Source organism: Manis javanica, chromosome 13 (assembly GCF_040802235.1).
Source record: "Manis javanica isolate MJ-LG chromosome 13, MJ_LKY, whole genome shotgun sequence".
Lineage (NCBI taxonomy): Eukaryota > Metazoa > Chordata > Mammalia > Pholidota > Manidae > Manis > Manis javanica.
This window is the reverse complement of record NC_133168.1, coordinates 90,934,146-91,061,356: the sequence shown is the minus strand read 5'-3', so window position 1 is coordinate 91,061,356 and position 127,211 is coordinate 90,934,146. Positions and strand designations below refer to the sequence as shown.

Sequence of the window (127,211 nt, the reverse complement as noted above, 5' to 3'; positions counted from 1 at the left end):
ACCCCGTCCACTGAGGCGCCCAGGACCGGATGCACAGGACCCCACAGTGATGGGGCACAGAGGGGCTTTGTTCACACGCACCCTCACTCACCTCCTCCGTGCAGCACAAGGCAGCTCATGCCTGCCCATCCTGGGGCATCTGCCTCCCATTCTGCCACCCCCTGGATCCTACTCCCCACTCAGGTGCAGTTTCCCCTGAAACAACTCCACCCAGGGCCTTTGTTGGTGTCTGTGTCTCCCACACAATCAGGTCCATGGCAGGGGCCTCTGAAGCGCAGAAGCTGCGGAGGCCTGCCAGGCCAATGGCCCGAGGACCTAAGGCCCTGGCAGCACCTCCCTGAGCACCCCTCCCCTGCCCTGCCCCTCCCAGCCCGGCCAGGCCCTGCCCACCTTCCCTCCACTCCTCCTCATTGGTCTGCAAGGATCCCTAAGGACCGGCCCTACTGTCCCCGTGTGGTCAGTGAGGGCTTGGGGGTGAGGAGAGTCTCTCAGGGCACATGGTGAGTCCGTGGGGAAGCTGGGACGTGGGCCCAGATCACAGGAGTCCACGTCAGGGGAGGCAAGTCTGGGGCAGCCCGTGACACAGGGCAGGCCCACCCCCGACCCCAATGGCCTTCTCTGCTCACGGAACACATCAGGGTCAGCTGCTCCGCCACCAGGGGGACAGGGAACTGCAGGAAGGTCCACTCCTCCGTCCTCGGCACATCCTGGGTGATCACGACACAGGCGCTGGTGGGCTCCGGGTTTGCCTCTGGTTCTGCCAGGCCCAGTGCCGTCCTGCAGGTGCCCTGTGCCCCAGGCCCAAAGACTCATGGGGCTCCAGCTCGGGGCCTGGCACCAGGGCTGAGGCCACGGCTGGGACATCCTCCGGCTCTGCAGGGGCTGAGGCAGGTGACACCTCCCGTCGCTCCAGCACAGGGGTCTCAGGGAGCTCCTGGACGGGCTCTAGGCACGAAGCCGGCCCTCCCCGTGTCTCTGGGGCCAGCTGCCTCTGCCGTGGGTCTGGAGCAGGACACAGAGAAAGGGTCACCCCGGGCCTGATTCCCCGTGCCTTACAATGACAGAAAAGCCCTCACTGCCTTGAAGGGAACCCCAGTCCGGGAAGCCCACCCTAGACAGTCCCCTGGTCACAGCCCCTCACCTTCCAGCTCTGCCACCGTGGGACCGAGGTGCTCCTCCTGGACCAAGTGGTGGAGGACTTGGCCCTCCAGGGTGGATGAAGCCTGGCTGGCATTGATGGTACAGGGCACATGTTCGGGCTCCCAGGCCGGGCGCCTATCCCGTCCCATCCTGGGGCTGGGGTAAGGCCTGGGGGTGGCAGAGTGAGAAGCCTGGTCTTAGCCGCCACACTGCCCTCCGGGTCCACCCTTGTGTGGGCCTGGCCGCTGTGCACTCCCCTGCCTGTCCAGGCACCTGCCCCTCCCACTCCTGACCCTGCGTGTCTCTCCTGGGACCCCATCCTCTCCCATCCTCCCGAATAGGAAGTCCCCAGTCGTCAGCCCGCCCATGGGAATCCGAAGATGAGTGACCTGCTGGGTTCTGCTGTGCGCCCCCTGCCCCAAGCCCCAAACTCCTCCTCCCCCTATTCTGTGAGACAGGCAGTGCCCCCTCTGGACCCAGTGAACGCTCACATTTGCAGTTCCTCTTGCCAGTCGAAATGCCACCGATTACATAAGGAGGAAATGAGGGCATCGCCTGTGATGCTCCCCGGCCGTGACCTGCGGATGACGCCTGAAGTGACTACCCCACCCGGCCCGGGACGGGGTCCCAGTATTGTGTCTGCTTCCTTCACTCAGTTATGCTAAGTGTCCCTAAAGGGTCTGCACAAAGTGGGTGCTGCATACCTATTGTGGCTGAAGGAAGTCCTGCCCGAACCTTCCCAGGTACCCCTGTACTGTCCTCAGAGGTCCCCCCATGTGGCCACAGTGAGGACAAGGACTGAGCCCAGCCACAGGGAATCGTGAGCCTCCTTTCCAAAGGCTGCTTCCCATGTGCTTTTCCAAATGAGCCAGGCTCCAGGCCACTGATGGGTGAGGCCAAAGGCTTTTCATCGGGTACAGAGAAGTGAGCCCCAAAGTGGCCCAGCTTGACTGGCAGTCCTTTACAGTGCCGGGCGCCAGGGGAGCCCTCTAAGCTCCTTCCGTGTTCCCCATGGGCACCCTAACAGGCTGATCGCCAGCCACCCTGCCCTTCAGAGGAGCACGCTGAGGGTCAGACACGTGTGGGAACACTCAAGACACACTGCGGGCTGTGGGCAGAGGCCCGACTGTGCCGAGGAGGGGGTGGGTGCTCACCGAGGGAGCAGCTGGCCTGTGGTCGGCTGGTCAGCGTCCTCGGGAGGGAGTGTGGCCTGGGGAGCGCTCCGGCTGGTGTTTGGAGCTGGTTCCACGCGTCCCGTGCGCTTTCTCCCCTTCCTCCTCATTCCTGTCCAGGGAACCCTGCGCCTGGGGACCTCAGTCCCATGGACAGATGGCTCAGGTTCACACTGAGGGGGGCAGCAGGGAGATAGTCAGTGGGAAACCCAGGAACCACCAGGACAAGGGAGGTTTGCAGCTCACCTGAGAGCCCCAGCCCCGTGGGATGCAAGCAAGGAGAGGCACGGGGTGCCCCCAGGAATGAGGTTCTGGGCTCTCTGGAGTGGGTCTGTTGGCCAATCTCGTGGGGCAGCCCTGGGAGGGCCCTGGCAGGTTACCAGGCTTGGAATGGGGTCCTGGGGTGTAGACAGCCTGCCCCGGGTCCAGGGAGATGGAGTAGGTGAATCCATCAACCAGCTTCTCCTCGCTCCCCAGGGTGGAGCTCTGCAAAGCCGGCACCTGGTAGCTGGGGAGGAGGCACAGGGGACAATGTGGGCCACAAACTGTGCCCCTGGGATCAAGCACAGAGGGCCATCTGCCTAGACATCCAGTCCCTCAGGGAAGGAGAGGACACCCCCTGGGCTCAGGACTAACATGTGTGTGGAAGTACCTGGTCCCAACACTCACCTCCATGTCCTGAATGATGAGACCAGAGCTGTGACACTGACTGCCCCCCTCCTCCCCAGCCTGCAGTCCCACCCATGTCCCACGCCCACCACAGACACATTAGGGGCCGGGGGGAAGGTCAGCCGGGGATGGCTCCCACAGTGGCCTGGCCCTGGAGTGGCCCGCTCTGGGCTGCCCTGTGTTACCTCGGGGGTCCTCGGGTGACACGGTAGTTGTACTTCCTGATCACTGCGTCCAATCAGCATAGTACCATCAATGTGATGGGCCAGTGTGATGTCTTCTGGAAGGAAAAGGAGATGAAGGTTCCTTCTGACTAAGTGACAGCCTAAGTCTGGAGGTCTGATATGCCTCTGAGATAGTTTTCTCTCCTTGCCGGCTGAAAGCTAACTGCCCTGCTGGTCTTTACTCACAGGAGGAGAACAGAGAGCATTTTCCTGACCAATACTTACACACTGGGTGCTTGGGGATTAAGTGATGAAGCCCCATGTGCAGCAGTAACGGCAACCTGAGCCACTCTGATTACGTTGACAATCATGCACTGGCATCTCCAAGATTCATCTGTTTTCCGAGTAGGCCAAGTGAGTGACTTCAACAAGGGTATGTGGAAATCACCACCCCCTACATCTTGCAAATCCTTGGTGGTGACACCGGTTTCTGTACTCTCTCCTGGAAGGCGTTACTGCTTTCAATGTGTACTTTAGAGGGAATCCTAGAGGCTTGTGCTGGAGCTACCGCACAGCGTGAATTCCTTGCCGGCACAGTCCCCTGTGGCTAGCGAGGAGGAAGGCAGGAGCTCTGCGTTCCTCCAGGACAGCTCTGCCTTGGGCCCTGACACCCAGGGAGCAGCACTGCGGGCACTTGGTCGGGGGGCTGCTCCTGGTACCGAAACCCAGTCCTTGTCCCTGAGGTCAAATCACAAAACACAGTGACAAGGTTTTGAGGAAAGGAAAGAATAGTTTATTGACTTGCTAGCAAACGAGGGAGTGGCAGGCTCCTGCCTTAGAGAACCACCGTCCTCCTGACACACAGCGGTCAGGGCTTTTCGAGGGGAAATCGTGGGAGAGGGGCTGGGGTGCAGACCCATGAAGCAGCAGCTTGCAAGGGTCCAAGCAGACATTCCTGTGCCGATTCACAAGCTTTGTGTTTTTCTTTTCTGCTCCTCCTCAGTCCCCTGGGACAGGATGCTTTTCGAGTCCCTTTTTTAGTGAACTTTACTGACCTTAATTCCCTCTCATCCCGCTCCTATCTATTTTTCTGCCTAACACTTCCAAGACTGACCAGCCTCTCGGTAAACATCCCATAGACACGCAAACAGGCACTTCAGGTCTACAATGGGTGACACCCAGGCAAGGATCCTGGCTGTAATTTCCATTTTCTCCACACCATTCTGGTCCTTTTAACAAAAAGAGAGAAGGTCCTGGGTCAGCCCTTCGTAAACATAGCTACTTGACTGGTGGTGGGAGGAAGAATTTCTTCCGTCCCTCAAGGTTCCCTTACCTGGTCTAAGAAACAAATTGACATGAGACAGATTAACAGGAGAAAAAGTAACAAAATTTAATTAAGTTCATACAGGGAAGCCATAGACACGTGTTCCACAGACAGGGTGTGGGTAAAATCGCAGTATTTGCAGAATCTCTTGGCCTGGCTTTAGTGCATGTCCATATCAACAGGGGTTTCCAAGGGGTGGAGAGAAGTAGTCCATCTCCATCAGTGGGTAATCACGTGGGCGAGCGAGGGCGTATCTGGACCAGAGAGCTTGGTGGGAGTATTGGCTCTCTTCTACTGCAACAGGAGAGAGAGAGAGAGAGAGAGACGCAGGGCGACTCCTTGTAGGCAATAAACGGCCTTTGAACATCATTTCTCCCTTTGCCTGATTTCGCTTGCAAAGGTGTTTTGCCCTGGGATCTCCCCTCCCTGGAGTTACGCAGGGAGAATGAGGTCTGTGTGTCATCCTGAACCAAGGAGAAGGGGTGAGGGTCTGCGACCTCAAAGGGAAAGGGAAGTAATTCACAGGAATATAAAACAGGAAACGTCTGATAAACAAAATACTTGATGGGACACAGAAACAATGAGGGGGCACAATGGGGAATTTTAACAGACTAAAATGATACCAGGGTCCTTGTTCCCCGGAGGCAAAGAATGAACTTGCCAAACACTCAAGGTAGGAAAGAAAGCCAGGGAGGCTTTTATTTAGAGAGAAACAGAGGAAAGAGCTCCCGGGGCATGCAGGATGGGGGACAGGAGAGTCTGCGGCCACCCGCCCCTCCCGCCCGCTCACCGCGGGTGCCCCCCCTCGCCCAGCTCCTTCCCCGCCCCACCGTGATCACCTGCAACTGCTGGGCCTCCTCCCCCAGCCCCGCAGGCGTCCGGGGGCTGGGGGTGGCGGTGGGCACACCTGCCTTCAGCCTGGCATCCCCGCCCAGAGGCAAGGCCAACCCGCAGGCGGGTCGGCGGGTCCCCCACCCCGCAGGCAGGCCTTGGGCTCCCTCCGCAGCCCGGGACCCCCTAAGCCCTGCGCCCCAATCGCCCCCACCCGCCGGCCAGCGCCGGCCTTAGACCCCCGTCCCTGGGCCCGGTCTGTGCTCCCAGAGGGAGGGCTTTTCCCCTCCTTGCCACAGTAGGGAGGTAGGGCAGGCCTGGCCCCACAGGAGGGGACCACCGTCTCTGGGCCCCTGGGTGCGCCCACCATCCGAGGTTGGTGTCCATGGCCCGAGCCCCAACCCCCACCCCGGGCACGGAGCAGGCCGACTGCCCCAGGCCACGTGCTGCGCTGGGCACCCTGCTACCGTGCGTCCCTCGCTGCTCCCCAGCAACAGCAGGTGTGCTCTGCAAGTGCCGGGGCGCCCATGCCGTTGACACGCAGAGCCAGAAGGACCGGACCACGCTCACACCCATCTCCAGGGCGCCTGGAGATTTGGCAAAATAGTGTGTTTGAACCACTGCCAGTTAAGTCCACTGTCTCTTTACTCTAACTCCCCTCATACTGAGTGGCTTTGAAGTGGCCATGGACATTTTAGGTCAAACCAAGCAAAGTGAAGTTGGGGAGACATTTGCTTTGGGTTTAATGCCATCAGAGCTAGGGCTAAGATGAGGTAAGGGAGCTGCCACAGGCACAGAATTAAAAGGGCACCCACCTTGCCCTCACCTGACCCTGAGAACAAACGCCCCTTAACATTTTCAGTCTCAGGCACCTGGCTTGCTTTTTCCAGCCCTGGCCCTGCTGGGGTACACTTATGTGGTCGACAATTCCTGTATGTAGTCATGTTCTTTCTAGCCATCAGGTGTAGGAAGGGCTACCAGTGGCACGCTTGCTACCCTCTGTGGGGTCACACTGGTGTCTACCTGGACTGTTCTACAGCCCTGGACGCTAGAAGGGCTCCAGGAACGAAGGAGTGCCAGTCTGTGGTGACTGAGGTGGGTGAGCCAGTCCGTAGTGACTCTCATGTAATTGTGACTAGTTTCCACTAGCCTGGAATATAAGATATATAAAATATAAAAATAAATATAAAACAGATGTATAGATTCATTTACTACATGTTACTGAATGGCAACCATATGTGCCCACTATATGAAGCACTGTTAACTCCACAGTGAACAAAACAAACACAGTCCTTTTTCTCATGAAGTTTACAGATAAACAGGCAAACAATATTAAATTACAATTGCATTAAGTGTTAGGAAAGAAAAATAAATAGTGAGGGCAGTTCCTGGCTTTCTTATTCACAGCTGCTTCCCCAGTACCTCAAATCATGGCTGGCACATAGTGGAAATTTAATATGCATAGAATGGTATGATGAATTACATATTCATCATGAGAAATTATAATACAGGGACAACTTAAAGTGTACGAAGTAGGGAACGGTAAGACATACAGAGAGGGAAAGAGAAGTGCTAACTATCCATGTGAAGTGGGTGGGGTGCAGAAAAGCATTCCAGGAAGAAAGTACAGCAGGCTTTTCTTTAAAAGTTTACCCTTTTGAAAGTTACAAGTCATAGATCATAATGAAACTATTTCCATTATAACTAGCCACAGATCAAATAATGCAACAAATAAAGCAGTAATTACAAGAAATGCATAGTATCAGTAAGACCACACTAATAATGGGAGACTTTAATACCACTCAGAGCAAGACGGATCTGATGATCCAAACATAAAAAAAAGTATAAAATAGCTAAACAACATAATCAACAAGGCATAGCTTACAGCTATATGTTCGGCTTTTCCAAAATACAACTTCTTCTCAAGGTATAATGATCATTCACAAAGTGAATTATGTATCAAGCACAAAGAAAATATCAGTAAGTTCCATAAAGAATAAATGTTACATGCTAAGCCAGATAAGTCAGACAAAGAAAGACAAGTACCATATAATATCACTTATATGAAGCATCTGAAAACAAAAATATAAAACCTATAAAAAACAGTGTGAAATAGTAGTTACCAGAGGGTTGGTTGTTGGGGAGGAGGAGAATAAGACTTACGTTGTTTAAGGGCACAAATTGAAATAAGAAGTAAGTAAGCCAGAGAGATCTAATGCACAGTGTAATGAACATAGACAATAATATCGTGCTATAATTTTTAATGTGACAAATATTGCTACCCCAGCAGTCATATTACAGTGTACCAATGTGTCAAAGCAACATGCTGTGCACCTTAAGTTTATACAATGTTAGGAGTCAAATGTATTCAGTTAAAACAAACAGGAGCTGAATCAGTGGTAGAATGCAAGGATTGTTTTTAATGTTATTCTATAAAGCATCAGTTGTAAGAAAAGCTGCAACAGTTCAAGAAAAATGGAGGGAAAATGGATAACCCCATGTTTCCAATCAGAAGGGCTTAATTACAGAGACTGAGAGTGAGGAGCGGCTTACCGAGTCTAAGCGGTAAATGAGCAACAAACTTATCCTTGCAGGTAGACCACCGAAGGCACCAACCAAACTCAGTGCAACGTCCAAGGTGTGATGAAAACTCCTAGACATTCAGACGTGTGAGGACGTAATAAGGAGCCCCAGAAAGAGCATTCCTAAGGAGGATAGAACATCGAGTTGAAGCCCAAGCAGCCTCGTGATTAACTGAAAGGGTCGCTGTGGCATTCCTTAGTGTAAATACTATTATATTTTAAGTACGTTTAACTATTGAACTAAAAACAAGAAATTGTACAAACATTCCCTGCTCACAATATAGTGAAACTAGGAATTATTAATGAGAACAAACAAACAAAAAAAAAAAGCTTTTGCATAGAAATAAAACATCCAAAACTTGAAGTTAAATTACAACTGGCAAACTGGGAGAAAACATTTGTGATATCTAACTCAGCTAAAATGTTACTCTTCCTCATATATAGGAGAGAACAGTGAAAAACTGGAGGCAGGTAAAATGCCCACTTCGGACTCCAAGGTTCTGCAGACACTGTAGCTATAGGCTTGCAAAAGAGATGAGCTCATGATGTGTTTACCATAAAACTATGCAGCTTCTTCTTACATGAACCAAATCAGCTCACACCTCTCTCTGGGTAAGTGTCTCTTTATCCCACTGATTCAGAATAAGTGGGTAGGAGAGAATCCTAGGCAGGTCATGGAAGGAAGCAAATTTGGCCTGTGAGTGAATTTTTTTTGAAGCCTCAAATTCAGATAAGCCAACAGCCTCAAGCTCAGAGAAGTGTTTTATTTATAACACAATGGGGAAATTTTCATCTTTATCTTTCCTCTGAAGACTCACAAAAATTAATATATTTTGGTATGAGATAATAAATTTTGGTTCCCATTTATTTCTCTGCGTAAACATGACTTGTCTGTCAACTTGCCCCATCAGTTCTCAAGATACATATTAGTATATGAATATTCTATTTTAGACTAAAGCTTTACAAATGCATTTTCAAACTTAGCATTCATGGGGGATGGGTGGGTAATGCTTTTAAATTCTAAATTTTAATTTATATATTCAATTTTGTTTCATTAATTTAGACAGTAAATAAATACACAAACAATTTAAAGTTCTTCAGGGGGAAATGAGGTTGTTATTCAAAGAATCCTCTTACATAGAGAGTTTAACCTCATACTCTACAAAATACCCAATAGTATTTTCTCATTAAGATCTTCCTTGTCTCAGTTTCAATCATACATTTCCAGTTGATGGTGTTAGCACTTAAGCATATGCTTTAATATTTGAGAAATTTCACATCAGAGGCAGTGAGAATGAGGCTGCAGTTACATTAAAAGTAAACAAAACAAAGTGGTGACAGTAGCGATCTCTCCTTCCTGACTCCAGGGATGTAATAATATAATTACTGGGAATCAGATAAAGAGAATTTGTGGCAATTAATTTTTCTCCATATACTATTTTATTCAAAATACTCTTTTCCCTTTCCTTGGAAATAGATACACCAGAACCCATTTAGAGAAGAAAACTTAGGACACAATGACCTTGGCTTGGCCTTGATCTCTTTGCTTGGGTTTCGACATTTTTCTTCCAAACTGTATCATATGCACTTAACATGAACAGATGAATGTGAACTAATCAGGATTCCTTGTTACTAAGCCACAGAGAAATGATAACAAAGTAAAATGTGCTTAGGGAGAAAGTCAGACTGGCTGTTATTTCATTATTGAGTTGATGAATGGGAGTAAAATCTTAACGCAGGATGGTTTACACTTCACAGCAGTGTCTGTATTCATGCATTCATTCATTAATTTATATTTATTTATTTATATGTATTTATTTTTAGTAGTGTCTGTATTTATAATGTCTCTTACTCCAAAGTCAGCATTGGGCTCTCAGCCAAGACCTCCCTCCTGCTTCCGCACGTTCCTCCTCAAGCACAGGGCCAAGCCCACGCACCTGACCGTCGGTCACTTGGCCCTGATCCACACAGTGGTGCTCCTAACCATGGGGCTCATGGCTACAGATATTTTTGGGTCTCAGGAATCTTGGCATATCATCAAATATAAAGCAGTCATCTTCTTGAGCAGGTTGATGCGGGGCCTCTCCATTTGCACCACATGCCTGCTGAGTGTCCTCCAGGCCGTTACCCTCAGCCCCAGGAGCTCCTGTTTGGCAAAGCTCAAACATAAATCCTCAAGTCACGACGTGTATTTCTTTCTCTTCTTATGTCTCTTCAATATGTTTATTAGTGGACGTTACATATTCTCCACCATTTCTACCCCCAATGTGACCTCTGCCGATGTTCTGTTTGTCACTGAATCCTGCTCTCTGTGGCCGTGAACTACCTCCTAAAGCGCACATGTTTTGTCCTTGTGACCTTCCGGGATGTTGCCCTTGTAGAGCTCATGGGCATCCCGAGCAGCTGCGTGGTGACGCTCCTGTACAGGCACTAGAGGCAGTCCTGGCATCTTCACAGCACCAAGCTTTCTCCGAAAGCCTCCCCGGAGAGCAGGGCCACGCAGGCCATTCTGTTCATGTGTTTCTTTGTGGTCGTGTACTTTGTGGGCTGTGCTATCTCCTCCTCGTCAGGAACGTTGTGGAGCAATGAACCAGTTCATCTGTGTGTCCAGTTGCTTGTGGGTGACTTCTATGCCACAAGCAGTCCTTTGGTGCTGTTCAGTACTGAAAAAAGAATAATCAGTGTCTTAAAATCCATGTGGGGGAAGGACAGAAAATGTTTAATTTAATCCTTCATTGGTAGATAACTTCAAGATGAGCCAATATTTTGACTTCAAAATGACTAATCATGGTATACAGAATATGCTCCCAGCATCCCATGAAAATATGAAATGACCTTTCTGCTAAACCTATTAACTTTGATCCCTGTGGCATAACTGACCCTCCCTTCTTGGACACCACCTGGACCAAGTTAATAGAGGCCTGCTGTAGTCAGATTGGTTAGGATCCAGCTGGTCAAATCTGGAACATTCTGAGCATCAAAGTCAGTAATGCTAGATTGGAACCCAGTGGATAAAATAGGAAGCCGTGAGTCCATGATGATATAATAATGAAGGGGATATTTAAAGTCTTCATTATGGTAGAAAGCCAAATAAACATAGGAGCAGCAGTGGAAACGGAAGATCACAAATGTCCAGCCAGTGTGCTGATGGTTGATCCAGTGGGAATAGTCAACCTTTACCGAGTATGGTGAGTGAGTCAGAAAGAAGCAAGGTGTAGACAGGATCCTGGAATCACGCCACGTAAAATCCCGTTCAAAGGGAAATACTTTTTGCTGTGTGGAGATACACAGCAGGTATTTCCTGCAGTTATCAAGGCGATCTCTAGTGATGGTGCAGGTGGTTTCCCGTTCCCCGTGATGCGGTACGCTGAGGAGAGCGCAGCATCTGGGCGGGGTGTTCCTGCTGGGAATCCAGTGCCAGAGCGTGCTTAGGGGGAGGTGCTGACCAGACTTGACTGTGGTCATTTGAGCTCCTTAAATCTGTCAAGGTCATGAAAATGAGGGGAAAATCTCAGGACTGGATATTTCTTATATAATTGTTGAAATCTGAAGTGGGCTTATACTGAATTATCCACAGTCATAATTTCATGATCAGGGGTTTTGTAGGAGTCATTTGGTAAAGCCTCCTCTAACAGGCACAAGTACACCGGAGTATTTTAAGGGAAGGGAGAAATGGCTAAAGTGATAACCACTGAAGAATCTTCGTGATGGCGTGTTGGTACCCGAGCTCCTCAGCTGGTTCCCGGGTGCATTCTGAGCTCAGCTGTGCATGCAACGACTGCAGAAAGGGTCAGGCCACTCCAGATTGATAGGTGGATGGTTTAATAAGCAAGGGAACTTACACAGGATCCCTTTCTTAAGGGCCTGAGTTGAGATCTCCGCACCTGCCTGCCATATCCTACATGCTTATATAGAGGCTGTAAGGTTCAGTGATGTATACCCTCCAGATGGTCTCAATACGATATCACTGTCTCAAGGAGGGGTCCTTGGGGCAGCTGCTGGGAGCACAGTAGACCAGAATGCACATTCCATGGACAGCAGAGAGGGGGAGGAGCTTCGGATTGCCAGAGTCCAGCTATCTGATAAATCAGAGGTCACATCCTCTCAATGACCTCCACTAATGAGGGATATCAGTACTACTTTGTACGGCTTTGCAAGCTTCCTAAAAGTTTCAATATTGGCAACCCTCTTCTAAATGACCATGACAATAGTATGCCATTAAAGGAGATCTGATCTCAAACTTTGTTGTAGAGGAGAAGCCTTACTAAATGCCAGTAAATGGACATTTTTGTAAAGCATGTCTTGCTAAGATATTATATGGGAAAATAAAGAGTAAAACACATGGGATCAGTCCAGAACACGTGAGATTCTATTACCCACTACAGATCCCTGACCTATAATGGTTCAACTTAGTTTTTTGACTTTGTGATGGTGATAAAGCAATAGGCATGCAGTAGAAACCATACTACTTCAAGTTTTGAATTTTGATCTTTTCCTGAGCTAGTGGTAATGTGGTATGATACTGTCTCATGATGAAGGGCACTGGCAGCCAGCCACAGGTCCTGGGTCAGTCGTGCAATCACAAAAGCAAACAATTGATACACTCACAACTGTTCTGTTTCTCACTTTTGGTACAGTATTCAATAAATTGCATGAGATATTCAACATTTATTTAAACATAGGCTTTTTGATAGGTGATATTGCCCAATGTAAGATAATGTAAGTATTCTGATCACATTTAAGGTAAACAAAGGTAAACTATGATGTTCAGTCAGTGATGTGAATTAAATGAATGTCTGATTAACAATGGGTATACCGGGACATAACCATATTGTAAGTCAAGGAAGAAGAAAAATGCGGTGGGATGCAGAAGAATGAAATTGGACTCATCACGTGCCACTCGCGATAACTAACTCAAAATGATTATAGGCTTAGACGTAAGAATGGAAACCATAAAATCCATATACAAAAACATGAGGAGAGTTCCTTGATGTCATCTTGGCAATGCTTTTTTTGGATATGAAACCAAATGCACAGGCAAAAAACACAAAAATTAATAAGTGGGACTACATCAAACGAAAAAGTTCCTTCACAACAAAAAGAAAAATTTAACAAAATAGAGAGGCAACATAAGAAATAGGAGAAAATATTCACAAATCACATGTCTGATAAAGAGTTAATATCCAAAATACATAAAGAACTCATACAACTCAATAGGAATCCCCCAAAAATCCAATTTTAAGATGGGCAGAGGGGCAGAGGAGTGGGAAGATAGTGGTGTAGGAAGAACCTAAACCTACCTCCTTCCCCCTAAATGCTGAATCTACTCCTAAATACAGGTCATTTGCTCTGTTCCTGAGGGTGAACTGACACCCGAGTGAACATCTTATATATAATGAAGGACAGAGAGACCGTATAGGAAATGTCAGGAGAGATGGAGCCGTTGTAATAGTGGGAATCCCAACCCCAGTGCTGCGCCCTGTAGTCGGGAGGGTCGTCATTGAAGGATCCAGGCACAGAATTCACCTGCCCTGGGAAGAGGAGAAAAGTTGTAGTTTAAAGTACATCTAGATTTTAAGTGAAAGAAGCTGATATTCAGAACTAAAGCACCCATCATTCAGTGTAGGGAAATGCTGGAACTCTCTCTGGGTTCAAAGGTCCTGGTGAGCACCACTGTTTGACTCGGCACACACAGCCGGGAGTAGGGTGTGGGTGCACAATCCAATTCCAGAATTGGACTAGGTGGCCTCTCAGTCTGTGCCCTCACCCAAACAGCTCTGCTGGAGAACTATCAGTTCAATATGTTTGCACCAGTGGGAGTTCTTGTTGAAGTTCACCCTGCTTGCGCTGGGAAGCAACCCCTGCCTCTGCCAAGATACCCAGAACATACCACCCTGCACCTATCACCATCTACCAGTGTGCTCCCCACAAACCTAATCCTGGAGATCCCCAGAATGTGAAACCATTCATCACTGACCTGAGATACCCCCCCCCCAGGTGTGGACCCACATGGTACTGACACAGGAGATCCCCAGAGTATGCCTCCAGCCCACCACCCACAAACTCCTGCTGCAACGCAGACCACTGGTGTCCACTCAGGAGACCCTCTGGCCAGGCCCCTCAGACTGTCTCACAGTCCTAGGAGTACTGGCACCAGAACACACCCATCTCATGCTTACTCATCCTCCTGTCAGTCAGCTAAAAACAACATGCCATGAAGTTTGCCCTGACCTTCTTCTACAAGGCCAATCCTTCAAGACTGGGTTAGGTACATGCCATGAAGTTTTCCCCGACCTTCTTCTACAAGGGCAATCCTTCAAGACTGGGTTAGGTAACCCTTTTGACTAAATTCCTGGGCACAAGCAAAGAGAGTCAAGCAAAAGAGAAGACAGAAGAATGTGCTCCAAAAGTCAGAACAAGACAAAACTTCAGGAAGATACCTAAAGGAAATGGAGTTAAGCAAGCTACTGGATAAAGAGTTCAATACAATGGTTATAAAGATGCTCACTGGACTCGAAAGGTAAAAGAATCCAAATTGGTTAAGAAGAAATAAAACTGTCACAATTTGCACATGATATGATACTATATATAGAGTACCCTAGAGGTGCTACCAAAAGACTATTAGTACTAACAAATGGATTTGGTAAAGTTGTAGGATACAAAGTCCACATACAGAAATCTGCTGAATTCCTGTATATTAATAATGGAGTAACAGAAAGAGAAATCAAGAAAACAATTCTATTTACAATTGCGTCAGATAGAATAAAAAACCTAGAAATAAACTTGGTTAGGAGGTGAAAGAAATATACTCTGAAAACTATAAAACATTGGTGAAAGAAACTGAAGGCAGAATTAAATGGAAATCTATCCCATACTCATGGTTAGGAAGAATTTTGTCAAAAAGAATATTGTCAAAATGGCCATCCTGCCCAAAGCAATTCATGGATTCAGTGCAATCCCCATCAAAATACCAATGGCATTTTTCAATGAACTAGAGTGAATGATCCTGAAATTTGTGTAGAACCACAAAAGAACCCGAATAGCCAAAGCAATCTTGAGAAAGAAGAATAAAGCTGGGGGCATTAAGCTCCTTGATTTCAGGCTGTACTACAGAGCTATCAGTATAAAAACAGTATGGGACTGGCACAAGAATAGACACATAGACCAGTGGAACAGAATAAAAATCCCAGAAGTAAACTCCCACATATATAGTCAATTAAGGAGTCAAGAATATACAATGGGAAAAGACAGTCTCTTCAATAAATGGTCTTGGGGAAATGGCAAGTGAATGAAACTGGATTACTTTCTAACATCATGCTCAAAAGTAAACTCAAAATGGATGGAAGACCTAAATATAAGACATGAAACCATAAAACTTTTAGAAGAAAACACAGGCAAAATCTCTTTAACATAAGCATGAATAATTTTTTTCTGGATATGTTCCCCCAGGCAAGGAAAACAAAAGCAAAAATAAACAAGAAAGACTATGTCAAAGTAAAAAGCTTCTGCACAACAAAGGAAACCATCAACAAAACAAAAAGGCAGCCTATTGTATGGAAGAATATATTTGCAAATGACATATCTAATAAAGGGCTAATATCCAAAATACGTAAACAACTCATATGACTCAACACCAAAAACACCAAGTAACTCAATTAAAAAATTGGTAGAGGACTCGAACAGACATTTTTCCGAAGAAGACATACAGATGTCCAGCAGGCACATGAAAAGATGCTCCACATCTCTATAATAATCAGGGAAATGCTAATCAAAACCCCAATGAGATATCACCTTATACCAGTCAGAATGGCTAATATCAAAATAACAAACATGGCTAGAATGTGGAGAAAGGGAACGCTTGTACCCTGTTTTTTTTTTTTTGAGAGGGTATCTCTCATATTTATTGATCAAATGGTTGTTAACAACAATAAAATTCTGTATAGGGGACTCAATGTACAATCATTAATCAACCCCAAGCTTAATTCTCAACAGTCTCCAATCTTCTGAAGCATAACAAACAAGTTCTTACATAGTGAATAAGTTCTTACATGGTGAACAGTGCAAGGGCAGTCATATCACAGAAACTTTCGGTTTTGATCATGTATCATGAGCTATGAACAATCAAGTCATATGATTATCCATTTGATTTTTATATGTGATTTATATGTGAATCCCACATTTCTCCCATATATATATATTTTTTTTTACTAAAATGCTGAAGTGGTAAGTAGATGCAAGATAAAGGTAGAAAACATAGTTTAGTGCTGTAAGAGGGCAAATGTAGATGATCAGGTCTGTGCCTATTGACTAAGTATTAATCCAAGCTAGACAAGGGCAACAAAACATCCACAGATGCAGAAGATTTCTCTCAAAACAAGGGGGGTGAGGTTCTAAGCCTCACCTCTGTTGATCCCCAATTTCTCACCTGATGGCCCCCCTGTGACTGTGCCTGTCTTAGGTTGTTCCTCCCTTGAAGAATCTTACCCGTCTCTGGCTAACCAGCCATCTTCTGGGGCCATACAGGAAGATGTAAAGTTGATAAATGAGAGAGAACAATATTCTTTGAAAAGGTTAGCTTTTCACTTCTTTGCAGATTTATGCCCTATGGCTTCTATGCCCAGCATTTGTCTTGAGGTATCTTTACCACTTGGAAGAATTTTGATACTTGGTAATTTTTTATATGAGGCATGAATTCTACTAAAGGGTTGTAATTAGAAAGGAAGAAGAAAAGCTATAGAAGTAGCAGATGGAAGAAAGCATGGGAAGATTGATTATTTCTTTGACATAACTTCTTGTAGAGTAACATAAGCATGTATAGGTTTTAACAAGCTTGTACCCTGTTTTTGGAAATGTATATTGGCGCAGCTAGTATGGAAAGGAGATGGAAATTTCTAAAATAACTAAAAATAGAAATACCATATGACTCTGCAATTCTGCTCCTGGGAATTTATCCAAAAAACACAAAATCACTAATCTGAAAAGACATATATACCCCTACATTTAATGCAACATTATTTACAATATTGAAGATATAGAAGAAACTTAAGTGTCCATTTATAGACCAATGGGTAAAGAACATGTGCATACATACAGAAGAGAATATTACTTGGATAATAAAAGGTGTGAAAATTTGTCATTTGTGAGAACACTAATGAGCCTACAGGATATTATGCTAAGTGAATTAAGTTGGACAGGGAAAGATGAATATTTTATGATTTCACTTCTATGTGGAATCTGAAAAAGAGAACAAAGAAGCAAAACAGAGGTGAATTCACAAACACAGAGAACTGACTGTTGTTTACCATAAGTGACGGATGGGGGTTAAGTGAAATGGGTCAAGCAGGTAAAGAGGTAGAAATGTCAAATTATAAAATAAATCAGCCACAGAGATGTAAGAATAACATAGGGAATCTAGTCACTTATATTATAATTTCTTTGTATGTTGACAAATGGAAATACAACTTATATGGTGAGCATTTAGTAGTGCACATAACTGTCAAGTCACTATGTAGTATATCTGAAACCAATATAATATTGTCTATCAATTAAATTTCAAAAAAAATTTGTAGAAGTGAATAGACACTTTTCCAAAGGGGTATGAGAAATGTGGGTAAAATTGTAATATTTCCAGAATATCTCACCTGGCATAATGTTCCTCATGTAATTGTAGATTAATGATACCAAAAAAAAAAAAAGGTTACACACTTAGAAAATGTGGGTGACCTCAGAGAGAGGAGCGGCCTGAAAGGCTGGGGGTTCCCCCTTTTAAGGATTGTTTAGGAATGTGAGTAAGAGCTGGGGGTGCAGACTTTATAACTTCCTGGGCATTAAAATACAATCTTTAAGATGGAATCCTTCCTGCCTTTCAGTATGTTGTGTAAGGCTGGGCTTCCATGCTAAATTAGTTGCCTAGGTTACAAACTACTTAATTAGGGCCAGAAGGAGAAAAAAACCAGCACATAGGTAAAGGTAAAAAAATAAGCTGGGTGCCCAGCACAAGCCACTAGAGGTCGCTGTTCTCCCAGGAGGGGAAGGCCACAAGCCAACAAGAAGGGAAGTCCTTCCAGCCATCACTTGTGCCGGCTCCACAAACTATCTCTATCGCCATGAAAAGGCAAAATTTGAGGCAGACAAAGATCACAGAGTCAACACCTGAGAAGGAGACAGACATAACCAGCCCTCCTGAAAAAGACTTCAAATTAAAAATCATAAACATGCTGACAGAGATGCAGAGAAATATACAAGAGCTAAGGGATGAAATCCAGAGGGAGATTACAGACGTCCAGAGGGAGATTACAGATGCCTGGAAGGAGATTACAGAAGTGAAACAAACTCTGGAAGGATTTATAAGCAGAATGGATAAGATGCAAAAGGTCATTGATGGAATAGAAACCAGAGAACAGGAAACATTAGAAGCTGACACAGAGAGAGATAAAAGGATCTCCAGGAATGAAACAATATTAAGAGAACTGTGTGACCAATCCAAAAGGAACAATATCCGTGTTATAGAGGTACCAGAGGAAGAGAGAGAAAAAGGGATAGAAAGTGTCTTTGAAGAAATAATTGCTGAAACTTCCCCAAACTGGGGGAGGAAATAATCGATCAGACCACAGAAGTACACAGAACTCCCAATAGAAAGGACCCAAGGAGGACAACACCAAGACACATAATAATTAAAATGGCAAAGATCAAGGATAAGGAAAGAGTTTTAAAGGCAGCTAGAGAGAAAAAGGTCACCTATAAAGGAAAACCCATCAGGCTAACATCAGACTTCTCAACAGAAACCTTACAGGCCAGAAGAGAATGGCATGATATATTTAATGTAATGAAACAGAAGGGCCTTGAACCAAGGATACTGTATCCAGCACGATTATCATTTAAATATGAAGGAGGGATTAAACAATTCCCAGACAAGCAAAAGTTGAGGGAATTTGCCTCCCACAAACCACCTCTACAGGGTATTTTAGAGGGACTGTTCTAGACGGGAGCACTCCTAAGACTAAACAGATGTCACCAGAGAAAATAAAATCACAGCAAAGAAAGCAGACCAACCAAATACTAACTAAAGGCAAAAAATAAAATCAACTACCCACTGAAAGCAGTTAAAGGAAACATGAAAGAGCACAGAATAAAACAACCAACATATAAAGAATGGAGGAGGAGGAATAAGAAGGGAAGGGAGAAAAGAATCTCCAGACAGTGTATATAACAGCTCAATAAGCGAGCTAAGTTAGGCACTAAGATACTAAAGAGGCTAACCTTGAACCTTTGGTAACCACGAACCTAAAGCCTGCAATGGCAATAAGTACATATCTCTCAATAGTCACCCTAAATGTAAATGGACTTAATGTACCAATCAAAAGACACAGAGTAATAGAATGGGAAAAAAGCAAGACCCATCTATATGCTGCTTACAAGAAACTCACCTTAAACCCAAAGACAAGCACAGACTAAAAGTCAAGGGATGGAAAAACATATTTCAAGCAAACAACAGTGAGAAGAAAGCAGGGGTTGCAGTACTAATATCAGACAAAATAGACTTCAAAACAAAGAAAGTAACAAGAGATAAAGAAGGACACTACATAATGATAAAGGGCTCAGTCCAACAAGAGGATATAACCATTCTAAATATATATGCACCCAATACAGGAGCACCAGCATATGTGAAACAAATACTAACACAACTAAAGGGGGAAACAGAATGCAATGCATTCATTTTAGGAGACTTCAACACACCACTCACCCCAAAGGATAGATCCACTGGGAAGAAAATAAGTAAGGACACACAGGCACTGAACAACACACTAGAACAGATGGACCTAATAGACATCTATAGAACTCTACATCCAAAAACAACAGGATATACATTCTTCTCAAGTGCACATGGAACATTCTCCAGAATAGACCACATACTAGCTCACAAAAAGAGCCTCAGTAAATTCCAAAAGATTGAAATTCTACCAACCAATTTTTCAGACCACAAAGGTATAAAAGTAGAAATAAATTCTACAAAGAAAACAAAAAGGCTCACAAACACATGGAGGCTTAACAACATGCTACTAAATAATCAATGGATCAATGAACAAATCAAAATAGAGATCAAGGAATATATAGAAACAAATGACAACAACAACACAAAGCCCCAACTTCTGTGGGACGCAGCGAAAGCAGTCTTAAGAGGAAAGTATATAGCAATCCAGGCACACTTGAAGAAGGAAGAACAATCCCAAATGAATAGTCTAACATCACAATTATCGAAACTGGAAAAAGAAGAACAAATGAGGCCTAAAGTCAACAGAAGGAGGGACATAATAAAGATCAGAGAAGAAATAAACAAAATTCAGAAGAATAAAACAATAGCAAAAATCAATGAAACCAAGAGCTGGTTCTTTGAGAAAATAAACAAAATAGATAAGCCTCTAGCCCAACTTATCAAGAGAAAAAGAATCAACACAAATCAACATAATCAGAAATGAGAATGGAAAAATCACGACAGACTCCACAGAAATACAAAGAATTATTAAGGACTACTATGAAAACCTATATGACAACAAGCTGGAAAACCTAGAAGAAATGGACAACTTCCTAGAAAAATACAACCTCCCAAGACTGACCAAGGAAGAAACACACAAGTTAAACAAACCAATTACGAGCAAAGAAATTGAAACGGTAATCAAAAAACTACCCAAGAACAAAACCCCGGGGCCGGACGGATTTACCTCAGAATTTTATCAGACACACAGAGAAGACATAATACCCATTCTCCTTAAAGTGTTCCAAAAAATAGAAGAAGAGGGAATACTCCCAAACTCATTCTATGAAGCCAACATCACCCTAATACCAAAACCAGGCAAAGACCCCACCAAAAAAGAAAATTACAGACCAATATCCCTGATGAATGTAGATGCAAAAATACTCAATAAAATATTAGCAAACAGAATTCAACAGTATATCAAAAGGATCATACACCATGACCAAGTGGGATTCATCCCAGGGATGCAAGGATGGTACAACATTTGAAAATCCATCAACATCATCCACCACATCAACAAAAAGAAGGACAAAAACCACATGATCATCTCCGTAGATGCTGAAAAAGCATTTGACAAAATTCAACATCCATTCATGATAAAAACTCTCGGCAAAATGGGAATAGAGGGCAAGTACCTCAACATAATAAAGGCCATATATGATAAACCCACAGCCAGCATTATACTGAACAGCAAGAAGCTGAAAGCATTTCCTCTGAGATCGGGAACAAGACAGGGATGCCCACTCACCCCACTGCTATTTAACATAGTACTGGAGGTCCTAGCCACAGCAATCAGACAACACAAAGAAATACAAGGAATCCAGATCGGTAAAGAAAAAGTTAAACTGCCACTATTTGCAGTTGATATGATACTGTACATAAAAAACCCTAAAGACTCCACTCCAAAACTACTAGAACTGATATCGGAATACAGCAAAGTTGCAGGATACAAAATGAACACACAGAAATCTGTAGCTTTCCTATACACTTACAATGAACCAATAGAAAGAGAAATCAGGAAAACAAATCCATTCACCATTGCATCAAAAAGAATAAAATACCTAGGAATAAACCTAACCAAAGAAGTAAAAGACTTATACTCTGAAAACTACAAGTCACTCTTAAGAGAAATTAAAGGGGACACTAATAAATGGAAACTCATCCCATTCTCATGGCTAGGAAGAATTAATATTGTCAAAATGGCCATCCTGCCCAAAGCAATATACAGATTTGATGCAATCCCTCTCAAATTACCAGCAATATTCTTCAATGAATTGGAACAAATAATTCAAAAATTCATATGGAAACACCAAAGACCCCAAATAGCCAAAGCAATCCTGAGAAAGAAGAATAAAGTAGGGGGGATATCACTCCCCACCTTCAAGCTCTACTACAAAGCCATAGTAATCAAGACAATCTGGTACTGGCACAAGAACAGAGCCACAGACCAGTGGAACAGATTAGAGACTCCAGAAATTAACCCAAACATATATGGTCAATTAATATTTGATAAAGGAGCCATGGACATACAATGGCAAAATGACAGTCTCTTCAACAGATGGTGCTGGCAAAACTGGACAGCTACATGTAGGAGAATGAAACTGGACCATTGTCTCACCCCATATACAAAAGTTAACTCAAAATGGATCAAAGACCTGAATGTAAGTCATGAAACCATTAAACTCTTGGAAAAAAACATAGGCAAAAACCTCTTATACATAAACATGAGTGACCTCTTCTTGAACATATCTCCCCGGGCAAGGAAAACAACAGCAGAAATGAACAAGTGGGACTACATTAAGCTGAAAAGCTTCTGTACAGCAAAAGACACCATCAATACAACAAAAAGGAACCCTACAGTATGGAGAATATATTTGTAAATGACAGATCCGATAAAGGCTTGACATCCAGAATATATAAAGAGCTCACACGCCTCAACAAACAAAAAACAAATAACCCAGTTAAAAAATGGGCAGAGGAACTGAACAGACAGTTCTCCAAAAAAGAAATACAGATGGCCAACAGACACATGAAAAGATGCTCCACATCACTGATTTTCAGAGAAATGCAAATTAAAACTATAGTGAGGTATCACCTCACACCAGTAAGGATGGCTGCCATCCAAAAGACAAACAACAACAAATGTTGGCGAGGCTGTGGAGAAAGGGGAACCCTCCTACACTGCTGGTGGGAATGTAAATTAGTTCAACCATTGTGGAAAGCAGTATGGAGGTTCATCAAAATGCTCAAAACAGACCTACCATTTGACCCAGGAATTCCACTCCTAGGAATTTACCCTAAGAACGTAGCAATCAAGTTTGAGAAAGACAGATGCACCCCTATGTTTATCGCAACACTATTTACAATAGCCAAGAATTGGAAGCAACCTAAATGTCCATTGGTAGATGAACGGATAAAGAAGATGTGGTACATATACACAATGGAATACTACTCAGCCATAAGAAGTGGAAAAATCCAACCATTTGCAGCAACATGGATGGAGCTGGAGAGTATTATGCTCAGTGAAATAAGCCAAGCGGAGAAAGAGAAATACCAAATGATTTCACTCATGTGAGGAGTATAAGAACAAAGGAAAAACTGAAGGAACAACACAGCAGTGGAGTTACAGAACCCAAAAATGGACTCACAGGTACCAAAGGGAAAGGAACTGGGGAGGATGGGTGGGCAGGGAGGGATAAGGGGGGGAAGAAGAAGGGGGGCATTAAGATTAGCATGCGGGGGGGGAGGGAGAAAGGGGAGGGTGGGCTGAACAACACAGAGAGGACAAGTAGTGACTCTACAACATTTTGCTAAGCTGATGGACTGTAACCGTAATGTGGTTGTTAGGGGGGACCTGATATAGGGGAGAGCATAGTAAACATAGTATTCTTCATGTAAGTGCAGATTAAAGATTAAAAAAGAAAAAGCAGTTCCTGTGTGCTGACCTCCAATGAGTTCTACACAGTGGTATAGAGGGCATGTCAAAGTGTGGGCAAAGGGTCTGTTTGTTTCTATGCAGAAGATCAAGGCCTAGCTTGGATACCCAGAAAATGAACTAAGATACGATATGAGGAAGAGCTTCTGGCATCAGCACTCTCTGGAGGACTCGTGCTGGGGGATGATCATCAAAAAGCCTCCACAGGGATCCGGACAATGCCCTGGACTTGCCATTGGAATGAGGAGGGAGATGTCTAGGCTGGCATGTGCATACAGTGAGACAACGAATTTGACCGGATCTGTACTGTTGGAACTCAACCAGGAGTTGGGAGGGGTGCAAGTTGTAGCACCCCAAAATCTCATGACTATAGACTATCTACAGTTAAAAGAACATATGGGATGTGAACAGATCCCAGAAATGGGTTGCTTTAATTTGTCTGATTTCTCTCAGACTGTTCAAGTACAGTTGGACAATATCCATCATATCATACACAAATTTTCACAAAATCCTAGGGTGCCTAAATGGCTTTCTTGGCTTCACTGGAGATGGATAGTAATTATAGATTTGCTTTGTTTGTGTCACCGTATTCCTATTATGTTAATATGTGAGCGCAAGTTAGTTAGTAGTTTAAAACCTATACATGCTTAAGGTACTCTACAAGAAGATATGTCAAAGAAATAATCAATCCTCCCATGTTTCCTTCCATATGCTACCTCTATAGCTTTTCTTCTTCCTTCCTAATTACAATCCTTAAATAGAATTCGTGCCTCATATTGAATTTACCGAGTATCATAATTCCTCCAGGTGGTAAAGATACCTCGAGACAAGTGCTGGGCATAGAAGCCACAGGGCATAAATCTGCAAAGAAGTAAAAAGCTAACCTTTTCAAACAGTATGGCTTCTCTCTCACTTACCAACTTTACATTTCCCTGTATGGCCCCGGAAGATGACTGGTTAGCCAGAGACGGGTAAGATTCCTGAAGGGAGGAACAACTTAAGACAGGCACAGTCGCAGGGGGGCCATCAGGTGAGAAATTGGGGATCAACAGAGGTGAGGCTCAGAACCTCACGCCCCCTGTTTTGAGAGAAATCTTCTGCATCCGTGGATGTTTTGCTGCCCTTGTCTAGCTTGGATTAATACTTAGTCCATAGGCACACACCTGATCATCTACATTTGCCCTCTTACAGCACTAAACTATGTTTTCTACCTTTATCTTACATCTACCTACCACTTCAGCATTTTATTAAAAATAAAAATAATAATAATAATAGTAAAGGGAGAAATGTGGGATCCACATATAAATCAAGTAGAAAAATCAAACAAATATTCATACTTGACCTGATTGTTTATAGTTCATAATGCGTGATCAGAACCGAAAGTTTCTGTGATGACTGCCCTTGTACTGTTCACCATGTAAGAATTTATTCACTATGTAAGAATTCGTTCACCATGTAAGAACTTGATCATTATGCTTCACAAGATTGGAGACTGACGAGAATTAGGCTTGAGATGGATTAATGATTGTGCATTGAGCATTGACCCCCCTATACAGAATTTTATTGTTGTTAACAACCATTTGACCAATAAATTTGAGAGATGCCCTCTCAAAAAAAAAAAAATCAAATGAATATTCATATTTGACCTGATTGTTTATAGTTCATAATCAGTGATCAAAACGAAAGTTTCTGTGATGACTGCCCTTGTACTGTTCACCATATAAGAACTTATTCACTATGTAAGAATTTGTTCACCATGTAAGAACTTGATCATTATGCTTCACAAGATTGGAGACTGACGAGAATTAGGCTGGGGGTGGATTAATGTTTGTGCATTGAGCATTGACTCCCCTATACAGAGTTTTATTGTTGTTAACAACCATTTGATCAATAAATATGAGAGATGCCCTCTCAAAAAAAAAAAAGTAAGTTTCTTAGCATCCTCTTTAACAAACAGACAATAACTCAGTGGACAGGTTGTAGAGGAGGAAATACACGGATGGGGGGGGGAGGTGGGGGTCTGAGCTGACAGCCAAGATGATGAGCAGGTTCCCAAACACAGTGGCCAGGTACAAAGACAGGAACAGCCCCAAGAGAGCAGACTGACTCTCTGGCTTCTCAGCAAGTCCCCGGATGAGAAATCCTGGGAACTCGTGTGGTTTCCTGATTCCATGTAAATGAGTGTCTGACAAGAGAGAAGTACAAGCAAGACTCAGTCAAATGACCAACAGGAATCTCAGAAACATGGCCACTGTAGCTTGGACCCAAGGTATTGAGGAGATAATGCATGTGCTAATGGTTTCTCTCTTGTCTGTCAACCTGGGGTCTCCAAATCTTCACCTGGGTTGCCACCCCTCAGCTGGAAAATCGACACATGAAAACTAATTTTGCACTTAAAGCAGACCTCATTTGCTTGGTTGCCCTGACGCCTGGTCAGCCAGCCTTAGTCTTCTCAGATGTCTTTGAATTAATTTGTGCTTACTTTTAAATACTTTCATAAGACAAGCAATAATAATTTTTGTTATTATTTTAACAATACAAATTTTAAAAGCCTGGGTCTATATATAATTTCTATAAGGTATGATAATGTCATGATGCTTTCTACTCACTTGATTGATTAAAATGAATAATGGGTCAATCATCAAAAAAGAACCTTCAAATGACAGTACCTCCTCGAAAAGATGAGGTGCCAAATCCCTAATTTTGAAATCTCACAAAACCTATTTGAAATACATAAAAATTATTTGAAGGCAAGTGAAGATAAATACCCCAATGAATTTCCTGAAGCCATTTTAATCAGGATTGCAGGCACCGATAGCCCTCTACAATAGCAGTGCTGTTACAGAAAACACAGATTAATCTCTTTAATTAGTGTATTAGGACAAAGCTCAAAGAAAATAGCAAGGCAATATATCCAGAAAATTTATCAAGGAAACCAAATACCAAGGCAAGGCAGCATTCAACCCTAGAAAGCAATCAACATTTCATGTTGGTAGTTCCTGACATTCTGCTGAACTTATTAGCTCTAATTGTTTTTCAGTGGCTTCTTTTGGATTTTGTGTATATAAGATCAGGTCATCTGCAAATAAACATTGTTTTACTTCTTCCTTTCCAACTAGATGCCTTTGTTTTTCTTGCCTAAGTGCTCTGGCTACAACCTCTAATACAATGGAATAGAAATGGTGAGGATGGAGTTCTCAGAGGGAAAGCTTTCAGTTTGTCTCCATTAAATATGATGCTAGTTGTGGGTTTTTAGTAGATTCTCTTTTTATCTGGTGGAAGTTCTCTTGTATTCCTTCCTAGTCTGTTGCCAAAGTACTGTTTAACAACTTTGTAAAGTAGAATCAGTTTCCATTTTCAAAAATTTCCCTTCTCCCCTCACCTTTCTCCCAATTTTCATTTACTCAGAAAATTTTTATTGGGCCTATATTTAATAATAGAGTAGTCTTAAGAAATTACTCAAGCATTTAATTGTCAAGTAGGGGATTCTCTCTCCCCACCCTTTGCAGGTGCTAGAATTTCTCTCTCCTTTCCCCTTTCTCAGTATGAGTTACTAATAATTTATACTTACTGTAAAGCTAAGTCAAGGTATCATTGGCTGAGGGGGATTGCATTTCAAACTTTTCCCTAATTGATGTGTGAAAGACAGCTTTTGGTTAAGGAACTCCAGGCTTCAGTAATAGTCACTGAGGCTGCCACCTACTCTGGTTGAGGAAAACAAACTGATAGTTGATATGAATCATCTTGAGCAAAATGGTAACAGAAAAGCTCCTTCAGAGTGGTATAGAGTAACGTCAATATTAAGTTCGGTTTCCTGTTGGTTCATGTCAGCTAGTTCTGGGGATCAACCTCTTGAGCCCTGAGTTTGGGTGACATTCAGCCTGTTAATAAATAAACAGCGGTATGAGTGAGGTAGGCAGGCCAGCTCCGCTGCCTTAGAGAGGTGCTTTACTTACTTACATCAGAAAGGATTTAATGCCACTTAAATTAAGTGATGAGGAAATTGGGACTCTCGGAAAGCGAGAGTCAGAAAGAGGGATGCAACAGATCTGTTTGGGGCATGTGGGCTCCCTGCCTGGGCTCACGGGAGACCCTAGCCACTCCTGGAAGGAGATGCTACTGCATGCTAGCCAGGGAATGTGGAAGTGGGGGTATCCCCTCCTCAAATGTCTCTGCTGAGGTGAGGCTGACCTGCATCTCCTGGTACAGTGACAGCGGCTGCTCTCTCAGGTCCCACACACCCAAGTCAAGCACGTGCCCGCTCCCAAGCCCCGAGGAGAAAGCCGTGAAGCAGAAGATGTACTGCCCCCTGCCCCTCCCCAGGCATCTGTCCTTCTCTTAGGGTACAGACAGGGATAGAAGACTCAAAATCACTGTCAGCTAGAGCCAAGGAGTGTGCGCAGATTTTAGGGGGGGAAGCTGTAGAGTCACACTCTCCAAATGTGTTTGGGAGGTGAAGTGAATGAGATGTGGAGTAAGACAGCTCAGTTCAAATCCTGGCCCTCCCATTTCAGCCTGATGCCTGGCACAGAGTCAGTGCTCAGGGAACGACACCGGTTCTCGGAGTTGAGATAGCCTCTTTGAACAAGTAGAAAGCAGCCTCACCACTTTAAATCCTAATTCAAAGAGAGAAAAACCATTTTTTTAAGTGGTAAGGACAGATCCTTAACTTACACAATCAATAGCATATAATGAATGTAGTAGGCAATATTTCTTGCAGTGCTAAAATATCTACCAATTCATATTTTCTATATATTCTTTCTCAGGTAACTATGGTTTCGCATAGTGAGACTGTTTGGCGTGGGAGGGTGTCTGTGGTCTGTATTACATAGGTGACTACTATTTCATATGCTGTTATTTATCAACCATGCCAGATTATTTCCACTAAAAAGATTAACTCATGTTACCAATTGGTTTGGAGAAATCTGAATTCCAGATGGCACACCGAAATTCTTCCTCTTAGCCATGTTTTTATGATTTCTTTGATGTCAAAGGATTCTGAAATTAATCTGTAGAGCATTAATGCCCCTGGTTTGTCGATGTGTTCTTTTCTAATACATTTTACATCATTGTAGGAGAACTTATGTATTTTCTGTTTTTAATGAGACCCCTGTCTTGCTTCATGAAAATCTACAGATGTTCATTTCTACCTTGCCAGTTCCGATCTGCTTTGCATCTTATTTAAAGTTTCAACATTTGTTAAATAACCCATTGCAGTGGAAAGTCAAGTACTGCCTCCCTGTCTTATAAAAATAATCTTGTGTTTTTCTAGGGAAAAAAAACTGGATGCCATTAAATAGGACTAGAGCTTTGTTATTAAGTCAAAATCACCATTATTCCCTTTGGTTAGTTTTGCTTCTTATCTAGGACGGTTCTGGCACAGGCTGCAGAGACAGCGTAAGAGTGGGAAGCAGTGGAACATGCTTCCCCTTCGGAACTTCCTCGGGCCCCAATCAGTTGTTTCCTTTCAGTCTTTCAAGCAGATGGTCCCCTTTTTCCAGCTAAGATGGCAGAAGAACATGGATTTTTCATGAGAGCATAAGAGGAGACCCTGCTATTTACCCCTAAACAGAAATTACATCAATTTAGCTTCATCCTTAGGATATTAGCTCAAATACTGACTTTATGTACTGTTTTTGCAAGTCCCTGGGAGAATTTCTAGAATTCTATTCTCCTAGGAAGGGTGTGTTCTCACCCTGTAATTCACATTTTGTTTGCTTATCTCTTTGATGAGACTATGAAACAAAAAAGAGCATTTTTCAGCTTTGTAGACAATATCACCACAGTTATTTTTAACTTCAGTTTCTGCACATAATAATCTGCCTCTTTTGTAAAGAAGGAAGAAAAAGAAATCAGTCTTTCATATTAGAAAATAAGGTTGTGTTTTAGGGAGTTTATCTTTGTGTACATTTCTTTGAGACTTTCAAGGAGACAAACCCCCAAATGCTCATAGTACCAGATCTCCCACACCATGTGTTTATGCCACAGCATATTACTGACTGAGCATTAACTTAACGATTCCTCCATTTTTAATTCTCCTCTTTCTCCTTCACCCCCTCCCCGCTTCCGCTTCATCTCATTAGAAAGGATGTTGACCGCCCTGTCCCCAAAGAATTAGCAGTGGTGATTTCTTCTATCAGAAATGTGTGACGTGGCTTACCTCAAATAGATCTGTTGAAAGATGCAGGCAAGGCTGTGTCACTGAATGACAGCTACAACGTCAGGCCACAATTGTGCTACAATTCCAGGCACTCGTTTGTTAGAGGATTTAGTCTTGGGATAAATGTAACTTGAAAAAAAAGAGAAAGTGGAAAAGCTATTGAAAAAATTCTTTTGTTGATGTAAGAGAAGATATTTTCAGTATTTCAGCAAAAACGTAGAAATACTTTTAGTAACAGGGAAACACAAACAAACACAACTTATCTTTGGATTTCAACTGAAAATTTGCTTTGGATATAAAATTTGGGAGCAGGTGTAATTTTTCATCTTCGGTTCTAAGGACGACTAAAACCAGAGACTCAAAATACCCAAAGAAATCTATTCTTAGGACACAGATGAGCAAAACCCCATGCTAGAAAAGTCGCTCCAGTTTTTACAGAATTGATTTTTCCATGTGATATTAGAGACTGGTGATTATTCAAGCAATGACTTCTTCATGCCACTTAAAATCTATGTATAATGAATATTTCTGATGGTTATTAAAGTTGAAAAAATGGTAGTACCATTTAAGCAAGGTGGTAAACAAAGTTTAATAAAATATGCCATGATTATCAATTAGGAAATATGATGATAAAACATACTTGCAGTTTTTGCTATAATGACTTTTTATTGTTTGATTCAGAAAGCATTTTAATCATCTTCAGGACCAGGAATTATCATTATGAATAGGCAGGCTATTCATATTTGGAAATACTCTTTAATACAGGAGTGGCGTGAGGCCCCATAGCAACTTGGTCAGGATCCGGGCTCCAACTCTTATTATTTGTGTGATTTTGGACGTATTATTAGCTGTATCAGTCACCTATTGCCACTGTAGTGCTATGTAACAATGACCCTAAATTCAGTAACATCTAAAAACATACATCCCTGGGTTTGCTTGGCATTGGCTCATCTAGTCTGGGTTCAGCTGGGCTTGTTTTCCAGCTGTGAGTTAGGTCCAGGGATGCTCCACATGTCCCTTATCTTCCTTAGACCAGCAACACCTACCCGAGGCATGTTTTTCTCATAGTGATGGCAGAAGCACAAAAGCACAAGCCCAACCACACAATCAGATTTTAAGCTTCTATTCATGTCTTAGCCTTTTATCCAAATTAAGTCCCATGCCCCTAGTCCAACAAATATGGGATGGGGAGAGTCAACTTGGCTTTTGGAAGGTGGGTATGTGTGTGTGACTTTAACTGAGTAGCCATCTAATCTAACATAATATTTAAATTTTCCAAACCTCCATTTTCCTCATCAGTAAAACTAGGACAGTAGTAATTGCCTGACTGTTGTGAGAATTAAATGAGACGTTCTAAGGGGAAGTACATAGGCCAGAGGTGATGAGCAGTAGGATTTCCTGAGAGGGTAGTGGTTATCGTCATCAAGGGGAATAATGTAGACTCACGGAACAACATGGCAGGAAGGGATTTCAAATGTACAGAAGTGTTTTGAAAATACAGAGAACTTGTACATGCAGTTTACCCAGGTTCACCCATTGTTGACATTTTGCTGCCTTTCCTTCTCCTGACCCGCTTGAGTCAGTTGCAGAGAGCATGCTGTTTTACGCTCAAAGCTTCAGTGTGTATTTCCTGAGATCAAGAACAGCCTGTTTCATAGCCACAGTATAAACATCAAAATTTAAGAAAAGTTAACACTGGTTCAATAATATTCCTTATGACATGGCCCATATTCAGAGCTCTCCATTGTCTCAGTAAATGTACGGCAATCCCCTCCCCTTCTCCCCACCTCCCTTCCCCCCAATCCAAAATGACATCTTGTATTTAGTCTTCATGGTTTTTTTACTCACATAAATCTGAAACAGTTCTCCAACCATGTTCATGTCATTGCTTTAAAAGGATGATAGGTCAATCATTTTGTGGACTGTCCCTTAGTTTGATTTGTCTGATATTTTCTCATGATTGCAGCGGTTACATTTTGGGCAAAATCCCTCCAGGGTGAGGTTGTGTTACTCCCACCGCATCAGGTGAGGAGACATGTGATGTCCACTCATCGCATCATTGGTATGTTAACTTGGAGCCCTTGATTAAGGTGTTACCTGTCAGGTTTCTTCACTAGAAATCACCATTTTCTCTACTGTAATTGTAAAACAGAAAAAAAAGTGATTTTCTAACTCTATGTCAAACAATGACTACTTCATGCCACTAATAATCACATTCCTTCTGTTTCCATTTATTTATTTAATTAGTACGGACTTGTGAATTTTATTCAGTTCCATGGATTGTATGACATAATACATAATTCTTATTGTATTTTGCAAATAATCACATTCCTTCTGTCCCCATTTATTTATTTAATCAGTGCGGACTTTTGAATTTTATTCAGTTCCACAGATTGTATGACATAATACATAATTCTTACTGTATTTTGATGCTAAATTATCCCATGTGTGGCCAGTTAGGAGCCCCTTCAGCTGGGGCTCACCCTTTGATTGCATCCTTACTGTTGGGCATCACAAGTCATTCCAAGCTCCAGTTACTTTCTTGCTCCAGTCCTGGAATTGCCCATTTCTTCAAAAAATCCTCGTTTAGTATATTCTTTTACCTTGAGGCTGTATCATATTAATTCAGATGAAAATGTAGCCTGTAAGCTCAGTAACTCGGGTTTCATAACATTATCATAAGTACTCTGGGGAACTCTACACTCAAACATGTTTTATTGACTTTTACAGAAGAACTCCAAGTTGATACTATAAAACATCATGACTTGGCAAACTGACAAATGCACAGAACTTGTATTATTCACTAATTAATCACATCAAGTACATTTAAACATTATTCATTATACCATAAAAGATGTGACTTGCAGATTCTACACTAAACAAAATAGAAACATAGTATCATATAATAGACATTTACTCCCAGAAAGGTTTTTCTTTTTTTTTTCAGGAAGAAAACTGTAAATAGGTAGTGAGACACAGAGATCATCAATTCTTGTGTTTGCCATCATCTGTGTACATTTAAGAGATTCCAAATTTTTGGCCAATGGTCTTTTTTTTTTAATCAATAAAATACAGTGAAGTATTTGGTTATTGCCTTGACTGTTATAGGAGAAAGATTCACCTGTCTGAATGTATCATGTAAATTTCAGTGAACTTATTAGCCAAAACAATTCATGCAACAGCATTTCTTAGGAACCCAATAGGCTGGCCTATTCTTTAAACCTTCCTACTAACCAAATAAGCTTGTCATCATGCAATCAGTTCAGTTAAGGCACTCATGAATTGATTTTTTTCTGCCTCTTCTTTGTGTGCTCCCTTTCAGTCTACCATTTGGTTTCCATTCCCGCGACTGTCCAGCACAGCCCCGCTCTTCCCCTCACGTCCCTGAGGAAGCCGGCTTCTCTGACAAGGGGCTGGCTTTCCTCCGGCTTTTGCAAGGAGCAGCACACTTCCGGCAGCCGTTCCCACCGTTTCCTCATGACTCCAGAGCTCCTCAGACAGCAGAAGTGTTTGGATGGAGCCAGAAGCAGAGGAAGAGAATTCCAGCCCCGGCCCAGCTGAGGAGTGACCCGCCAGCACCATTCCGCCAGCCTCCGGTGAGGGTGGGGTAGGGACTTGAACTTGCGTCCTCAGTCGGGGGCAAGAGGAAGAGGTCGAGAGAGGATGGACACGTGCCCACACCCCTTGCCATGCCCATCAGAGTCCCTCCAATACTGTCTCTTAGGTGCCTGAGACGCCTCACTTCTGCGGAATCCCAGGCACACGTTTTATTTTTTTTATTTGTTTTTATTTTGGTCTCATTAATCTACAATTACATGAAGGACATTATGTTTACTAGGCTCCCCCCTTCACCAAGTCCAGGCACACTTTTATTTATGGTACTTCATCTGCGACTGTCTTAGTATGACTTATCTAATTCATGTTATTATTTGTCTCACCACTTTGCTTTCCAAATGTTCATGTAGCGTCTTGAGATTGGGGCATGCCTCTGGCTGGTCTCTACACAGCCCCTGCAGTCAGTGCATGATGAAAGTGTTCAATAAGTATTGGTTGACCTGAAATTTAATTGTCTCCTTTAGCCCCAAGATCCAATTTTCCAATGAATTCATCTGCAGGGCTCCCCCTGCCCTCCCCCTACCAAATTTCTTTTTAAATAGGCAACACTTAGACCAACATTTTGACAACACTTAGGTCCAACATAGATCCTCATCACTCACGATGAAATTACACTGCCTTAAACATATGCTCAGGCAATGGAGTTTGTTTTCACAAGACGCTCATCACACACGCAAGAGGGAGTGACGGTGACAGAGTTCCCTGCTGTTCAAGCCCAAGCCGCCATCCGTTAGTCATCACGTCTTCTTTGGAGAGTGGGAAGGTTCCCCAGAGGTTCACAAATATCACCTTTCTGAATTAAAGGTCTCATTTATCGTTCTAGAGTAAGAGCATATTTATTTATATCTGTTTGAATAACTGAATGAAGTCTTTAATCCCCAAAGTATGAGTGCTTAATACCTGCTTAATCATTTAGATGCATGGTTAAATAGCAATCAGGGCTTTTCTTACAAAGAAATAATAGTTGACCGCACACCAGAAATACGAACTCTAGTCTCTCTTCCTGATCCCTGAATTTGGGTCAGCTCCTCTCACAGGCTCTAGAGACTGCCCGTCTGCTCGACCTCCCAGCTCTGCCACCTGCTGACTGTGCCATTTGGACAAGTTTCTTAACCTCTCTCTGCCTCTGCCCTTGTCTTTAAAATGGGCATTGTAAAGTTCATCAACTGCCATGAGACATCGTTGTGAGGCTTTAATGAGTAAACACATATTAAAACTCACCATTGAGCTTGGCACGTGGCCAGTACCACCACCTGTGAGCTATTTGGTGAGACTACAAGGTGTTCTGTGGGCCTACATGCCATTTGTGTGCAAACACACACGCCACCACTTTCCCAGGGCACTCTGCTTTTTGGAACCCATTTCGGTTCTCCTCTTACTAAAATCAGCTGAAAGCTCTGCTGATTGTTGAGGTTGGGCAGGGCGAAATTAGCCATCTGGGGCTTGGCATACTTCGGGGCTGGGGATGTAGGTTCATGGGGTGGAGTTCCCTCCCCCTTGGGTCCCTGAGTCCCTGGGCTGCATGGGGATCCAGCTGCGGCCTCTCTGGTGGGCAAGCCAGCTTCTGAGAGGACCCAGATGTGAGGGGTGCCTGGCCCAGGGGTATCTGTGTCAGGGGGCCCAGGAGGAAAGCCATTGGGAGGACATGAGAGGGAGGGAAAACCAAGGGGCCAAATGACAGGCTTTTAGAAGAAGGGGACCAATGCTGCCGATGATGTTAGCAGGAGCCATAACTTGTAAAAGACTTATTCCCTGGGCTTAAGTGTACATTAGGCAGATGCCAGGGTTCCTCTGCGAGGATAGTGAGTCTCACGGATGCTGTAAAAGCTCCTTTGATGGGCTTCTCCACCCACTAACATTCTGTGGTCTCTCTTCAGAGAGTCACATGACATCTTGCCCTCTGCTTTCCAAATGTGGGCTCACCCGACCATCTACCAGCAGGTCCTGGGCACCCAGGTGCCGACTTCAACGTAAAGACCTTGAAACGGATTATGGCACATAGTACGGTCAGGGGCTGCCTTCTGGCCACTGGCCAAGCCATTCTGGTTTCTCCTGTGTACTTCCTGGGGTGCTTTGCAATCTATGGTCAGCCTAAGGCAACTCCTGGGATATTGGGGCCCCATATATCTGAAGACACCCGAAAGCAGGCTTTGAAGCATACGCAGTTCTGCAGTGAATGAGTGAGGGGCACAGGTTATGTTTGGCCATCTATTGTAGTTTCATTTTGACGTTTATATTTTTGTGTTCTCTTTGACCTGTTATGCTTCAGTGTTTTTGTTTTAGTTACTCGGCTTTCTTGATTTAGACTCAACATCTCCAATATTACAGACATAATTAAAATAAAATATTGTCTTTCTTCTGTAGGAAAAAGGATACATGCATTTTGGCTGAGTAAATGGCTAACACATTTATCTTGAAGCTGCCTGTGTTTTAGAACACCAATTTCCTTCACCTCCTGTGATATAGGAAGAAAATGAACCCTTTGAATTCTATGGTGGATTTGTGGAAAGGTTTCTAATTCCACAAGGCTGAATTGTCAAAGTAGTGTGGCCTATGACTGATCTGTCACCAATACAAACCCCTGGAGACAATTGCTTTTCCTAATTCTGTCTGATTTTCTGAGAGCAGATGCCATTATTCAAAGTACATATGAAATCACATACCTGGGCATTTAAATTTGGGATTGAATCTCCAATGGATCTGAGCTTGAAAAAAGCCTTCAGGGAATTAACAATTTTCCAGCAGCAGATTTAATAACCCTGAAAAGGGGTTTGTGAACCCTATCTGCTGTCCATCACAGAGCTCAATTGTTTAAAAGTAGCATACAAGGAAAATAGATTGTATCATGGAGATTTCTATTCCACCTACAGGGTTTTTGAAAATTTTAATAGACAAAAACACTAATGATGTGTTATGAAATGATTTGTTAAGATTTCTGTTAAGTTTTCCTTCTGGTTTACGCCATGTGGCACTACAAATAAGCAGTTGCAAAAAAAAACATCTGAGACAGGACATTTTGCTTTTGAAAGGCAAAATCTAATTTGTGTTAAATCTAGAAAGGAAAGCCCCTTTCTACCATCCTTACAGTCTTTCCTATGTATTACTCATTCATTCATTCTTCATTTGGGGTTTATTGTAGCTTCCCATGTTAGGTGCAGAATTCATGGCCCATGATGGCTTTTGTGAGAGTTTGGAAGGACAGACTGAGCATCTTTCTCTGGTATTTCCTTTTCTTCTCATTCTAGAGTCATGTGGCCTTGTGCTCATGTGTCTGTGGGATCAGCATCCTAGTACAGGAAATAGTAGCGTGCTGGGGGCAGGCAGGAGGGAGGTACAACTGAGCCATGACCCTTTGCCACCTATCTGTGATCCCACACAGGACAAGGTGGTCACTTTAACCCAATAACCCAATCTTCAGCTATTAAGGGGGTATACTAGGTAGAATTCCTGGATTTTCTAGAAAGATTTCTTTAATTACTTGCTTTAAATTGTCACTGGAAAATTTAGCTATGTACCTTTCATGTACCTTCTTGTTTATAATCACCCATCCATTCACTAAGTATTTATTATCTACCATGTGCTAGGCATGTTCTGGGAGCTGGAGATACAGTAGTGGGAAAAAGAAATCATAGACCCAGCCTCATGATATAGAGATACTGATGCAAAGACATTAAATAAAGAACAACACAAATATGTGATAACAGACCTGGAATGGGTCAGCTCTCTGAGGAGAAAATCTCAATGTGCATTGAGTGACTGTGGCAGGGGAACCTATTTTAGAGCGGTGGGACTCAGGGAAGCCATCTCTAGTAGATCTATGTGGAGACTTGAACAATACATGGGTGTTGGGCAGGCAAAGAGTTGAGCATCTGAAGGTTCCAGGTAGAGCAGCATGTGGAAAGACCCTCTGTCAGGGCACATGAAGGCTGATGTGGTGGGGGAACAGGGCAGGAAATAGGTACTGTCCGTGGCTGCACACCCCCAGGGCATTCACCTTTCCAGAGCATGCTGTGGCTTCCTACCGCAGGCTTTGGCGACTGTCCATCTGAGGGCTTCTGTGGCAGAGTCATGCTGCGCAATGCAAGCATTCAGGAACTGCTGGAGAGGAGACAAGAAAGGGGAGGCCCCTGCAAGCAACCATTAGGCAGTGGTGACTCAGTGTGGAGGAGAAATACCCAGCTTCCTCACCGCCCAGGTGGAAACACTCCGAGGCTTGCACGACTGCATCTCCTCACAGTTCCCAGCAGGCCGGAGGCCCAGTTGTCTGCAGGGGTAATGCGCTCACAGACTCACCATGCATTGGTTTCCATTCTTCCTCTTATCACTGTCCCCATCCCTTCCCAGTACTTCTTGGGGGTCACTTCACAAATAAACCACTTGCCCTTGAATTCTTGTCTCCTAGTGTGCCCCAGGGGGAGCCCCATGCAAGCCAGCAAGGGAATAGGAGGCTTAAGAAGGCAGAAATCGAGGCAGAGGGCTGGTGTCCTCACAGTATGGTCCATGGAACTCCGGTGTTGCCTCTGTGATCTTCCAAGGGGTATGAGAACTGTGGGTAAAATTGTAACATTTCCAGAATATCTCGCCTGGCATACTGTTCCTCATGTAATTGTAGATTAATGATACCCCCCAAAAAATAAAGGTTACACACTTAGAAAATGTGGGCGACCTCAGAGAGAGGAGCGGCCTGAAAGGCTGGGGGTTCCCCCTTTTAAGGATTGTTTAGGAATGTGAGTAAGAGCTGGAGATGCAGACTTTTTAACTTCCGGGGCATTAAAATACAATCTTTAAGATGGAATCCTTCCTGCCTTTCACTATGTTGTGTAAGGCTGGGCCTGCATGCTGAATTAGTTGCCTAGGTTACAAACTACTTAATTAGGGCCAGAAGGAGAAAAAAACCAGCACATACAGGTAAAGGTCAAAAAATAAGCTGGGCCTGTATGATGAGCACAATGAAGACATGGGCTGTGCTGAGGGACCCTCCTTTATCTGGGGAATATTCAGACATTCCAGGCCAAGTTGCTCCTGGCTTTTTGAGTTTTAATTGATTAATTTGGGGTCTTTTTAGTGGACTTTCCTGACCTTTTTCTCTTTCCACTCATCAATTTTTCTGCCTAACACTACTTAACCTATTAACACGATTTGTTCTGTCTTGCCTAGAAGCCATAAAACTGCAAATAGTAATAGAAATGGAAACCAAGATAGAAGCACCCACCTTCTGATGCCCTCTCACTGACCACTGATGGAGACCTAACTGCACCCCTTACTGCGCCCCCTCTCAGCGTGAAGCAGCCAGAGCAGTTGTTGCTCCCCTTCCCCTAGCAGCAGTTAGGGTCTCCATCTGTAGATGGGGGAATGAAACAGGGACTTGGATGTAGTCAGAGCAGGGTGAGGGCCTCTGGAAAAAGCAAAGCAAGATAATTACAGACAGAACAATGTAACAATGTGCAAAGAAGTCCCTATGGAAACTCTGTTAAGCATTATGCAAAGTCAAGGTCACACTAATTCTCTAGGGTAAAGGTACCAGACTAGGAATATAGACATTCTTCAGTGAAATCAGTTAAAGCTCAAAAGGCCAGGAGCAACTCGGCCTGGAATGTTTGAGTGTTTGGAAGTACGGGAAAGGAAATCCAGGGGCAAAATACCTCTAAAAACCGAAATCAGCAAAGGGGGAGATAAAGTTTAAAAACTCATTTATTGCTTACAAAACTGCAGTCTGGCTCATCTCTCTCTCTCCTGCTTCAGCAGCAGCAAAACTGGCCCCCCACCCTCACCGCTCAGGTACAGATAAGCCCTCCTGCCAGGTAATTACCCATTGACATGGAGATTCTCTCTCCACCCCTGAGGAATGATTCAAATGCACTAAAGCTATACTTCTTTCCACCTCTGAATGCCTATTGATATGCAGATGTACAAAAGTCAGGCGAGACATTCAGGAAATGTTATAATTTTACCCACAGTGTTCCACAAATAAAAAAGGGTATCTCATCATAACCTGTGGCTTCACTGTATCTCAACTACACAGCCGTAGCAAACAAACAACCCAGCCCACCTTGGGGGCAGGGCGGTTGGTACAAGTCTGCACCCCAAGCCCTTAGCCACATTCCTGAAAATCCTCAACTGACTGTAAAACCCCCAGACAACGCACCACCACAGACTCTCTTGTCCCCTCCCGGCGTGAGCCAGGAGCTCTGTCCTATCACTGTATCTCTAAATAAAAGCCTCTCCCTGGCTCTCCTACTTTGCGTGTTTGCTAAGTGTAAGATAAATTTCAGTCAAAATAAGCAGGCGAAGAGAGGCAACAAAGGGCAAGGTAGTTTATTTGAGCGCAACTCCCGGGTGACGTTCCGCGGTCTGGGTACTACAGGCCGGGGAAGTCACACCCGGTTGGGGAGGTGGGGGGCTTATAAGGGATTAGGAGGGGGAGGAGTGGGCAAGCTATCCTAGGGGGCGTGGAGAGGTATGATTGGCTAAAGGTGACTATTATAATAGACAACTAGAAACTTTTTTTCCTTCCAAGAGGGAGGAGGCTGACATCCAGGTCTTAGTTGGCACATCAGAAGGATGGAATTCAGGAAGACTGTCCCCTTTCCATATAAGGCATGGACCTTGGGGTCTGGTCTATTCTCCCCCTATGGCATTTCTCTGTTCTGTTTCCATATCCTGTTTCTCCTTCCTCCAGCCTAACAGAAGGAACCTTCCCTAGAACCTTCAGAGGGAATGAGGCTCTAGTGGTACCTTGGTGTGGGTAAAATTGTAATATTTCCAGAGTATCTCACCTGGCTTTAGTGCATCCTCAGGGGTGGAGAGAAGGATGGCTTGAGGGCATCTGCATATCAATAAGATGTTCCTCAGGGGTGGAGGAAAAGTTCATCTCCATATCAGTGGGGAATTACCTGGGCAACCAAGGGCTTATCTGAACCTGAGAGGTTAAGGGGAGGAGCTGGTTTTCCTTTGGCTAGAGCAGGAAGGAGAGACAGCCATGGACTGCAGTTTGTAAGCAATAAACAGATTTTAAACTTTATTTCTCCCTTTGATGGATTTCAGTTTTTGGAGGGATTTTGCTCTGGGATTTCCCCTCCCTGGATTTGCATTTGGTTTTGGACCTTTAGTTCTCCAGAACTGTGAGGAAATAACTTTCTGTTGTAAGTCACCCAGGGTATGTGTTACAGCAGCCATGGGAAACTCATGCATGCCATACGGGAGATCCTTGGAATATTTGGAGGGTTACAGAAAACGGTTGCCATTGTGTGGCGTGCGCGCACACACACACACACACACACACACACACTCTATCGGTGATTTGTTGATTTGCTTTATTGTCCTGAAGCAGCAGCTAGTCCAACAACTGTTTTACATTCCCCTAGACCTTCCTTCAGTGTCTCTGCCTCCTGGGTCAGGTGTGTATGTTTATGTCCATGACTGAAGTCTTTGCAAGATACCTTCATCACCGAGGTGAGAGGTGATACAAGTAGGCACAGGCTTCATTCTATCCCTGTGAGCTTCCACCTTCTGCTTGTGGCTTCCTGCCTACCCTGGAGTACCCCACTTTCCACCCATCTTCTCTTTCCAGGACGCACCCAGAAAGCAGGTCACCTATTTTACAACCAATCACTCTTGTAGACAGAGACAGATGAATTTGTCTTGTTTTGGCTGCCATGAGGTACTTGAAAGAACAAAAAGATTATCTAATCCAACCCACAATTCCCCTGACCCCCAGCAAAAAAAAGATTTCTCCATTTCCCTTGCCCCAGGGGGTAAAAACCTTTATTCTTAAAACCCAAACTTAAAAGGAAAGTAGAGCTGGAAGAGTTTTCAAGGGTTGGAAGGAGATGGAGTCATGCATCTTTCAACAGTATATGTCATGCCCTGTATGACGGGCTGGATGGTGTCTCCTCAAAACCCCCAAGACCTCAGAATATATTTGGAGATAGAGTAATTAAATTAAAATGAGGTCGTTCAAGTGGTCCCAATGCCAATCTGACAGGTGTCCCTTTAAGGAGAGGAGAATAGGACACAGACACACACAGAGTGAAGGCCGTGTGAGGACACAGGGAGCAGACCGCCATCTATCTGCCCAGGAGAGAGACCTCAGAAGAAACCAACCCTGCTAATAACCTGGATCTCAGATTCTAGCCTCCACAACTATGAGAAAGTAAGTTTCTGTTGTGGAAGCCACCCAGTCTGTGCACCTTTGTCATAGCAGCCCCAGCTGACTAATATGTCCTGCTGCACAGGGAGCCCTCTGCAGACACAGACCACCGATCAAGGAGTGGGGTGGGGCTGGAGGCAGCAATTCTGCTTTGAGACTGGGATCCCCATGGTCGAATGTGGAGGAGGATGTTTTATAAATGGAGGAACCTCTTCCTTGGTGGGGATTGTTTCTGATCTCTGATCATAAATGTCTCCATGACAACTACAAATAGATTAAAGAATTTGGGATCCCTTCTCCCAAGTTGCTTCTCTCGATTGCCTATGTCCAAGGGTTCTCTTAGGATCCTAAAGAATGGAAGAGGGGCACCCTAAAACATACCTGTGCTTGGATTTCCTTTCCCCCTCTGGGAGAGGTATGTGCTTATGTGAAGCTTAATTTGATTTAGAAAAAATGAATGTTGCTACCTAGACAAAAGCGTCAAATGCATGAGAGCTAGAATCATGTTACTCTGTTTATTTGTGTTCTCCCCAAGCCTCTATTAAAGTTCCATTTAATGTCACATCTCGTTCATTATGCTACATGGAAATAACACTAACAGGCCAAAGTCTATCTTTGGGAAGTAAGGAGGCTTCGAGGTCCGAGGCCAGCACAGGGGTGTCCGGGCCATTTGGTTTCGAGAGTTAAGAGTCGGGACTCCAGGACCCAGCTACTCATCCTGACGGGAAGCTGCTTCCTCTTGCTCCTGACCATGGAGTGTCTGAAGTAAAGGGTTCATTCACAGGGGTGCTCGGAGCTTGCACATCACAAAGAAAGAACTGGTCCTTGATTGGCCTGGCACATAACCTCTGAGCCTGATAAAAGTGTCTTTGCAAACCTGGAGCCTTGAGCCCTGCCGGACAATTTATGTTGACAGCACAGCTTATGGTGGATGCCCGTCTTTGTTCACCTGGGACCCTGGGCAATGTTGTATTAGTTTGACCTCTGTGGGGGATGGAAGTATGAGTAGTGAAGGTCAACAGGAGCTCCATGCCTACCCGATAGGCCCCTAGTATCAACCCTGGACACCAAGGCTTTAGTGAGCTTCCCTTGCTGGCAGTACTTAAGATTGTTGCTGGGAGAAGCGAGCGCTGTCCATGTGATTCCACTAAGAGGGGACAATTGGAAGCTCACATCTGGTGTCCTCTGGATCTGCCTTATGTACCTTTCTTTTCTGCCTTTGCTGCTTTTAGTCTGTGTCCTTTACCGCAATAAACCACACACATGAGCATCACAGATTTCCAAGTTCGGTGAGTCCTCTGACAAATCATCAAACCTGAAGGCGGTCTTGGGAACCCCAGCACAGAGGCCATGGCTATTGTTTTATTATGAGAAATAGTGGTTTTCTTTTACCTCATTCAATTCCAGCACTCCTTGAGAAAACAAAGAACATGAGCTGACCCTCACCTGTTGAATCTGACGCTTCCCTTACCCCATTCCCAGGGAAAAATTTCCTCCTGTCTTGCTCACTGCCTTCCCAAGAGTTCACAGCATATGCCCAGGAATGGAGACCTCGAACGTCTTTTTCTTCCTGCTTTCTCCCAGTTTCCCCCAAACCAGCTGGGCAGAACATGTCTGTTCAGCACACGGTCATCAGACAGCGGGACTTCTCCAGGATTCCCTGCCCCTTCCCACTTCTCTGGGCAGCAGAACTGGGCAGCCTTCACATGGCACTCTCGTTGCCTCCCCGGCCCCTGGACGCTCCCTTCTCTTGTGCCATGAGCGACTTGTAGGGCTTCCCCAGGCTGGGGAGGGTGAGCTCGGCTTCCTGCAGCTCCAGCTCCCGCTGGGATAAGTGCTCGATGACGGCTGCCCCAATGGAGTCCCCCAGCACATTGGTCATGGTGCGAAGCCGGTCACTGGGCAGGGGAGGGGAGAGAGAAGCCCCCCGTTAGCTGAGGTTCGAAGAGATCCCAGAGGAGAGGGCGCCACGGGGAGGAGGCTCCTTGTGCCTGGGAGCTGGGGCTGACGTTCCAGTCAAACCCACCTGACCTCTCCCTCTCTCCATTCCCACTCTTCCCTCCTAACACACACAGGGTGGACCAGCTCTGATATGCTCACATTTGATCCTAGCAATGTCATTCTGTTTTTCTGGTAAAGGATATAAATATCTGATACAGGAAAAGAGCGGTTGTGAGCTGAACCGCATATCTGGTGATGACGTCGACCACCATGAGAAAGTCAGGCCAGGCTGGAGACCATCCAAATGGGTCTCAAGTCCAGAGGACAGGTTCCAGATGGGAATGAGAGTCCAGATTTTGTCATGTAAACCTGCCGTGTTTGAAGGTTGAGAGATTTTCTTTAAAATTTGCAATCCATCTCGGTCCCAGGGACCACCTTCCTGGGGCTTCTCCATGACACAGGCCCATGAGGCTTTTCGGGCTCATGGGTAAGGCCCCTATCATGTCTCCCCATCCAGCTCTGCTCCCCAAGGTTAACTCCCTGGGATTTGGGACCCACAGGCCCTAGCCTGCAGCATTCTCCAAGGCCCCCTTTTCACTGTGAAATTCTGGAGCTCTCTGTTCCTTGCTGGAAGGAGGGCTCGTGGGTTGGAGGTCCTGCAGGGAGATCAGAGGGCCCCGGAAAGAGAGCAGGGTGTGAAGAGCACTCACAGGAACCAGTCGACGGCTATGATCAGCGTGATGTCTTCAGTGGGCAGGCCGACCGACGTGAGCACAATGACCATAGTAACCAGGCCCGCCTGGGGGATGCCGGCGGCCCCCACACTGGCGGCCGTCGCCGTGATGCTGCACGTACGGAGAGGACACAGGGAGGCAAGGATAGGGAAGGGAGAGGTGAGGCAGAGAGTAAGACAGCACACAACAGAGGCAAAGGGGTCAGTCCCCCCGGGGCACCTTAAATTCCCAAAAATAAATAGCAAATGCACCGAGTGCCAATGCAGTTAGGCCCGCTGGTCCTTCGGTGGGATCCTGTTGGAAGTCCATCCAGTGATGGCCTTTTGTACGTTTAGACAAAGTGCATTATAGATACAAGAGTAGGTGTTGACCCAGCTCCCTCGGTGGGGCTGGAAGAGGGTGGAAGGATCCACCCGAGCAGCACCTTTGAAGCGGGAGGCTGAGTTTCCTGTGTGCACGTATGCTACACGTGGGTAGGTCAGTTCGGCCAGCTCTAGCTGCTGGAAATGGAACTCTGGAATGCGTGCCAAGTTTAGAGCCAAAAGAAGAGACCATCCATGGTGCTGAGTAAACTGGGGGGAAAATTATATATACATATATATGTAGTTTTGGAAAACTAAAATGAGAAATGTCGGTCCACCATCATGTTCAGGGTCAGACTGGATCAAAAGCAGGCTAGATTTTAGCTCCTGCATCAACTCAGACCACATGCCGTGCTGTGCTAAGAACTGTAAAACCACTGAGCGTACCAGAAAAGGCATCAGTGCCCTGAGGTTGGCGTCCCTCTTTCTGGGGGCCTCTGCAGCCCTTCCCCAAATTCTGTAATCATGATCACTTGGGATATTTAGCCCAGATGACGGCCCTGTCAGGACAATAACTGAGTAGATGCTTAGGTTGATAGACAGAGAATGGACTTTGAGATCCGGTGGGCTCCACTCGTTACATACTCAGAGCCTACGTCTCCTCATCTGTAGACTGGGAAACACATACCTGCCTTTTGGGGTTGCTATGAACAGTAAAAGAACACAGTTCTTCAAAAATGGGGCCTCAAGGAGGTCCTTATTACTATCATCCTAAGTGAGAGGCCCTATCTCCTCCAAATGCTGGCTCTGGATACATAGTGATCTGGGGGTGTCCTTGGGAGGCAGGCAGCACGTTCTCAATGGGATGAGTTAATTTCACCACCATCCACATCATCACCATCATTTGTCTTTATCCCCCTGAGACGACATCATCTTTTTCCCTCATTAGACTGGATTTTCCCTGAGGTCAAGAAACAAGTCTTATTTTTTCCTGCATCCCTGGGTCTCTACACAGAGCCTGCAATATAGAAAGCGCTCAACACGTTTTTGGAATGCTTGCTAAGCTGGAACTCTTGGCAGAGGGGCTGTCCTGAGCTTGCCCCTCCCCACCCTTCTGGCCCCACGTCCTACTCCCCAACGAGCCCCCTAAGCCCCAGCCTGCTGAGCCCTTCTTAGTCCCGTTAAGGCAGTGGTCCTCCAACTTGGATGGGCATCTGAATTTCTTAGAGGTTTGGTTGAAACACAGATAACCGAGCATTACTCTAAAGTTTCTGACTCAGTGGGCTTGTGGGGTGGGGACCTGAGCAATTACATCTTCTAGCAAGTTCCCACTTGAGAAGAATGGCTTTCAGGTGCCATAACCCCTTTTACCCACCTCCTTCCCTTTCACCTGGCCAGCTCCTAGGTCTCCTTCCACATTCAGTCCAGGTATTACCTGCCCGTGAAGGCTTTACTCACTGGCTCTCCTCCCAGGCTGGACCAGGCGTTCCCACCCACGGCACTTTGCTTTCCCAACACAGCACTTAGCAGACTGTGGGAGAATGTTTAGTTCACGCACGGTCTCTCCTAATAGCCCGCAGACTCCTGAGCAGGGTGCACGCCTGTCTCATCTTAAGGTCCTCTGAGTACCAAGCACAGTGCCTGGCAGGTAGGTGCCAAATTAAGGTTTGAATGAGGAAGGTTTGAATAAAGGCAGACCCACACCCACAAAGTTACTGCACAAGTTTGCTTGTCCAAGGAAAGAGAGACGTAAATCAAAAAACAGGACCCTAGGCTTCTATCGGCAGAGGAGACATACTGTCTTCCTCCAAGAGGAAAAAAAATCCGTGCCTAAGAGGAGAGCCTTGGAGAGTTGAGTGCAGCACCTTGCAGCAGCGTTGGCTGAGAAACCGTGCACAGCCCTAAGCCATGGGGAAAATCCCCAACATCATCTTCCCAGGACGCTGCATCTGCTGCGCCAACTGATTTCCTAAGGGACCCAGTGCAGAACCACGAATGTCCTCAGCTCCAAGGATCAAGTCACTACTGCCACAGTAAGTATTTGTGGACTGATTGAGCAAGAGGCCATCCCCCAGTACTTCTGAGATCTGTTTCAGGGGCCATAGGGGGTAAAGAAGCCCTGCGCACGAGCTCCGGGTGCTTTATGCTCACACGAAGGCAGCATGGGGCTCCTGGGTGCAGGGCAGTGAAAGGTAGGGTCTGTGGACCCTTCACCTGGCAAGAGACTCTCAAACACATGGGTTCATGTGGGCAATGGCCAGCTTCAGCAAATGCATCCTGCTCCCCACCACCCTTCACTTCACCCTCCCTCCTTCCGTCCTGTGGTCTGCAGCTACCAACCTGGGCTCGGGAGCTACGCCTCCCGTCTCCGTGCCTTCCCACTATGTGATCTTAGACAAGTAAAGAAACCTGCCTCAATTTCCATTTCCTCCTTTCTAAAACAATAATGATAATATTACCCGATCATGTCATGTGGACTGAGTGAATTTGCACAAGATCGTTTTACAGTCTTGAGTAACTTTGGTCTTTCAACTCACAGTTATCAGACATCTGCTACGTGTTAGACACCTAGTAGAAATTCCCTAGAAGAGAATCCCTGCCCAAACGGGGCCAACATTCTAGTGGGAAGTCAGGCAATAAGCAAGGTAAGTAAAACATATAAGACAGACGGTGCTATGGGGAAATTGTTCCATCCAGATGTGCTATTTTAAATAGAATATTTAGGGAATATTTCCCTGAAAGGTGACACTGGAGGAAAGACCCGAGAGATGGTGTTTGCTGTTATTTCTATGACTACATTGTAACCTCTGGGTGATGAGGTCTAGGAACCCATATTTATGATAAGAATCGCAGGTTATTAGGATGCACCAGCCATGCTTTGGTAAATGCTGGCCACAGAGATCTATCACCACACCAGGAGAGAGAAGACTGAACCAGGACATTTCGCCAGCGCCTGCCGGCCTAGGGTTGCATGCAAAGTCGCGCCTTTTGCCTCATGGGGCATGGCTGACTGGGCTTTTCCCCCATCCTCCCCATTCCAGGCCTCCCTTGACCTCAAGCAGAGGCTGCCTCCACCCCTAGCCAAGCTAGTGGCAGATCCCACCCAAGACCAGCTCACCTGATGGTTGTGATCTGGCCCAAGTTGAGCTCATAGTTGTTGACTTGGGCAATGAATATGGCAGCCAGGGCCTCATAGAGGGCGGTACCATCCATGTTGACAGTGGCACCCACGGGCAGCACAAACCTGGTGATGCGGCGGTCCACACCCAGGCCCTCCTCCAGGCAGCGAAAGGTGATGGGCAGTGTGGCAGAGCTGAGGGAGAGAGCCCTGGAGGCTGAGAACAGGTTGGCAGGGTGGGGCTGGAGCAGCAGCGGGTCAAAGGAGCAAAGGAGGGCTCCCCTGAGAACACTGGGAGGCCAGGCAGGGGCTGGGGCAAGGGGTGGATGGCAGGTGTATGACATTTCAGAGGCTGGGAAGAAGGCAATGCAAGAAGCACACAGCCATGGGAGACCTCCAGGCTGAAGGTCTCTTGATCCACTTAAAGCCAATAGCTTAAGGCTAATTATTAAATGCCTGTTCATGCCTCTAGTTCACTCTATCTGAAGGGTCTGCTGCCCTCCCACCCCTTAGGGCTAAGAGCGGGGTGTTATAGAGGACCTTAGTCCCCACTGCCCCACTCGGAGAGTGATATTAGCTACACTAACCCTCTTGGCCTCAAACCCACCAACTCCCAGGGGAGAAAGAGTGACATAATAGGTCGGGGAGTTTAGTCCAATGAGTGCATATCTCAGCCAGGACCAGCCTGTCCGCAGAACACGTGCTCCCTCTGGTCAGCTCAGTGCTATGCAGCAAGATGCCTGGGCCCACAGAGAGGGCCTTTGGGTGTCTGGCCCTGTGGCGACCAGGTGAGTTCAATTCGGGGGCACAGCGGCACCAGCACTACTTGGCCACGGATCAAAGGCATGTTCTGCAGTCGGCATTCCGAGGGATGACAATGGTATTTGTCTTCCTCCTGGGCGGCTCCTGCTACTCATCTCAAATTGTGTGGAATTTGGATAATGGGGAGATCTTTATTGACCCCCTAAACCACAAGAAAAGGCAGCTCCTAGAGACTATCTCAAGAAAAAATGAAACCCTCCGGGCTGGAAGATGACAGAAAACGGTGGACATGTTGGAATCTTTGTCCTAACCTCAAAATTGGCAGCTGGTTCTTCTCCATATAAAACAGAGAACCGAGAGAAGGGGTAAAAAGGGTCAGGAGAGGCAACCCAGAACAAAGGCAGCCCGAGGTGTTGAGTCACCTGGAGACGGTCAGGAGCCTCTGACTTTATTGCCCCACTTAGACCAAGTTCTGCAGCGGGAGGCAGGCAGGTCTCCAAGGAGGGCGCGGGAAAGACAAACAGTGAACCTAGAAAGGGTGCCAGTGGTGTGGACAAGGCCTTACCTGGAAGGCCTTACCTGGTGTAGCTAATATCACTCTCCGAGTGGGGCAGTGGGGACTAGGGTCCTCCAGTGGTGTGGACAAGGCCTTACCTGGAAGACGTGCCCATCGCAGTGATGAGGGCCTGCAGCAGGCCCCCGATGAAGGGGAAGGGATTCCGGTGGGTGATGAGGAAGTAGATGAGAGGCAGGACGCCCCCGGCGTGGAGGAACAAGCCCACAATGACGGTCAGAGTGTACATGCCCAGCTGGCCCCCCAGGACAGCCATGTCTTCCATCTCGAGGATTTTCCCGGCAATCAGGAACAGGATGCCCACAGGCGCGTACCTGCGCCAAGCCAGACACCTTTCAGGGCTCCTACATGACCTCCCCTCCCCTGCAAGCCCAGAGCCATCAGCCCAAGGCCCTGCTCTGGAGTCCGGCAGTGCTCACCACGTACTCCACCCGGACCTTCCCCACCCATCAACAACCAGGGCTGGGCCGCACACAAACGTGCCCCCCTCCTCTTCCAGCTCGTCTACAGCTCACTCCCAGACAGCAAAGAAGTTCCTGCAACTCCAGGACAGACGACCTTCACCTTCCTACGTCTCCCCTTCACCTACTTCCCCATTCAAGGCCCTCCAAATAATCACCTTCAAGACCCCTTCCCTAGACATTGCCCAGACACTCCCTACCTCTGGCTTTCTGACCTCCGGTGTTTACCGCCCCCAACTCTTTCGCTGAGGACGTTTTTACTTTAGGAACGTTTATGCCCATTCTCTTTCCTGTAAATGTATATTCTCACTCATTCACGAGCCCTGAGCATGTTCACCTGGATTTCCATTGAACACCTCACCCTGTCTTATCAAATCATGTATTTATTCAGCCACTGAACAGCTAACTACTAAGCACCCACTAGGTTCCAGATGCATGATCCCTGCCCTCACGGCCCTTACCTTCTAAGGGGGAAATGGGCGGTACCCATAGAAATGTGTAGTTAAAAACGTCACGTGGTGATAACTGCCCAACAGGGTCACTGAGTAGGGCTGCTTAAGCATGAGTGCTCAGGGAAGGCTTTTCTGAAGAGGCGACATTCAAGCTGCGGCCCGATGATAAGGAATCATGTATATCTGAGGGGGAAGCATTGCAGGCGTAGGGCACAGGCCCTGAGAGGAACACAAGCCGGGAGTGTTGAAGGCGCAGAGAGGAACCAGCCGACAGCTTAGCCTGGCTGGTCTCGGCCAGTGGCGCCATCATGCGGCTGTCACCGAGCGTCAACTGCCTCTTCCCCTCTTCAGAAGCTGAAGTCTACCCGTGATCACACTTGGTCATTCTCATTATGGATGGATGGGAAGGATGGGAACCTCTTGGGAAGTTGGTGCAATAGCTTGAGTCAGAAATGGTGAGGCCCGAGCTGAGGCTGTGGTAATGAGGGTGCAGAGGACTTCTCCAGCCACATCTGTATTCCCCAGGCTGGGCCCAGCTTAGGCCAGGGGAGTCATGGCTGAGTGTCTCTACATCTAGTCCTGTGCTTCCCATTCCCAAAACCCTCATCTTTATCCTTCCTGCGCATCCTCGACAAAATTCCTCAGCTCCTGATCCATCATCGCACATGACTCCTTTCCTTTATCAACCTGGCACATCTGGACATCCTACCCAACCCCGCGAATGACACTGCTGTAAATGCATGGTTCCCAAGTCAGGGGAGCCTTCAACACTCCCTGTCAGTCTTGCTTATTATCGATAAGCTCCCCTTCCCATTCCTCTCAGCTGCTTTTCCAAGCTCTAAGCTTGACCTCCTACACAACTTCCTAATTATTTGGGATTATGGACAAAGCCTTCCCCAGTATGATAGCGGACAGTCTTGTTAATGCCTCCCACCACTGCCCCTAACATACCCTATGCTCCCACCCTCTTGAACTCCCCACCATTCTCCAAGCGGCTCAGGTTCTTGCAACCTGCACGTGCTCTTCCCTCTGCTTGAAGTGCCTCTCCCCTCTTCCTGTCCTGCCGGATTCCTACTCACCTGTCAAGGTCCGGCTAAGAAGTGACCTTCTCCACCACTCCCTCCTCACCCTCCCAGGCAGAGTTCATTGCACACCCTTCCACTGGCAGCTCATCTCTCCACATTCCCAATGTTTTCTTAATACCCCTTTCCTACAGAAATTTCCACCTTGTATTACATTTATCTAGTACGTGTCTGTCTTTTCCAAGACTTTGTGAGCTCCTTGGGGATGAGGACTGAATCCATTGTATCTGTGTATCCAGAGTTCAAGACAAAGTAAACCTAGGGAAATGTCTGCTGAATGAGTGAAGGAATCAATGAAGAATGAAGAAATTTAAAGAATGAATGAATGCACATGTCAAGTAAGGAATACTTAGAAAGTGGATAAGTGAGTAAGAAAATGAGCAAATGGCACATGAATGAGTGGGTGGATGAATGAATGAATGAATAAAGGGACTCTTTGGGCAAGTGAGTGAGAGAATAACAAATGCAGAAATGAATAAGTGGATCAAAGAATGCGTTCCAATGAATAAGGGACTTAGTAAGTAAACAAATAATGAATCAGTCAACAGTTCAACTAATGCTTGGATGAGTTCATGAATGTATTTATGAGCGAGTGAATACATGAATATGTGAATTAGCCAGTGCATAGAAAGTGAATAAATTAATGAGGAAATGAGTGGGCCAATGCATGAAGAATGAGTATAAATGAATTCACAAGTGAGTAAATAGATGACCAAGGGCACAAATGAGTGAATAAGGTAATAAGGTAAATTGCAGAAAGGCGTGAATGAATGAGTGGAATGAGCCAATATATATATGAATGGTTTGGCCAAATGGTCCCAATGACTCTTCAACAGCTGCCCCACCGCCTGACTCCCCAGCTCCATCCAAGTGTGCCATCACCACCCAGCCTGTCACAGCCCAGCACTCACCAGATAATGATGCCCACCAGCCTCATAATAGCTTCATTGAGGCTGTCAAAGAAGTCCCGCAGGACGCGGCCCTTGTGTTTCATGCCACCGATGACCAGCCCAAAGGCCACAGAGAAGACCACAAGGCCCAGTGCATTGATGCCATTGGCTGATCCAGGTACTGGCACAGTCTCCTCAAAGCTCAGTACCTCCTGCAGGGTGCCAAAGGCCCACGTGACATTTTCCAGGAGGCTGGTTCCGTTCTCCATTGAGGATGGAGAAGGCATGGAGGTGCCCAGCTCGGATCCGTTCTCTGTCCTCACAACGGTCCTGGTTACCAACCTCGTGCTGTACTGTGTCTTGAACTGAAATATGGAGAGATTGGGGCCACACTCGATTCAGTGGGTGCATCAGACCCTTCTGGAGAAATTTCTTTCAGACATCAATTACTGGTCCCCACAACCTGGCGAGTCTTATTCAGTAGATCTGAATGAGTGAATGAATGATATGACCAATGCATAGAAGAATGAATGAATGAATAAGATGAGGGAGGGAACCAACCACCAATACAGGGGAGAATGAGGACAGGGTCTGCATTTTTCACAAGCTGCTGGACAATGCTCAGATTTTGGGATCTTTGTCCTCAACCACTATGGTCAGAAGACGTAGTTCCTCCTCCAGTACCATCCCCAGGCTGCTCTTGGTCTAAGTCCTTCTCTGTAAGCCTCCATCGGTCATCCCACCAATGGGAAGTACATTCTTTCTCCCAACTCTCCCAAAAGCCCCTTCCCCTTGCTCTGTCAGGCCCTTCTTCCCATCCTCGCCCCTGGCCCATTCATTCAGTAGCAAGCTCCCCCAACCCTCCAAGCCTCCTTGATCAAACTGTGCACCGCCCCCTGACCTGTTTGAAGCAGGCCTCCACAAGGTTGGGTGGAAACATATTTCTGCAGAAAAATATCAGATGAAGGGAAGTGATTAGACCTTGGAAAGGAGTCCAGTGTGATAATAATAATAATAGTAATGGCTACCAATATTTGAGTGGGTACTTCAGGCCAGGCACTGAGCAAAGCACCTTACCCACATGATCCAAACACTACAGTAACTCTAGAGTTAAGTGCTACTGATGACCCCATTTTACCCACGAAGAAACCAGAGCACAGAGAATTTAGCTAAGTTACCCGAAACCACACAGCTGCTAAAGGGTGCAGACGGCCCTCAACTCCAGGTCTGTCTGAGCCCTTTAGTAGGACCCTGTATCACTTCAAGGACTTTCATGCGCACTATGCGAATAACGCCTCAGCGAAAAAACAGGCAACTCTCAAACTCCTTCAAATACAGGTTCCTCCCAAATCAGTGACTAGGGTAGAACTATGGCTAGCCTTGATTCTGGCTAGCAAAATCATTCAAGAGAATCATTCACCCTCCAGTAGAGCCTGGAAATACCCCGGACAAACGCCCAAACTGTTTTAAGCCCATCTCAGGATGCTGTAGTTATAGCCTCATCAGCTGCAGGGTCAACAGGCGATACCCTAGGAGTCAGCTGCTCTTCCAGGATTGGTACAAGGCTCCAAAACAGAGCATGAGTATCAATAATCTAGGTTCGGTCAGGGTGGTGTCTTGTCCGGGCTCGGTCAGCCTGACCCGTTTGTCTCTCCTTGAGTGTGGTTGTTGAACGTAGGGCCAGAATTCCCAGCAAAATCAGAAAGGGCGTCACCTGACCAGGTCCATGAAGGCATCGGCTGTGGGGATGGTCTCGATACGGCCCTCGCGGTGCAGCCCCTCCTTGGAGCCCTTCCCGGGATGGATGATGGTCACCATGAGGATGCCGATGAAGACCGCGATGACGGTGGTCACCATGTAGTAGACAGCTGCCCGCATCCCCATCCGCCCTGTCGCCTTATTATCCAGGGACGCCATGCCTGGAGGACAGGTGGTGCAGCCCCGAGCAGCCCCACCCACACATACCATCCCACCTCCCATCCGTCAGCTCTACCCTCCCCACACTTCCACAACCTTTCCAGCAAGCATGCCCTCCTGCACCCCACCCGAGCACCCACACCACCATCCTTTGACCCCTATCATCATTTTTCAACACCCAATCTATTTTTCACATACATCTTCCACCCCATCCTTTATACGAAGCCCACTCTACTAATCTTCCTTGTACTCCAAGCCAACTTTCAGGCCCTACCCCATCTTTCCCCCTATTTTGCACCCAAATTTCACTTTAATTCCACTCTTCATCCTACTACCCACCCACATCGCTATACACTATCTGCAGTAGATATTTCTGGTGCCCCATCCAAATGCACTTTACCAGGCTAATACACCTATCCTTCAGCTCCTGAGGGTGTTGGCTGCTAATAGCTTATGCTGACCCCTTCTGAGAATTGCCCTCAGCAAAACACGAGCTGCCTTGCCTAGAAATACCTAAATCAGACTTTGGAAAGGAGTCTAGTATGACAATAGTAATAATAACAGCAACAATAACGGCTGTCAACATATGAATGCTTACTCGTGGCCAGGTCCGAGCTAAGTACCTTCACAATATGATCTAAACACTACAGTAACTCTAGAAGTGAGTGCTATTCACGTGCCCATTGTACACACAAAGAAACCAGAAATCTCCAAGGATTTGTGCAAAGGTCCAAAGCAGAAAATTAGTACAAATACTCATTGGTATTTGCACAACCAGAGACTGACACAGGGATTCAAAAGGCCAGCTCCTTGGACTCACGTGGGAGCAGAGTTGGAGGGAATGAGCTTGTCTTCCGCACCCACATCTCTGCTTAACTTCTTTCCTCACTCCACCCCTTCTTCGTGAGTTTCTCTCGAGAGCAATCCCTTGATAAATAGCTTTTTCAAACAACCCCCTATTGGGCTCTGCTTCAAGGAAACCCAACCCAAGAAACCATTCTTTCAAGTCTTTATATTCATCCCTGTCCCTGGATGGTTGGACGTTGGCAATTGACCATCCTGGGGCCAAATCAGGCCCACTGCCTGTTTCTGTAAATGAAGTTTTATTGGAACACAACCATATTTGTTTACATATTAATCTGAAGCTGCTTTTGCACCGCAACAGCAGACTTAAATAGTTGTGATAGAGATCATATGGTCCCTGAAACTGGAAAACGGTTACTGTCTGGCCTTCACAGAAAAAGCCTGCTGACACCTGCATAATCCACCCATACTTCCACCCCACCCACCATCACACCACCTCCATCTCAAACACCTTCAGCTACATCCCACATCTGACCATCTATGCTACATCCTGGCTGCCCTCCCTGGCCGCCCCACCAAAGACTTCCTCTCACCTCTAGATGATACTAAACCCCTGGAAGGCTGCCGTTTACCTCCAAGAAAAAGTGCGGCAAAGTTACTGAGACAGGTAGTGCAGATGATATGGGGTCTGGGACCTGGGTCTGATCAAGTTCGAGGTTTTGGCCAAGGACTCGGGGCTAGGTGCATGCTCCATGTTTGAGGTCCTGAGTTGGGAAGGGGGTCCCATGCTTGGGAAAGCTTCGGCTCCAGGTTTGAGCTTGGGCTCTAGGATGGTCTTGGAGGCCAGCACTGGCCTGGGCTCTCACCTGTGACCAGGCTGGAGACAATAAGTGGCAGTACCAGCATCTGCAGCATCCTCATGAGAAGCTCTCCAGGGAAAGAGAAGTACTTGATCTGGCGGTAGCTGAGCTGGTATGGGCGCAACGCAAAAGCCAGGCTGACCCCTAAGACCAAAAAGAGGGGCCAGTGGAGTGGTTTGGGTCACTCCACCCCAAGCAGGAGCCATCCGTGCCAAGAAGGTGCATGTGGATGACAGTGAGGGAAAGAAACATTCTATGTGTTTTTGTGAACATTGTAGATATGCATGAATTTATGGTTATTGGTGTTGATATGTGTAAATATGTGCAGATGTCTGTACACCTTTGTGTATATGTATGCACGTGACAGTGCTCATTTGTGCACATGTACTGTGCCTGTATGTCTGATCCCCCATGAGATGTATGTTTTCCCTATATGTGTACATAGGTGTTATCTGTGTGTAGATGTTACTATTTTTGATGTTTTCAAACATGGGAGTATATATATGAGTATTTGAGCCAATGTGTATGCAGAGGAGGGCATGTGCACTTGTAAATGTGTAAGTTCTAGTATATGTGTGCAAGTATATGCATGTGTTTACACCTGTAGGTTTTGTGCGTGCATAAGAACGTGTTCATGTTTACATGTGTGTTCATATGCAGGACGTGTGTTTGCACAGCGTATAATACGCGTACCCATGGATATACATGCGCCACTGTCTGCACACGCAGCCGAGTTTGTGAGTGGGCACCCATTTGTGTGAGTGCATCCTTATGAGGGAGAAACGGGTAGATGGTGGGACGTGTGCGCGCGTACAGAAAAAAGATGGGAGTGCCTGGAATTTTCCTGAAGGCCCCGCCCTCCAGAGGGCGGAGCCAGATCCTCCCAGCCCGCTCACCGATGATCACTGCGCTGACAGTCAGCAGGATGAAGGCGTTCCGACGCAGGAAGCGCAGCACATGCTCGCGCGTCATGGTCTGCAGGCGCAGGCGCGTGCGCAGCGCTCTCTGCTGCAGACTCTCCTGCAGCCGCTGCAGCCAGCCTACCCGGCCCAGCCCCTGGCCGCTCTCCCGCAGAAACAGGCTGTTTCCGTGGCTGCTCATCTTCTATCTGCGGGGGACAGAGAGGCCCTGGCCCGGTGAGGGGAGACACAGAGGGCAAATACGGACAGAAGGGGAAGCACGGAGAGTAGAGGAAGCTGGTGAGGAACTCAGAGAAAATCCAGCCAGTGAGGGAGGGGTGATATTCATCAGTTGGGATGTGCCCGCGCTGGGACACCTGAGAACACTGCCTGGGGTTCCCAGGTCACATTCTGGAAGAAAAGGGTCAAAGTCTCCAGAATCCCTCTGGGCAGCGGCTGGGAAGAAGCTGGAAAGGGCCCCACAGTGCAATGGACGCTTTTGCCATTCCCCGACTCCAGGACCTTCCTTATTTCTTGAGATCATCACAGATAATTGGGAGCTGCCCCAGCTCCCAAAACAAACGAACAAGCCTTTGCTGAGTGTCAACTGCCTACAGAGCTCTAGATAAGGCACCCTGGGGCTAGCCCCCAAATAAACACAGGTTTGGTGTCTGGCCTGGGAGTGCCGACAATCAACAGGTGCCTGGCAGTGGGTGCCCAATAAATGCAGCTGCTCTGTGTGAGTGCACAGGTGAGCAACAGGAAAGGAAGGTGTCCCTTGGCAAGGAAATGGTGACAATCCTTGACCTGGGTGGCTCTTTCGGGTCCATCTTTGAAGGGAAATGTGATGTTCAGAGTCACTCTAGGGAGCCAGGCACTATTTCCCAAACTTCAGACTTTCACCCCTTTACCTTCGGCCATATCCATGTAACCTTATTTCAGATCAAATGGAAATTTCAGATCATTACCTGAAATGCAAATTATATTTTAATACACATTAAAGAAAATGCAAAGAAAATTTAAAACCTGCCTATGCTTTTACCAGCTAAACATTTGTGTGTGTGTGTGTGTCTGTGTTTACATGTATACAGCAGCTTGGAAATACGACTTTCATGGGCCTGAGGGACTTTTGCCTTTTGTAGTCTCCTTCCTCCATTAAAAAATATATTTAAATTATATTTTACAACTGCATTGGTATAAAAATGAACATACTATTTTGGATCTAGATAGAGGTGATTGTTGCATAATCATCACTAAATGTCACTAAATGCCACCTTAAAATGGTTTTCTGTGAAGTGAATTTCACCTGATACTATATATTAAATCATTTTTTTTTACTTAAAAATGTAATTATTTCTTCTGATTTTAAAATAAGTGGGAACATTACTGTGGGTGTCTAAAAGAATGGTGGGCCCTGGAAAGTGGGTCTCCTATGCCTGAAGGATAAGCAGCCTTCCTGATCTCACAGCAAAAAAGTGGCAGTGTGCCTACTGCAGGCATACTGGGAATTCTGAAATCCCTATAGATTCACTCCCAGGCAAAAGGCTGACTCCTAAAGGTGGTATTGCCTAAGCTTCTTGCCATTGGCTCCACTTTTGGTCTGGCCAAGGGAATGAGGTAGAACGGAAGGTAGAAGGAGATGAAGATGGAGTTTTTATTCTCCCAGCTCTCCCTACCAGGCCCTGTTTGGCAGTGGCTGTGTTCCTCTAACCTAAGGCCACAGTTCCCAGCAGACAATCCTCTCAATCTGTTGGCCATTTGGGAATCTTCTTTGGCAAAATGTCTGTGTAGCTCCTCTGTCCATTTTTTTTAAGGGGATTGCTTGTTTTTTGTGTGTATTATTGAGTTGTATGAGTTCTTTTTATATGTTGGACACTAACCCCTTATCTGACATGTGGTTTACACAATTTTTCTCCCATTCTGCTGGTTGCCTTTTCATTCTGTTAATCATTTCCTTTGCTGTGCAGAAGCTTGTTAGTTTGATGTGGTCCCACTTGTTGATTTTTGCTTTTGTTGTTTGTGCTTTTGGTGTCACATCCAAAAAATGATTGCCAAGACCAATGTCAAGGTGCTTCCTCCCTCCGTTTTCTTCTAAGAGTTTTATCATAGCAGGTCTTGGAAGTAGTGTGAGGTGGGGGTCTAATTTCATTTTTCTGCATGTGTTTACCTGGTTTTCCTAACACCATTTGTTAAGGAGACTATCCTTTCCCCATTGGGTGTTCTTGACTCCCTTGATGTAATAGAGGTACTACCACTACAACAGCAATCACATTACAATATATATCAAAACAATATGGTGTACACCTTTAATGTACAGTGTTACACATCAAATATAGTTCAGTTTTTTAAAAAGACAATCCTCTGTTACAGCCACGGTCCTCCCTGGGTCCCTCTCCCGCTCCCTCCCTGAGGCTCCCCACTCTGAGGGTCCCTAAGTGCTACACCCACCTGACTGCTTTCCCTTAACTCTGCTCATATCTTTGTAAACAGTGCTTAACTTAAACTCTTTCCAGTCCCCCCTTTTCAGTGTGCTGTTTCCTGACAGATATGCCAGATCCTTCTGACTCTTAGAAAAACACTCTCCTAGCAAAGGAAGACAGTAAAAGACTGTGTTGAACTCTGTGTGCGTTTGGTTTGCCTGAGTTGCTGCACCTGTAAGTGGAACTTGCCCAGCACCTCTCTGAGGGATCCTAGCTTCAGAGACCTGTCCCTGCCCCCCCAGCCCATCCCAGTGCTGGAATCTATCCGGATCGTGGCGGGGAGTGTGTCAGAGGCCTCATCTGCACTAGTAGGTAGGTAGGTCCCTGGACTTTGTTCTGTTTTGCTTCTGCTGGCTGAGTAGCTACATTTCTGGGGTCACAGTCTTCCTCGCCCTCCTTGATTGCCCCATACCCAAGGGATGGGACATCTGCCTCAGCTTTCCAGGCCCTGCTTCCTCCGGGTCTAACCCCCATTCCCAATGCCAAACCCCAGTTGGGGTCCTGCTCCAAGTGAGATCCACCACTTTGAAACCACTATGTGGCTTCTCACCTTGCTGTGAAAATCCCATAAAGGACCCCAGACTACCCAGGAAATTCATAATTCCTTGCTCTTCTCCAGGCTGTGCCTCCCCAGTCACCAAACAGGAGTGCAAAGTTGGCTGTGGGTCCCAAGGGAGCTCAGCAGAGATCCGAACTAGTCACAAAAAAGTCCAGAGCTAGTTTGTCTCTTTCCTTCCTCTTCCTTACAAGAAGTACAAACAATAGTTCAGGGCCAAATCTGGCCCACTGCTTGTGTTTGTAAATAAAGTTTTATTAGCAAACAGACACACTCATTCCTTACATATTGTCTATGGCTACTATTGTGCTACAAGGGCTGAGTTGAGTTGTTAGGACAGAGAGAATGTGGGCCACCATACAGTCTCTCTCGCCCTTAACTGAACAGATCTGCTGACCCCAGCCTAGAGGCAGAGCATACCTGAACTTTTTATTTGCAACCCCTCTCCATCTGGCAGGAACTGGCTTAAATGGCCCAATTCATATGATGCTTAGAACAGCATTTTATGAGCAGAAAATAGACGGTTTGTAGAGAGCAGAAACCCAACAGATATGCTTAAGGATAGGAAAAAAGTGCCAGACCTGGGGTTCTCTCTCTACCAGTCTCTCCTGGTGCTAGGTACTTTGCTGGCCCCGCTTCTTAGGCTTCCTGCTTGGAAAATGGCATTTTTAGTGTCCCCAGTCTCTGCAGGGGGTTCAAGGATAGGTCTCCCAGCCTCCAGATCCAGGTGTGAAGAGATGTGCCAGCCACCCCTCCCTCGGAGCCAAAGGGAAAAAGGACCAGCCTTTTACATCACAAAGCTGCAGGGAGCATCGACGGGCAAACCTAGAATGCTTCCCGTTCGTTTTATCTCCAGTCACTGCGAGGCATGAGCGAGGGTAGGGAAAGGAAATCAAACACGTCACACATCACACACACCGCAACACAGAACCTCACAGGTGTCTTACGTGCTCTGGACACACACACAACTGCACACAGACAACACAGTCAACACGTGACTGTTCGGACATACAACCCCACACACACCTTCGGGGGCCCTACACAACTCTCCTTCCTAAATAAACTTCACACCGCCAGCGACAATTCCTACACAAACCCACACAACGTGGGAACACAAGGCACAAACTCCACACATTCAGATTCCCTCCCACGTTTAAGCATTTAGCCCCACACACCTCTTTGCCAAGGCAAGCCCACTCATACATTCAGACTCACGCAGGCACACACCACCGCCACCCACCCCACAAAGCTTCACACCCAGGCCTCTGCGGCGGCGGCCGGAGTCTCGGTCCCGGGCAGGTCCATCCGGAGTTGGAGAATAAACACCCTGATAGGGAAGGGAACCCAGCCCTGGAAAGGCATCAGGCATCAGGCACCGGGAGGGAAGCCTGCCACGAGTCCAGGCCGCGGAGTCAGGACAGGGATGGGGGGAAACAGATGCGCAGGGATACCCCGGGACAGCTAAGGCGGTAGGCAAGTCACCACGGCGCCGGGAGACGGGCAGAGGCCACCACGCTCAGAGGCAGGGAGGAGCTGAGACACGGCGCGGCCCGAGAAATGGGAGTGTGGGCGCAGGGGGCGCCCCTCACGCCCGACCCCAGGGCAGGCCAGCCCAGCCGGCCTCGGATCCCTCCTGCTGCAGCCCCAGCAGCCCCGAGCGGCCCCCACTCACCCGCGCCCGGAGCGGCGGGGCGGCCTGCCCGCGCCTCTGCCTGCACGCTGCGCCCGGATCAGGGGCACGAGGCCGGCGACGAGCCGGCCGGAGCAGCGGGGACCCGCCGGGGACGGCGCTACGCTGGCGCGCGGACCGGACAGCGGAGGAACCTGTGCGGACCCGGGACCGCTGTGCAGAGGGTGGGATGCGGGCCGGCCCCGCGCTCACGTGGGTGTGGGGGGCGAGCGGCGGGGGAGGGTGCGGGATCCCCTCCGGGATGCCCCCAGCCTCGCCCGCGCCTCCCCGGCTCTGCACCGCGCCTGGGAAGAGCACCGCGTGCTCGGCGAGGGAGGGGGACCCTGGGGCGGGGCGGAGGGGTGGCCTCTCCCGCGTCCAGCCTCCGCCCCCGGTTCGGAGCCGCGCCCCCGAGCCCCAGGCCGCCCTCCGCAGCCTCCCGAGCCCTCCCGAGGCCTGATTATCCCTGGAGAGCTCGGGGAGCAGGACCTGGCTCCACCGGGAAAGTCGAGGGAGGGAGCGTCTGGGTGTCAGCGGCCACCGCGTGGGCCCCGCTGCCCTGCTGTTCCCTTGGGAAGCACATTCCGGCCTTGGCCACTTGGCCCCTGTGTGAGCTTGGGCCAGCCCTGCCCCTTCTCTGAGCAGCCTGGGCTCCTCATTTTAGACAGCGGGGCTCACGCATCTCTGCCCACACCCGACAGAAAATTAAAGCTCTTGAGCGTAGAAATGCTTCGAGCAGAGTGACGCGCAGTGCAAATGGGAACTGCATAATGGCTGTGGAATTGTAATTCCTGTTATTCTTTGCTGTCTTTCAGAACCCCGGGCGACGTGGTTCCTTGCGTTTCTTCTCAGATAGCACCGATTTCGTCGTTTCCAACATCTCCCCCCTCTCCTGAAAGCTAATTACCATTTCACAGGTTCCAACATTTTCCTCTTCCCCTTTTATACTTTTGTTAGCATAAACGACCCCCTTATTCATGCTGTATTACCAAGTTGTAGTAACTACAGTTTTCTTTTAATGCTTTTTTCCTTTAACCCTTATGCAATAGTCTAAGAACTATTCTAAGTGAGCTGTCATTTTTAAAGAGCTGAGCCCGGAGCACAGCGCCTAACGAAAGACCAGTTTACGTGTTCACTATTGTTGCAGTTACCCAGCAATTGTTGATGGCAACTTCCTAGCCTCGGCAGGCTTTTTTACTTATATTTAACCTAAATAAATACCCCTGTAAAGTAAATATCACTGACCCCATGTGCAGATGATGGGACAAGTGCTCAGAGGGGTTCAGTAACTCGCCCAAGGTCACACAGCCAGGCAGCAGCCACCTCCATTCTAATTCTTTGTACACAGAGCCAGGATTCTCCTCTCTGACAGACGCTCCTGACAGACAGTCGTTCTCAAATGTAGCTGTCCCTTGGAATCACCAGGGGACCTTTAAACTCTGGTACCCAGATGGCACTGCAACCAATCCCATCAGCATCCCTGGGGCATTTTAATGCTCCCCAAGTGATTTCAATGTGTGGCTAAGGTTGAACCCCTGCCCCAGCGGTCGGGTGTTCCTGGGCTGCACCTGCCACTCCTCCCTCAGAGGATGGTTCTGCCTCCTTCCCCGAGCCTAGAGCGGCCCGAAGCTCCTGGCCCTTTGCAGGCATTCACTCCACAGATATTATTGTGGGTGCACCAGGCTATGCCAGAGACTGGAGACTCAGCAGGAAAAAAAAGACAGAACACCTCTTGCTCTTTTGAAAAAATAATAAGTTAAAAAATAGTTCTCGAACTATTTGGCCTCAGAACCTCTTTACACTTTTAAAAATTTGACAGGATTTCTCCCCAAAGCCACAACCCCAGTCTAATCACGATAAAAAAAAAAAATCAGACAAATTCCAAAAGGGAGGCATCCTACAATATATAGGACCAGTATTCATCAAAACTGGCCAGTCATCAAAAAAAAAAAGGCAAATCTGAGGAGCTGGCTCAGCACAGAGGAGACCAATGTAACATGGGGTCCTGCAGGGCCTTCTGGAAGAAAAAGGGTAATAGGAGAAACTGAGGAAATCTGAATGTAGTGTGGATTTTGATAGTATAATAATTATGTGAGTATTAATATATTTCTTACAATAATATAATTGTATTAGAATATATAGTAATATATTACATATAATATATATGGTGATATATAATATGATTATATGGTACATAGTAGTAATACAATAATTATATGACAAAAATGTATCGATATTAGCTCATCAATTGAAACCAATGTATCACATTAATGGAAGATCTTAATAATAGGGGAAATTATTGGAAGGAGGGATATGGAAACACTGTGTACTAGCTTTTCAATTTTTCTGGCAATATAAAACTGCCCTAAGACTTTGTATCTGTTGATTAAGAAGATCATGGAGGATTCTGAAAAGTTTTCATCCATCTAAGTTATACCTATTGATCTTCAGTCTTAAAGACTGGTATTAGAAATTTAACTGTAGAAAATAACTGTAATTCACTGGGTTCCTGTGGGGGCTTCTTAATCTAAGAATTTAATCTAAGGTTAACTGTGAAAAATAAGTATTAGAAATCAAAACAAAATTTTTAAATATTTATCCATTTTAACATAACAATAAGCCACATTAACATAAACAGCATTTTTATTTATATTCATCTTATCCTTTGTAAATAGCATATTTTTATGAAAAACAACTAGATTTTCCAAAGTAAAAAAAAATTAGGAGATTGGTGATGTTTAACACTTTTGCAAATTGCTTTAATGTCTGTCTTAACAAAAAGAAAGTTGGATTCTCCTAACAGTTATTCCTCATTATGTGCAGATTCCATATTTACAAAATCCGCTACTCACTAAAATTTATTTGTAACCCCCAAATCAATACTCATGGGGCTTTTACAGTCCTTAGTGGACATGCGCAGCATGGAGAAAAATTTGAACTGCCAACATGTGAGTTCCCAGCTGAGGTCAAGCAAGGCAATGTTTGCTTCGCATCTCGTTCCTTGAAATTTCTTGAAACTTCTTGTTTCAGCTGTCCTGCTGTAAAATAATGCATGTAAAATAATGTCCTTTTCACAATCTATTTAGTGCCCTGTTTTTCACATTTTCATGCTTTTTGTTGGTTTTGCTGTTTAAACCGGCCCCAGGCATAGCGCTGAAGTGCTGTCTTAGTTCTTAGCGTCTTTTAGCACTAAGAAAGCTGTGATGTAAAAAAAAAAAAGAAAAGAAAAGAAAAGAAAGCTGTAATGTGCCTCAGGGAGGAAAGTTGTGTGTTAGGTAAGCATCGTTCAGGCATGAGTTACAGTGCTATTGGCTGTGAATTCAATGTTAATGAATCAATGATATATATTAAATAAGATGTCTTTAAGCAGAAACACACATAAAACCAGAGTTAGGTATTGATTGGTTGGTCATTGGTTAACAAAAAGTTGTGAACAAAGGCTCACAGGAGCTTAAACCAGTATATGTCCTCAGGAGCCATGGCTTAGCATTTGTTAATTCAGTGTTTGCAGCAACTTTAAGGGCCAGACATCATGAAGAATGAGAATTGAGTGTATCAAATTTTCTGGATAGAATTTGTCATGATGTGTTCAATTTTGGTTGAAGTATATGATGAGAAGTCAACCTCACACGGACATGTACTTGGAAAAAGGAAGAGTATTTTAATCAGCTTTTCAGGTAATTGTGGCTGTTCTTTGAGGCTATCCCAAAACTCAACATGTTCAAGTTTTTTAAAAGATATTTGCAGTGTGGGATCGGAAATTATCAGTGAACTTTTTGTTCTCTATTAATGTGAAAATCCACTGGGTACATGAGTCTTTTACCATGACTTTGAAACATTATGCACTAATCATTAGAAAAATATTAGTTCACTGAATTACACAGATCTTCCAAATACTAACATACTTCATTATTCAACATCCAAGAGTCACATTTGTTAGTATGACCACCGAGTTCATTCAGAACGTCTCTAAATGATGGGAAGCTGTCAAGGTCATAGGGGTGAATGCAGGTTTTTAAAATTCTAGCTTTCACCTTAAAGTTCAAATATTTCTATGCCAACAGATAGTATCTGCAATAATTAGGGTGAGGATTTAACCATGTGTGTAGCTGTTGAATCATGGTGTTGTATATTTGAAACCAATATAATGTATATCAACTATACTTCAATAAAAAATACACTTTAAAAAAAGTTCAATTATTATCATCTTGACAGCAAATACTATCAGTTGTTTTCCTTGAAGAGACAGGCCCATTTCTTTCATTTTTGTGAAAATGTCTACCAGATATCCATGTCAGCACAACCAAGGTTTGTGTATCTAAAAATGGATATAAAAAGTGGCTAGTTTAGCTTGCAACTCAAGCAATGACACAGTGGTTTTTTTCCTGGAAATAGCTACCATAGTGCTTCAGCATGCAGCAAAAATGTTTTTCGCTTATGTTCCAACATACAGAATATTAAAAAGACATGATTTTGGAAGCCACTTTGGAAGATTGTGTAGCCAATCTGAAAAGGCTACATACCATATGATTCCAGCGATATGATATTCTGGAAAGGCAAAACTATGGAGTCAGTAATTAGATGAGTGGTTGCTAGAGGTTATAGCGGGGAGGGATGACAAGGTGGAGCACAGAGGACTTTTAGGGCAATGAGATTGCGGTGTATGACACTAATGATGGATACATGCCCTTATGCATTTGTCCAAACGCAAAGAGAATACAACACCAAGAGTGAACTCGAACTTGAAGTGTGGACTTCAGATGATAATGATGTGTCAAACAGATTCATTGATTGTAACAAATGCACCCCTCTGGTGGGGGATGGTGGTTTGGGGGAAGGCTATACATATGGGGGGCGGGGCAAGGGCATAAGGAAAATCTCTGTACCTTCCAGTCAGTTTCACTGCAAACCTCAAATTGCTCTATAAAAATTAAGTCTCAGAGTTCTCTTGTCCCCTCCTGGCGCGAGCCAGGAGCTCTGACCTCTTACTGTATCTCTCACTAAAGCCTCTCCCTGGCTCCTCTACCTTGGGTGTTTGCTAAGTTCATTCTTCAACTCTGCAAACAAGATCCCCGGCATCATCTTTGGGGGCTCGTCCGGGATAACTTCAGAGGTGAGTATAGGCATCCAAGCCTGCCTTTTCTTTCACTGTCCTTATAGAAGGAAGCCGTCTATGGCACACAACATCGGGTGCTCGTCAGCCACTTAAATGGGACTAGCCCGGCTGCTGATCTCAAAGCCTTGAGTGACAGGTTCCCCTGCGTCTCCCTCAGTGGATCCCCCATCTCCCTTGGGAGCCGGGAAAGTCACCTGAGTGGAGGCCAGGATTCCCCTTCAGAGGCATCTCCCTGGATGCGAGGGACTGAGGAAGGCCGTGGACACCTGCGAGAGTCTAGGCTGAGGCTGCGCTTCAGCGGCTTCTCAAAGGCCCGCTTGTCTGGAATCAGACCCCGACAGTCCGACTGGGTATCCACGAGGAGTGTCTCTCTTTCTGTCTGCCTGACTTCCAGCCTGCTTCTCCGGGCCGCCCCAGCCTCTGGGTGAGGCAAGGGTGCTCTTTACTTCCTTTACTCACTCGATGTGTGCCTCTGACTTCGTCACTGCCACGGACCCCGATGCTCAGCACCACAAGGTAGGAGATCCATGCTTCACTCTTATTCCTGACTAAATGTTGTACTTTCTTATCTCATAAAACGTGTCTGGGCTCCCGTTAGCCACTTAGAAGACACTTAGCGTCAGCTGCCAGTCTGAAGTCTGCTTCAGTTTCCTGGTGTCTGCCACTCCTTGATCCCCCGCCTCCAGACAGACAGGAATGTCGGGGAGTGGCTGCGTGGAGCTCCTGCTTTCCTCTCGTAAGCTGTGGGCTGGGACGGCAGACCGGACTAGTAGACAGTGGTCCTTGGATCTCGGCTCCGGCCGATGGATCCGATGGCTCTGAGTGAACCTCCAGCTAGGCTGCTGCCCAAGGGAGAGTCACAGATGACCCCTGACCTCTTGTCTCACCAGTCAGATTTCTTACAGTGGGTGACTAGCACGGTGATTCCCAGGCAGTGGCAGAAACTGGTGCCCCCCAATAAATGTCCGTGCCAGCCTCTGAATTTTATCTCTGGCTTTGGAAAAAGTTCCCTTGCTCCTCATTCAAAGCCATCCTGTTAGGGCTGCGCCCCTTTCTCCTGTATAATGTAAATGAAGTCTGTGCAGTAGTCAGGCTGAAACCCGAGTCCAACACGTAAATGGTTCTGTGCTATTGACCTCCCTTCCTTACAGGCAGCCATCCTGGGGCTGTGGCATTTCCCTACCTGTAGCCCCAGGGAAGCGAAACAGGCTTGTGACTCTGCCCGAGGCTCTGGCAGCGAGAGGTCACCCAGTCCCCGCACCTATCAGACAGGCAGGGGGCTCTCAAGGAATGATCCCAAGTGTACTATGCCAAAGCTTGTGCAGAGAAAACTCAGGTTTGAATCAGGACTCCCAGAAGACATAAAGTAGGAGCACACTGGTGAGGTTCCCACTAGATCCTGGGCTCTGGGGCGACTCTTGCTTAGTGGGAAGGCAAGAGGGAAATCAAGGCAAGGTGCAGGCCACAGTGGTAAGCAGTGGTGAAACCCAGTAGGCCCTGCAGAGGAGGTGATTGACCACTGTCACCCAGGCTCCAAGGTGAGGGGACACCCTCACAGAGAAAGGCCGACCTGGTGTCACACACCTGTCTTTCTCTCTTCCAGATGGGAGCTTCCTCTTCAAGGTTAAAGCCAGATACACCTCTGGCTTGCATTCTAAAGAACTGGGAGCAATTTGATCCCCAGACCCACTGAAAAAGAAGTGCTTTATATTCTGAACAAGCCTGGCCTCAATAAAAACTCTCTGATTGGAGAGGCTTGGCCCCTGAGAGAAGTATACAATATAATAAGATTATGCAGTTAAATTTACTTTAATGCAAGGAAAGAAAATAGTGAAAAGTCCCGTGGACTACTACAATATGGAACTAGTTTTCTAAATGTTTTTGATGAAAACCTCTTCTACTTATTGGGTTCACCATTATCTTCAAAAATTGGAAGGTTTTTAACTAGACTCCCTGTAATGGAAGAAACTTATCTTCTGCAGTACAGCCTGGCTTTAAATGACTGGTGCTAGAATTATACTTGCATTTCATTTCCAGCCCCCTGGACACACACAGTCCCTATCAGTACAGAGCCTTCATCGGCCCTGTTAGTCTAGGGCCATCTGAACCTTAACCCAGTTATGTAAACTGCTCACCCTTAGAGTGTATTCTTGAAAACTGAGATACTTTTAATCAAATAAACTAAAAAGAAAGAAGGCAATTGGATATTAGTAACTCAAATATTTGTATCAGTTTATCTGTTTGTGTAAATGTTCTTCTTTGAAAAGTATTGCTAACTGTAGTCATTACTTCCCAATCTGTATGTTTGTGTGTCTAAGTGTGTAAATGAAAGATTTTTCTACCTCTGGATGGTATTAATAAAAATTGATTTAAAGACAAGCACTTGTAAAAATTGGGCATTCTAAAACTTCCAGAAAATTCTGATAAAAGATATTAAGCATTAATGTTAATTTAAGTTGAACTGAAACGGACATGTCCTTATGGTTATCAGCTGCCTAAGTTTACCTAAAGCCATTGAAGTTGATGTTATCTGTTAAATCTTTCAAGAAAAAGTGCTTTAAAAGAGAGGCTTGACTTTGTCTAATGTTTGGTGTAAGTTTTATGAGTAATCTCGCATGGTTGTTGGGAACGAGTAAACTAAGTGTAGCAAGTGAACATCTTAATAATAGTAGTGTGTTACAGTGTGTATACTTACAGGCGGCCTGAGAATCTTTGTGGTAACCTAAAACCTTAAAGTTTTGCTAAGTTAGGTAGACATGTCTTATGTTTAGTGAGAGGCTGTGCTGTAAAGCACATAGTTCCAGAAATTATAAAATATGTTCATAAATTTATCAATCTAAAGAATGCTAGTGTAACAGTTTACAATAGCCTGCTTCTCAGTGTTCACTAAAAATTAAGGTACCTAATGGTTTCAAGTTATAATTAAAACTACTTAAAGTAACAGAAGGTGTAAGGAATGGAAATTCATTTTATAGAGGGTAAAAGAAGGTAACTGTTCTAAAGTACAGCTGTTTATTTGAAGAGAAAAAACTCTGAATGTAAGAAGAAAGTTGTAGAAAGTTTACAAGAGAATTATTGATATAGTCATACTATGTGAAATTAAAGCGAAAGAGTCTTCATATCAAGTACACAGCAAAACTAGAATTTGTTTAGGACAAAGGTGCATCAGTCTGCTGTTAATATTAAAAGGTTGCAAAAGGTTTTCTAACTGTTTTATCAAAGCAGTTTCTCATACTTCAAGGCCCAGTGAGCTGTCTAAGTACTGTGTAGCCTTCTGTATCTGCCTTTAAGCTTTTAATACTAGTCATTGGGACATAGACTAAATCCAGATTTCTAGTTTCCCCAAAATATCTGTCTATGATTCTCCAGATGTTTTAGTTTTCTCTTATCTTTTCAATTAAAGTTTTACTATTTCTAGTTCTTATATTCAACCATGCATTCTTAATCCCATCAAATTTGTTCTTCCAGAATGGAAAATCCAACTCCAGATGTTGGTACTTAACCTATTAACACGATTTGTTCTGTTTTGCCTAGAAGCCATAAAACTGCAAATAGTAATAGAAATGGAAAACAAGACAGAAGTGCCCATCTTTCAAGGCCCTCTCACTGACCACTGATGGAGACCTAACTGCACCCCTTACTGCGCCCCCTCTCAGCATGAAGCAGCCAGAGCAGTTGTTGCCCCCATTCCCTAGCAGCAGCTAGGGTGTCTATCTGTGGAGGGGGGAATAAGACAGGGACGGTGAGTGTAGTCAGAGTAGGGTGAGGGCCTCCGGAAAAAGCAAAGCTAGATAATTACACACAGAACAACGTAACAATGTGCAAAGAAGTCCTTATCGAAACTGTGTTCAGCATTAAGCAAAGTCAAGGTCATACTAATTCTCTAGGGTAAAGATACCAGACTAGGAATATAGACATCTTCAGTGAGATAAGTTAAAGCTCAAAAGGCCAGGAGCAACTCGGCCTGGAATGTTTGAGTGTTCTGCGAGGGTATCTCAGCATAACCCGTGACTCCACTGTAAACAGCCCTGGCAAACAGACAACAACCCAGCCCACCCCTGGGGGCAGGGCAGGTGGTACAGGTCCACACCCAAAGCCCTCAGTTCCCAAACATCCTCAACTGCCTAGAAATTCCCTAGACACCGCACCACCCTGGGCTCTCTTGTCCCTTCCTGGCGTGAGCCAGGAGCTCTGTCTTCTCACTGTATCTCTCAATAAAAGCTTCTCCCTGGCTCTCCTACAAAAAAATAAAATAAAATAAAACAAAGTCTCTAAAAAACAACCCACTCCAGTGAAAACCAGAAATAAAGACATGCACTCAAGAGTTGAGATTCAATCAAGTGAATATCTCTTACTTCATCAAGGACAGGATAACATGAAACTGGCTTTTCTTTTAACCATGCATGTGTGGGCCTGGTAAACATAACAACTCCTGGCATAGTTTGGTGTTGCTGCCAAGTTGGTTCATGCTAAGATGCTGGCAGTTGTTATTCACCATTGCTTTTGTATCATTCATGCATAGACTAATACAGGGAAAAAGGCAAATAATGTTTTCGTATGAGTGTAAAAATAGTTTTGACCTTGAGGACCTTTTAGAAAGGGTCTTAAGGACACCAAACCCCAGGCATCTGCAGCCCGCACTTTGCACACCGCTGTTACGTGAGGGTAAGTCCTATGAAAAAAATCATCAGGACAAAAAGATATGCAAGAGGGAATAAAATTTTTTACTGGGCAGTCAGGAACGATCTGAGTGTGAAGGTGATATTTGAGCAAAGACCCAGTGTGATGAGGGAGTGGGCCAGGAGGTCATCTGGAAGAAAAGAAATCCAGGCAGAGGGAACAGCAAATGAAAAGGCTCTGAGCAGGCCATGCCTGGGTGTTGTTTTTTTTTATTGAAGGATAGTCTATATACAATATTATATTGGTATCAAGAATACAACATAGTGAGTGATTTGACAGTTATCTACATTATTAAATGCTCACCCCATAGTTACTGTCAACGTAGAAAGATTGTTCTTTCTACGAAGATTGTTCTTTCAACGTAGAAAGAAAGTTACAAAACTATGATTGAGATTTCGTGCCTCTTTATCCCCTTCACCTATTTCATCTACCCACCTCAACCCCTCCTCTGTGATAAGCACCAGTCACTTCTCAGGGGCTAGGGGTCTATTGCTGTTTGCTTGTTTATTTGGCTTTGTTTTGTTAGATTCCACATATAAGTGAAATCCTATGGTATTTGCCTTTCTCTGCCTGGCTTATTTCACTGAGCCTAATACCCTTTAAGTCCATCTGTGTTGTCACAAATGACAAGATTTCTTTCTTTTTTATGGCTGAATAATATTCAATTGCATGTATGTACCACCTCTTTATCCATTTATCTTTGATGGACGCTTCGGTTGCTTCCATGTCTTGGCTGTTGCAAATACTATGGCAATAAACACAGGAGCACCTGGGGCTTTTGAAGCACAGCAAGGCAGGCAGTGGCATAGCACCCACTCTGTTCCCACGGGCAATTCAAACTGAACCTGACCCAACTAGGAAGCCTTTGGGAAGCAACTCAGGGAGCCTGGTCCAGCCCCAGAGCCTGACCTTTTTGGATCTGTGGGGCCTGAGCTATTCTGCATGTGGCCGGAACCCCCTCTATGCCAGGCACCACCAGGTGCTGAGCAGATACAATATCAAGGCACAGACCCTGCAGTTGGGCTCCCTGGTATGCATTCCATTTCTTCCATGTGCTAGCTCTGTAAACTCGGGGCAGGTTGCTTAACTCCTCCAAGCTTCAGTTTCCCCAGCTATAAAATGGGAATGCTTGGAGCCTTTGCATTTGCCAGGACTACCACCTCAGAGTTGTAGTGAGGAGTAAGTGAACCAGAAGATGAGTGAGTCCTGGGGGTCTCATGCACAGCATAGTGATGCTAGACAACACTACTGCATGGCTGCTAAGAGACTAGATCTTAAACATTCTCAGCATAAAAAAGAAATGATAATTGGGCAATGTGATTGAAGTGTCAGCTAATGCTTTGGTAGTGATCATATTGCAATATTTAAAAATCAATGTGTTGTACACCTTATACTTAGTGTTATATGTCAATTGTATCTTTTTAAAATGAAGCATACATGAAGGGCACAATGAAAGTTAGCTGCTATGATTCTCCAGGGCTTGGATGAGGTTGAGGCAAAGGATAAACTGACCTTAGGTGTAAAATGTATGGGATGCATGTTACAATGTGGCTGAACCCTGAAACCATCACGCTGAGTGAGAGAAGCCAGACACAAAGGCCACGTGTTGCATGATCCCATGTATATGAAACGTCCAGAACAGGCACGTCCATAGAGTCAGAAAGCAGGTCAGTGGTTGCCAGGGGTGGGGAAGGGGATTGGGGAGTGACTGCTAATGCACACAGGGCATTCTTTAGGGCTTATGGAATGTTCTGGAACTAGACAGGTGATGATTGCACAATATTGTGAATGCCCTAAACGTCCCTGAAGTGTACTCTTTAAAATGGTGAACTTTATATTGTATAGCTTTCACCTCAATAAAAAAAGGAAAGGAGCACCAAAAACTCAGTATTTAAGATAAACAATATTTCCATGTAACATTTAAAAAAATCAAAGTGAATATAAAAATATATGATGAACAAACTATCAGCAACCCAAAGAAAGGATGGCCAAGGTCAATGCTTTTACTGATTCTCTTTTGATATTTTGCTGGCTGTAGATGTTTTAAATAATTTTATAATTATTTTTTAGTTATTATTTTCATGAATAATATTGAAATATTATTTATCTTTGATAAGAGAATATCTTTATTGCCTTTGACTGGGAGAAGATATCTCCAAAGAATAACTCATAAGGAAAAAAATGGACATATTTCACTGTTTCTAAATTACAGATAAACGCAGAGACACTGTATTTCATTGCCCTTTTCCTTTATTTTTAAATCCATTTTATTGAGGTATAATTGACATGTAAAAAAGCTCAGTTGTGTTTCGTACACTACTCAGTGAGTTTGGAGATAAGTGTCCACCTGTGAAACCAACAGGCCATAAATATATCCATCACCTCTCAACGTGAATAGTCCAGTGATATCCCACTATTATTAATCTTAATTACAGAGCACTTTGGCAATCGCTTACATGTCACACCCCAACCCCAGGCCCTGCAAGTCTCTCTCGCTCATACTGCCAGGAAGGGAAAGGCTACTACCTCCCTTTTATAGATGTACAAAGGGCTCAAAGAGGTTGAGTCTAGGCCCACATAGCTACTAAGTGGTGGCGCCAGGGTTTGAGCCCATCAGAGATCCACTCTGACTGGCGGCTCCCTCTCTGGCTCTAGCATTAGGAGAGCAGGCCAGCCCAGAAGGAGCATCCCCGGCTGTCCCATATGACTGTGGGATGGGGCCTGAGCAGGGACTGAGCCAAGGGGAGCCTGAGGTGGAAGAATTGAGGCTAATTCCTCTGTGGGAAGCGCTCCCTATTAATTAATTAGGGCAGAACTGGCCTGAAGCATCCCCGCAGCCCCCAGAGTCATTAAGGGAGAGGGGGGTCTCATCATCAGCTGGCAGCTTCCCTATCATCCCCAGGGCCCCAGAGGGAGTACAGGAGCTGTGGGGGGGAGGGGGGGCAGGCCAGGTCCTCCTTCTCGGAAACCACGATCTATCCCGCATTACCAGAGTGGCCTGATATGCAAATGAAGTGTCTGAAACCTCCCAATAGGATTTCAGGGGAGAAAAGAAAAGGAAAGTCTGAGCAGGTGATGCAGAGAAAGATGAGGGGCTGAGTTTCGCCCCCTCCCCGAAATTCAGTCTGCTTATATTTACATAAGATGTTCAGAACAGATAAATCCAGAGACAGAAAGCAGATACATGGTTGCCAGCAGCTGGAGGGAGGGGGTGATGGGGTGACCTCTGATGGTTGCCAGGTCTCTTTTTGGGTGTGAAAATTTCTGGAACCAGGTAGTAGTGATCATTGCACAACATCATGAATGTACTAAATGCCACTGAACTGTAACTTTAAAGGATTTATGATGGCTAAGGTAGCAACCATTTTGCAATATGATATATATATATATATATATGTATCAAATCAACAGGTTGTACATTTTAAACATACACAATGTTACAATGGTCCCTTCTGAAATGATGGCAGATAATAACCAACACTATATATATATTAGGTTTTTCTCCTATACCTACATGCCTATAGGTTTAATTGATAAATTTATAAATCATGCGCAGTAAGAGATTAATAACAATTAAATAGAACAATTCTAACAAGATACTATAATAAAAATTATGTGAATGTGGCCTCTCCTGTTGCCTAAATATCTTACTGTCCTGCACTCACCCTTCCTCCGGCGATGATGTGAGATGCTGAGATGCCTGTGTGATGGGACGGAGTGAGGCGGCGGGCACAGGCCCTGGGACCCAGCACGAGGCTGCTGCCCACCTTCTGGAGGATCGGCTTCTGGCAACCAGCAACTGAGACCACAGAGAGTAAAACCATGCGTCTTGGGCGGGGGGGTGGGGGAGGTTTTATTGCACATTTTGGTTATATCTCAATCCAAATGAATTGGAAACATTAAGAAATGTCATTATCCATCTAATCTTCAAAAAAATAGCGAACCAACAGGCAATGAGCCCCAGTAGACTGCAATAGCAGAAGTGTCCTCAGCGGGAGATCCAGGGGCTGGGAACGCTAGAAGGAGGCCCTGGGAAGCATCACTGGCTGGGAAGAGGGAAGGAACGGGGCGGGGAAACATTGTAAAGGCCTTTTCCATGATCAAGATGCTGCATGTTCATTGCAAAAAATCTTGAAAATGCAGAAAGTGTATAAGGAAGCAAAAAAGTCTCCCAAATCCTATTCACAATCACCATGAAAATGTTGGTGGATTATTTTCCAGGTGGGGATATTATTCCTAGTTCAAAATTAGAATCATGCCTACAGGCTACACCATGGATGACCCTGGACGACATTATGCTCAGAGAAATAAGCCAGTCATAAAAAGACAAATATTTGACTCCACATGTATGCGGTCCTTAGGGGCGGCAAATTCACCCAGACATCAATACAAGGGTGGGTGTCAGGGGCTGGGGGGGTGGGAGGGGGTGTTAGTGCTTCATGGGGACAGAGCACTAGCTGTGTAAAATGAAAAAGTCCTGGAGATGGATGGTGGGGATGGTTGCCCAACAATAGGAGTGTGTTCAATGCCACTAAACTGTACACCTAAAAACAGTCAAGGTGGTAAATTTTATGCTATGCCTATTTTACAATAAAAAAAAATTAGAATCCTGTCATTTTGGAAGTTTGTTATCCTGCTTATGACGTGCCTATAACTGAAATGAAAATAGAACTGAAATGATTTGTCACAGCACCTCACGCAGTTTCTTCCATCTGGCATGATCTTAGTGGCTTATTTTAGTTTTCACTTTCCGCCTCCCCCACTGGAGGGCGTCTCCTGGTTCTCAGTCCGGCGCCAATGCAGAGCAGGAGCGCAGTAAATATCTGTTAATAACTTGATCCATCAAACAACCTTTTAGGAAAGAGATTTTCTGGTGGCCCTCCAGTTCCACTGTCCATCCATCAACAGCCTGCTCTGCACCGCAGGAGGCAGATCTTCGTGGACTCTATCAGCAGCCTCCCAACCTTGGGAATCTGGCAGCTTTGGTTGGAAGGAGGCTCCAGCAGAATAGGGGAGGATTCAGATGGCAAGCCTGGAAATTAGAAGATGAACTCAGCTAAGCAGCAGAAGTTATGGCTGCTTTTCTCTGGTTCTGCTCTTCGAGCATTGAAGAGGTGCTGCCAGTGTGCACAGGTGGTAGAGAAGGCCACATAAAGACAGGCCAAGAGTAGGCAGGGCACCCCAGACAAAAAGAACAGAGGCATTACGTTAGTTTCCTAGGATGCCTTAACAAAGTCCACAAAATGGGTGGCCTAAGATAATGGGAATGTATTTTCTGGCACTCCTGGAACCCAGAAGTCTGAAATCAAGGTGTGGGCAGGGCTGGGCTCCCTCTGCGGACACTAGTGGAGGATCCTAAAGGAGCTTCTGCTGGTTGCCTCCAATCCCGGGCTGTCCTCAGCTTGTAGATGCATCCCTCCAGTCTCTGCCTCTTTCATCACATGGCCGCCTTCTCTGGGTGTGTCTGTATCTCCAAACAGCCTTCATGTAATGACGCCAGTCACTGGATGAATTGCCCACCCTGTCCCAGGGTAACCTCATTTAACTAATTTCATCTGCAAAGACTGTTTCCCAAACAAGGTCACCTTCACAGGTGCCAGGGATCAGGACTTCAACTTGTCTTCTGGGGAGCCACCAACCCACCCACAGCAGTAGCTGAGGTCCTTTGTCAATCCTGCCTCGCACCTAATGTGGGTTCCCCCATAAATAAGAAGGATGCTTGGAGGTTGAGCAGCCAGACAAGGAATGGCCATGGGAGAAACAGCAGAAAGTCCTTTTGCTTGCTGCACACACAGATTATGTCCAAGCATGGCAGGGCCACCATCACTCAGTCATTCAACAAATAAGTATTAAGGGCTTGCTCTGTGCCAGGAATGGGGCTAGGCATCATAGATTCGGTGAGTTGATATTTAAGAGAGGGAGGCCTGAGAATCACAAATGGAAAGTACCATGAGGAGAACGAAGAATATAACTCATGGGGGGGGGTATGAAACTTCAGATAAATGGCCAAGTGAGGGCTCTTCAGGAGACATTTGAGCAGAGACCTGAAGGATGACAGAGAGTGAGCCATGTGAAAATTCAGGAGAAGAACATTCCAGAGAGGGAAGGAGATTCAAGCTTCAGGTGATAGACAATCTCAAATGCCACCTGGAGGTCAAGTTGAATGGAATTTGTCAATTGCAAGAGGACACCAATGACCTTTGCCTGAGCCATTTCTAGGGACTGATAGGCACCAGGGTCACAGGGAACAGCCCTTATCCCTCCCCGACCGGCACAGTGGCCACCTTTACAGGTGACTGGGAAGAACCTCTTTTCCCAGCCTGGGGCTTCCCATGGTCTCCTGACGCCTCCCCCAGGAAACTGACCTCATTTCTCAAAGACAAAACTGATTCTAGGTCATATCCCCCTGGAATGAGAGACCAACTGATGTGATTATCTCCAAGAGAAAGGGGGGCACCTGCTAAAAGTAGAACCTGGTGCCCCAGAAGGGAAGACATTGGGGAACCTAAAAAGGGGCCTCTGATAATTACCTGCCAAGACTTCACAGTGAAGGGCGTCTCCATGCACTACCAAACAAAAAAAAGGAAAGAAAAGCTAGAAGTTTCAGAAGGCTCTCCGTCCTCATACATCCTGCAGTTTCACTCTATTGAATCCAAAGACAGATTCTGTTCCCCACTTTGTAGTACCCATTATATGGAACAGGTGGTCTCTGCAAAGATGGCTGCAAAAAGAAATTTCTGTAAAGCATTCTTCATTATAAAAATCACAGAGCTAGTTTCACAAACACTATTCCCCGTTGGGCTAAGTTAGAAACATGTGGACTTCAGTACGTTGGGAAGAGGGAGATGTGTATAACTATAACTATATATAGGGGTAGAGAAATGGCTACAGTGACAATGAAAACATTTTCAGAATAGATATCTCTGGATGGTAAAGTGACAGATGATTCTTATTCTCATTATATTATTCTGTGCTTTTCAAAATGTGTATCCATTACTTTAATGACATAAAAACAGGCTTATTGGTTAGTTTAAGAAAGGTACTTGGATTTGAAGAGTTGTGAAAATTTTTTCCCAGCCCTCTGCATATGTATAAAAATATACCCGCAGCAATTTTTGAGCTGCATCGTTTCTGTTCAGCCACATGGAGCTGAATCTCTGGGAGACTGAGAGCTACCCCCAGCTGCTAGGGTTCCCTGTAGGCACTTGCTGTCTTACTGTGTTCAGGCTGCTGTCACAAAATACTATAGATCAGGTGACTTATAAACAACAGACATTTATTTATGACATTTCTGGAGGCTGGAGAGTCCAAGATCAAGGTGCGGAAGGATTCCGTGTCTGGTGAGAATTCCCTGGTTCACGGATTGGTGTCTTCTCACTGTCCTCCCATGGTGGCAGGGGCCAGGGAGCTCCGTGGGGTCCCATTTTATAAGGTCACCAATCCTATTGATAAGGGCTTCCAAATACCATCACACTGGGCATTAGGAATGAACAAATGAATTTGGAGAGGGTACAGACATTTAGTCTATAGTTCCTGCCCGCACAGGATGCGACCAGCAGAGCAGAAGATGGTCTCCCTGTGCTAGAGAAAGGTGTCTAGACTAGACAAAGGTGTCAGGGCCAGGAACTCAAGGGGAGTTCTAGAAGCTGACATAGTCAAACTTGGGTTGGAAGATAAAAATGAATAGTTGGTGGATGAGCACGATGTGCCAATTTCACTGCTTGGAGAATAGAGATATATACTAGGAGTGTGTCGGCATGAATAGATTGAACCACTGAGAAATCCAGAATGAGACATTGCTACACCCCGACCCGCAGCCCTAATGACCTTCACCAGAGGCTCCTGCTGGAGCCAAAATCCTTCATATGCAGATCTGACACACGAGAAGGCCTCCTTGGGTGCCCCTGCGGTAGTTTGAGCACCACAGAGGTGCTCCACATACCAGGCAGCCAGCCAGCCCAGTGCAATGCTCTGGCTGGGAAAACAAGCAGCAAAGGAACCAAGCAAAAGTGGGTGGTTGGGCACAGGGTGTTGCTCCAAGAGGGCTGCCTCCCTGGTTCCCCGCGAAACCCTCTCTCCACCTCCTGGCATTAGAATTGCTTATTCATCAAGTCTTCATGCATTCAATAAGAATGCAAAGTAAACACCTACATAAGGATTACTCTGTGTCAGCCACCACGCTAAGCACGTTCTGCATATCAACTTATTTAATCCATGCCACGATCCCATTACCCTAGAAGACAGAGGAAGAAACAGAGGCACAGAGAAGTCAAGCAACTTGCTCAAGATTGCACAGACAGCAGGTGTCAGAATCATATGTTGAACTCAAGTTTGTCTGGCTCCAGCATCTGACTCTCTCCTGACTCTGGTGAAGATTTGTTGAGTCAGATACCACTGAGTCTAGCCACTGGTGACTGTGCTAACCCCACATTCCTGTGTACCCCTGAAACAAGCCTCCACCACCCGGAGTTCCTGCCCCCATCTGTTCCTGGTGACCCTGGTGGCTCTCCAGCATGGCTGGCCTGGGAGCCTTCAGTTGTCATCTTATTTTTCCCTGTTACTGAGTGATACTTTGGTCTTGCAAAGCCAGGGCCATTCATCCCCTCTTCATCCTTGCACCTCCCAATCCCTGACAAGAAAATGCTTATTCATTCCCTCACTCATGTATTTGTTTAATAAATGTTCATTGATTACTAACTATGAGCCACAGTCCATGCTGAGTGCTGGGATACAGCAGCATAGAAGAGAGCCTCCTGAGGCTCATAGTCTGATGGGAAAGATGGACAAAGGAGACAAGTAAAAAGCAAATATAATGTCCATCAATGGATCGATGGATAAACAAAGTCATGGTATATGAACACAACAAGATGTGGCCATAAAAGGGAATGAAGTACTGATGAATGCTCTGATGTGCATGAATCTAGAAAATATTACGCTAAGTGAAAGAGGCCAGACACAAAGGTCACACTGTGTATTATTAGTTTACATGAAGCACACAGAACAGGTACATCCATACAGACAGAAGGTCAACTAGTGGTTGTCAAGACCTAGGGGAAGAAGGGAGTGGAGTGAGACCATGGGGCTTGGAGTTTTACTTTGCGATGATAAAAATGTTTTAGAATGAGACAGAGTTGGTGGGTGTACAACACTGTGAATGCACTAAATGCCTTCAAATTGTGCACTTTAAAATGGTTAGTTTTTATTTATGAGAATTTCATCTCAAAAAAAAAAACCAAATAAGGGGTCACTGCATGTGACTGATGCCACCCATTTCTTCATTGCATATGTGCTGAGGACCTACCATGTGCCATGAGCTGAGCTAGGCACTTGAGAGCAAGGGTCCTGCTCTCAAAGCTCTTAGATTCTTCCCGGGCAGGTTGCAGGGGTTGGGGGAGATTGAAAATTTTAAAGCAAACAAACAAATGAACAAGAGACTTTCAGAGAGTGGAAAGTGCTGTAAGACACTATATGAAGAAACTGTAAGACTAAGAGAATATTCTGAATAATCTAAGAAGAGCTAAGAGGTAAGACCTCCCTGAAGGACACTAAGAACCCAGCCAGGTAAAACTCTTGAGGGAAATGGATCCACCCGAAAGCATAAAAGCCGGTGCAAAGGCCCTGGGGTAGGAACTAGCATGATGTGTTAAAGAAACACAAAGATGGGAACACAGTGAATAGGCCTGCAGAGGGGAGGTAGAAGGTGAGTTAGTTCAGGGAAGAAAGAAAAGCCACATCAGACACAGCTTTGCAAGTAAGGAGTTTGGTTTGATTCTAAGTACAAGATTCCCCGAAGGGGCTTAAGTAAGAAAGGGATGTGCTTAGGTGAAAACAGCTGGCTTCAGTGTGAAGAATAAATTTAAGGAGAAAAGGGCAAGTGAGAGAATAAGAATGCTGGTGGCAGCAGTGGAGGAGAAAAAATGATACTATTGGGGGTAGGGAAGGGAAAACTTACAGATGGGTTGGATGTGGATGTGAAAATTTTAAGGAAGCTTCTTATGTTTTTAACACAGCAATGGAGAGGGGGGGCCAACTATCAAGTCAAAGGGGCACTAGAAGAAAAACATTGGGGGTATTAATCTGAAGTTTCCTTTGGGATCTATTGAGTTTGAGGTGTCTACAAATTGCCCAAGTAAAAATTCCATCACTATAAGAAAACAAGCAAGGTGACAGGATGGAGGATTATGAGGAAGGGATGAAGGGCAGTTGTCTCTTTTTTCTTCCCCAGGTTCTGATCTGCTTCCTGTTGGAGGAATTCCGCATGCAAAGTCCTTCCTCCCCCCCATAGAAACAAGAAGTTCACACATGACTCACTTTCCCAATTTCCCTTGCAGCTAGGGCCTGGCCATGTGACACAGGCTAACCCAATTACCTCCAGCCAGATTGGACGCTGGGAACTAAAGAGGCAGGGATGCAGGTCCCATAGACAACTGACAGGGTTGGTGGCCCTGGTAGCGGTGCCACTTCTGGAGACAGAAGATGGAGTTGAGAGCTCTGCAATAGTAGCCAGGGTGTCCTCAAGAGCCACTACAGTTCTTATTGTTTCTTGGCTCTGACCTTTTCCATTCCTGGGGCTGGCACTAAAAATCCTGAGTGATGAGAGAGAGTAGGGCTTGGATATAGTGCTAAGGAAAGATCCAGTTAAGATGGTGATATTTTAAGCTTGGGTTCTGAAGATGGAAAAGGTGCCAGCCGTGCAAAGGGCATTGGGAGGGAGGATGCCATGCAGAATGAACAACAAATCCAAAGCTTTGAAGTGGGAAAGAGCTTAGCATATCCTAAGAAGTGGGAGAAAGCCCTTGTGGCTGGAAAGGTAGAAGCAAGAGGGAGAGAGGAGTTTAAATGAAGTTGCTTTCTCAAGGGGCCAGGATTCCAAGCCCCCTCTGTGGCGCTCCAAAGCTAAGACTCCATCCAGCGCCTCCCGCTAGCCTTTCCCCTCCCCCGCCTCTGGAATCCGTCTGCGCTGCTGTCACAGTTGTCATGGTGACAGGCATTCTGTGCCGCTCGCTCTTCAGGCCAGGAAGGAGTTGCGGGTGGTTGGCTGGGGTGGAGAACCCTGGGCCAGGCCGGGACACGGAGCAGGGACGATGCCCGTGCTGACTCCCCCGGCTGGGCGCAGCCAGGACACACGCGTGAGGGCTGCTGCACGGCGCGGGGCGGCCAAGGCCACGACGCTGAAGGCGCAGCAGCTGGCCGAGCGCTGCGAGCAGGAGGCAGTGACCATGCGGCAACCTAAGGGCAGCGTAAGGGACCCGCACGTGGCGCACCAGCCCTGCCGCGACGCCTACATCCCGCCCTGTCGCTTCCCCGTGGAGATGCTCGAAGGCGGGCAGCACGGTGGAGAAGCCACCGTGGAACAGCAAAACGAAGCGGCGTGCCCGGCACGCCCGCCTGAAGCCACCCAAGCACCGCGACGCGCTGGCCCAGCAGCCGGCCGGGGTGATGCTCGCGCACGCGCGTGAGGCGCGCCTCACTGCCGCGTGTCTGGATTGATGGACAGCTGCGGCTGCTGCAGCGCCAGCGTCAGGCTACCGACCGCAGGCTCAAGCTACCGACCGCAGGCTCGGCGAAGTGAGCAAAGGCCTGCTGATCAACCAGCAGAGCGTCAAGCTGCGGGACTACCCGCCCAGGGCGGAGGAGGTGAGACCACGCCTCTCCCTGCGCCCACTCGCAAAGACTGAGTCATCAGTCCCTGGAAGCTCAGCCGGGGAAAACCCTCCCTGCAGAGAGAATGCCTCCTGCCCAGACCCCAGCTCCAGGAAGGGCACGAGATGAGAACGCCCGCAAGATGAGGGGCCCCTATTCCGAGCCCCGGGGGTGGGGCTCTCCCAGGGGGATGAGGTCCTCAGCCGCCATGCCTTTAGAAGGGAAATCGAGCCCAATTCCCGAGCCAGGGAGAGAAGGTGGGATTCCCGAGTAAGATGAAATTCTTCCCAAAGGGCGCAAAATCCACACCCTGCAGCCTGGGAATAAAATCACCCACCCAGCCCCCAGGCTCAGAGGGTGAGACACTCTCCTGGGCATGAGACCCTCAATGCTCCAGTCCCAGTGACTACACACTTAAAGCTCCCAGTTGATGTGCTGGTCCCAACCCATGAAACTCTCCCCCCAATTTTTTTAAACCTCAACTCCCACCTCACCAGATTCAGGAAGTGAGAACTCCTCCCCAGGCCTCATCTGAGGAGAAAGGAAGAGGTTCTTGCCTACAGGTTGGGACCCTCAGATGCCCAGCCCCTGTACATGACAGTTAAACCCCCAACCACGGGGAAAGGGTGAGACCCCTAGCCCCAGACCTGGTGAAATCCTCAGACCTCCACACACCGAAAAGGACAGACATCCCACCCTCCCTGGAGAGGGGAGACCCCACCCACAGGATGGGTTTCCTACTCCCAGCCCCCAAGTCCAGATAGTAAGACCCCAAAAGGCAAATCCTGACCGCCCCTATGTTGAGATGCCTCTACATCAAGCCAGGAAGGGGGGTAATACCATCCCCAAGGAAGGGGCACCCTCCAGCCCCAGAGAGTGAGAACAACCTTCCCCTAAGGAAGTTAAGTCACCTTCATCCCAGCTCACTGGACTCCTTCCTGCAACAGAAAGATGCTCCCAGCCCATTCTCTAGAGGGTAAGACACCCCTACTGAGAGCCCCCTGAAAGGATAAAGCCTTCTCAGGGAGTGGGATCCCCAAAAGGTGAGAGTGCCCCCAACTGTATTCTCCAAACCCAGAGTTTATGAAATTGGAAACCCCTCCATGACCCTGGAAGAAGTATTCTCCCTCCAGCCCTCTCCCAAGGGTGTGAGAGCTTCTCTCCTTGTCTTGCAGATCCCTCACAGAGTCGACAGCAAGCTTACCCAGGAGAAGCATGAGTTAAAGAGCATAAAGAGGAAGATGGAGAAAGATATGGAAAAATCTGCGGCCTTGCTCAAGGTTGGAAATACCTGGGGCCCAGTTAAGGGGGTGACAGGGGAATCCATGGCTGCCTGGTAGGCAAACTGCTCTGCCCTTGGGAACTGTAGCCACAGAAAACCCCGCCACCCACATGCTCACCTCCACCCAGACCTGACACTCCATATTTCCATTTGTGAAATAGGAAAACTGGTGCTCTGAGAAATGGAGTTGGCCCTCAAAATAACAATGAATACACCCTCTGTGTTGTTCCCTTTGCAGTCATTAACTCCTTTAAAACACTCCTGTAAAAGAGAGATGATGGTCCTTTCATTAGAGATGGGGAAATTGAGGCTCAGAGAGACACAACCTCACCCAAGGCACTGTGCTAGGCAGTGGTGGGGCTGTGGTTTCAGCTCAGGTATCTTCTATTCCCATCTTTATTGAGGTATAATTGACATTTTTAAATTGCATATATTTAAGGTGTACAGCCTGATGATTTGCTATATGTATACAATGTGAAATAATCACCATAATCAAGGTAATTAACATATCCATCACATCCCGTGGTTACCTTTCTGTGTGTGGTGAGGACACTTACGATCCACCCTCTTAGCCAATTTCAATGATAAAATACAGTGTTATTAAATAGAGTCACACTGTGGTACATGAGGTCTCCAGAACTTCATCTTATCTAGCATAACTGAAACTTTGTACCCCTTGATGAACATCTCCCCACTTCTCCCTCCCCAAAGCACCTGGCAGCCATCATTCTACTTTCTGCTTCGATGAATTTGACTATTTTAGATTCCATATGAGTGAGATCTTCCTGCATCTGGCTTATTTCATTTTGCATGACATCCTCCAGGTTCATCCGTGTTGTCACAAATGGCAAGAACTCCTTCTTTTTCAAGGCCGAGTAATATTCCACTATGTGTTGTCTCATATTTTATATTACATATTATTATATATCAATATATCTGTATAAAATATTAATATATTTTTATTACTATATATTATTAGTACATTAATGTATTAGTAATAATTTATAATGTTAATACATTATGTATATTATAGTAGACCTATGAACAATGCAGAGGCTGAGGCACTGACCCCTGCACAGTCAAAAATCCATGTATGACCCTTGACTCCCCCAAAAATGAACTATTAATAGCCTACTGTTGACAGGAAGCCTTGCCAATAACATAAACAGTCAATTAACACATATTTTGTATGTTATGGGTATTATATACCTATTCTTAAAATGAAGTTAAGCTAGAGAAAAGATAATGCTTTTTCAAACTCCAAATCTCCAAAACACTTTCCAATATATTTATTGAAAAAAATCCACATGTAAGTAGATGTACTTCAAATCCATGTTGATCAAGGGTCAACTGAATATGTATACCATGTTTAAAAAAAAAGCAAAACACCTCTCTCGATCCCATGCACCCAGCCCAGGCAATCCCCATGTCTGTGATCCGTTCACTAGCTGATCTAGTCCGCACATGCTGACTCTGTGACTTTTTCAGGCAGGACCTGGTTCAGTTTTCCCCACTGCATCCCTCCTCCCCAGCACACTGCCTGGTATGCAGGAAGGGCTTGCTGAATATTTGAATTAGTGAATGGGAGACTTTTTAAATCCATTTTTTTTACCCATATGGATGAATCACAAAGATAGGATATTCAGCAAAAGCAGCTAGCCATAAAGCATACACCCTGTATGATTCTGTATATATGGGGTTCTAGATTTCAAAAGTTTTTTCTTAAAGCATAAGATAATAAATATTTTAGGCTTTGTGTGTGGAACAGTCTCTGTCAAAACTATTCAGTTAGGGCTCATATAGCACAAAAACAACCAGAGACAATTGGTCCATGAATGAGTGGGGCCGGGTTCCAATAAAGCTTTAGTTACAGAGAGGCAACCTGTCCATAGGCTGTAGTTTACAGACCCCTTAAAGAACAGGCAAAACCCATCTAAAAAGCAGCTTAGTAGGGAGGGGAAAGGGGCACCAGAGAAATTCCTGGGGTGATCCTTATTTTGATGAGATGTGTGTTTATATGGGTATATACATATGTGAAAAGACTAATGTTTTTTGTTTTTTTTAAATTAAGGTATCATTGATATACAATCTTACAAAGGTTTCACACCAACAACATTGTGGTTTCAGCATTCACCCATATTATCAAGTTCCCCCTACACCCCATTGCAGTCACTGTCCATCAGCATAGTAAGATGCTGCAGAGTCATTACTTGAAAAGACTTCTGTTACAATATAACTTTCAAATAACTCAAGTATTAAAGGAATTCATTATGCTTCCTTTTATCATGGTAGAAGCAGGGTGTAGATGGAGATAGGGGTCCAGACGAGATAGATCCTAGGGGTGTAGGAGGCTCTGATGACAGCAGGGAGCTCCTGATACTAATTAGAGCAGAGGACGGGAAACCCCAAAGCTAGGGGAAGGGGTGGGATAAGCCCTGAATGCAGTTGTGCTGCCAAGAGATGATACAGGAAGACTGAGAGGGAGATGTAGGTAGAACCAGGCTACCCCTCCACTTTGCAGATGGGGAAATTGACGGGGGGCGGGGGGAAGCTTTCTTGGGCGTGCCAGAGCAAAGCCAGGCACAGAACCTAAGAAATTGACACCCAGGACCGGGACGGGACGCAGCCACCATCCCCTACTGCTCCCCCTCTCCCGACCCAGGGGGTCATTAAAGGCTTCCAGACAGAGGATAGGGGGCGGGGCATCTGAGCCTGGGCTTGGAAATCGCCCCTTTCTGGTTGCAACGAGAGCTGGAGAGGTTGTTTGAAGACAGAAATGCTTTGCAGTCCCCAGCAGAGAAATCACTTCACCCATCTACCCTAACCTCTCAGCTCACACTCCCCCTTCTCCTCTGCGTCTTTCTCCTTCCACCCGCCTCCTCCAGGCCCTGGCCTCCTGCCGGGACGCTCTGGGCTTCTGCTTTAAGGAGAGGCTCCAAGCTGCGGACCTAATGAACCAGCCGCTAGACAAGGTTCTGAAGCAGGCCGGCCGGCACTCCTGGGTGAACCTCCAGCGCGTCCCCACCCTGAGCGCTTAGGGACAGAAAACGCCGCCTCCAGACCCTGTGCGCACCTCCACCCCAGGTAGGCCCCCACAGAAAGGGCCTCCGTGCCCTCCTCTCCCGTACTTCGCTGATGCTTTCCCTGGAGGACTGACCCCCTGGAGCAGGGGCGAGGCCTGAGAGCCAGCCTGCAGGGGAGCCACGAGCTCGATCGGCTCTTCGGCTTCAGCCCCTTCCCATACTCGCACCCTCGTTTCCAGAGACCACTGCCTGTAACTCCACTAGCAGCCTCGCCTCTGCCCGGGACTTCCTCCCAGTCCCTCAATAAAGCCCCTTGCCCAGGGCCCACCACCGCCTTAGAATTGAGAGTGGGGAGCTCAGAAAGCCAGGGATGGGAATGGGAGGCCTTGGCGCTCCACGCCCCACGCGTCCACCCGCAGGGTGCGCCACGGCGCTGTACGAAGCCAAGCGACTTCTGATGGAGTCCAAGAACACTTTGCTAGAAATGGCCAAGAACGAGAACACCCGCAAACAGCAGCAGCACAGAAGCGATCGCGTGTGCGCCTCGCTGGCACAGAAGATGCGCGAGACCTCGGAGCTGCAGGTGCGCGGAGTGGGCCCTGCTGCCAGGTGGCTGGGGACGAGGGCGGAGACTGGAGAGGGGCGCGCGGGAGGAAGGGGTCCGGAGGCCCGCGGGTGCCCCCTGGGCTTTCTACCTCCCCACCCCCACCCCCGGGAAAGAATGAACATGACCGCAGGACTGTTGAGGGAAACCATCCGCCAGTGCACGAAATACAGCCAGGAGATGCACATCACCCGCGGCCTCATGAAGGTGTGGCCTGGGGGAAGGGCCTGAGGGGGTGGGGGTCTCGGAGAAGTCCCTTCAACCTCTGACCGCCTCCCCCAACATCCCGTCGCGATCCGGCCCCTTCTCTCAGCCCACGTTTGAAGAGGTGCTTCCGAGCGCATCTTGAGCAGATGCTCTCCCACATCCCAGGTCCTCCCGCCCCTCGCTCCCCAGGTGCATCCTTTCCCTCAAGCTTGCCCTGTCGCAGGTTCATTTTCAAGCGCATCTGACCCAGGTGCGTCGCTCCCAGCCCCTGCGTGAGGCCTGCCTCCCAGCTCTGCTCTCTCCTGGGCTGGACGCTCCCTCACGCACCTAAGCCCAGGTGTGTAGCTCCCCCTTCCGAGGCCCGTCCTCTCTCCAGGGGTGCGCCTTTCGCAAGCCCACCTGACCTAGGTGTGTGGCTCCTTTCGGAGGCCCGCCCTCTCTCCAGGGGTGTTCCTTTAACACCTGGTCCAGGTGTGTCGCCACCCCCCGCCAAGCCCCCACCACAGGCGTTGGGCCAGCGCTCCAAACCACCTGACCCCCAGCACGGCCCCGCCCCCTCCCCAGAGCGCCGACGAGCTTGAGAGTCACATCTCTCACGTGGAACGGAGCTGCCCGCCATGCACAAGAATCTCACCTGCAGCCTCAACTGCAAGAAGATCGGGCAGGACGTGGACAGCAACGTGTTGCGCCTGCGTCTCCGCCGGCGCCACCTGCGCGTGTGCTACGAGCCCGCGTGGCGCCTAGTCAGCGACTGGGACCCGCGCCCGCCGCCCCCTGCCTAGTCCAGCGCCGCCGCGCGGTGACAGTCTCACCCCTGCCCTGCCGGCTGGCCCCGCGCGGAGCCAGACTCGGCCCATGGCTCCGCCCTCCCCTCCCCCTCCTCCCTCTGAGCTCCCTCCAGCAGACTTATCATTTAAAGAAATTATAATAATTAGCATTTATTAGGCGCCTACTGTTTGTATCTCAAGCACTAACCTTACAACGCATTATGGGCGGTGCAGCTTGGAAATTCACAGGATGGATTTGGGCGCCAGGTTTCTGAGGTTCAAATCCAGGCTTCCATAAAAAAAGAATGAAATCTTGCCATCTGGGACAACGCGGATGAACCTAAAGGTTATCATGCTCAGTGAAATAAGCTGCGCAGAGAAAGACAAATACCTTATGCTTTCCCTTATATACAGAATCTAAAAAACAAATAGGCAAAACAGAAACGGACTCCTAAACACACACCATGGCCTGATTATCGCAGGGGAGGCAGTTGAGGGGTGGGCGATATTGGTGAAGGGGAAAACGAAGTGCAAACTTCCAATCATAAATTACTCACAGGTATGGAAGTGCAGCATGATCTCCATAGGTCCCCATAAAAACCAAGTAGAGATGGGATAAAGTATGCCCATTTGACAGGGAAATATACAAGAAGTACACACAAAAAAGGGAGCTTCCTGCCCAGGAGCACAGAAATGAGAAGGAGCAGAGCTGGTGGGATTCAGATCAGCCGTATCTGACCCAGAACCACTGGGGATCACAGCTCCCTTATCTCAAAAGGGACTTCGCAGCCTGGGGGGTCACCAGGGGCTCCCTGGGGCTCAGACTTTCCTGGGAATGTTCTTTTCCTCCCTGTACCAATCAGGATACCAACTGGACACAGAGCACATGAAATTGAAAAAAAGTTTTACAAAGAGATGACAGTTGATCCTCATGATTCAGAGATTTTTGTATTTGTGAAATTGCCTAACTCACTGAAATGTGTTCATAATCCCCACCCCCACCCCTGAGATTAATATTGTGGTGCTCCTACTGTCATTTGCAGATAGGCACAGAGCTGTGAAAGAATTTAGGGGCCTACCATTCCCAGCTGAGGCTGAACAGAGACATCCTGCCTTCTTGTTTCAGCTCTCCTATTTAAACAAGTGTCCTTTTCAGGGTCTACCTAGTGCCACATTATTCATATTTTTGTGCCTTTGGTTAGTTTTTGCTGTTTAAAATGGCCCCTCAGCATAGTGCTGAAGTGCTGACACTCCTAAGCTCTGGAAGACTACAATATGCCTTACCCAGAGAATGTGTGTTTTACACAAGCTTGGGCATGCATTGCAATGCTGTTGGCCGAGTTCAACATTAATGACTCACATTAATATATATTTTATTGGACAATATATATTTAAATAGAAACACACATAAAACAAAGTTATGTATTCATCCATTAACAAAAATATGACCGGAGGCTCCCAAGAACTCATTTCTGTATTTCCTCTGGGAGCAATGGTTCAGTATTTGGGAGACTTCATAGAACATAACTGCCATGAATAATGAGAATCACCTGTATTTGCAAAGATGTAGGCAGGACGTAGGGAAACTGCATGGGATAGCACAGAATCAAGGTACTGCTAGGAATTGTGGGGAGTTGCCTTTGCCATGTGTAAGTCTGAAGGGATGAGGTAGATCTGTAGGGACAGGTGCCCCTATCTGAGGTACTGCTTGCAGAACTGCCACCCAGATGCTGGGGGAATAAATGGCCCTACCCCTCTCTCTCCATTGGCCAGTGTCCCTCTTGGTCAAACCAAAGAGAAAGGGATCCCATTGGCTTAACCCATGCATCTTCTGGGAGCACAGAGCTGCCACCACCTTCTGGCTTTTGAGCCTCTCGCAGGTCCTTCCTGGGGCTGGGGATTGTCCCTTTGCTGGCGTCTTTGCTCACGCATCACGTCCAAACACCTTGTGAAGGGTTGCAGATGCTCCCCTTGAGTCAATGCCTTAACTTTTGGGGTGCAGCCTGCCGATTTATCCCTGCTGACACTGCCCCAGATGTCACCTCAGCACACCCAATGTTCCCAACAGAGATTGCACATCCCCTCAATTGTCTCCAAGCTGAGATTTCAGCTGCTGCCCCGGGTTGCTTTGTGAGCACCCAGTGAGCCTCTCAGTGATCCCATGGGTGTCATCATCCCCGTGGAGAGATGAAGAAATAGGCTCTGAGCACCAGCAAGACTTGAAATGCAACCCAGCAAACAAGGGATTAAGTCTGGACTTTAAAAAATGTGGAGGTGCCCCTACGTAAGGTACTCCACTGCCCCAAAGAATGGTGCAGGGCCCAGTGCATGAGAAAATATACGGGGCCCATCAATAATGCATATTCCTGGACCACACTCTAAATCTACAGAGTCTGAACCTCAGAGGGCATGGCTTTGAGATACGCATTCTAATAAGCTTCCCAGGGAAGTCTGATGCACACCATTATTTGAAATGTATTCCCTCCCTGCTCCCAATTTCCCGGGACCAATGTCTGCACTGATCACGGCTCACACTAATAGAGGGGCCCACACAATAATTTGCAATCACAATATAAGTTGGTCATGGGGACAGTAATACAGCATGGAGAATATCGTCAATGATTCTGTAACATGGTACTACGTTAAGAGATAGTAACCGCACTAGAGGGGGTGAGGATTTAACAATATGGGTAACTGTTGAACCTCCTGTGTTGTTTATTTAAAACCATCATAAGATTGTGTATCAACGATACTTCAGTTAAAAAAAGAATCAAGAGGAAAGAAAAGAAAATTAATAATCAAGATCATTTTCTTTATAACTTATCATAAACCAAAATTAAGAGTGAATGGAGAAGCTATTTTGGATTGGTGGACAGTGACGACCTTTCTGAGAAAGGAAATTGAAGATGAGAATGAGACCTGTGTGTAAAAGAGACAGACGCGTGAGGGCGCTGAAGAAGACCGGTCAGGGCAGAGGCGTAACTACACACAGGCCCTATGGCGAAGAAGCACTGCGCATGTCTGGGAGACATTAAAGCACAGTTTGAGCAAGAAAGTGTTAAAAAAAAACAAAGAAAGAAGTTAGCAAATTAGGTAGCAGGTAGATACATCTTGTAGTGCTGCAGACCATAGTAAAGAGTGTGAATTCTACTTTAAAAATGACACGAAACAATCAGGTTTTAAACAGCAGTATGAGAGATCTGATTACCTGCCTAAAAGATGCAGGCTGCTAGCTGCCGAAACGGGGGAGGCAATTAGGAGTCACCTGCAGAAGTGTCAGAAAGATGTATATGACAATAAACCGTCGCGGAGGTGGTGAAAGGTGAGACATTGATGATATCTTCTGAAAGGAGAGCTCAGGAGTTAGCCTTCGAAGGTAATGTCCGCGTTACTTTCAAATGTGCACTTCCCATTCATTTGTTCAATAACCTGAGCACCTTATACATGTGAAGGCTCTTCTAATTACTACAAATGTAGTGACAAAACCCCTGCCATCAAAGAGCTTACATGTTAGTGGGGAAGAGACAAGCAATAAACGATATATATTTCAAGGGTGATAAGAGTTATAAATCCAGGAAAGGCGAAGTAAGAATAGAATTAGTGTGGGGGGGAGGGGTGGGGGAGGCTGCTACTTTAGATACTGAGTCTGAAAAAGGTTTCTCAGATGATGTGACATTTGAACAGAAACTTGGAGTGAGACATCTGGCCATACAAATATCTGCAGAAGAGTATTCTAGGCTGAGGGAATGGTTACTGCAAAGTCCCGGAAGCAGCTGTGTGTCAGATGTTCAGAAAACGGCGAGGAGGCCAGGTTAAAAAAAAAAATTTCTTTTAACATCAGAAGAAACCTATAAATATGTAACATACAGCATTTATACTATGTACAATATTTTTATCATATGTCATATGAAATAATTATATACGACTGCAAAGATTTAAACTAAAATTACATAATCCAACCTAGATTAATTCATCTCTACGCCAATGCAGTTTTTTTCCACTTCTTTTTATTGTGGCAAAATACACTGAATGTTAAATTTAAAATCTTAACCATCTTTAAGGCATTAAGTACATTCACAAAGTCGTGTGACCATCCCCACCGTCCATTCCTAAAACTCATTTTCCCTAGTGCAACTGAAATTCTGTCCTGGGGCAACAATAATGCCCTGTTCTCTCCTCTCCCAGCCCCTGGCAACCACCATGCTGTTTTCTGTTCGCTATGATTTTGACTACACTAGGGACCCCATGTCAGGTATACCAATCAGTTTTAAAACAATGATTTTAAGGATGAAGGGGTCACAAAACTGAAGGGGCCTCAGGCCCAGGAAAGCCATACTTTAGCCTGCAACTTCTCTGCCTTGGGTTATAGAGCATATCCTTCTCATTGATTTAACGCCTGAATCAACATCAGAGCATCAGAGAAGCCAGCCGCTCTGTTGAGCACTAGAAGACTTTGTTTGCAGTCAAACACCCTATTGATTTTACTCCTAATAATTTAAAATCTGTTTCCTCCAACCCTGCACCCCACTTCCCACCCCCACCTTTCAGTCGGTTCTGGCCACCTCTTAAAGGGGTCCCCCTGTGGCTGTCTTTCCCTGTAATGCGCAAACACAGCCAGCGGGGGCGTTCTTGTCCAGAATGGATCTCTGCACCACCGCCCCCGCTACCCCCACAGCCCTACTGTCTTAGTCCATTTGAGCTGCTGTAACAAAATATCACGGGCTGGGTGGCTTACAAATATCAAACACTTATTTCTCACAGTTCTGGAGGCTGGGAAGTGTAAGATCAGGGTGCCAGCATGGTCACATTCTGGTCAAGAACCTCTTTCTGGATCAGAGATGGTGTCTTCTCACTGTGTTCTCACATGGTAGGAGGGGCCAGGGAGCTTTGTGGGGTCCCTTTTATAAGGGCACTAATCCCATTCATGGAGGTTCCACCCTCATGACCTCATCACCTCCCAAAGACCCCCAACTCCTGCTCCCGTCATCCTGGGGGTTAGGATTTCATCGTATTAATCTGAGGGAGCACAAACATTCAGAGCCCATCCATCTGACCTCACTGCCTGCTCCCCTCTCCTGCTCTCCCACCACCTCAGGCAAACTTCCCCCCACTTCCAAAACTGTGAGCACTTTCTGTACGCACTTTCTAGTGCTGCTGCATCAAGCCACTGCAAATTTAGTGGCTTAAAACACTGCACATTCAGATCTTACAGTTCTGGAAGTCAAAAGTCCAAGCCGGATTTCACCGGGCCAAAACCAAGACGTCTGCATGGCCAGGATTCCTCCAGGGGCTCTGGGGAGAACGCATTTCCCCCCCTTCCCCAGCTTCTGGATGCTGCCTGCATTCCTTGGCTCATGGCCTCTTCTTCCATCCACGAAGCGAGGAGGAGCATCTTCAAACCTCTTGCTGACTTCTCCTTACATCGTTGCACTGCCTTTTTCTGACTCTGACCCTCTTCCTTGACTCTTTTAAGGAACCTTGTGATTATACTGGACTCACCTGGATGATCCAGGATTATCTCCCCATCCCAAGATGCTTAATGACATCTGCACTGTCCCTTTTGCCCTGGAAAGTAACATATTCACAGGTTTTAGGGATCTGGACATGGACCTCTTTGGGGGTTGGGAGGGAAGCCTTCAGCCTGCTACAGTGTCTTACGCATTTCAAAATTTCTTTTGTCTTCTGTGTGCTTGCACACATGACTCTCTCTGCTTAGAAAATTCTCTCCCAGAGTGTTATATCAGTGAATGGAAGTTATTTGCATTCCGCAAGGCATGTAGTGAATTATTTAATCACACCTGCATAAAGATGTTTCTAAGACACTACTTGCAAGCTGCCCTAAGGAAAAAAAACAGAAAATTCTCTCCCTACCCCTCTTCTTGTCCAGCACCATCAATTTCCCTGGCCCTGTACACTAGGGCAAACCCCCAGTTATACATGCCCATAGTACCCAACGCCTTCCTTTGTGATTCCCACTCCCTCTGTGTGCAACAGCCTAGTGACTGTAAAGTCCCTGAGGGAAATGCCTTAGTTGGAGTGCTTTAGAAGCAGACCCCAAAACAGGAATTCAAGTGTGAGAAATGTATCAGGCCCCCCAGGAAGCCCCGGGATACGAGCAGGGCAGCGCTGCAGGGAAGAGAAGGCAGCCAGTAAAGGGTGTTAAACAAATTAGGTCCACGGGCAACTGAGAGGTTCAGTCCTGCTGGAGACTTCTCAGAGCTCAGAGAGAGCGGGCATCTCAGAGTTATCCCGCGCAAGGAGCCAGGGAGCTGGGGTGCTTCATGAGTCTAGTCAATCATCGATTAAGGGCTGCTGGGGACACGGGAGGTAACTCCTTACCACTTCCGGCCCGCCCTTTGCAGGAGCCAAGCTTTTCAAGGGCCAGAGGGCGCTCGGGCAGGGAGGTGCAGGGGCTAGCCATTGAGAAGGCCCGTGTAATATGCACGGGAACGGTGCCAAGGGCACTTAGCTGGGGGACACCAACAGGGTCTGCTGCAGTGGGGGGGTCGTATCTGTGTTGTTCCCCCTGACATCCCCAGTACCTGGCACATGGCAAACACGGGGTAAATACTTATTACACGACAACAAATATTTGTTACAAATAAACGGACTAACTTGAAGTTCGCAGAGTGTTTGCAGGGGCCTGGCCTGGGGTCATTTAATTTTCAGTTTCAGAAGTGGAAAGGGTCGTTGGCAGTCAACCAGCTCACCACGAGTGGGATAGCTTCCTTTTTATCTTTCCAGTTTTTCCGAAAAAATAAAAGACTGGCAGGGGGAGCAGTACAACACCGTTTGGGGAGAGAGGTAGACCTGGGCTTGGCCCTTCCTGTGTCACCTCAGGCAACTTGCTTAACCTCTCTGAGCTTCCATTATCTCCCTTGTAAACCTGGAAATAATAGAAGTACTTGTCTCATCAGGTTTCTGTGAGGATTCATTGAGACAGTACTATGTGACATTTTACCCCAATGTTGGTATTTAGGGAGATCTCCAGAAATGATAAAACTCATGCTCTTTTTTTTGAGCTGACATTCACATAACAGAAAGTTAGCTGTTCTAAAGTGAACAGTTTAATTGGAATTAGGAGATTCTCAATGTTGTGCGAACACCACCTGTCTCTACCTCCAAAACATGTTCATCACCTCAAGAGGAGGCCCCCATATCCCTCTGCAGTCATTCCCATTCTCGCCTAAGAAAGATCTGCTGCTTCTCAGAGATGTCTACCGTGGGAAGGGTGGGGGGATACTGTGAGTGAGCTCCCTGACGCAGAAGCAATCAACCTCAGGCTAGAACTTGGCGAGGGATGCTGTCCTGGGAAGACTTGCACAGGATGGAAACAGTAGTTTAATCCCAACACAAGTTGGATGAAACAGAGGTTCTCAATCAGGAACAATTCTGCCCCTGTGCCCCAGGGGTCATCTGGCGATGTCTGGAGGTAGTTTGGGTTGTCACAACAAAGGGTGTTACTGGCGTTCAGTGGGTAGAGACCAGGGATGCCACTAAATGTCCCACAGTGCACAGGGCAGACCCCCACCATGACAAAGCATTACTTGGCCAAAAATAGTCAATTGTGTTAAGGCAGAGGAACTCCAAACTAAACTAAATGGTTCTCGTAGTCATATTCAAAGTAAAAATAAAAAATTTGTAACAGCTTTATTGAGGTGTAATCACCAATAAAAACTGTATATGTTTAATAAGTACAACTTAATGTTTGATATATGTGTACATTATGAAATTATCGCCACAATCTAATTGACATATTCGTCACCTTGCATTGTCACCACTTCCTTTTATGTGTGTGTGTGTGTGTGTGTGTGTGTGTGTGTGTGTGTGTGCAGTCAGAACACTTAAGATCTACCTTTTTAGCAAATTTCAAGTATCGAATAGAGTATTGTTAACTTATAATCACCATGCTGTGCCTTAGATCTCCAGAACTTGCTCATCTTATAACTGAAAGCTTGTATCCTTTGACCAATGTCTCCTCCACTTCGATTTAGGGTGACACCCTAAAGTCCCATCATAAATACTTCTGCATCAAACTGTAGGACCCCTGGGTGATGAGAAGTTCCCTCTCCATCAAATTCAAATGCAGTGACTCCTGGTCTTGTGATCAGTAAACCAGAAAGTAAGTTATCTGCTCCATACATCAAATCAACAGTCCTGGGATTCCAACAAGAGTGGTGATTTAAAACCCCCACTGTGAAAGGGAACAGAGTTAACACTGAGCAGTACCTGGTCGCTAGCAAATGGCAAATCCTTCTATGCAAATGATTAAAGACGTCCTTCTCCGGGAATAGAGTAAGATCCTTTTGTCCAAGAAAAACTTGGAATGTGTGAGGGCATCATATGTGTAACTAGTAAATAAGTCTTGGAGATCTGATACACAGCACGGTAACTAGAGACAACAAAACGGTGTTACAAATACTAAACTTGCTAAGAGGATAGATCTATAGATCTTATTTGTTTCCACCCCTAGAAGAAATGATAATTATGTGATGAAACAGAGGGGTTAGCTAACACTAAAGTAGCAAACATATTGCAACATAAATAAATCAAATCACTATGCTGTGCCCCTTAACTTACGCAATGTTATATGTGTTTCCCAACTTAGAAAAAATGGTAAAATGAAAATGCAGGAGTAAACTTGAGAACTGAGAACATTTTGTTTTAACTTGCAAGGGAGTCTCACCTTCAGAGAACTGTCTCTCAGAATTAAGATTTGATATATCTTCTTAAAAAGATTTGACACAAACAACAACAAATGTTGGCGAGGTTGTGGAGAAAGGGGAACCCTCCTACACTGCCGGTGGGAATGTAAATTAGTTCAACCATTCTGGAAAGCAGTATGGAGGTTCCTCAAAAAGCTCGAAATAGAAATACCATTTGACCCAGGAATTCCACTTCTAGGAATTTACCCTAAGAATGCAGCACTCCAGTTTGAAAAGGACATATGCACCCCTATGTTTATCGCAGCACTATTTACAATAGCCAAGAATTGGAAGCAACCTAAGTGTCCATCAATAGGTGAATGGATAAAGATGTAGTACATATACACAATGGAATATTATTCAGCCATAAGAAGAAAACAAATCCTACCATTTGCAACATGGATGGAGCTAGAGGGTATTATGCTCAGTGAAATAAGCTACATGGAGAAAGACAAGTACCAAGTGATTTCACTCATATGTGGAATTTAAGAACAAAGAAAAAACTGAAGGAGCAAAACAGCAGCAGACTCACAGAACCCAAGAATGGACTGACAGTTACCAAAGGGAAAGGGACTGGGGAGGATGGGTGGGAAGGGAGGGATAAGGCAGGGGGAAGAAAGGGGGCATTACAATTAGCATGTATAATGTAGGGGGGACATGGGGAGGGCTGTACAACACAGAGAAGACAAGTAGTGACTCTATAGCATCTTACTACGCTGATGGACAGAGACTGTAATGGGGTATGTGGGGGGGACTTGGTGATGGGAGGTGTCTAGTAAACATAATGTTCCTCATGTAATTGTAGATTAATGATACCAAAAAAAAAGGTTTCACAGATGGTTTTTAAAAACCACAAAAATTTGGTTATTTTGTTCAGTATTTTAATTGGTGAGAAAAACAGTAGTTCTTCCTTGTGGTTATATGCAGGGGTCAGCATTGCAAGAAATCAACAGTACATTGTTTTCTGTTAAGGAGTCAGCAACATATGGTTGTTATCTTTTGCTATGTAACAAATTACCAAAATTCTCAGCAGTTTGAAACATTTACTGTGTCTCAGTTTTCTGTCTCAGGGTCTCTTACAAAGCTGAAGTCAAGATGTCAGCTGGGGCTGTGGTCTCATCTGAAAGCTCTGTGTGGGGAGGATCTGCTTCCAGGCTTATTCACAAGGCTATGGTAGGATTCAGTTCCTTACAGGCTGTTGGCCCCACGGGCCACTCCAACGTGGCAGCTCACATCACTGAAGTGTGAAAACCAAGGCAAGGAAGATGAGCCAGAGAGAGAGAACAAAACAGACGTGAGTCTTTCTGTAAACACAATCTCAGAAGTGACAGCCCATCGCACAGGATGCAACGTGCTCTTCCTGACTGTGATATGATGTGTTCGGCCATAATGGGAATCTGAATAAACTAAGAGTAACAGGAAAGCTTCACTTTCCCACTTCATTCTTCTCTTCTAGAGTAACTTCTTTGCCCACTGTCCTCCATAACTTCTTTCTTGGCCCTTGTAAGGGACTTGCTTGTCTCTCTTTCTCCAAAAATACATCATAAGTGGGCGTGAGAGGTAGGACCTTGGGGAGGGGGGGGGTGCAAATTGCAAAGCTCTCTTCCTTAGTATCTCTTCTTTAGTATCAACATAAAGCCTGTGATGTTTTGGGGTTTGAACAATCACAGGCTTTTTGCACAAACCATGCTTCTGATTTCTTCAATAATAAAATTCTCTCAAAAAATTTAATAGACTTCCAGCCTATTGATTTCTGATCAGTTCTATCTGTGAGGAATGATGAGCTGACAAGTTCACCTAAATAGACCTAATATGCCTATAATACCTTAACTTTGTTTTATGTCATTATTTAGCCATTTCCATGCCAATATATATTAGTGATTCTTCCTAAACAAATAAATATACTCAATATGCCTAAAAATTCTGGATGGCCCCCGCTTCTCTCTCTCTCTCTCTTTCTCCCTCATCGAACTCCTCTTCACTGAAGCTTTATGTCCTACACACAACCAACCGTCACTATGTAACCCCAAAACATCATCACCCTAAAATAAAACCCCATACCCAGGAAGTAGTCATTCCTATCGGCCCCCCTTGCCCCAGACCATAGCAACCACTAATCTGCTTTCTGTCTCTATGGATATTTCATATAAAAAGAATGATACCTGTGTGGCCTTCTGCACCTGGCTTCTTTCACTCAGCAAGTCTGCTCCCTCTGTTTCTGCTTGCGTGCTGTCTGGCTGCGCTCTGTGTCCAACCTTTTGCTTTTACGGGACTTTGCTGACAGCAGCAAGATGCAGTCAACAACACTCTGACATTCTAAATTTTTAAAACCATTTCCTCTAGAGCTACCAACCAGCTCTGCCCACATGGTAATGAGCGGCTTTACCTAATGTTTTATCATAGCAGAACATGAGCAACCAGCTTCCCCAAATGCATGCATGTATCCTTACCACTTCCCACTGAGCCAGGGTTTCTCAGCTGTAGCATTGCTGACATTTGGGGCCAGATCATTCTTTGCCCTGGGGGGGTGGGGGACTGTCCTGTGTAATAGAAGACATTTAAAAGCATCCTTGGCTCAGGAGATGCCAGTAACAGATGTCTGCAACGCAAGACAACCTAAAATGTTTCCAGACTTTGCCAAATATCCTGGGGAATGGTAGGGGGGTGAACTGCAGAATTTTCCCTGATTGAGAATCACTGTATTAAGCCAATGTCATATATTTGGGGTTCTATGGGGGTAACATCCTTCTCCTAATACCAAAGTCTGTATTAATTAGGATATAGATTTGTGTTTTCATATGCAGAGACCCAGTACAACAGAGTTGCAAGGTAAAATCCCAGATAGGCAGTCCCGGCTTGGAGTGAGGGTTGGGGGCTTCATGATTACCTTGTTATGTAAGGCTTCCACCTTGCATTCCACCTGGTACCCTTCCTCATACCTGTGACCAGCAGGAAGGAGGAAGTAAGAAGGAAAGACATGTCCCTCCCATTTAAGCATATGACCTGACAGTTGTACGTACAAGTTCTGCTCATTCCTATTGGCCAGTACTTACTCATGTGGCCACCCTTAGCTGCAAAAGACCCTGGAAGACCTTTAGCTCAGTGGCCACATGCTCAGTTCAGGTTTATATTACTCTACAATGAGATGGAGTTTGGGTTTGGGGAGAGACGAAGCTTTTGTGATCTCCTCCATCCACCAACAAAGGTTGACTTTGAGGCTGCAGCCATTGAGGGAATGTTTGAAAGATGAAATGGACAATTGGGTGATCTGGGGCTCAGAATAACCATGGGTGGTGTTGGGGCAAGCATCTCAGCCCTAACAAAGATGTTAGTCCATGGAATTCTGCAGAAGATGGTGAGGAAGTTTCTAGAACCTAAGTGAGCAAATACGTTGAAAAAGGTACAATGACCTCATCTTACAAATGGAGATGCTAGGACCCAGAAAAGAGAAACAAACAGATTTAGGTCTCACTTTGTGCTTGTCTCTGGTTAGGGCTAGAATTGAGGTCCCTGACTTCCCTCCTTTCATTCTCCATAGCTTCAGTCTAAGGAAGTAAACCATGAGGCTGTGGCTTTGACATGGAGGAAGCAAGATATCATTAGATCCTTGAGAATGAAGACGTGAGCTGAATATGGGTCAGGAGGGCATGGAGAAGCCAGCAAGGCTAAGTGTAGCTATAAAGCTATGTGCTGGGCAGGGAGATGTGAATAGAAGTGAAATGTGTCACCCTTGTCATTGTCTTCAAGGAGAGATGCATGCTCTCCTCTCTCCCTTTCCTTTTTCCTGTCAATTGAAATACAAGATGTGATGATGGGAGCTGGAGCAGCCATTTTGGGGCCATAAGATGAAAGCTGCATATGGAGGGAAGCAGAGCAACATCAACAAAAAAAGGAGTTCGGCTCCCTGGTGATGGGTGAGCTTCCCTTCCAGCTTTGAACCATATATCTCTATTTATACATAAAAGAAAAAATGACCTTCTATTTCTTAAGCCAGTTACAGCAGCCGAATTAATTTTCTAAATCATATGTTTTTAATGGGCTTCCTTTTAGTTCCCACCTTGTGTTAGCAAAAACCCAGAACCCTCTTTGTCTCTTTCCTCCAGAGACATGCGCTACTAAGCAGCTGTCTGCCCTCACCTTCTCCAGCTCATGATTTGAGTCACCTGCCGATTCAACTGTTCCAGGTCCCTGCAAATCATCATATCCCTATTTGCTGAGAATTAGCATGGAACTTAATGATCTCTATTTTCTGGGATAAGCTCTGAGTGTCAAGACGGCCCGGAAATTGCAGCACCCTCTTGCTCTGAGTTTGGTTGGAGGGATCTTGGAGCTACATATCTCTCTGAGTCTTGACACTGCCCCCTGCAGCAACTGGAGGTCAAGGTGGGGAGGTCTGGTTCTGTTCCACTCGGAGGAAACAGCCTCTTTGGGACAGAAGTCTACAGGGTCGGCTCCGCCTCCCTCCCTATCTGCACCTTGGGCCACTCCTTCATCACCCCTCTTGGCTTCTTCGCCAGCCCAGGCCCTTTTGTCCTCCCCATCAAATCTCTACCTGAGCCAGTCTTTCTCATTCCATCCCCTCCCGCACCTCCACCTCCATCTAGGAGATGCTCACTCAAGCATGCCTCTTCCTCAGGGAAGTCTTCCCAGATCCCTTAGCACGCCTTGTTGGTTTCTTTGGGTTCTGTTAGAATCGTACTTCACTCCTTCAGCATACTTATCTTAGCTTTGGATTATATATTCACTAGTGTGTTTGTTTTACTAATATTTTCATTAGTGTGTTCGTTTTACTAATTTACTTTTACCCATTAAAAGTAAGGTCCGTGACAGCGTGGACCATAACTAATTTGTCTCCATTATATTCACCATGCCTGAGATACAGGAGACAGTTAATAAATGCAGCAGGAAGGAGAGAAGGAAGGGAGAGAGGAAGGAAGGGAAAAGAAGTTTTACTTAAAATGTTACCTAAAAAGTCCACATATGACAGACCACAGCTAATACAAAAAAAAAAAGTTACCTAAAATTCTACCTAAAAATGTTCCCTCCATGTGGAGAAAAAAACAACCACTTTTTGTGTAAGCATATTCCCCAGCAGAAATGGCTCTGTCTCTTGTCCACAATCAGGAGACAGACCTTTATGAGATCAGCCTTGGGAAGATTGGATTTTTCATGGACATTCTCCACTTGAGGTGGAAAGGACCCAGAAGGCCTTGACAGCTCCAGGAGACCCCCTGGAGATTCAAGACATCTTGTCTGTTGGTACATAGCCCAGAGCATCAGGACCTGCTGTGAAGCCAATTCTATCCTAATCTCTTCCAGAAGTCATTTTCTGCCGGAGCATGTTTTCACATCCTCGCTGGGATTTTCTTTAACTCATTCCTCCTGTCTCTTTCCTCACCCATTTTTGGACACAAAAAACATGTTTGTGACCCTTCGTTACCAGAATGGCCACAATGGCCATTTCTGCTTCGTTCATGGCACTAACACACTATAATTATACTTTGTCTTCATCTTGTGCCTTATTAATTGCCAGTAAGTCATTGCATCCCACTGTGGTGTGCAGGTCGCTCCCTGGGAGATGGGGCTTAGCCCATTGATACCATCAGTTTATGGCCACCTCCCTCCCTTCTCCTTTCCTCCACCCTCATCATGAAAAAGACACACAGCACACGTGCCATGCAGCTTCCAAAACCCCAGCCAGCTCACCACAGGTGATCTCCTTGTGCACAGTAAAAAAGCAGGTGTCCTGGGATGTGGGAGGGCCTTGTCCCGGTCACACAGTTGGCTACTGGAGATCGATTCGGAGGCAGCAGCTGCCATACACGTCATGGATGTTGGCCATCTCCACTAGGAAGTTATGTTGAAGAGAAAAAGATGAATTCATGAGTTATTTAGGAAGTAAACTTGAGTACTTTCTAAATAGTGAAACTTTCCTAAGTGCTGTGGGTATACTAGCTCCTTCCAACACTCAAGTAAGGTGGCCATTACCATCTCTTCTTCACAGACAAGGAAACTGAGTCACCAAGAGGTTACATTATTCAAGTCCCTGAAGTCATGCTTCCTTCCAACCCAGACAGTCTGATTCAGAAGCCTATATCTTTTACCATTATGTTTTTACCATTAGGCGATTGGAACTTCTGCTCAATTGTCTGCTTGCTAGAGAGTAAACACTGCTCACTTATTTGCATCCCTTCCACCTGCACCCCTCACACACACACACACGCACATGCACATATACTCATGCACCCAATACACCCACATCTACAGCAAATTGCTATGGATGGAAGCAACTGAGACATGTAGATACCCAAGGGGTAGACCAAGCCAGAGAACTCAGCCATGCGGAGTGGACGCCCTCAACCAAGGTCAGAGAAAGAACTGTTTTTGTTGCCAGACCTGGTTCAGGTGACCCTGCACAGTTTGGGTGAGCCCATTTATTCTGCTGAGCTCGCATGACCTTCTCAGGCTGGGCCTGGGGGGGTAGTCAAGCCCTCCTTTGACTTCTTTTGCATTTGACTTTACACTTGGGCCACAAAGGAAGGGAAAGAAGAGGACTCAGGAGTCTGAGAGAGCTGCCTTCTTAACCCAATTTACTTAAATTTTCTAACCCTCCATACAATTTCACAATCCTGGTCAAGATTGGAGCTCTCATTCTTCAAATGCTCAGAGTGGATACCTAAAAAATGACAGCAGCGCACCTGCATAATCCTCACTGTATTGCAAGCTCAGTGGCTTGCAAAACTGATAGGTTCAGGAAAGAAAGGAGCGTGTAGGGCACATGGGCGTCTTCCTCAGCTGTGGCTGACAAAATCCTGCTTGACAAGATACCGTCTTGTCCTCTCCAGTGCCTGGGGGTTGTTTACCCCTCAAGGAGAACTGGGATGATGAGAAGTTGCCACGTCTTTGAGCAACACCACCTCATGTCATCACGATGATGCGATCTTGCAGCTGCAGCTCACAGCACAGGTGCAAATGGCCCGAGAGGTCATGACCCGAAGTTCAAATGGAACCACAGGCTAGTGACACCGACAGAAATAAAGGCACCAAGCAGATAGAGCTCTACTGATGCAAAGATTTGTTCATACATAAGCACCAGGGAATAAATACGAGTGATTTGGGTTCATGATCATCCTCTGGCTGTGAGTGAGGGCAGGACATAGCCACCATGCCTATGAACTCACAGAAAAATGGTGCCCAGGAGGGGCGTGCATGTTCAAGTAAACATACACCCTCACTTGCCTGCGAAACAGTCCAAGAGACAGAGCAGCCTGGGGTCTCAGCATCCTCCCCCACTTCTGCCTGAGAAATAAGTCCTTCAGGTCTAGTACGCCATTGCTTCCATTGTGAACAACGTCAACCCAGGCCTAGACCCCAGTCTTTTCACGATTAAAACCCAGCGTAGCACAAGGCAATGTTTGCGGTCTTCTGGAGTTTTTAAAAATCCTGTGGCACCAAATACCATGTGGTCTTTTGTGCCTGGCACCTTTCACGTGAGCATGATGCATTCAAAGACCATCCACTCTGTACCCTAGAGCAGAGCTTCATTCTTTTTCATGTCTGGATACTATCCGGTTGTATGGATATACCATACTTTGTTTATGCATTCATCTGCTGATGGACGTTTGGGGTGCTTCCCTCTTTTGGCTATTGTGAATAAAAACAAGCAAATTGATAGAGACAGAATTAATCCAGAGTTAATGATTGCAAGGGCTGGGATACTGGGCTGCTTACCAGGTATGAGGTTTCCATTTGGGGTGACAAAAATGTACTGGGACTAGATAGAGGTGACAGTTGCACGACTTTGTGAATGCACTCAATGCTGCTGAATTGTACCTGTGAAAATGGTTATGGTGGTAAATTTTACATTCTTTACATAGCATGGGCCCCACTAAATTGGTTGGGTCACCACCAAATCAGATCTCTCAGGGTGGAATCAGTATTTTATAAAACTTCCAACATGCAGCTAAATAAACACATTCAATTCACCCAGGTCCCTTTTCTTAAAATGCCAATGTCAGGGCCCCACCTTGATCACTTAAATCAGAATCTTCTGGAGTACCCAGGCATCTGTATTTTTAAGAGCTCCCCAAGTAATTGCAACATACAGCCACAGAGGAGAAGCACCACCCTAGTACCTAAGCCTGTGAAGACCTGTGTCCACAGCGCCAAGAACAGGGTCTGACCCAGAGCCTGCCAGATGGTCAGGTGGTGATGCCAGGCCACTGTACAGAAATTATTTCATGTTATCCTCAGTACAGTTCTTCAAGTAGGAATTAACAGGTGGGGCGATTTGGCTCAGAAGGCTTGTGATTTGTCTGCAGCCAAGTCTGAATGGGGATGGAGTTCCAGGGCAGCCCAGACCCCTTTCTGTGCTTGGACCATATAGGGGTCTCCTCAGAGCTCGGACAGCCTGCAGCTCCACCAGCCCAGGGGTGATGGCCCTAAACTCTGTCTCTAGGCCATGAGCAGCCCATGAAGACGATAAAATAAAACAATAAAATGTCATTGAATAATAAAATTGGGCAACTATTAAATTAGTAAAAATAAATACAGTTCACCAATTTAATCGGCTGATTAATTAACAGTTGTTCCAGCCGTGGTGACTTACCCTGTCCTGCTTCACCTTTCTGATGCACACTCCCCTCCGATTTCTTGAGCATCTGTTCTTGAGCCCACCCTCCAACGCTTGTGTTAGATGTTTTCATACTATAGTCTTGAAGAGGGAGGTGGTATTATTCCCAGTTTATACCCATAGGGTTAAGGAACATAAGTGTCCATTCCAACAATGCTAGGCATTTGCTCCCAATTCACAGATATTTATTGACTGTTTTTCATGAGTCATGCTGGGTTCTGAGTAAACACCACACAGCCAGCTGCCCTTTGGGGAAGGCAGACATCAAACCAACATCGTAAGAGCAATGTGACTACCCAGAGAAGTGGACGGAGCCCTGGGTGTTGGGGTCTGACCTGGGGCAGGAGGGTTCAGACACAGCTGCCCACAGAAGCTTCATTTTACCTGAGCTCTGATTGATCTTTTAACAACCCAGAGTTCTCATATCCTTGAAACTCATATAACATTGTATATCAACTATACTTCAATAAAAATTAATAAATTGTATATCAATTATACTTCACTAAAAACAAATTAATTAATTAATTAATTAATTAATTAATTAATTAAAAATTAGTAATATTACTCTCAGTTCGCAATTCTTCAGTCTTTCCCGGTGCCTTTTGGATAAGGCGCCGACTCATTTTGCTTTGCCTATGGGACTTCTCTGGGTTTTTAACACTAAAATCTCCACATCCCAGAAAACCCGTAAGCCCTGGAAAAACCAGGATGGGTAGTCTCCCTATAACCCCGACAAATCCAGATGGCCTAGAGCGGCTTCGAGCCCCATCATGGACTCACCTCTTACCACCTGGACTCACGTCTTACCACTGCCGACCCTTCTACTCGGTTCTCCAGTCACAGGGAAGCAGGCATGGTACCTGGAATCCAGCGAGCTCCCCATTCACCTCTTCTCTTACCCATGCCGGGATACTCTGCCTGGGCTGCTTCTCCCCTGTGCCCACCTAGAAAGCCCCTACTCATTCCTCGGGTCTTGGATGAAATGCCAGGTCTGCTGGGACTCCAACCTGCCACCCTATGACCCCTGGGCATGCACCCCTCCATGGAGTCTTTATACCAGGTTGTCTTTCTCTGGCTAATTGTCAAGTAACTCTAATTATTATAATTAATCAATTTAACTAGTTGGTTAATGAATTAGTAGTTAATGCAGCCCACAGTGAAACAGCCTTCTCTTACACATTGACATTGTGGAAATACACATCTCATTAGAGGAACCAGGACTTTCTGAAGTCTCATCACTGATGGGCTGAGGAGGAATTGATGAGGACTCATCTCTGCCACTCATCATTTCAGGAGAAAATCGGGCATCCTGGGGCATTCACCTACCCAGCTCTTCTTTCTTGTGCACCTACTATAGCTCTGAGTGAAATGTTGAGACATGGCCCTGCCCCCAGGAATTGGGATGTCTGGAGCCACCTGCTTTCCTGCAGAAGGAAATACCCTTTCAGTCCAGGGAGTTTGGGGCTGGACCCTCTGAAGGACTCCCTCTGAGACACTCAGTGGTGTGCTGCAGCCAGGTCTTCCCAACTCCAAATTCAGTGCAGCACTGAATGCTTGCAACTGAAATCAGTATCATGGAAGTATTTACACCATGGAAATGAGCAAACACTACAGATCAGGCCTTTTTTTCGGTTTTTGTTACAGGTTTGTTGAGAGCAAACCAGTTGTCAGACATTTTCCAGCACACCATTGCAAACACCCACATTCTTAATTCCTTCCCCTAAGATCCAGTCTTCCTAATGGACCAGACTCTGAAAGAATGAGATTTCAAGAAAGAAGAAGGCGGCAGAAGCATAGTTGGGTAAAATGTTCCGCATGGAATGCTGGGTCCGGTCTGATTAGGTTTTTCTCAATTTTTTTTTCTCTTCCAACGAACGCGGTGTGCTTTTCACACCATAGCGGAACGAGGTGATGGCACACCTCCCAGTCTTTGTAGATGATCCCGTTCATTCCTGATGTGTGTCTGCTCTACCCCCTTGGAGAGCAGTCACACATTTCCTAGGTCATTGTGAAGACACCTACATGTTTTGCATACATAGCCCAACAGCCACCATGCTCTACCTCTGCACAGAAAACTCACGGTTGGGACATGTTCTGTACTTAACACTTGTTACAGTGCTAGGAATAATGAGACACTTTGCAAGATCTGTGAATGCTGCTGGTGATAAGATGAGATCATAATCTTCACAGAGAGGGAGGCTACCTCAGTTTGATTTACCAGTGTTGACCCAGCATCAGACACAATGCCCGATAAATGTGTGTTGGGCGAATTGAATGGAGGGGGTGGAGAAGTCGGACAAGGAAGAGGGAGAGATGGGAAAGAAAAAATAGCATTCTCCTATATGCCAGGAACTAGCAGTGCTGGGTGCTTCACATACAAGACATCTCTGATCCTCCCCAGCAGCCCTAGAAGGTAGGTCTCCATCACATGAGAAAACTGAGATTTAGGGGGAATATCCTGTGTTGCTGGTGATCTGAGAAACGGGCACGCTTTCATCTATTGTTTGACATGGAAAGCGAAGTGTGAAAGTTTTGGGAGAAAACAAGTGGCAGTGAGAATTCATTAAAAAATTTGATGCCTGTGCCCCTTGAACCAATAATCCCGCTTCTAATGAACCTCTCCTCTGGAAAAGGCACATTCTTGTGCCTACAGAGAAATGTAAAAGGCTGCTCATGGCAGAATTATTTGTCATGGCAAAAAAAACTGGAAATGCTTGAAATGTCCATCAGCAGGGGCATCACCAAACAAGCTACTGTGTGTATCCATTCTACGGGATATTGTGCAGTTTATAAAACCGATGATGTGGCTTTTTCTGAATGACCAAAATGAAGAAGATGGGGAGCATGGGTCTGGAGCCCTTGTGCTCTGCTGGTGGGAAGGCCCAAGTAGTACAACCCTTTGAAAAACGGTTCCGCAATGGTTGCTAAAGCCGTCTTATACATTCCTGATCGTCCAGCAAGTTCTGTTGGGGACCACCTTTGTCTTCTCACATGTCTGTAGGCAGAATGGGAAAGCACCTTCCCCCATGTCTGAATGCAGCATGGGAAAGCACAAGCTTGAGAACAACTGGTGCAGTCCTTGGAAGTTATCTGCCCACACACACATCCTGTCCTTGAAGACCAGCCAAGACTCCTCACTCTGGAGATAGGGAGACCTTGAGGATGTGTGAAAACACCACCCCTGCTTCTGGTGTGGCAGGAATGGAGAACAAAGAACAACCTGTTTACGCATTCCATGAGGAACTGAAGGAGCCTTATTGTTCTTAACTTTGCCGGGCTGCCGCTGCCGTCAAAATTGTGCTTGGTTGTTTATTAGATAAGGCTATTTTCTGGAATCATGTATCTCTTTGCTGTATAAATACCCTGGTACCCAATAAAGCTTTGCTGGGACGCACAGGAGCATCAGCCCTCCCAGGTCTGCCTGTCTTCTCTTTTTTCTCCAGTCTCACCCCCCTCTCGCCAGGTCCGGTTCGACTCGGCGCGGCTGGACCACGTCAAAGTTCCACTTCTAAATGTATACCCAACAAAAATGTGTGCACTTACTCATTGAAAAGCATGGACTAGATGTGCTCCATAGCTCCTAACCTCCAAAAAAACTAGGAACTCCCCGGATGCCCATCAATGATAGAATACTATAAAGCACATGTCCTCAGTAAGAGCAATATTTTACCTCCAAAAGGGCAAAAATTGGTTTTGAGGGAGTAGGAAATACGTGGATACAATATAAAGATATAAATAAAGATAGATAGATATAAATGATAGATGATAGATAGGTGGTGATAGATAGATAATAGATAGATAGATAGATAGATAGATAGATAGATAGATAGATAGATAGATAGATAGGATATAGATAACAGATGATTAGGTAAATATGGATAGATCCTTAGACAGGTAATTGATAGATTAGATAGATGATGGATCAATACACGACAGATTGGGTAAACCTTAAAAATATGCTAAGTGAAAGAAGTCAAACACAAAAGACCACATATGACATTATTCCATCCATGTGAACTGTCCAGAGCAGGGCAATCTATAGATGCAGAGAGTAGATTAGCAGTTACCTAAGGCCGCCAGGTATGGGGGAGTCGGGGTCAGGGGTAATGACTAAAGGGCACGGGGTTTCTTTTTGAGATGATGAAAACGTTCTAAAACTGACGGTGGTGATGGCTGCACAGCTCTGTGAATGTAATACAAACCACTGGCTTGTGCACTTTACATGGGGAAATTGCATGGTATGTTAATGATAGCTCCTTAAAGCTGTTCGCATAAAATAATATAACGTAAAGGGAAGCAAAGCAGAATGAAACAAAGGCTGAAAAAAGAATAGAGGCGAAAGGCCGTGAGGAAGAGAAGACAGGAGCTGAGTCAGCTATGAACCAACAGTTGAGGCAGCCGGGCCGGACGAATGCCAGTGACTGGTCATGACGACCTGGTCAGCCGCCTCCAGGAGGCCCTCGTTTCCTCATCCGCAAAGTGGAAGTAACGATGCCGATCTTGTGGGGCCGCCAACCACGCGATGAGATAGTAGACATGTGAGGCTGGTAGTATCTGCACAGCTGGATGCAGAAGGGGTGGAAGTGGGCATAAGAACGGACAGGTGAGAGCCAGGTAAGCTGGACCTGGCGCTTGGAGGCTGGGCTGGCCTGACAGCCCCGGCAGAGCTGAGGGCTCTGCCGCAGCCTCAGCTGGGGGGTGTTGGCTGAGCTGTGCCATGATTCATCCCACCGGCGCTCGGCTCCATTTTCTCACCAAGGCCGTGCCAAGGGTGTGTCCCTTCTGTCACGAGGTTTCCTTAGTGACAGCAAACTCGCTGGCAATAAAGGGCCTGTGCCGCCCAGTTCACCGACAGGCCTCTCGGGAGGGACTCGGGAAGGTCCCGCGCTGTCGGCGCGTCTCCCAGGGCAGCAGCTGGGCCTGAGTCCTCCCCGGTGCCCAGCCCTGCCGGCAGCTCGAAGGGTGGCAAGCCCTGGCCCCGCTTTAAGGAGCAGCAGCATCTGGAGGCAGTAAGTGATTTGGGAGATGTGCGGCCTCTCCTCTCTCCCTCTCACTCACCCTGTCATTCTCATTGTCTCCCTCCCGCCGCGTGAATAAATGTTCTGGCCAGTTTGGAAAGAACCGAAGAAACTTCCATCCACCCATCCATCCTGCCTTTCATACGTTCATTTGTTTATCATTTATTGACTCAACAAATTCTCCCTGGCGCCACCTCTGTGCCCATTCCCATACTGGTGACCCTGCTGGAGACAAGAGACCAAGGAACCAGGCTTCCAGCCCTAAAAAGTGAGTTGCCAGTTCAGCCGCTAGAATAAGAATAGAAAAAACCGCTGTGACACAGGTAGTAACAGGCAGAGCTGTTGGGAGTCTGGAGAAGGTAGCGGCGGCTTCCAGTGGGTTACAGGGGTCATCATAAAGCGTACCATTGCTTAAAGCATCCAGAGCTCTTGCAAGGTCCTTATTAGAGGGGAATACAGAGCCTCAGAGAGGAGTGAGGTGCTCGGGGTCACACCGTCGGGAAGGGGCAGAGGCAGGACTTGATTCTGTCTTATCTGGCTCCAGGGCTCATGCTTCCTCCACTTTCTCTCACAGTGATGGTTTCTTCTTGCCTCACAGCACAGGCTCCAGTGCGTGCGTGTGTGCATGTGCACGCTCGCGCACGTGCACGTGTGTGTGTGTAACAGATACAGAGAGATTTGGTGTTCATTTCTGTCATAGACTAGAGCTACATCCTCATGCACAGAGAATGTCTGATGTAGTGTATTCCCAGTGCCAGTACACAATAAGCACCCTGAAAATGTTTTCTGGATAGATTTATCTACCTACCCACTGGTGGTTGGATGGATAAGTGGATGGGTGGACGGATGGATGGATGATGGATGGATGGATGGATAAAGTGGATGAGTGGGGAAAGAAGCATTCCAAGCTGCAGAGGAAATGTAGGAAATAGTGAGATAGTGAGGAGACGGAACAACTCCAAGGGTGTGACAGAAAGTCATTGTGTTCAGCTGGAGAGCAGAACAGAATACAGATAAGAAGAAAGAACGTGGATGGATGTTTGGGCTCTAGGCAGAGGGAGGCAGGTGCTTGGATCTGCCCCGGTTAGAGACCCACTGGGATAGTTCCAAAGCAGCATTCCTTACCTTGATGACTTTCTCATTTTAAACCCAACCCCAAGCACATCCTTGATGGTGCCTCCCCAGCCAGTCAGCTTCTGGGGAGCAGAAAGGAGTACATGGGGCCAGGTGCTCCCTCATCAGTCCAGAGCCTCCAAGGGGAAGTCCAGTCTGTCACAGGCTGGTTGACGAGTGTCCCCAGGGAGGGATCAGGAAGGTTCTAGATGGATGGCATTGTAGGGTGGGGCCTAGCAGGAGTTCTGAGGACACCCTGGCATGGTCAACACCGCAGGAGTCGCATGACAGGGGACACCCTTCGTGGACTGTCTTATCTTGCTCAGGTCTGAGCATGAACCTAGTCCCCACTACTGGGTCCCTATTCAGTCTCAAAAATTCAGACATTCGAACTAGCCTGTCCCCCGAGCCCCTCTGCCTTCCTCCAGAGAGCTTCAACTTACCTTCTCTTGACCTCCCCAGGATCGACTGAGAGTGCTGAGAGCTGAACTCAGGACCAGAAGAAACATGAGCAATCCTCAGCCTTTAAAGGAGGTGGGCTGAGTGCAGATCGGAGCGGGAGTGCTGGGGGCGTCTGGGGTCAGGGGGAGGGAGGGCTTCCGTGTTTCAGAGACAGTGGAGGGGGAATAAAGGACCAACAGAGCCAGACCCCAGGCTGCGTAGCCAACTTCAGCAAACAAAAAACAAAGGATGCGCAGTCAAATCTGAATTCACGTCAACAACAACCTCTTTAGCGTAAGTACACCCCATGCAACATCTGGCACACACTTATACTAAAAATATGTATTTTTTTCCATCTGAAATTTGATTGTAACTGAGCATCCTGCATTTGACCTGGCAACCCTCACTGTATCTCCTGCTTCTCCTTGGCCTCTGATGATTTTTTGTCATGTCTTGGCCCAGGAGAGGTATGACATGTCAGGCGCCCGTCTGGCCCTGACACTGTGTGTTACCAAAGCCCGGGAAGGTTCAGAGGAAGACCTGGCAGCCCTGAAACGGATGTTCCATCAGCTGAAATTTGAAAGCACCGTCAAGAAAGATCCCACCGCCGAGGTACGGTGCTGCCGGCCTCAGGCCAGCGTGGGAGGGGGCTGGGCCACCACCTGGACGCTAGGACCCCTCCTGAGACTCGCTGTTCCCCTTGCTGCAGCAATTCCAGGAAGAACTGGATAAATTCCAGCGGGACATGGATGCCCGGGAGGACTTCATCAGCTGCGCCTTCGTGGTGCTCATGGCGCACGGCCAAGAAGGGCTCCTCAAGGGGGAGGATGGGAAGATGGTGAAGCTGGAGAACCTCTTCAATGTTCTGAACAACAAGAACTGCCGGGCCCTGAGGGCAAAGCCTAAGGTGTACATCGTGCAGGCCTGTCGAGGAGGTGGGGACAGAGCTAAGAGGAGCCTGTGCCCCTCACCGGGCCCACCTCCGGCGCAGGGCTCCAGCCGGGCCTCGCGGTGCAGGACCTCCTCCTTTCCCCAACCTCCTCTCTGACTCTCTTTTCCTCTTCTTGGTGTTTCAGAAAGAAAGGACTCCGGTGAGGTCGTAGGTGGAGACAGTATTGCGATGATTAAAGACAAAACCCAAACCATCCCCACGTACACGGACACCCTCCACGTCTACTCCACCGTTGAAGGTACGAGCTCCCTGCTCCTCTGCTGTGCCCACGATGCCCGGCCGGGGACGCTGCTCGGGCCCGTCCTCCGCTGGGGTCTCGCACCCCCAGAGCCCCACCCCCGCTGGAGCGCCCCTGAGCTCACGCCCTTGGGATCCCCAGGGTACCTCGCCTACAGGAGTGAGGAGAAGGGCTCCTGCTTCATCCAGACCCTGGTTAAAGTGCTCACAGAGAAGAAGGGATCCATCCTGGAGCTTCTGACGGAGGTGAGCTGGGACAGGTTACCCGGACCCCCCACCCGAGCAGGAAGCAAGCAGAGTAGGCTGAGGCTCTCCCAAACCTTTCTGCATTTCCCCCCATTTCTCGCCTCCCTGCCCTGCCCGCCAGCCCCAAATCCAGCCTGGGTCTGAACACAGACACTAGAATGCCCATCCCCCAAGCAAAGACTTTACGGGACGCAGAGATTTTCAAAGCCCGCAATAGGTGAGATAATTTAGAAGAAATACAGATACGTTTCTGCAAACAAAACCATCAGGTTTTAACCAATGTAGGCACTATTTCTAATGGTGATGTGCTTTTATGGTGGATTAGAAAATAAAATAAAATAACAAGAATGTCCAACCAGTGGTTCCACAGAAATTACGTCAGGTAAGACAATAACGGCCCCCATTTTAGGACCCGAAGAACCACCTGCCCCTTTCCCTAATCCTCCCCCCATAAACCCATCGGGCCGGCTCCCCCAGGGGCCTAGGCCCAGGCTGACCGCACCTCTTGCTGCAGGTGACCCGGTTGATGGCGGAGGCTGAGGTGATTCAGGAAGGAAAAGCAAGGAAGGTGAACCCCGAAATCGAAAGCACCCTGCGGAAACAGCTCTATCTGCAGTAGAAGCAGATGCCTCACAGATATGTAGAGGGAGCTCTCCCCGCTCCCCAAAATCTTCTCTTCCCAAGGTCAAATGGCACCCAGCCCCTCCTTTATCATACCCCTTCTGCTGGTCCTCCTCCAATCCACCCGTGTCCTTAGAGCAAGACAGCTGACACTGAGCGTGGGGCACAGCGGTACCATTAAGAACAGGCTGGCATCTCTGCCTCTGTGAATGTGACCTGCGGACACGTTCCCCTACCCGGGCTTCTGCTCCTGGTCTCGGCTGAAACCGAAGGGCTTCTTTGTCCCACGAATCACACCCGCACAAATGCACCTGGACAAAGCTCGAGATTCCCACTGACCAGCCGATGCCAACCCACCACTGCCCCGTCCTGATCACACCTTTCCTGGCTCCGAATCTCACATGGAGTCAAAAACCTCCTCCTGAGAACCTCACCCGTTCCATCTCCTAGAGATTTCCTCTCGTCTCCCTCCTTTTCCTTGGCTTAGCAAGCTTGTGCCTTGACACCATTTTCTTCCTAACTCATGGGCTCCCTCTGGCTAATAGAGCTACTTCCTCCTTTTCTGCAATCTGTCCCTCCTAACGAATGCCCCCCACCACCACCACAAGCCCTGAACTCTGACCTTTCCAAGAAAATCCATCTATTCATCCATTTCATGGCTTCAAATTTCAATCGCTCTGAATCAGACTGTCTTGGAGCTATGACAAATCCCCTGGGGTCACTCTGTTATTTTTCAGACAGCATGATAGAAGCCCAGAGAGGTTAAATGGCTCGTCAAATGCCACACAGTAAATCAGTGTGAGGGCCAAGGTCTGGCTTCCAGCCTACCCCGCTTGCCATTGCCTGCCTGTTAGGCCTTGAACCATCAGAAAACTTTTCTAGTTAGACGAAATGCATAAAAAAATGTTCTCCCTGCCTGGAGGTAGGAGGTCCTGGGAAGACTTCTAAAAATCCTTGATAACCAGGAGTCAAGGTTACCTCCATGGGATTCCGGTGCTTGGCTAGAACCGGGAGCAGAGGCACTGCCTTCCAGGTGGGTGATGCATGTCTCCCCATCTCCAGCCCTGACCGTTCCCCCTGAAATAACCCATGGGCATACCCACCATCATTGAAAATTCATGGCTAAAGATGAGCATTTTCTCCCCAGCCCCTGCTCCCAGTGTTCCCCACACCCTCAGCCTCAGAGCCCAGGTGTGGAATTCTGACTCCCCTCTACGTGCATCCTTCATGGGCCACCATGTGCAGCTCCACCTGAGTCTGAAACAGGTTCTCCTACCTGTCTTTTCTCCCCTTACCTGTCGTACTTGAGGTTCAACCCCTCATGTCTGCCTCTTGGCACCCGCTTGCTTCCTTGCCTCTCGGCCTGCTCACCTCACCCTTTGTCCGTCCTCTGTACCACCTACAGTTCTTGGTCTTGGAAACCTCAGGAAGACAAAACAGTGCCCCATTATTGAAAGACCAAAGCCAACCTCTCACACCCTTACCGTTCCACTTCCTACCAGCAATCAGTGAACTCATCTCCCACCTCCCCAGCCATTAACTCACCCTTCCAGCAAAGCCACTGTCCTCTTACGCAGCCACGCTTCCTGAGCCGTTGCCCCCCCCCCCATTTACCCAGTTCTTTCCAGTTGATGCTGCTCTATCGCACCCAGGATGAGACACCAAGGATCACAGTTTCTTGAAGACGGGGAACAAGTCTTTGATTAGCTAATGGGTGTTCAATAAACAGTTGTCAAACCTTAAAAGAATGTGCTGCAATCTTCACTCTGTGCTTAAAGCTGTGAGGCCTATGTGAAAGGTGTTATGGGCTTGGTTTCTCTTTCCCAATGGCCAGCTGCCTCCCAGGTGTGTCTAACATAGAATCAGGAGCCTCCTCCCATCTTTTTCATAAAAGCAGGTGTGTTGGTAATTTGTAACTATGCCAAGTGGCTATATTTACATGATCTTCCATCTCCAGAATGTTTCTAAGAAAGTATCCAGACACAGAAATGCAGCTTTTCAGAACCATTTAGGACATTGGAGATCAGCTAGTTACAGGATCACGAATACTGAGCAAGTGTGCTATCTCACTCTAGCTAGATGCCCTTGGCAGTTGTGACTAATCAATCACACCTTCTTTCCTACTGAACTCGGGTGTCACCCCAAAGTCTTACTTTACTCAGCACCTCAGGAAGCATGGGCATGTCCTTCCTGATCCAGTTGAACCCCTTCATTAGGGAGTGACTTGTCCAAGGTCACCAAGTTCCTATGTAGTAAACCCAGGGTCCCTCATTCTATGGGGCAGCTGTAGCCATTGTGGGAGTCAGGGCTTTATCCATGGGAATGGAGAACAAGTGTTGGAGGCAGGGATGGGCACGCCGGGCCCAGCAGATCTGGGTGATGCATATACTGAGTCCTATATACCCACCCATGTGCAAACCTGTGGTCCAAACCCCCAAGGATTTCACGGTCTCTGAAAAGTCAGCAAGCTATGGCCTGCTCACCAAACTCAGCATGCAGCCTGTTTTAATAAATAAAGCTTTATTTAGACACAGTCATACTCACCCATTTACACATTGTCAATGGCTCCTTTTACTCTGCAATGGGAGACTTGAGTGGTTGCAACAGACAGCATATGGCCTGCAGAGCTGAAAATACTTATTATCTGGGCTTTTAGAGGAGTGTGTCCACCTGCACCCTAATGTCCTTCCGACACGTCCCCATTCTGCTGACATCAGCCAGAGCTGCTAATTGGCAAGAACCATACTTGATCAACAGGCAGAATCTGCAGCTTCGTCCTTCAAGACCCTTGAGAAGAACTCCGCGCCCCCCCACAAGTATTCAGTAAGGATTTCAAAGGTTATCCTGAAAATGTATGATAAAGTATCAGGGGCAGATCCAGATTATGCAGGGCTCATATGATTGATTCAAGAGGAGGGCCTCTGAGGAGAAATTCAAAACACCCACACAGAATCAGCATAACCACATGCACGCATTCCCAGGCCGTGGAGGGCCCCACAAAACAGAGGTCCCTCCAGCTTATGCTGTGTCAGCTCCACAGCAAACCCACATCTGTCCATCATCTGCTCTCCAGCCATTCTCCAGCAGCAGCTAGAATGGTTGTTCTAAAATGAAAATCTGACCTGCCACGCATCTTTTCAATATCTTTCGGTGATCGTGCTCTGTGGGTAAGGAAAATCTAATTTGACTTCTAGGTCCCAAGTTCTCTTCTCTGTCCCTATCCCCTTGTCTCTTTCTGCCCCAGTCTCTGCCCTTTTTTTCCCCCAAATAAGCTTTTTTTTCAGCTTAGGACCCTCTGCCTACATTACTACTCCCAGCCACCTCTTTATCCTTCGTATTAATCTCAAGTATCATTTCTTCATGGATGTCTCTTTGCCATAACCCCTGAGAAGATCAACATTTACAATTCTGTGTAGACTTTTTCTTCAAACCACAAGTCACACTTTAAAATTATGTCTTCGGTTATGCTATTACTCACTTAAAATCTAGCTTCCCTCCTCCAATACTAGACCACTGTTGTCATAAGCCAGTGAGTTTGGGGATAATTTGTCACTGTCGCATAACACAACCTGTGCTGACTGATACACAGGGTTGAAGGCCTATGTAGGGGAACCAGGTTAAAAGCACACATGATAATGAAAGATGTTCTGAGGTTCCCAGCAGCCAAATAGGCAACTGACAGGATCCAGAAGATAAAAACAAATCCACTTTCTGTAACTATGAGTAGCTTACGTTGAACCATGTGGAAAGTTTATCCAGTCATTTCACAATACATATGTGTTTCAAATCATCACATTATATACCTTAAACTAACCCAAGGTAATATGTCAATGATGCCTCAATAAAGGAGGGAAAAAATTTTAATATTTTTAAAATTCTAAACAATGAATTCACTTATAAGGGAGACATAAGGAATTAATGACTTCAGCCATTTCAAAAGCCCCCAGTTCAGCGTAAGACACAAGAAAAGTGATGAGACATCTAACTGTAAGAACTTGGAACACAAACTGGTTCATCTTCATTCTGATCGCTTGGGTTATTTGGGGGATAAAATATGTCAGTTGTTTTTGAAGTTGTTCTTACAGATGATCAGTTATGGAAAATGAGGTCACCCTCATCTCAGCCAATTAATTAAACAATCACCCTCCTGTTGTCTTTCCTTGCCCATGGTCCACACCCATGGCCTCAAGTCTGGCTCCTTAAGCCCAGGTTTCCTGTTGGGTTCTGACAATATGAGACACAAGAGAGAGACAGGAGGAGAAGGGGGTGTGTAATTTGAATCTCCCTCCTTTTGGGGGCCAGCTATACATGATCACCCCAGTTTCCACCCATGTATAACCACCCTCACCCTGCCCCCTCAAATACATCAGCAGCCTTTCCTCAAAGGTATGGGCACCAGACCCATGTGGTACCCTCCTGGAAGCTTCTGGAATCTGATAACCTCAAATATTCATTTTGTTCCCAAGACCTAGTTTGGCCAGCTGATTCCCACAGGAACTACCTCTGTTTTGCCCTGACTATTGCCATCTTGCTTTTCATTCTCCACGACTTGTTTAATCAATTCCCATATTCAGTTCTCTCTGATACGATACCTTGAGTGCTTCTCCACCATGGATGAACCTTGCAAGCATTATGCTCAGTGAAATGAGCCAGACATCAAAGGACAAATAGGAGGTATCCAGAATAAGCAAATTCATAGACACAGAAAGTCGATCAGAGGTTAATGGGGGCTGGAGGCAGGGAGGACGAGGACATCCGCAATACTCTGTAATCACTGTTAGGTCGAGAAATCCAAGGGAATGCAGGAGTCAAGACCCGTGACAGAAAGATTTCATAGAAGGCTTCACCACAGAGGGAGTGAAGGGCTGAGTCAGGGAGACTACAGCGCCGAAAGGAAAAAGTTTTAGGGTTTTATAGCAATCAGTCTTTAGCCAAGCTGATGCTCCCAAGGACCTGGGCAGGCACAAGCATTTCCGTCCCTTGGTCAGTGGCCCTGAGCCCTGCAGACGCTCTCAGGGTCTGAGCAAGATGTTTTCCGGCTCCTCTCCGGGCCTGCAAGTCCTCTAAGGATCAAACTCAAAATATCACAGGTTTCTTGTTTCTGCCTTCTCCACAGTCATGATCACAGAGTTTCTGTCTGGGGATAAATAGCGATGTTGGTTTGGTTGCAAAATATCATCATTCCACTGGATCATAAGCTTAAAAATGGTCAAAATGGCAAATTTTATTTATGCATATTTTACAATTTTTAAAAATTAGTAATGTACTATACCAAAAAAAAAAACAATGAATCACACACTTTTTAAGTTTTTTAAATTGAAATATAGTTGATATACAATATTATATTGGTTTCAGGTGTATATTTTGACAATTAGGTACACGGTGAAGTGCTCACATACAAAGAAATGAAAATATTGTTGGCTATCTTCCCTATGCTGCTCTTTCATCCCCACAACTAATAAGTGTTCTGATTTGAAGTTTGCACCTCTTTATCCCCTTCACGTACTCCCTCCCCTATAGTAACCACCAACCCTGTCTCTGTATTTAAGATTCTATTTCTGTTTTGCTTGCTCATTTCTTCTGTGTTTTATATTCCACATATTAGCAAAAGCATATGGTATCAGTCTTTATCTGTCTGACTCGAGTGAGTTGCGTGGCATGTGACTTGCAAAAAGCTGTTTTAAAAAATACCCTGGGGGCTTTGCACTGAAGTCAATCAACTACCTTAACCAGGTGGAGGAGCTGGACATCACTAGGGATGCTCTGTGGTTCACGTGCCCTCAGACGTGACGTGATAAAAGGAGTACTTCACCTCTGGGCTATTCTTTCCAAAAGCCCTAACCGTAACCCCATGTAATTGTGAGAAGACTATCAGACAAGCCCGGCTGGGTTGACATTCTAAAGGCTGCATGGCCAGTCCTCCTCGAAACTGTCATGGTCATGAAAAAAGAAGCAAAACCCGAGAAACTCACAAATTAAAGGATACTAAACATGCGACAGTTAAATGCAATGTGGAACCCTGGATTGGAGCTTGGGACAGAAAGAAACCAATATTGTACAAACTGGTAGAAATTTAAATGAGATCTAGAATTTCATCTTTGAAAAGCAAATCAATGGGCTGTTTTCTTCCCAAAATTCCATAATCCCATTTCTAACAATGAGAAAACATCAGACAAACCTAAGTTTAGGGACGTTCTACAAAATACCTCACCACTTCTCTTCAAAACTGTCAAGGTCATGAAGAATAAGACAAGACAGAGAAATTGTCATTAATCAGAGACAAGGTAACAAGATTACTAAATGCAGTGTGATATCCTGCACTGGATTCTAGAATGGAAAAAGGACATTTGTGGGTTAATTGATGAACTCCAAATGAAGTTTAGTTAGTATTCCTGTGTCACTGTTAGTTTTCACAAATTATCCTGGTTACATGAGATGTTAATATTAAAGAAACAGAACAGGAACTCTCTGCATTATTTTTGCCTGTTTTCTGTAAAATCTTAAAATATTCCAAAATCCTTTATTCAAAACAAATCAGAATAACTTCGGTAGTTGTTTCCCTGAGTCAACCCTGATTGTACAGGATGTAAGCCTCACTGATTATGAAGTAGGAGAAGTGGGCAGTATTCTATGTAAATGCATTCCTCAATTTTAATCTGTTGCTACTTAAATACACATAATTTCTGAGGCATGCTGCAAAATGGGCACGTGACACATTTTTTCCTCAATATTTGTACAAACAATTTTTTTTCATTTTAACATTCTTTCCAGTTTTATTGGGGATATAATTAATGTACAGCACTGGATAAGTTTAAGGCGTACAGCATAATGATTTGACTTACATTGTGAAAGTACTGCAATAACTTTAGTTAATATCCATCATCTCACATAGATGCCAAAAGAAAAAGAAAAAAAATGACAGTTAACAACTGTCAAGTATACATACAGCAATGTTAACTAGAGTCATCATGTACATTACATCCCTAGTACTTATTTATCTTATAACTGGAAGTTTATACCTTTGGACAACCTCCTCCAATTCCTCCTGCCTTTGTGTAACCTCTGGTAATCACCAATCCAATTGCTTTTTCTATGACTTTCACATTTTGGTGTTTTTTTGGGGGGTGGGGTGGGGGTGGTTTTGGTTTTTGCTTTTGGATTCCACATGTAAGGGACATCATGTTAAATTTTGACATTATACTCAACCAGTGAAGAATTTAGATGTTGCCCCCTGGTTCTTGGGGTTAGAATGCTGTTGTGTCAAGATGAATTACCATTCAACCACTATACACCATCCTGGGCAGGTTTAACTCTTCAAGGCAACCTATGTATTCCTTTGGATAGCTTGTTGGTGAGGGGAGGGTTGGGAGAGACTAGAGAACAGATATTAAGAATTTCCTGGCCACCTCCCACATTTTCCCACTAATCATTCTGTAGAATAGGTTGAAACCAGTGGTGGGAAGACTGAATGAATGATTCTCCCATCCAAACCACAGAATTAAAGAGTGCTTGCACACTGAGAAGACCCACTGTCGACTCCCCCCTGCTTTTGACCCGCAGATCTGGAGGGAACGCAATGGAATGTTGAGGATCTGAAAGGCCAGCCAGGGGATTCAAGGCATCACAGCACAAGAGTAATACTGAAAAAGCACTCCCCATACTTATTGAACAAGTAAATTTTAACATCTATGCAGAGGTTCGAATGGGGGCTTAGCACACAATCACTTTCCAAATGTGAGTTCAGTTCCCAGGCAGCCTCCAGTCCCCTGGGGCGGACGGTCCCTTAAGGATATTCATCTACAATAGAAAAATGTAAGGGAGGTCTGACTGTTCTGTTTTTGTCATCGGAGGTCTGGAGGTTCTGAATAAGCTGCCAGGAAAAGAACTTTATTATATGAGATTGTACACATGATTTTAAAATACTAAATAATATATGAATCCCACAACGCACCCCTGGTTGTTTGTGCTCATTGTGCATATATCCAAATGGGGTTTCTCTATTACAGTTTCCCAAACCTTGATTTTTTTGCATGCTATCCTCCTCCTGAATCTACATATCCCTGTATTACTACTTTATTGACATTTTTCTTTAGGACAACTCTATTTTTTATTTAAAATTCAATGGTTATCCACACAATGCAATAATGCCATTAGAAAGGAAGAAAGGGCTAATGCGGGCTGTAGCATGGATGAACCTTGGAAGTGTTTGCTAAATGGAAAAAGCCACATAGTGTACAATTCCATGTGCCCACATAGTGTACGGTTCCATGTGCCCACATAGTGTACGGTTCCATGTGCGTGACATGTTCAGAAAAGACAAAACATAGATACAGAAAGCAGAGGAGTGGTGGCCAGGGTCACCGGGAGGGAGAAATGGGGGACAGCATTATGTTTTGGAGTGATGGACAAGCTCTGGAATTGAATAGCAGTGAAGGCTGCACAACTTTTTGGCTACACCAAAGACTACTGATTTAATCCTGTACTTTCCAAGGATGCATTTCTGGCATGTGAATTATGTATCAGGGAATTTGTTATTTAAGAAAGGAAATGGTTAGCTCTCATGGTGAGTCAGTATCTGTTTTCATAAATAGGAGATAAGCACAAAAATATTATCTAGCCATGAGAAAGAAGGAAATCCTGCCATTCGGGACAACGTGGATGGACCTTGAGGACATAATGTTCAATGAGATAAGCCAGACAGAGAAAGACAAATACAGTAGCTTTCACTTATACGTGGCATCTTACAGAGCTGAACTTGTAGAAACAGAGAGTAGACTGTGCTTCCCAGGGCTTGCGGGTGGAGGAAATGGGGAGATGTTTCAAAGGCTACAAATTTGTAAGTAGAAGACGAATAAATCCTGGAGACCTAATGTGCAGTGTAGTTATTACAGCCAACAATTATTATCTATTTCAAAGTTGCTAAGAGACCAGATCTTCAGTGTTCTCACCACAAAAAAGAAATAATAATAAGTTAATGTGATAGATGTGTTAGCTAACACTACGGTGGAAATCATAGATCAATACATTAATGTATCATATCAACACAATGTTATATGTCAATTCTATCTCAATAAAAAATATGTATATACAATTTAAATTCTACATGTTTACGTATGAACCACCTAAGTCATCTCAAAGTACGAGTCCACACACTTTTGATACCATGACCGGTATCCTGGTCTCTGCCTCCTTGTGCACATGTACAAACATTGCTCTGGATGCGCACATACCCCCAGAGAATAGACCACAAGTGGCAGTAATAGAAACAAAACAATTAGCATCTTCCTCTTTAATAAGGAGCCATGGGGGGCTGGAGTCCCTAAGAGCCCCAAGCTATAAATATCCTTCTTTGTCTTTGTCCCTGGCCCCCTGCTCGCCTACAGCAGCGGGGCAAACATAGGAGTTCTTCCGGGCCACAGGCATCAGACCCACACCAGCAATCACGCTGAGCGGTCTCCCCATGCCTTTCCTGGGACTTAGTGCTGGCCTCAGGGTCCCCTGAAAGCCAGTGGAGAAGGAGGTTTGCCAAGTCCACCCTCCTGGTTATACCAATGTTGGTAAGTCAGTGAGGGATGGAGAAGGGACGTGAGCTGGATGGGACCAGAAAGTGGACTCTTTCCCTCCTGGATGTGCAGAGAGAGAAAAAAAAGTAACTGAGGCCAATTCTACACCCCCTGAGTGGACAAAAGACACAGAGGGCAGACACTCTGTAGCAGGTCATGGGGAGGAAAAGCATCTAGGGGCTGTGGTTGGGGGACACTTGCCCAAATAGGAGAAACATTGAAAAACGGCTTTCTCCAATATGGCAGTTCTCCAATATGTGGTGCCCAGGCCAGAAGCGTCAACATCCCTTGGGAATTTTCTAGAAGTGCTGATTCTTGACAAGCCCCACCCAGATCCTATCTGTTTTAACCAGTCTCTAGGAAACACTGGTGCATGCTCAAGGTTCAGAACCATTGCTCTAGCACAACCAAGGACCTCAGGTCAACAACAGAGACTGTTGCGAATGTGTGGCCAGGAAGGGACTCACAGCAGCACAAACAACGCAGCGAAACCTGACCCATCACCTTACAAAAACCTCAAGCCCAACTCTAGAATACCTGGGAAAAGTAATAGAAGGCTTTGCTGGAGATCTCATGAAGTTAACAAGAAGATTCTGCTGTTCAGTTTCCCAAAAGACCCCCTTTGACTGGTCTTCTACCTCTAAGGGTCCTGCCCCTCAGAGCCGGTGAGTACAGTTGACAATTGAAAAACCTGGGGGCTTGGGGTGCTGACCTTCCTCTGCAGTCGAAAATCCACATATAACTTTTGACTCCCTCCAAAAAACGTAACTACTAATAGCCTACTGTTGGCCGGAATAACATAAACAGTCAAGGAACACGTATTTTGCACGTTCTATGTACTCTATACTGTATTCTTACAATAAAGTAAGCTAGAGGAAAAAAATCGTTTTCCAAATTGTCGCAAATCTCCAAAAAAAAAATAATTTCCAATATATTTACTGAAAAAGATTCACATATAAGCGGACCCACGCCTTTCAAAGCCGTGTTGTTCAAAGGTCAACTGTCCATGACCCTCTTGTTTTTGCAGCATCTTGGGGTCACCTGTAAACTTTCTTGTGGGGACCTATTTATCCACCAAATTCTCCCATCTGCATCCTGATCCCACCTAGGCAAATCTTAAATCTTTCCAGACATCAGTGTTCCCTGGCAGGCAGGGGGATGCAAATGGAAGATGCCTGTAATTGAACAGTTTTCTCTACCATGTGCTAACAGCACAGAGCTGAGCTTTCAAACGCCTCCGCTGCCAACGCGCACTCAGAGAGGCAGTGGAGTGTCAGAGAATAAAAACAAACCTAGGTTCAAATGAAAGATCAAACCCTTGCAAGCTGAATGCTCTGGCACCTCTCAGCCCCCCACCTCCTTCTCTCTCAGATGGGGGTCAACACCGTCTCCCTCCAGTGGCTGGTGGAGAAACTACACTCAATGTATCTGGCTCCTAAGAGGCCTCAACACTGTAAGGTCCATAATGATGTGTTCTTGTCGGCCGTTGGTTATAAGACATGGGGAATCTAACCAAGTAAGAAATGACTTTTGCAAAGGAAAATCCTCTCTTTATTGGAAAGAGACGATACTGAGGTTTTACCAAGACTTGATGATTCATGGCATGCTGTTTTTTTGCCGCTGAATTATCAATGTATCATAAGAGACATGGGCAGCACCTGGGCACCAAACCCATTGTCTATAAATGCTCGTTGATGCTCATTCAGGGAAAGGAGGACTCAATGCATTCGCTGGGAAGCTGAGACTTGGAGAGGCAGAAGCAACCAGGCTTTGGTGGTCTTGTATGGACAGGATGCAATAAGGATCTGCCGTCTCTGGGCTTTGGGCTTCCTAAGTCCCAGACTGCTGAGGCTAAAGCACAGAGGAGTTCAAAAGTTGTCTCTGACTCTACACATGAAAATGAACTACAAATTCCTTTCTAAACAGAAGGGGAAATAGAACTGGGGTCACACCCATTAACAGTTTAAAATGGGTAAGTGGGTGTGTGATCAGAACATGCCTATGTCTTTGCATATCTTTGCATCTTGCACTCACATATGTATCACTTGGGTCATTATTTTCATATCAGTTCATTTCAGAATGTTATTTTATAAGCTTACTTTTCTTGTCATCATATTAGTTACAGGAATTAGCACGTCGCATACATTGCTTTCCATCAAGGAGGGATTTGAGCACACCTTTGTCATTTTTATGAAATGGTCCAGCTTTGAACAATCCAGGCTGTGTCTGCACGTTTTTATTTTGAATAAACACTTTAACAGCTGTTTAGCAATGATAGAACATCATGTGTTTTACTAAGGGTGCAAAACTGTTTCAGGTGGTAGTGACATTCTGTCTAGAAGCTAAGAACATATAAAATTTCCTGTATTGCAAAGCTATCACTGATGGCAAAATGTACTTTCAGAATGCCGTCAGCACTAAAGTTCTAGCTACTCTTTTTTACTGTGAGAGGTCTTTAAAGCCTCTACTTCACCAGCTTTCTGGGTTCATCCATGGTCTCTATTTTCCCCTGAAAATATCCCGAGCGCCAGCATGCTACATGCCCATGGCCAGAAGGCTGTTCACTACCTCACTGAAGCATTTCTGCTCTCATGAAATTGAATTGAGTCATTTTAAGTAATCCCAATCTGATGGTTCTGATTTTAGTTGCTGCTGAAATTGCAGTATTTAGTTAAATGCTGTATAAATAAAAGAACTACAAGAGAGGGAAGGGAAGGGAAGGGAAGGGAAGTTCAAGAAATCCAATTCACGTTGAATGCTTTGGAAAGACAATAAAAAGAAATCACTAAAATACACACACACACACACACAGTTGCTATCAAATTAGATGTATGCAACATCATGGAAAACAATTGGGGTATAAAACTGCAAACACGGAAAGGATTCTGCATCCAGATTGTTTTGCAAGGATCCCTAATTTCTTAGTCCACATTAATAAAGCAAACTGAAGCAGAGATAGAAGCCTGTGTGTGTGGCTTAGGCAAGAAAGTTGATACGAATCCACCTCTAATACGTTCATGCTCACCAAAAAGACTTGTTTCTCATCAAAGCCCAGTGAACTGATTTACATACTTAAGTTAAAATGTGAAAGCATGCTTGTGCACATTTAAATAATACAATCCCAACTTTTTGCAGGATTTTTCAAGCACTGATCCCCATCACAAAAATGAAAGAGGTGTCTGCTGTAGGGATCGCCTATAGCAGGTCATAAAGTGCCCTTAATAAATTTGGGGTTCATCAGAAACAGAGGAGGATTATCCTTTTTTTATATCTCTAGCTGTTAACCCAAAATTGATGCTAAAATCCTGTCTTGTTGATGAAGAGGAGGGAGGAGAGGTAAGGGAGGAAGGAGAGAGGAAGAGAAGAGAAGAGAGAGAAGAGAAGAGAGAGAAGAGAAGAGAAGAGAAGAGAAGAGAAGAGAAGAGAAGAAGAGAAGAGAAGAGAAGAGAAGAGAAGAGAATGATTAGGCTGCCTTTTCCTGTGCGTGGTTTCAGCGTAGACTTGATTCTGCTCGGTCTTGTTCTCTAAGAAGCTTTGCTCCCCTGAAGAGAAACAAAGGCATTTATGAGCAATAACCAACTTGTCTC

General features: G+C 46.0%; 3 protein-coding genes and 1 pseudogene across 8 annotated transcripts; 3 read left to right on the top strand and 1 right to left on the bottom strand.

Moving 5' to 3' along the window:
* The first annotated feature begins 5,685 nt into the window (after positions 1 to 5,685).
* Positions 5,686 to 11,924, top strand: LOC108389646 (vomeronasal type-1 receptor 90-like; annotated as a pseudogene).
* A 29,850-nt stretch (positions 11,925 to 41,774) lies between these two features.
* Positions 41,775 to 99,191, bottom strand: SLC1A6 (solute carrier family 1 member 6). 3 transcript variants are annotated; one of them, XM_073220247.1, is made up of 10 exons: positions 98,964 to 99,191; positions 56,067 to 56,278; positions 55,177 to 55,314; positions 53,304 to 53,508; positions 52,491 to 52,533; positions 51,611 to 51,954; positions 48,785 to 49,018; positions 47,369 to 47,563; positions 43,925 to 44,059; positions 41,775 to 43,171 (listed from the first exon to the last, which is right to left on the bottom strand). In XM_073220247.1, the coding sequence occupies exons 2-10, from the start codon at positions 56,269 to 56,271 to the stop codon at positions 42,976 to 42,978; spliced, it is 1,695 nt and encodes a 564-aa protein (XP_073076348.1). In that variant the 5' UTR covers positions 56,272 to 56,278; positions 98,964 to 99,191; the 3' UTR covers positions 41,775 to 42,975. The 3 variants fall into 3 exon arrangements, with proteins under 3 accessions (XP_073076348.1, XP_036874256.1, XP_036874255.1); XM_037018361.2 differs by lacking the exon at positions 98,964 to 99,191 and adding an exon at positions 87,964 to 88,092; XM_037018360.2 differs by lacking the exon at positions 98,964 to 99,191 and adding an exon at positions 60,778 to 60,932.
* TEKTL1 (tektin like 1) lies at positions 81,359 to 88,270 on the top strand. Its single transcript, XM_073219493.1, is given in 11 exon segments — positions 81,359 to 81,894; positions 81,896 to 82,053; positions 82,055 to 82,109; positions 82,112 to 82,207; positions 83,389 to 83,493; positions 86,381 to 86,579; positions 86,938 to 87,097; positions 87,230 to 87,329; positions 87,553 to 87,635; positions 87,836 to 87,930; positions 87,933 to 88,270. Coding segments are annotated over 11 exon segments (1,470 nt in total). The 5' UTR covers positions 81,359 to 81,654; the 3' UTR covers positions 88,112 to 88,270.
* An 11,062-nt stretch (positions 99,192 to 110,253) lies between the features above and the next one.
* Positions 110,254 to 115,809, top strand: CASP14 (caspase 14). 4 transcript variants are annotated; one of them, XM_017678992.3, is made up of 8 exons: positions 110,279 to 110,442; positions 110,544 to 110,719; positions 112,027 to 112,098; positions 112,468 to 112,617; positions 112,715 to 112,940; positions 113,082 to 113,195; positions 113,337 to 113,440; positions 113,955 to 115,809. In XM_017678992.3, the coding sequence occupies exons 3-8, from the start codon at positions 112,072 to 112,074 to the stop codon at positions 114,057 to 114,059; spliced, it is 726 nt and encodes a 241-aa protein (XP_017534481.1). In that variant the 5' UTR covers positions 110,279 to 110,442; positions 110,544 to 110,719; positions 112,027 to 112,071; the 3' UTR covers positions 114,060 to 115,809. The 4 variants fall into 4 exon arrangements, with proteins under 4 accessions (XP_017534482.1, XP_017534481.1, XP_073076346.1 ...); XM_017678993.3 differs by lacking the exon at positions 110,544 to 110,719 and having other exon boundaries at positions 110,254 to 110,442; XM_073220245.1 differs by having other exon boundaries at positions 110,280 to 110,719.
* Positions 115,810 to 127,211: the final 11,402 nt, after the last annotated feature.

Bases quoted from the DNA above. Each gene is read 5' to 3' on its own strand.
- SLC1A6 (XM_073220247.1), bottom strand. From the start codon at position 56,271: ATGAGCAGCCACGGAAACAGCCTGTTTCTGCGGGAGAGCGGCCAGGGG. The intron at 52,534-53,303 runs GTGACGCCCTTT...ATTTTTCTGCAG, and splicing joins GCCTTCATGGACCTGGTCAG to AAATATGTTTCCACCCAACC. The intron at 43,172-43,924 runs GTGAGTGCTCTT...TCCCCTGCCCAG, and splicing joins ATAGCCGTCGACTGGTTCCT to TGACCGGCTTCGCACCATGA.
- CASP14 (XM_017678993.3), top strand. From the start codon at position 112,072: ATGAGCAATCCTCAGCCTTTAAAGGAG. The intron at 112,099-112,467 runs GTGGGCTGAGTG...GTCTTGGCCCAG, and splicing joins ATCCTCAGCCTTTAAAGGAG to GAGAGGTATGACATGTCAGG. The intron at 112,941-113,081 runs GTGGGGACAGAG...TTGGTGTTTCAG, and splicing joins CGTGCAGGCCTGTCGAGGAG to AAAGAAAGGACTCCGGTGAG.